This window comes from Lycorma delicatula, chromosome 11 (genome assembly GCF_047948215.1).
Source record: "Lycorma delicatula isolate Av1 chromosome 11, ASM4794821v1, whole genome shotgun sequence".
In the NCBI taxonomy this organism is placed as follows: Eukaryota; Metazoa; Arthropoda; class Insecta; order Hemiptera; family Fulgoridae; genus Lycorma; species Lycorma delicatula.
In genome coordinates this window covers 29,125,963-29,270,141 of record NC_134465.1, presented here as the reverse complement: position 1 = coordinate 29,270,141, position 144,179 = coordinate 29,125,963, and the positions used below count along the sequence as shown (strand labels likewise).

Genomic DNA, 144,179 nt, shown 5'->3' with positions numbered 1-144,179 from the left:
TATAATGATTATTTAACAATCGAAATGGTTACCGTTTTAAAAACTAAATATTTGTTTTTTATAAATGGCTAATTTCTAATTTTTATGTAATAATAATTCAGCATAAATCTTTTTCTATTAAACCAATAATTTAAAAAATTTATTGAAGTATATACGCGTGCATGATGGCCATATTTTAAATCAGAATCGTTTTGTCATAAAGTGATGATAATTTATTTGAAATTAAAATTCTTTATTTTTTTATTTATTATTTTTTTTTTTTTTGTTGAGATGATGGGAATCGACTGCTTTGGTAATTTTTCCCTATCAGAATGGAAATGTGTAGCGTATGAAAAAATGCCAAGCTTGACCGGGATTCGAACCCAGGACCTCCGGATGAAAGCCTGAGACGCTACCACTCCGCCACGAAGATCGGCGGTGTGGTTAAAAAATTCTTGTTTTTAAAATGAATTTAAGTACTTTTTAACATAATCCCGACTAACAACCAAACATTTTTGAAAACGAGAGACGGGCTTGAATATCCTTTCATTGTAGTACTCCGTTGCTTATACCTTGAACCAATTAATAACAATTTCATGGAATTCATGTATGCGTTTTCCAATCAAGAATTTCTTTATTTTCATGAAAAAAAAAATGAATCGGAAGGTATAAATATCTTTTATCGAAACTATTGACCAAAATGTTGCTGGAATTGTAAGATGAGGCTTGCCGTATGCTAAACATGTGAAACTTTTTTCACACATGCAACCATTGTCGTATTGAATAAATTTGAAGTATTTCTTAACTTTAAGGTGGAAATCTTTTTTATCCCCCTACTTAGCACCGTTGAAATCTACCTCCGCCTTACGGCGTGCCGAAGGGATTTTTTTTTTTAATTCTACCTTGTGTTAAAATAAATAAAAATATTTTTTTTCGTAAAAGAAAAAAATTATTCAGGATTAAAATAAATATCTCATACATTTTTCGTGAGAATCGATTTAGTTTCTTCTGCAAAAACCCGGACAAAAAATAAGATATTATAGAATTTATATATATATATATATATATATATATATATATATATATATATATATATATATATAATTAAACAAAGATTAATAGCAAAGTACGCTTTGCTTTTTTAGATTACATCAGATGCTATGGATACGTGATTTTATTTATTTATTTATTCTAGAAGTAGTTCTTATAATTATACTAAAGTACACAAACAAATCTTACTGTACCTTAACGATTTGTAATGTGAAGTTTCTGTAACGATTAATTTAAGCGAAACTTTAAAGTTTTACAAACAAACATTAAAATTTATTGTCCTAGATTAGTAATTAACTTACAAACTCATTAGAGTAAAATTTCATTCTATTTTATCACTGAAAACAAATTTTACCTTTAAAAATAAAAAAATAAAATGTTAATGTAATAATAAAAATAAGATAGAATAAAGAAAAAGAAAATAAATTATTAAATTTTGATTTAATAAATTTATTACTAATTTTATAATTAAAATAAATTATTAAATACTTATATGAGAACATCCTCATAGAAAAATAACGAACAAATAATATTTCTGCGATACTTAAAAAATGGAAGAAACAGTTTTAAAAGTTACTATCAGACATTAATCAAAAAAGTACTTGTGTATAAAAGGTTTAGAGCTAAGAGCATCCATAATGAATAATTCCTACTACCACCAATAAATTTAGAAAATATTTTGACAGAATACGGCATGGAAAAATTAATAAAAAGAGACAAAGTAATGACAATTCAAAAAATAAACGAATGAATTTACGATAGGAAAGAAAGAAACATCGAACTAGTAAAACAGTTCTAATTCTTTAGTATGAAGTTATCAGAACCAATAAAATAAAAATTAAAACGTAGCAAAATTTAAGCAAATGATTTAGTAAAAAGAGCAATTATTGTTAAAAAATATTGAAAAAATTTAATCAAAAAGAGGAGTTAGATTTGAAAAAGCATTTTATAAATTTTACATTTGTAGTATAGTTTTGAATGAATGTAAAGCACGGGAAATAAGCAAACAAAGTTAAATTCTGGAGGCATTTTAAATAAAGATATGGAGGAATATAGAGAAGATTAAATGGATAGATTGCACGTTAAATCGGAAAAGAAAATCTAATTGTCTAGGACAGTGAGAGAAGGAGGCTCATCCTGATCCCGTAGGGAACGACACCTGCGGATCGTGATCACCACACCACCTCCTCATTTTCTAACCGTGATGGGTTTTACCGGAGATAGATTTTTAGACCATCTAAACTTGATAACACATCGCTGCCATCAGTTTAATCTCTGTCAGGATACCACCGATGTAAACGGTTCGACAGACATTTCCATCATTGTATTTACACAACCTATTATCGCCTTGGTATGACCTCTTCCAAACACGACCACTGCTCTAACTTAGAACTCTCAACTATCAAATTAACTGGTTTGCAGAAGCGCGATCTCCATGCATTTCCTAACACCAAAGATTTCACACAAAAATTCTTACTTCAATTAGACTATGCCCTCAGATCATTACTTGATCGTGTCTTTATACACAAAAAATACATCCTCATAACAACAAAACAAATGTTGATTGCAACAATGACAATTTTGTCCTGCAATTCAATTTATTTAAAGTTCTCTTGATTTACTTAAAAATCAAGAAACAGATTCACTAAGTTAATAAGCTACTAATAAAAAAATCTCTCTTTGTTCTGATCCGCTTTCGGGAGCGAGATCAATGTCTACACCCTTCCACACCGCAACTCAATCGCAAGGTTCTCCGCACATCCATTCTCATTCTAACAGCGAAGTTAAAATAGTGCTAGAAAAATCAATAAAAGGTGCAAGGAAACCGGAAAGGGTTGAAAATTATAGACTACCAAAAAGAAATGGAAGCTGTTAAAGACGTAAAATTAATTAAAAGTATGAAATCAATCATGATAAAAGAGTCTCCCTAATGGAAGATAACCTAATAATGATAAAATGTTTTGAAAATCAGCTCGTAAAGCCAATAAATAAATTACATATATTTTTACTTTTAAATTAAAAAATCTGATGTGGACATCAAACGCCTATTAAATTACATATACACATTTTTTTTAAATGAAAATTACATAAAATTTTATTTCATTAATGACTTTTGATTTTTTCAATTTTTTTATTGTTATTATTGTTATTATTGAATTATTAATTATTGTAATTATTTTTTTTACAATCAGAGGTTAATAATTATTGATAAATCAATATATTTAAGTTAAAAAAAAGGGGATGAAGCCTGATTCGAACCGATGTGCCTTCCCCTTATACTAAATAATACATTAATTAAAATTTCATTGGGCTATAACTCTGGAACCAATGAAAATAAGTACATTTATTATATATCGTTGATAAGCTCTCAATGAGAGCTTATTACTGCATTTATGAAAAAGTTCAAATTTTTTTTTTTGGATTTTGAGCTTTACTGGACACTTTTGTTTCGGTCGATTGCAATCAAAAGGGGAGGTGCACAATTAGATGTTACAACAGTCCTAAATGCAAAATTTCAACGGCTAATCGGTTTTGAGTTATGCGAGATACATACATACGTACGTACAGACGTCACGCCGAAACTATTCAAAATGGATTCAGGGATAGCCAAAATGGATATTTCCGTTGAAATTTTAAAACCGAAATATTTCGCGATCCCAATACTTCCTTTACTTTGTACAAGAGCACCTTCTACAACTGAACACCAAACTGTAATCAATTTTTAGTCGTTCAAACGATACAATGATTAACGAAAATACCTCTATTTTTCCCTTTTACGAATTTTATATTTATTTATTTTACTTTTTTTAAATATAAATGTCATCATATTTCATAACATCAATGATAGTTGGTGTTATGAACCAACTATCATTAAATTTTTGTACTATCGTTTTTAGAACTTAATTTAGCAGTTTTGATAACGAGGTATTCGATCACCGAATACTGTGTGCGTACTGAAAATAGTCTAGTGGTGACGTTCCACTACTTCTTACCCGTCTTTTATTCGTGTTCTAGTTTCTAACGCAATGTTTGTTGTTTATTGTTGTTTAATTATTTATGATCACTTTATTTCCCTTTTATTGTTTAACTTCCGGGTACACAGTTAAGTACTGCTTCAGAGGATGAGATGAATAATTTGTAGCGTGTGTGAAAATGCCATGACTGACCGGGATTCGAACCCGGGATCTCCGGGTGAAAGGCCGAGACGCTACCACTCGCGCCACGGAGGCCGGCATTTATAATCACTTAGTTTTATTTAAATCACTTGTGGCTGTTCTCGTTGATGCGACTATAAAAAAAAATAATCAGTATGTACAAGTATAATATATTCAAATATTCCAAAATGATTCAGGATTCCAAATATACAGAATGATTCAGAAGGAAGAGGAAATAATTTAGAAACTGATTCTAAAACTTGATTAATGTAAAAATATTCATACAAATATATCTCCGATAACGGTTTGTTAACGCTACAGAAAAATTTCGCTCGGATTTTAACTTCTCTGGTAAAATAAGATCATACTGAAATTTTTAAGACGTTATATAAGGAGTAAACCCGATGTTTTTGTATGTTTTGTTTTTGAAAAATAGAATAAAACAGGTCCTAGAAATGTACCTCCCGGATTTTCCATAATATCAAACATAAAACAAAAAAATTGTGTGGCGAAAAATACGGCCTCTTAGGTTATTATTTTTTTTTATTTTTTTTTTTTTTTAGCCTCCGGGACCATCAGAGGATGAGATGAAATGACCATTTTATAGCGTGTAAAAATGCCATTCTTAACCGGGGTAACCTTCGGAGGAAAGGCCAAGATGCTATCAGGTTCTTAATATTGTACTTTTTCTTTCTTTCTTTTTCCTGTTATGCCTCCGGTAACTACCGTTTAGATAATAGTTCAGAGGATGAATGAGGATGATATGTATGAGTGTGAATGAAGTGTAGTCTTGTACATTCTCAGTTCGACCATACCTGAGATGTGTGGTTAATTGAAACCCAACCACCAAAGAACACCGGTATCCATGATCTAGTATTCAAATCCGTATAAAAATTGGAACACTCGACTTCCAAATCAGCTGATTTGGGAAGACGCGTTCACCACTAGACCAACCCGGTGGGTTTCTTAATGTTGTACTAAAAATGTATAATATACTTGTTAGCTTTGAAGTACAATTATTGATAAATGATTAATAAATTCGTAAATTTCATTACCTTATACCTCCGTAGGAAAATGTTGTTAATGTATGTAATTCATATCGAGAAAAATTTGCCTGTTGTAATTTAAATTTCTATAAAATCTGGTAATATGTTTTTAATTAAAAAAAAAAAAAAAAATTAAACAATTGAGAAACTGTTAATTTAATACAGTACGAAATTTTTGTCCTATCGTTTTTTCCCCTTGATTTCAGTACTAATAATTTACGATCCGTATATACGAGTATGCAAGCACGAATTTTAAATTTATCACAATTTTAGGGAACATGAATATGCAATTACTTTGCGCTAGCAGTAGTCCTTCGTAATATTTAGACATTTGCGTGATGTATTTTGAAACTGATAACATTCAGTCAACGTTTCACTATTTCGAGCTATTGTAATACTAGGCCGTGTTTTGTCCACGTTAAATAACTGTCTTTAACGTTTACCAAATGATGACAACGTGCCTGTACTTGAAATGAAATTTTTCTTCATGCGTTTTAATTTTTCAGTTAAAAAAAATGAATTCAATATAAACACGTGTCGGTATATGAAATGCTGTAAGTTTTTGTGATATATTCCACTTTTATCTCTACTGATAAATACAAATAGATTTAATAAAATGTTAGCTATATCGTTAAATAGAAAATAATTTAAATAAATAAATTTCAGACGATTTAAATGAAATTAATGATATCAGTTTTAAATAGTATTATAAATAAACTATAAACGTCAAATAAATATATAGAAATAAGTGGAGTGTAAAAAATAATTAATTAAAACCTGCTACGATAAAACCCACGCACTATAGTCAATCTTTACTGAATAATTAAATATAAAAGCAAACGAGTGTAAAGAGTAAAATAAATTATTTTCATTGTCAGAGAAGAGAAAAAAGAAAAGCTTATATGATATATTATGACGGTACCCTTAATCGTAGCTCGGAAGTGATTGTAAGCGCTTTACCGTCACTATAATTATATTTTTATTCGTAAAATAATTCGTCATAAAAATTATATATATACAGCCTTCCCCGTGTATCGATTTTTGGACTGAACTATATAGGTCATATCTATCCTCAACCGTGTATCTTTAGGAACTGTATCACGAACAGTTTTGCTGCATAAGTGGCAGATTCTACAAAGAAATCACTTTGTATCAATGATTAATAAGAATTTTACATCGGCATATAATTCTATACACTCTTCTGTTTTCATAACGCATCAAAAACATATTGGTACTTGCCTTAACCGGCCGGGTTAGTCTAGTAGTTAAACTCGTCAACGCCAAATCAGTTGATTTTTGAAGTCGAAAGTTCTAAGATTCGAGTCCTTGTAAAACAAAAAGTTGCTTTTAAATTGAATAGTAAACTGTGGATACCAGTGATCTTTGGTAGTTGGGTTTCAACTAACCGCATTGAGAAGGCAATGGCAAACCACTCGTAAAATCTGCCAGGAAAATTCCAAGGAATTTGAATCGCCAAGGGTCGAACACGTGTAATCAAAAATGTATTTATTTTACTTGGCTTTACCGTGCTAAGTTAGATCATTTCAGCCGATTGAATTGGTTGCACTTTATTTCTTTTTTGGTTTGTTTAATTCCCTAAAGATTAGCTTCTTCAGATCAAAACTAGAAAACTTCAATAAACTTCGTAGTCTATCAATTGATAGACTACGATAACTACTTTACAGTTTCTATACATGTTATTTCCTATTTGATTCTTTTATCGATCCAAGCATAGCTAGAAAATGAAGATTTTAGAAAAAATGGGCAAACTATAGGGTGTTCAAAAAGTGACGCAACTTTATGAAAAAATGAGGAAGTTACAATAATAGTAGAAAGTGGCTTCCATTATGCTATTCACATAATTTAATACGGCTTTGAATGCACATAAACACATGTTGTAACGTTTGCTGAAGAATTGCAGCGACACGTGGTTCAATTTCGCACTGGAATTCGGGAATAGTGTGAGGATGAATTTTGTAAGCAGCATCCTTAATGTATCCCCATAAGAAACGGTCAGCAAGGGATAAATCAAGATACCGATTAGGCCACAAGCTCTTCGAAATCACTTTTCCAAGAAAACAGTGATACAAGAAAGTCATATTTGATTGGATGAGCCGTAGCATTGTCCGTACCACAACGTGTACTCTAGCCGGTCTGCAGGTATAATATATTGAGGTTAAAACGTTAGAAGGAAAATCCACATTTGAGATATTTGGAGGAGTTTCACAAGGATCAGTCCTTGGGCCTATACTGTGGAATATTTTTTATGACAAAATTTTTAGATTAGATTATCCCGAGGGGGTTTTTGTTGTTGGATATGCTGATGACATTGCTATCCTAGTAGAAGACAGAGAAGTTAATAACCTAGAGGATAAAGCAAATCAGGCGTTACGAATAATTGTTGAATGGCTGGTAGGAAGCATGCTACAGATATCCCCTAACAAATCCTGTTATTTGTTGTTTTCAGGTAGAAGACCTATTAGAAACCTCAATATAAACATTAGAGGAGAGAGAATTAAGGAGGTCAAAGAAGCAAAGTATTTAGGGGTTCTTTTGGATAAAAGCCTAAGATTTAGCAAACACGTAGAGATGATTTGTAACAAGGTCACCCCTTTGATTAAGGCATTGAGGACTCTTTTCCAGAACCATGGTACACCGAAAATGGTAATAAGGAGACTGATAACTGCGGCTACCACGTCAGCAATTTTATATGCGGCCCCGATACGGGGATATACAATGAATATTCAGAGAAACAAAACAAAATTAAAAAGAGTACACAGGCTTGCTTTACTGCGTGTAGCCGCGGGATACAGAACAGTGTCATACGACACGTTGTGTATACTAACGAAGGTTCTACCCATTGATTTACAAATTAAACAAAGAACATTTAGATATAGGGGTATGTCCAAAGATGAGATTGAACGGCTAATTGATCAAGAGTGGCAGGATACATGGACACACTCTAGAATTGGGGATTGGACCAGGCGACTAATCCCCAACATAAATATGTGGACTAGTAATAGAATAGGTAATGTAATAGAATAGGTAATGTAGATTTTTATACGACACAACTGTTGACGGGGCATGGCTCGTTCGGCCATTATCTGTTTAGAATTGGAAAAAGACCTACTCCACAATGTGTGTACTGCCCAGAGAATGATGATGCGGAACACACTGTGTTTGTATGCCCAAGATGGGCTCCAAATAGAAGAGAAATTTCGGACAACGGACTTACACCTGAAAACCTCTTAAATTGGATGGTCTATAGTGACGATAACTGGGATTGGTTCCGTAGGTTTGCCGGGGAAATCTTACGCACCAAGGAAGAAGAGGACAGAAGAAGGGGTTTATGAAATTAGGGTAGGGAGGACAGTCCCTCCGTGGAGGGCCCGTACGCCGTGGTGTGCGGGTTCCTGAGAAGGGGGGGAACTCCTGGGGAGTATGGGACAAATAAAAGACCGAGTCCCGGTTGGCGGTGCCGCTCCTGCGGGTGCCTCGGCGCTTAGTGGGGGCGGTACCGCTGATTAGAGGCAAAGACATAATGACCGAGACCCGGTTCCCTGCTGAGGGGATGGGAGGTGGCGTAGCCATACCCCGTCTCCGAGGCGGGGGATTAGAGGCAGGCGAATAAAATAAAATTAAAGATCCGAGACCGGGGGAGCTAACCTGCCGTGCCGGGTGTACAACCGGTGGGCGGGGGACACTCCCTTAGAGTAAAAGGACACTCTCCCCGACTGAGTATACTTAAATGGATATCCGGTCGGGGAAAAAAAAAAAAAAAAAAAGGTATAATATTTACAAACTGTTGCACCATTTGTATGTAGCGCTGTACATTGTGCCACAAAAGAATGTCATGAACAGTAACGGCTCGCTTATGGGCACTGCGGAACTATAGCACCCGTTGCCACTTGATATTATCGATAACGTTTAACATAATGAGTCCTTTTGTCTTTAATTCTTTCTTTATATTTGTACAATATATAATCCTTAAACTTAGTGTCGGTTTATTCCAATTCAGTTCCTCAATTCATGAAAAATATACAAAAAAATTGTATGGAACTGTGCGCTTCACAGTTCCAGCGGCGTGGTGTTTGGCTGTTGTGCGCATGCTCACATAGGAAGTTGCACGGGAGGCTGCGAGGGAGAGAGAGCACTGTCGCTCCCCCAGTGCCGACCCTGGCGTGCTGGTGGAAGGTAGTTTCTTTTTAATCCGCGTGTGTATGAAATGTTCCTTGTTCGTTCCCTTTTCTATTTTAGTCGGTGGAAGGAATATGAAAGCGGTGTAGTTGGGTTTTCAGTAGTGAACAGAAGATGGCGGAAAGCAAGGGCTTTTTGATTGCCAAATCTGCCCAAAAGCACGCTGGAAGTGGGAAAGAGAAAATAATTAGTAAAAACTAGTTATGCATTTGTTTCTGTGTACATAGAAATTTAAGTACCGTTGAACTATAGTGTTTTTAAGCAATTATTTTATTAAGTTATTATCTATTTATACTAAAAAATATTATCTGTATTGATATTTTATTATTTATTCGGTTAAACCGAATACGGTTTTTAAAAACTTTGTGCTTAAAAACCGTGTACCATATTCTTGAATGTGATAAAGTGTAGAATCAGATTATTATCCTGCTTCCAGCTATTCTATTTGATTCAGTTTTTTTTCGGTTCTTTTATTTTACAGAAAAGTTTAACCATGGCCTTCAAAAGGCCAAGAAAATTTTTTTTTTTTGCAGCACCCCCACTAACTTTAGCTACGATCCACCACTGGTCATAAAAATTTGTCTACATCACATTGCACATCAAACACCCACTTTTTATCTGTGCAGAGACTGCACAGCCGCTTGATAAAGGACTTGTTTGGTCCATCCACACCCCATACCTTTCTGTGAAGGCATTCTGATTCTGGGCATAACTGGCAAATCTAACGTATTGGGAGACAGTCAATATTCTTTGTTGCATTGTGTAACTCATTTTTCCTCAATTAAATCTGCGACACAAAAAGGAAACATTCTTTCATAAGGTTGCGTCACTTTTTGAACACTCTATAAACAAAAATATATGAATTGTATTGTTTGTAAAATCACCGTCATTTTTTGTAGTAGTTCATCAACAATGCAGTAAAAAGTTAATAACAAAAAACTTATATTTTCATATTTTTTATAGACAGGTGTGCCATAATTGTTTGTAGCAAATGTTATCTGTAACTGTAAAATTTAAAAAAAAATAAAGTTAAATCGGTAAATTTTTAAGAGCCGATATTTTTTTTAATCCGTTTTGTAATTAACCCAAGATATAACCAACCGATTATTTCAATTTGTCTGTTTTTATTATAAATAATTTTTTTTGGGTGGGTGGGGATAATCTACGGCTGGAAAAATGACATTTAGTAAAACCTGAACGGTAGATATATTTTAAACATCTGTAAAATCTTATGTTTACATACGAATATTGTATTTGTACTTTCCTTCAATTGATATATATTTATTTTTTGATCGATGAGATTACACAGAAACTTTGAAGCTTGTACGTAGAATATGGAAATTGAATTCTTTAGAGTATGAAAAACGCCATTCCTGACCGGGATTCGAACTCGGGACCTCCGGATAAAAGTCCGAGATGTTACCAATCCACCACAGAGATCGATATATATGATGTTTGCTTACGCTAGATGAGAAAAAGTAACAAATAATAGGATAAAAAATTTAACATCCTGTACTTTTGTGAAAACGTTTTAAATAATAACTCAAGATGCAATTTAAAAAAAATATGATGAAGAGATAATAATAAAACATGACAAATAATTTTCCATTCCAAGGTTTTTATGTTCTGCAAATTTTTTATTACTTGATGACGATGAATTTTATCAAAAGATTTTAACCGATGAAAATTAAATTTTAAACAATTTTCATCGGAAAATTTCTAAGAAAGATTCCTTTTCCCATTTTACTGTAACATTTTGTTTTTATATAAAGAGTGTTCCATGAAGAAACAGATAAACTTTCAGGACATGTTCTATTAGAGAAAATAATGAAAAATATTCATGTAAATATACATCTGGGAACTCTTTGTTTTTGAGTTCTGGCTAGTGAAACATTTCGCCCGGATTTCAGCTCTTTTAATAAAAAGAAGTCCTACTGTAATTTTTGGGATCCAAATTAAGGACCGATCCAAATTAAGGATCATTATAACTGTCGATGGCTATTTATGTGATTTGAGCTGCGATATAGATAATATAGGTTTCAGAACTGTAATTCCAGTAGTTTTTAAGATATCCGACGTAAAACAGAAAATTCGGAGTCAAAAACAAATATTTTTTTTAGGTTTGTAATACAATAGTATTGTTAATGACTAATAAGTACGGATAATATAGCAACAAAGCTTGTAGAAAATTTAGTTTAGACAAATTAATGTAAATACTGCCAATAAAAAGTAAATAAAAACTTTTAAAATCTGTTTTTTATTGAAGCAAAACAGATAAAGAATAGAAAGAAAATCATATACGTAAATGAACTTCTTTCATTATTTTCACCAATAGAACACGCCCTGAAAGTTACGCCCTTTCTTCGTGGGACACTCTGTATTTACTCACCGTGATTTATTTCAAGAAACGCAAAAGCGTCCAAGGAGGTGCATTACTCCTTATAGATTACATCGCCTGGATATCCATTGCTAATGGATATTTCTTATGAAATGACAGTTATATTTTTCATGACGAGTTTTCATAATTACCGAAAAGACGGAAGATTGAGTTACAATTCTTCTACAGCCTAGATCTTTTTGACTTGCGAGGAGTGGGTGGTTCAGTGGGAGTATTGCTCTTGTTTGGATCACATTCACTCGGTTTTATTCCATTTCAATTCATTTTCTAATAAAAAATTACGGTGGTCTAAGAATTTACAGGATTGGCCATCGCCAATCATATAAACTCTACTAATCGATACTCCTTATAACTGCCTATCGGACTGGTAAATTTGGGTGAGCAGTTGCGATGTGTTTTAGCAAATGAGTTTAGGAAAACACGAATTAAATTATATAAAATACGTAGGTAGTAATTATTTTATAAAATATTTTTTTAGAGGAAATTTTAACTGACGTATTCTTAAGGGTAATAGATAAAAGTGAATATCCAGAGGTCACAGGGTAAATTAGATCGTATAGAATAACCTGCAACAATTTTTGAATTTTATAGTTATATAGTGAACGTTTTTTTATGAAAATATCTGTGATAATAAATCGAAGTATCCGTTAACCCGCCTCCTCTTCAAGTAACGGGAGTTTACCGCAGTTCAAAAAAAATTTCGTTTTTATTTTTTGATATTTTATACGGTTTAAATGCTAAATGATATCTTGATAACAAATTATTGTTTAACAAAAATTATTTCTCAAGGAAGGATTATGAAATTTTGAAAAATTTCAGCTTAAAGTAATAATTGAATATGACCTCAAAAAGCAATTATTTTACCTCCTTAATTGATAGTGAGGAGCAAACCACCTTACAACCACAACCAATTTGCAACACACAACCACACTCTGACTTTACATCACTCAGAATATTACTATATTATTATAGTAAGCATACAGAAGAAGATAGTTAGGTGTTTAGCATTGTTAACACCTTTAATAAGACGTAGATGATGATAAATTATTTAGCACATTTTAGTTGTTAATAAAAAAATAATAAACGATGTACTTACATGCATGTTTTATTGCTGAACAGAGCACTATAAACAGTTTTATTTAAAATTTATTAACGTCAAACAACTTCCACATTCTTTTTCAACTTCCAGCAAATTTTTTAAAATGTCTAGACGATATTTAATCTCACACGACACATTACAAAGAACATCTGGAGCTATTACATTAATTACACTTTTGATTCTTCTTTTTAGTTCATTGATGTAGATAACCTTCTTTCGGTACAATTTTTTTTTTTTTCTTAGCGTCTGGGAATTACCGTTCAGGTATTACTTCAGAGGATGAATGAGGATGATATGTATGAGTGTAACTGAAGTATAGTCTTGTACAGTCTCAGTTCGACCGTTCCTAAGATGTGTCGTTAATTGAAACCCAACCACCAAAGAACACCGGTATCCACGATCTAGTATTCAAATCCGTATAAAAGTAACTATCTTTACTAAGACTTGAACGCTGGAACTCTCGACTTCCACATTAGCTGATTTGGGAAGACACGTTCACCACTAGACCAACCCGGTGGGTTCTTTCCGTACAACTTGTCTTTGACAAATCCTCAAAGAAAAAATTGGTGTAACGTCAGGGGATCAAGGGGGCCTGGGAATTGGTTCATTACAGCCAATCGAACGATGAGGAAATTGTTCATGAAAGTAGTCAGTTCCTAATATGTAAACCCCAATGTGCTGATGCGCCATCTTGTTGGAAGTAAACTTGGGTTGCCGATGTTCAATTTGTGCTACTGCATACTTTTTTAACACACGTCTGGATAACTAGTATTAGTAACCGTTGACTCGGCGAAGAACAACGGTCCGATCACTTCATAAGCAGTCAACGTATACCAAACTTTAATTTTCGGACAAACACGTCGTGTTTGTTGAAACAACGTTTTGAGGACTAGCTACCCCAAATCCGACAATTATGACGGTTAAATGATGAGGAATATGGAAGGTAGCTTCTGAGAGAAGATTACTTTTTTTAAAAACGCATTATCTTCGTTCACTTTATCAAGAACGTCCGTCAAAAAATTCTAACGGCATGGTTTAAGGTCATTTACAGTTGCATGCACCAACGGAATTTGGATTGCATGAAGTTTTAAACAGTTGTGTAGAATCTTCACAATTATCGATTGCGGTATTCTCGGTTCTCGATTTACAGGGATTCTTTGAAAAGTTTTTTTTTATTCGATCCACAACTTTTTCGGAGACGTGAGGTCTGCCACCACCTTTTTTGTGTACTACACTTCCCGTATCCTTAAAATGCTGATATCAACATTTAATAGTCTTTGTTAGGAGGTTCACGGCCGTGTTCTAAAAGAAAATGTCTACGAACCGTAATAACAGATCCACTTTTATGAAACCATTATACGCATATTGGTTTTTCTAACACAGTACCCACTGCTCAAATGACGATCCCCCTGTCGTTACAACGCGCCGGCATGTACATTCAGTCAGCCATCAGTAACACTAGTACCTACATGATTGTTTGAAAAAATCCACGCGCGCTACATTCCTTCGTTCATTTTTTATTAATCCTTAAAATACGTTGCATAATTTTAACTTCACTCTGTATTTTGTTTATAAGAAAATTATTTTTCAATACTAAATTTTACAACTTATACAGAGCGTCCCAGGAGATGTTGGCCAAACTTAAGGGATTGATTCAGGGAATCAAAATAAAAAACAAAATGATCTGGATTAATGATCTTTCTCAATTCATTTTCCTTTCTGTCCGCCTCTATTCTATTATTATAATTATAAAAATCGTTAATTATTTTTAGTTTTATTAGCGAAGGAAGTGAAAAAACGCATAAAATTGGTAGACTGCTTAATTTTTGCGTACCAGTTTAACAATTTAATCTATTCATCAGTCGATTTAAACAAATGAGGTGTCATTTTGTTCGTAATAAATTCTTATCATAACATTTAATCTCATAAAATATAATTCTATAACAGTAATACTTACGGAGATAATAATTTTTAAAAGATTTAAACGACAAACATTTTTGAATTTTCGAAGGAAGAATCGTCAAAATTATTTATTTTTTAGATGACTATTGGAGGATACATGTGTATAAAACTTCATTAAAATATTTTTATCTTACGATATAAATTTTGATTAAAAAAAGAAAAATATAAAATGGCGGACAGATGGAAAATGAAACGATGTAGGGCATTTGTCCTCATAAACTTATTTAGTTTAATTTGAAATCCCGAATCAGTCCAAATTTGGCTAATAACTCCGAGAACACTCTACATAACTAATTACATATTGCTATATCTAAATTCATTGAAGAGGTACTTCATCCTCTGTCCGACCTCCGACCACTACCGCGAGATCGTCCGCAAAAGCTATCGATTCAGTCCCCTCCGGTAGTCTCAAACTTAGTACTTTATCATGTACAATTAGTCACAATAATAGCCCCAGAACAGAGCTCTGGAGAACACCGTCATAAATTTGGAAACGAAGGGAACTCCTCTCCGTGTCCGCTGACGCCCGCCTTTCGCTAATATACTCCTGTACTTGTCTTCGTAAGTATGGACTGACAGTAGGGTCAAATGCGCTCTTGGTACAAAGTTTTCATACATTTTAAAGTTCTTTCACCCGGAGTAATATCCAGTGAAGACAGTACATCATACTTCCCAATTTTACCGCTGTCAAAAGTAGCAATAGCCTCAAACACTCAAATTCCACTGTAGGTCTCGTAACAAAAATTCTTTTGGGAACATGCGACCATATCACGTTATTTACACTTTCACTACAATTCTGGGTCTTTCCATGCAGACACGTTTTTAATAAATCAGGGTCACCTAGGTCATGGAAAATAGACTTCATTGCTTGCATAACAGCCTTAAGCATGCTATTTTTATGATGACTTTTATCCCCAGCGGTTGCAGTTTTCTTATATAGACACCATCAATCTGCACCAATAGGACACAAGCCACGACAAGGTTCATCATCAGCGGAGATCTTTCGGAAATAAATGACCCGCAAAGCTCTCTTTATGGAATCTAAGTCTTACATTGTTTCTTATAGCCGTGTTATAATAACTTTAAAAATCATCGATCCATTTTTCTACCAAACGATTCCGGCCACCCATGACAATAACATTTGACAACTTAACGCCTTTCATTTATTTCTTAAGTTTTGAAACGCAATTTAAACACAATGAAACACGTTGTAATACCAGCCAAAAGAGCATAAAATATTGTAAGTTTCATAAACAAAATCATAGAAATGAAGAAATTCAAGAATACAATGTTTTAAATATATTATTCTTCATATTCTAAGTGTATTACATCAATCGATTCAGGAAAAGTCTAAACTATCGATTAGTGTAACAATGAAATATTGATAAAAAATACTTTTCTGGAGTTTGTTTAACCGTTAGAATTAATCATCAATTTATCAGCCTACACTCCATTAGACTGCACTAAATACGATTTAATTTATACACGTTTGATAGAACAGTAATATAAAAAATTAACGAACAGAAGAGTGAAAGGAAAAAAACATTTCCCTCACATATGTTTACAAGTTTACGTTAACAATGTTTTAAAATCCTATAAATGCGATACATGTCTTAAAAGAAGCTAATTTAAAAATCACCCGTATAAGTATAAAACTGAGAAAGGAATTGATTATTATAATATAATCATTTAGCTTAGTTCATGCATTTACAGCTATGGTTTTTTTCTTTTTATATCGGCAGATAATATACGTCGGTTAACTAAGCTTTTAAAATATCGTATATCTTTTCTCAATATGTATGTAAATTATCTTAAATTTGTATAACTACATTTCAGAAACGGATTTTTTTTATGTTTAATTTGGCTCAAATTTTGGGAATATTCTTTAAAAAATCTTTTTTAAAAGATTTAAAAAAAAAATTTTACACATAACGACTTTTTATTTTACTATATAATCACAACAAATGATAGATTTATGCGTAATTTATATATCAAAACACTACTAAAAACGTCGTATCTTTTAACTAGTATTCTGAAATTAAATTTACCTTATTTGCATATCGGTTACATTGGGGACAAAAGCTCAACTACACGTTCAGCTATAGCAATAAGGATTTAATTCAGGCTGGAAAGCTACACTATATATCACTTGCATAATTTATCGCCTTTAATTATAAATAAAATCATTGTTTTTTTTTTTTACTCTTTACTTTAACTGTTATTTTTATTTGACGTTAATGTACGTCAAATTTATATACTTGAAAATAAAATTCCGAAATTTGAAATGGGATTATCATAAAGAAACAATTTAAATAAATTTGATAAAAAATTAATTTATAATAACAATTGATTTCTCTGTTGTTCACGTTGCCGTTGGGATACTGTACGGCAGAAAACTTAAATAGATTTTTTTTCTTTTATTTAAAGGAAATTAACAACACAGATTATTTTAATATATTATTCTTTGACGTCATCATTACTTAATATTGAATTGTTATAAAGTAATTAAGTCCTAATCCTAATCCTAATAATTTTTTTTTAAATTTGACGTTGATACCACATGACTTCCTTGTACGCCTGTTAAATTACATATACACATTTTTAAAAGTACATAAAATTTTATTTTACTAATAACTTCTGATTTTTTATTTTTTTATTGTTATTATTGAATTATTGTAAAGAGTTTTTTACAATCAGATGTTAATAACTATTAATAAGTCAATATATTTAAATTAAAAAAAAAGTTAAAAAAAGGAAATGAGAACTGATTCGAACCGATGTGCGTTCCCCTTGTAAGATCCAAATATTTCATTAATTAAAATTTCATTCGGCTATAACTCTGGAACCGATGAAAATAAGTACCACTTAATATATATCTTGAGAAGCTGTTAATGAGGGCTTATTATTGCAGTTAAGAAAAAGTCCAAAATCCAACTTTTTGGGGATTTCGAGCTTTTTTGATCACTTCCGGTTCAGTTGATTTAAAAATCAAAAGGGAAGGTGCACAACTAGATATTATAACAGTCCTAAATCCAAAATTTCAACATCCTACGGCTAATCGTTTTTGAGTTATGCGAGATACATACGTACGTACAAACTTCAGGCCGAAACTCGTCAAAATGGATTCAAGGATAGTCAAAATAGATATTTCCGTTGAAATTTGAAAACCGACATTTTTCGCGATTACAATATTCCCTAGAACGAAGTATTTTTAAGCGAAAATCTAAGATAATTAACCTATAAATTTAGAGGCAAACTGCATATTCCTACAGCAGTTAATATTCGACAAAATTTAGATAGTTCAGTCGATGATCAGGGTGGGGACGTGTTACTGAACCGTTAATCTCCTTCTGCCACTAACCAAGCGTTTCATTCACTACAAAAAAAAATAATAATAACAGTATTAATTTCAGTGAAAGTTATTTTCATTGGTAATTACTGAATCAAAGTGCTTTAAAGTGTTTTATTACGCCGTTTCGTTTATAATATATACTGGAAAAAATAATGCAAAGTGACAATGTAATACAATCCTTTCTACTTTGAAAGAATGAATAAGTAAATAAAGTTTTATCAAAAGTTGGTATACTTAATACTAAATGCAAAGAAAAATAGAACTGTTTCGTTTATTTGCTTCGATTTTCCGAGATAAACCTATGTAAAACCTTGATAAAAAAATTCAACACAAGATACTCAATTTATCATTAATAATAAATTTTTTTTTTTTTTAATTTCATATTAATGCGTATAAAAGTAATAAAAATTTAAAATAATTACAATGAAATTATAAGCCGGTAAGAGTTTCACAGATATCATTTCTTCCGCTCAAAAAACAAAAATTTTTGGAATATAAATAAAACTTTTTAACACAATTATACTTATATCAACAAAGAAAGGAAATACATTTCTATTATTAAAATCCGTTATTATTTTAGAACTTTGTTTAAAAAAAAATACACGTTAAATATATGTAACAGACAATAGATATATAATAATAGATAATAAGCAATGTTTAAGCGTTCCATATAAAAAGAAAAAAAGAAATAAAAATTTATTTCAAACTCTTACCGGATTTCATTTCTTAAACAACGAATAATCATAAGAATTGTATTATTTCTGTAAATGTGATATTTATTACATATAAATGAAATCGGGTCGGTAAGAGTTCTGTAACAAATTTTTATTTTTTTGCTTATTGTACGGAACGCTTAAACATTGTTTATTATCTATTATTGTATATCGATTGTCTATTACATATATTTATTTTTTTTTTTTAAACAAACTTCTGAATTAATAACAGATTTTGATAATAGAAATGAAGTGTCTTACCGTTTTTTGATATCAGTATCAAGACAAGATAGATTGGTAGAAAGACTATGAATTAAAACATCCAGATTTAGTTAATCTGGTAGTTAAAGGACATGAAGAACGTATAAACTGATAAAAAATTGAAAAGAAAAATAAATAAATCGAGAGTGTAAAATGAATCCAAAAAAATTACAATGAAATTGTAAACCGTACGGTAAGAGTCTAGCAGATATCATTTCTAGTCCAGCCGAGAAGTATTTAGGCGTGTGGCTGGACACACGCTTAAATACTTAGGCGTGTGTGCTTATATCCAGTATGTCTGTACATCCAGCATGTCCTATAGTGAAGCACCAGTCCTTCACTATACATGTTGAGGAGGCAGCGAGAAAGAGCTTTTTCCTCCCTCTACGGAAAAAAAAAGATATCAGTTCTTCTGCTAAAAAAATAAACATTTCTGTAATATAAATAAAACTGTTTTTAACAAAACGATACTGATATCAAAAAAGTAAGACACTACATTTCTATCATTAAAATATGTTATAAAACAAAATTTTCTTTAAAAACAAATACATGTTAAATATATTTAATAGACATACAATAATATATAATAAACATAACGTTTAAGCGTTCTATATAAAAAGTAAACAAAAAAATAAATATTTGTTACAAAACTCTTACTGGCCTATTTCATTTATATGTAATACATATCATATTTACAAAAATAATGCAATTCTTATAATTATTCCTTGTTTAATAAATGAACTCGGGCCGGTAAGAGAGCTGTAACAATTTTTTCTTTTTTTTACTTATTATATAGAACGCTTAAACATTGTTTATTATTTATTATTGTATGTCTATTACATATATTTTACATGTATTTTTTTTAAAGAAAATTCTAAATTAATAACAGAATTTGATAATACAAATGGAGTGTCTTACCTTTTCTGATATCAGTATCGTTTTTTTAAAAACAGTTTTTTTTATGTTACAAAAATTTTTGTTTTTTGAGCTGAAGAAATTATATCTATGAGACTTACAGTACGGTTTACAATTTTGTTGTAATTTTTATAGATATCACTGGGTTTTGTAATTTTTTTTTTTGTAAGAGTTACTGATTGATACCTTATGGATTTATTATTCAAATTTATTGCCTTTTTAGAACAAACAAATATACGTTTTTTTTTATTTCACGGCGAATTTTTTCGTTTTTTTTTCTTTTATCTTATCATTCACTTCAAACCATATTTTTCCTGTTTTAATAAAACTAGTATATTGAATGACCTTCACAAATCAAAGATCAGTGATGTAATATTACATTTATTAGTTTGTAAGTGTAACCTTGATTTTTATTGTATGTGTGGACACACTATTTGTATTATTATTATTAAATGAACTTTTTTTTTATTTCTCCATCAATTATTTCAAATAAAGTTATTTCAAATGCTTACAAAAGCAGAGTAATGCTTACAAATTACAGAATAATCAAACGGCGTTGATTTCGGATTTTAATAAACTGCTAACGTAAGTAGAAGTTTTGCTTCTTCAGTGTACAACGTGATTCTCGAGTATGAATCTACTAATGAATTACGGTCTCCAAAGAAAACAAAACCCCGTAGGCCAATTGAGAAAAAGGTGAGATTTTGAGAGAAACGCAATTCGTAAAAAAATTACACGAATTTGAATTATTTAGAAATATTTTAGCGATGTATTATGTCCTTTGGAAGAGAATTCGGTTATTGTCTTCGACAACGCTTCTTATCATTAAACAAAAAGAATTCCGGCCGTGTTATAGTAAAAAAATGATATCAAAATGCGGCTTAGTTCAAAAGGAATAATTTTTGAAGAGGTTTAAATTAATGTTCAATCATTGCAAAGGGTTTCGCGTATTAAAAGTAATTATAGTCCGTATAAAATTGGTTTGACACACAACGCCATATTGGTAAGTCGTGTTTTTATTCGGCTCTTAACGAATATGTTTGCCGGCCTCCGTGACGCGAGTGGTAACGTCTCGGACTTTAATCCGGTGGTTCCGAGTTGGAATCCCGGTCAGGCATGGCATTTTCAGACGCTATTAATCATTCATATCATCACCAACTGCGGTTGTCCTTCTTGGTGGCTTTTCTTTTTGTTTTGATGTTTTTTTGTTTTTTTAATAAAATACAGATGTTTTAGCTGTTAAATTTAATTCAAAGAAATTTGGTCGTTGTGTTTGACAGCGGCCATCTTGCATTGATCTGATTGGTTTTCCTTTGTTTACATTTCCAAATTAAAAATAGATAGATAGATAGATTTATTAAAAATAGATGAAAACAATCTTTGATGCGGGTTATATGTCGTGCTAAAATTTGAGCTCAATCGGTGCAGAACATTTTGCGTTTTTGAAGCCGTACACAAACGAACTTAACATTTTTATATATATAGATTTTCAAGAATATTAACAAACAGTAATGTGAAGGAATAAATAAATAAAATTTTAAAAAATAAATAATAATTTACCTATTTATTAAATTGTTTACGAGTAATTAATCAAAAATCGGAGAAAATTCATATCTTTTTTTTAATTTTATTAACTAAAAATAAATCAATGGATTAATACTGGTTCTGTTAAAGAAAATCTTATTTATTTTATTTAAGAAAAAAAAATATTGGTGGGAAAATCTTTTAAGAACGTTTGGTAATTTATGAGAATGGCAGCAGAATCATAATATAAGGTTTTTCTTGGACGTTGAAGTGCTGTACTGAGTTAAGAAATTGCTGTTGTCTGTTTGATAATTGATTTTTTTTCTTTATATATTGTGTTAACTCGGTTAAGAAAGTAGAAAATATGTGTGTATAGATAATCTTTGAAAATATTGATTTCTAAATAGAAAAATATTAGTAAATTTTATGTGTATGCCTTCATGTACCAGAAAAAAAATCATTTTCTAAGAAGCGTAATTATTTCAGGTAAAATGACGATGAGAATTAATTGAAAAGAAAAAAAATAAATAACGAAGATATATTAAAGTAACATAAAAAAATATGAGCAGAATAATCTAATGAAAATAATGAAGAATAAAAAGAAAATAATGGTAAAGAAAGGAGTCGAGCCAGATTTTATGTAGAAGAAGTTTGTTAAAAAGAGTTCCAAAGGGAACAATAGAATATAGAAAAAGAGGAAGAAAATAACTTAGATGATAGATGGCCTAAAGATGAAAGTTTTAAAAGGATGAAAAGGGAGACTGGTAAATCGGGAGGGGATTGGTGAAAAGAAATTTATTACCAACCATCGGAAAAATTTACAATCATTTAATTTAAACAGATGGTATTAGTAAATATTTATAAATAATATAAACTAATAATTTATAAATTCTGATAATAAATATCTAAACTGTTCTTGTTTTTTTTTTATTAGATAATATAAAGAATTAAACTTTCATGAAGTGTGGAATTGAAAAAAAAAAACTATACATTAAATGTAAAACTACATCAAAATAGAATTATGGCTACAGTAAAATCATTTCACAAAGTTTTTAAAATCAGCTAATTTTTTATTCTATAGAACAAAGATCGTCTAAAATCATCAAAATAAAAAAAAACACTGCAAGGTTTTCCTGAACGCCTCAATGTTCCTCAACGTAAATAATTTTATTTATTATTCAAAAAGGAATTTTTCGCCAAAAAAATATATACATTTTAGTGGGCAATTTCATTTTTTATTAATTATGGCCAGTCAAAACTTTAAATAAAATTCATTCAGAGTATGTAAATCAGGAAAAAAATATGTTTTAAGTTAAGGAGTTCACCGGGCTGATCTAGCGGTTAATTTGTCGTCGCTAATCAATTTTTTAACAGCTGATTTTCGAAGTCGAAAGTTCTGAGGTTCAAATCATTGTAAAATTTAGTTGATTTTATATATATTTGAATACTAGACAGTAGATACCGGTGAATTTTGATGGTTGGGGTTCAATTAAGAACACGTCTCAGGAATGATCAGCCTGAATCTGTACAAGATTACATCTCATTCACATGTCTTACATATCATCCTCATCTCATTGGGTCTTGTAGAGGTTCTTATTATTCGGTAATTGAACAGAACACCCCTTCTAGGGATGACTAATGCTTAAATGCGGTTTCCGGTCTCGGGAGGGGAGGCTGGTGAGGTGGAGGTTTAGTCGGTAGTGCGCAGGCTACATACACCATAACATCTGCGGAACCTGACAGCGAGCCCGACACTTTTTTCCTTCCCCTGCCTCCCGGAACCAGAGCCCCAATTAAGCATGAACACGGTTCCGGGAGGTGCCTTTGCCTCTAGTCGCCAGACGAGGGAAATGCCAGGCTCGGCCTCCATCACCCAGCAACCGGAACTCGGTCCTTTGTTCTTCGCCTCTAACGGGGATACCCCCGGAGGACGGCCTTCCCGGAACCCAGTGTTTTAGCTCCGGGGCTCGAGAGTCCCAGTCTTCATCCCCACCGTCCACGGTGAACGGCAGCTCCGTACGGAACTGTCCATCACCCACTCGCTTCCTGATATTTCATTTGCAGTATTCCCGACATAAAACCCGTCACAGTGTCGAAGTCCACCGAACTTCGTATCATCGTTCCAACGATGGTCCCCTTCTCGAGATGCGTTGTTACGGCAGTACAGTCGCGGCGTTCCTCGTCTCACCGGGGGCACTGGAATATCACGTGTTCTGGCGTACCTAACTCCCGACAGTAGGGTCAGAAGGAGCCTTCAGCTCTTCTTCATCCACACAGGTATGAACTAAAGACCCCCATGGCCGGTCAGGAATTGTGTTAGCCAGAATCCTAGTTCGCCAAACTTCCTCTCGGCCCACGGCTCGATGTGCGCGATCAAACGATGCGACCACCTCCCTTTCGTGGACGCATCCCACCTGGCTTGCCGATCCCAGCATACAGTTCTGTTGGCATCATTCTTGGACACACCCTGATAAATTTGCGTACGAGCCGCCACCAGCTGCTGAAGTGGCGGCATCCCAGTCACCACTAGCACCGCCTCAGTCGAGACAGAGGTGTATGCCGACCCTTTTAAAGCCCGACACTTTGTCCGTAGATGGGATTACTCCCCTATCCAAAGGAAATTCCTATTTAAAGTTTTCCCAAAATTATCCGATACACTACTTTCCAATAGAAATTTATTTTAATCATTTCGATCGCTTTAAATATTCTACTTTAAATACATATCGATTGTCTGATTTTGAAAAAGTAAACCAAAATGTTTTGTGTTTTTCTGTTAAGTGCATCCTAAGGTACAAAATTACAGAATAAAATTTTCCATCGAGAAAGGAGTAGCCTGTTACTAATTAGATTTCTTCAAATTAAGGTTTCATTCAAATAAATTATTATTTCTAATTAAAATACTGAAATTTAATTCCTTAATTTTCATTAAAACAAGTAGCGTTGTTCATTTACAACCCCGTGAAAATGCAAATTTAGATATTGAGTACAAACTGAAATAAATAAACCCACTGAAGATAAACCCATTTTGCTTTGATTTTTTTATAAATACGTCTCAATGCCAAGAAATTATTACAACTTTATTGTCATTTTTTTAAGGTGTGTAAAAATATTATCATAAAATTATATTCTGCGTAACGTTCGGAAAACAATCTTCAGTTTTTTTTTTTTTTTTTTTTTTTTTTTTTTGTTGTTTTTTTTTTTGTTACATCAATAAATTTAATAAGCATTGTTATTTATTCAACTAGTAATAGTTTTTCTAATGTGTATATTGGGAAAACTGAACAACTATTATCAAATATGTGAAATAAATCACTTATACCTTATACAACTATTATAACTTTTATACATGTGATGAATATAAAATAATTATGTTATTTCGAGTGTTTCTGATTACTTTTACGTTACAGCCCACAAAATAGTATTTAATGAAATATTTAATGATTATTCTAGAATTAGATTAAATACCAAATAATGGTTTTATTTCAGTAATGATAACATTTTGTTCAAACAATTCATTTATGTGTATATATGTTTACGTATATGTGTATATATGACCCAATTTCTGTACATCAATTTTTTTTTAATTAATTGTTGCTGTTATTGAATTAATTATAGTTATGTTAACTTTTAATTATTGTTGGTGTTGTAACTAATTGATATTACAAAGTGCATATTAACGATAATTAATTTAACCCTCAAGATTTTGGGAAAGTCCTATAACAGTGCGTTGTATTTAATGCACGACTTACTCACACATACACACACAACATAATTTTATATAATCGTCAATTTTATTTAAATATAACATTTTTTGGTTTATTTAATTCAATGATTCTAATTAACGGTGCGCGCACATGCCGTATTTAGTTCGCGCGGATGTGGCGGTACTAGCGGCGAAGGTCGGCACTAATTAAACTAACGTAATTTCACAACTTACATACAACAAATTTCTCTTGTACGGTCGGTAACAAATGTAGGCGCGAGGCTTAACGCACCAGTTACTGAATAAACGCGGGGATCGAATTCGAGACCCAGCAAGGCCGAGTTATTTTTTTACACTATAAATATTATTCATTTATTTAATTCTACCACTCACCTGTGACGTCACAACATAACAGTAATTTAGAGCATTTTTTTTGGTTATGTGTGCGATTTAGACATTTTTTTCTTGATTTCAATGGTATGATTTTTATGATCCGTAACTGTACAAATAATTCATATTTTTATTAATTTGAGTTATAAAAACAATTGTAAAAATCTAATGTGGACACCACATAACACCCTTGCATGCCTGTTAAATTACATAAACACATACTTTTTTTTTTAAATGAAAAATACATCAAAGTTTATTTCATTAATAACTTTTGATATTTTTGTATACTTTTATTTATTTTTATTGTGATTATTGAATTGTTATATATTGTAAATTTTTTTACAATCATAGGTTAATAGTTTTTAACAAACCATTATATTTAAATTAAAAAAAAAAATAAACGTTAAAAAAAAGGAGATGAATTCTGATTCGAACCTATATGCGTTTCCCTTATAAGATACAAATATTTCATTAATTAAAATTTCATTTGACTATAATTCTGGAACCCATGAAAATAAGTACCACTTATGATATAACGTTGAAAAGCTCTCATTAAGTGCTTATTACTGCAGTTTAGAAAAAGTAAAAAATCTACATTTTTTTTGGATTTTGGGCTTTTTTGGACACTTTTGGTAGAGTCGATTGCAATGAAAAGGAAAGGTGCACAACTAGACGTTAAAACAGTCGTAAATCCAAAAGTTCAACATCCTACGGCTAATCGTTTTTGGGTTATGCGCGATACATACGTACGTACAGACGTGACGCCGAAACTAGTCAAAATGGACTTATTCTTCTTTTCCCATTTCCTTTTCCCATTTTTATTTTCACCACATTCCCTTTCCCCCCATTTCCCTTTTACCTTTCCCAATTTCGCCTTCCCCCTTTTCACTACCTTCCGCCACATCTCTTTCCCTTATTTTCTCTTTCCCCCTTTCCACTTTTATTTTTTTCCTTTACCCTTTCCATTTTCTTTTCCCGTTTTTCCTTTTTCCATTTTCCCCTTCTTCCATTTACCTTTTTCGATTTTTTTTTTTATCTTTTCTGATTTTCCCCTTTCTACCTTTTTTCCCGCGCGTAAATCTTTCCAGTAGTTTTTTTAGGTTTAGCTATATAAATAATAGGTATAAAAAAACACGTGCGTATTCGAATGCAACGTTGTGTCAAAATTTCAAAGTAATCGGTAAAGAACTTTCGGAGATTTAAGATATTGAACAAACGAACATTTACATTTTATTTATATAGATAGTAATCCTCAACTTGATGTGATTCCGTTATATTATTAGTAGAAAAAGTAGTAATTAGTACGATAGCGTAAATTACTACATAGGAAGTATAAGTGAAACGCTTAGAAATGTGTGTTATTTAAATATGTATGAATACAAAACTTTGCCAGTAAAATTATTTTTATAAAGTATTTAACGAAAATATAATAAATAAATAGATAACGTAGTTATTAAATAAAGACTATTCAATTTATAATCTACCTGTTTATACTCTCTCTCTCACTCTCTCTTTTCAAACTGAATTTCTCTTTACGGTAGGATTATTTTTATTTAATAAGATATCCCAAAGAATTTTCCTTATATTGGTTTTCTATTTAACAGTGTACGTATGCTTGTATCTAAGTATGTGAGCACGTGCGCGCGCGCGTGTGTGTGTGTGTGTGTGTGTGTGTGTGTGTGTGTGTGTGTGTGTGTGTGTGTGTAAAGTAATGTGTGCTGACGTTGCTTAAAGCTTACGTCTAATGATCTACCAATATTTTTCCGTCAGATTATATTTTTTATACGTTTCCGATAAATTTTGCTGATTTTTCTTTGCTTCTTATTTTTTACGTGATGTTTTTACTTCATTTTTATTCATTATACACGAATAAGGAAAGAATTAAACTCAAAAGAGAATGGTAACAATTTATGATAAAATTTGTTACATCTTTCCATATTTCTTATCTTATGTTAAAAAAAAAAAATCGTGTGTCGTAAACGACACACAAAACAAAAAAAAGGCCTAAACAAAAGTTACTCAGATCGGAAGGTGACACCTCATGATGACCTTGGTTTTGACCTTGAACTTAACCTTGACAGTTATTTCAAGGTTAACGTGATTATTTTTCAAATGGAATGACCTATTTTTGACCCCTCAAATGAAAAGGGCCAAACAATTTTATATTGCAATACGTGATCACAGTTATGACCTTGGATCTTTTTCACGGTTATACGGCTAGCCATCGAAGATCGTGTTATACGAGCGCTGCGATTAAGTTTTACTATAAATGATCATTATATGTTTAAATAAACCAGAAGAACTTCTCTTTAAATACTCAAAGAACAGTTTTTTTTTGTTTCCCGACTCCAAAATTACCTTTCAAGAAAATGTTATACTTTTTCTACGTTTACTATGTTAAATGGAAAAAACTAAAAAAAATGTTCAATCGATAAAAAGATTAAATTTTTTGGTCTAAGATTTATTTTTTGTGGATGGTGGATAAATAATGATGAAATTTCATTGTAATATTATTAATAAAAGTTTAAATAAACAAAAAACTTTTAATATTTCAAAAAATCGATATTTTTAAACTTTGATCGGATATCCCACCCCAATATTGTTTAAAACGCATTTCTTGGGTCATTAACACTGCTACTAAGTCTAGAAAGAAGTAAAAAAATAAATAAAAAATAGCTTTTTTAGATTTTTTTGGGAAGCGGAAATTTTGGGGCAATTATTTTTAATAAGAGAAACATGCGTATAGTACTGAGTTTAATATAAAGGGGGATTTTTTTGCAAAATTTAGTGAAAATTGACCCAAAAACTATCTACCCCACTCCCTGGAGATATAACAGCAAACATTTACCGACAAAATTGTCCCAGACACACAGATTCTGCGTGCAAAATTTCATCAAAATTGGTTTATTCAATCAAAATTTATTAAACTAATACGCCAAAATCTATCTGTGTGCGAAAATTATCCCCCCTTTTTTTACCTTTTGGGGTCCCTAGGTCATAAAACATCGAGATATGTAAAAAGAAAAACTCGTACCCCATTTTCCGATTAATATAAATACTTTCCGTCCTTCTTGCAGCATTTATTTAGAGCTATGATGCCAAGAAATTAAAAAAAATGGTATACGAGTATATCGGTGAATGACTTTCTTTCTGTGTTTTCGGTACTTTTTTTAGGTCTACCTGATGAAAGTCCTGACAAAACGAGTCCGGTTTCCAAAAACTGTTTGTCACTCGTAAAATTTCTAGGATAAATCGCCTATGATGTCTTTGTACGACAACCTCTGATTTTGTTTCTGCGAGTCGTTAGACACACTGTTCTTTCTCTTTTATCGACTTACTGAAGCCCGGGTTCATAACAGCTTACCTTTTTTTTTTAATCTATAGTTTCCCCGCTCCCCGGAACCGGACACGCAATTAAACATAAACTCAGCTCCGGGGGCTGACTTCGCCTCAAACTACCTCGGAAGGACGCAAGGCCCCGCCTAGGCGGCCCGGACTCGGTCTTTTTGCATGCCGTGCTTTGCATTCTCAAATGAGGAGTTCCCAATAGGGAATTCCACACCGGGACTCCGATCTTGTCGCCTCCCCTCTATTGAGGAACACCCAAAGGGACCGGGACTACGGTCTTGCATTCTCCCCGATGGCATCTCAAAGGAGTCCCCACCCGATCGTTGAAGGTGGAAGACCGAAGCGCCTCCCGCTCTCCTCCCGTGTGGAGCTGTCCCTCAAAGACACCATGACGTTACTGTGAAGACACAACTCCTGACACGTATATGGACCCGTCTTGTATCCTCGCTCTCCGGACGAATGACCGTACAACTTGCAGGATGTACATCGAGGTTCCTGCTTGCAATCGGCTTACCTTGTGCAACAGTCTAACGCTGCTGTTATCTTACGGAGAATAAGTAAACTAAAATTAATCGTTATCGCTTCAAGATTACACATAAACATTATTGACTGCTGCAAAATAAAAATTATTTTCATTATTGAAACTCGGCATTTATTTTTTAGGGTTTAGGTTTTTTCAGCATTTATTATAGCTTTTATCAATTAGTAAAACATAAGTAAGCCCGGCATTAAACTTAGTGTTATTTTATAATTTTTTTCCTGATTAAATAAATAATTTTAAAAAGTTTTAATAAATTTACTTCGTTAAAAATCTATAATGTATTTCTTTTTTTGACTCGGCTGGCAAATTAGAAGCATCTTTGTCTTCCATCCAAAACTTTCAGGGTTTGGTTTAGCTTAGTACTTTTAATCCAGTAGAAAATTCATTTTGCATCGTACTACTAATAATACATTTATTAAATACAATTTGACTGAAACCCATTGTTGTCAGTAAACTAATGCAAATAAAATAAGTCAGAAATTAAAATTTAATCTTCATTTTCATCAGTAGAGAAAGGATTAAATATTAAGTTTCATTCTAATACAAAAAAAATCAAACAATATTAACAATTGAACGGCTTTTTAACTAACAGTAATACTTTCATTTATTAGAATTCTATAATATTACTATGACAAAAAGTTTAATAAATAATTTATTTTTCACGAGAAAAGATTGTTCTTTATTTTCTTCTAAATACATTGATCCCTGCCTTTCTTACGCCTTTCTTTTTTCCCCGTTTTTCTTTACGATTTTCCCATTCGTTTTTCTTTTAGTGACGACCAATTAGTGACGAATGGTGAAACAGTTTTTGTCAACCTAATTTTTCTCAAGCTTATAAAAAAGTCGAAATAATATCCTTTATTTTTCTATCTCACTTTATTTTTAACAATGAAATTCCTTTTAAATTTTTCTTGTCCCACACCTTTTAAAATGATTGCCTGAATAATATAGTTTTCTCTTTCCTATTTTTTTTATTACAAGGCCTTTTAGATTATCATTTAAACTTTTTGCTGAAATCTAAAAGAAACATTCTTTATTATAATTTTATGTAATAGACTGCAATTACAATAAATTACATTTAACTAAATATATATAAATTAAAAAAAAAGAAAAGGATTCATTTGATGAAAATATGTCTTGAATATACATTTACACGTTAAAATAATAACAGAATCGCCAACCTTTGAACAAAGAATGGAGGAAAACAGGGAAAAATTCCCCTTCCCAATAGGGATATATACTTCCCAAGAGGTAGCAGAATTTTTTGGACGGTCAAGGATGGTAAGTCCAGTTTTTTTGAAAGGATGGCGTAACAGGCTTATGACATACTTGTAAAGAAGAAGCAGATTTAATTATTTAAATTATACACACACACACACACACAAGTTACCATGAAAGACCGATATCTGGCTAATGTCAATATTCTACGGTAAATGTTGACACATACCAAATACACGGTGATTACGGAAATTTTTGCTTAATCGGACCTTCACCGGTATATGTCGACAAAAAAATAATAACCTCTATTGGGGATCGAAACTATAACTAAAAATTAACAAAATCACCCAGTACCAATTTCAAGTAAACAGATTATGAGAAACCCTTGTAAAAATAAATTTAAGTTTAAATTTAAGTTTAAATTTAAGCCAAACTCGCTTCGCTCCCGCTAACCTCGTCTAATTAACTGTAAATATACAAATTATGTATGTTATTCTCTAATTGAAGGCGATTAATCAAATTCACGGCATTATAAAGAAAAAACTTAATCGTATTTTCAGCATTTTATAAATTGAAAGAACCAATCAGTATATACAAAATATGTTAACCGCATGGATGAACGAGATAACGATACAAAATAAATCAGTAAAGTCAGTTATTTTTACACGGATTTGAATACTAGATCGTGGATACCGGTGTTCTTTGGTGGTCGGGTTTCAATTAACCACACATCTCAGGAATGGTCGAACTGAGAATGTACAAGACGACTACACTTCATTTACACTCGTACATATCATCCTCTGAAGTATTATCTGAAAGGTAATTACCGGAGGCTAAACAGGAAAAAGAAAAATACAAAATAAATGGTCACATGGTTCGGCATTTCTTCAATATTTTTATAAAAATATTTTTATTTTACTTTCACCAGCTGTGTATACTGAATACGGTGAATTTGATTAATCGCCTCTAATATTGAAGAGTAACATACATAATTTGTATATTTAACGTAAATTAGACAAGGTTTGCGAACGTAGGTTAAATTTAAACTTCCTTTTTTAACTAGGGTTCTTCGTAATCTATTTACTTTAGAAATTGGTATATCGTGATTTTTTTTATTTCTAATTATCGAATTATCGACTCCCACCAGAGGTTATCTGTGTTTGTCGACATACATCGGTGAAGGTCCAAATAAGCAAATATTTCCGTTTTTAACCGACGTGTGTATTCTCCAATTTTGGTCTTCCACGGATACATTTATATATATATATATATATAATAGTGAACATACATGTTATTTAAATCTATTAAAAACTAACGTTAATTTATATACTCGTAAATATTATAAAGATATTTAATGTAAAACAAAATCTAATGTTTTTTTTTTACTCTTCATAAATTTCTTAATAGATTCATTTTTACGAACTTATAAAAAACCTATATATTTTTTAAATTATTATAACAGCAAGCGGTTTTAAATGGTTTCATTAGTAAATGTTTTATTTTACGAAAAATACAATTACATGATCTAAAGTACCATAATTGTGTGTGTATTTGCGCGCGCTTGAATTATAAACCTGTGCGTATGCGCATATAATGTTTATACATTATATGCGCATACTAGATATTCCTTTATATGAATGCGTATAACACAAAACAACTTAAAAATTTTGCATATATAAGCATATGTAAAAAAATAAAAATACATACTGCACATCTCTTTTGATAAAAGTGACAGATCATCAGTTAGTATGAAACACCCACAAAATCTGAATAATATGCTTTACATAATATGTATTAGAACTCCCATAATAAATCAAATTTATTTATATTAGTGACAAGTGATCTCTCGTACAATTTTCGTGCACTGAATCTGAATATATATAACATTATTATATAGAATAATATATATCGGTTTATCTATACCTGTATAAATGGTTATGCATAATTCTATTATATTTAATATCAAGCCAGATACACATCTCAAATCCGCTTATCAAAAACTTAAAGTAAAAAATGATCCTCCAAAATATAGGAAATTAAAATTAAAATTTTATTCAAAAACATATTTTATATTAATAGTTTAAAAGAAAAAAAGAAATTTTGTATAATTGCCGCAACAGACCAGAACCTTTTTAAATTATGTAAACACACTATTGAAAATGTTAATTCTTTTTTTATTATTTTCTCTGTAGATGTTACCTCTTTCTTCAATCCTTTCTAACTGACCACTTTTTCCAAATCTTTTTCCAAAAAAACTGCCTTTTCGTATTCCATGTTCTTCAGGTTTTATATTATTCCCTTCTTTAAAATCAGCTTTAACCTTGGTAATACGTAGGCTATTTGCCTGCTATTTACATGATACTTTAAGCTAAGAAACTAGATGTAACGGTGTTCAATTACCAATTGCAAATCAAACGTCAATATTCAACATAATACGATCACCAGAGGGTCACAGGAATCAGTGAAATACTTTCCTGAGATCAGCGGATTTTTTTAAGGAAAAGACCGGTTTAAGGCTCACCATAAGCTTCAGGCCTGATCAACCCTACCTTCGTACCAAAAATCGACTCAAAATCTGTGAAAGAAGCTATCTACCGATTAATAACATACCATATTGGATCGCATTGTGAGAATCCAAATCTGGTCTATATAAATGCGAGACAAAAACCATCGTCCGTAAAGTAAGATTTAAACACGAAATGATCCAAAAAAAAAAGTTTATTTCGGGTTTGAAATTGTAACTCTTGTATTTCTCCTGAAACATGAGAGTTACCGATATTCCTATCGACCCAAACCTCATTCGGTTTTATCGATGAACGTTCTCTTCAGTAGAATAATAATGATAATTACATTTAATTATCGTTAGACGTGAAATAGGAGTTAAGGAGTTAAGTCAGTCAGTAAGGTGCGGGCACACATATGCTCTTATAAAAACATTTAGCCGAACCGGTGCGAGTCCGACACTTCTCCACTTGTGGGGGTTACGTAAACGGCTTTTTTTCACAATACCGATAACAAAAAAGAAAAATTATCGTTAGACGTAACCGTAAGCGGTTCTTAATACAACCCTAGTTTAATGATCTGCTCGAGAATTGGCTCGGCAAGCACAATCAAGTTGGAACAGATAAAAAAAAAAAAGAATCGAATAAGACTCGAATGGAAAATTCATGTAACCGAGACTTAAATGCTTCGTTACAGTATCCCCGATTAAAAGAACCCTTAACAGTGTATCTATGAGAAATATTTACTTTCATCATAAAACAATACTAAATGAAATTTACATAAGCTCATTTATTTTTATTAAAAAAAAAAGTAAAAAATTAATACTATGCAACTCGCATAATAAAAATAATAACCTACTTTTATTTTTATTTTTTTCATTTTTGAGATGATGGACATTCATTGCTTGTCATTTTTCCCTATGAGAGTGGAAATTGTAGAATATGAAAAATGCCATGACTGACCGGGATTCGAACGCGGTACTTACAGATGAAAGCCTGAGAGGCTGAGATGAAAGGCATTTTTTATAACTTAAAATTTTTGAAATAGGGATTAAATTAACAGTTACGTGATAGTTCGTTTTAGAATGTGAACTTAAAAAAAAGACGAAATTAAATATCGAATTAAAAATGTATTATACCGGGTGCGGCAAAATTAATTAGATGATTTTAAATTATAAATTAAGTAATTTATTGTTAGATTTAAATAATAATATTACATAATTAGAAATTTTATAGAAAAGCGTTTTATGTAAGCCTTACGTTTTAAAAATAATCTTACTAAGATGGACGCCATTGTTCAGCAAAAACGTTTCAGCAGGTCACTTGAAAGAGTTCATCGCCTTCTTCAGCATTTCTAATAGAATCTGTTGAATTGCATTCGTGATTGTTCTTTTAAATCGTTTATGCTGTGAGGTTAATTCTCAAAGACTTTTTATTGTAAATATCCCCATGCTGATAAATCAGGAGATTTTTAAAGGCCAAATTACCTCCCCATTACGAAAATGACTTTTCCTGGAAACAATTATCGAACATCCCAACCCCTATAGGGGAAGACACCCGCGTTGTCACGATTCCGGTCGACCCGCCCCCCCTTATCATTACTTGACCTGTTGGGTTTTAACGGCAGTGGTCTTTCGTCCTCTAACTTTTTACATCTCATAGTAATAAGTCAGGCCTCGTTATGATGCAGCCGATTTCTAGTTGTGCACCTCCCCTCCTTTTGATAGCAATCGACTTGACCAAAAATGTCCAAAAAAGCACAACATCCGTAAAATTGGATTTGGACTTAACCGCATTAATAAGCCCTCATTGAAAGCTTTTCAATGACATATCATAATTGGTACTTATTTTCATTAGTTCCAGAGTTATAGCGAAATCAAATTTCAATGAATAAAATATTTGGATCTAACAAGGGGAAGGCACATCGGTTCGAATCCGACTTCATTTCCTTTTTTTTTTGTTTAACTTTTTTTAAATTTAAATATATTGATTTATTTATAATTATTAACCTCTGGTCGTAAAAAATTTTACAATAAATAATATATCAATAGCAATAAAAAAAATATGAAAAATCAGAAGTTATTAGTGAAATAAAATTTTATGTACTTTTAAAAATGTGTATATGTAATTTAATAGGCGTACAAGGAAATCGTGTGGTGTCTACGTCAGGTTTTTAAGTATTACCTAAGGATATAAATATATTTTTCATTGTATATTTTTGCGTTATATTGTGTATAGCTTTTATTCAAATTATGTTAATACGGAAACCTGTCTTAGCAGAACTCAATACTGTAGAATTTATGAAAACAAATAAAAATATTATTATTATATAATAAAGAGAAAAGTTCAAGAAAATAAACATTCGATAACAAGAAATTACCATAAAAATAACAATAAAAACAAAGAAAATAAACAACTACAAGCTTATAAAAATAAGGTTGTTAAATCATTAAGGCGGTTAAAGTTTGTTCGCTGTTATAGAGTAATGGTGTTTGACTAATATTACGAATAAAAGTCTAAGGATGTAATTAGCTGTGTAGGGTAATTAAAATAATGAATGAGGGTGGCAAGAAACGACAATAAAGATTTAATCTAAAGCAATAATGTAATTATCCGAAATAGCAATAAGAATTAAGTATAAATTAAAATATAAAAATTGATTAATAAAATATGTGATTTATTTATCAACGTTTTAAGAGGACTTTATAACTTTTTTTTATTACAATCAATAAAATTCATTAAAATAATAAGTACTATTTTTTTAATTATTTATTAAAAATCTTTCATCCACTCGAAAAATTAATATTATAATCTTATTATGACATAAAATAAAACAATAATGTAGTATGAAGGTTTTAATAATCAAAGTTAAGCGACTTTCATGTTTTCCATAATTATCGATCTTTCGTTTTTATATCCGTTATTACTTTTTGTTTCTGTCTCATCAGTCTTATGACTAATTTTATTTACCGTATTTATTCCAGCACCCGCGCATTTTTTTTTTTCTTGGAATAAGAGAAAAAAATTAAGTGTGCAGGGCTTACTTGAAACATAACCTTTAGCCAGGATAATTTATGTAAAGTAAACGTTTTCTTAGAAGTATCTGAATTCAATCACATAACGCTTTCGTTTATCAATACTGGATGCCGCTTTACAGAATACATCAAAAGCTCTCTGTGAGAGCTTATTACTGCAGTTAAGAAAAATTCCAAAATCCAAATATTTTGGATTTTGGGCTTTTTTGGTCACTTTTAGTTAAGTTGATTGCAATCAAAGGGGAAGGGCGCAACTATGCGTTACAACAGTCCTAAATCCAAAATTTCAACATACTATGGCTAATGGGTTTTGGGTCATGCGAGAAACATATGTACATACATACATACATACATATATACACATATACGTACAAACATCACACCGAAACTAGTCAAAATGGATTCAAGGATGGTAAAAACGGATATTTTCGTTAAAATTTGAACCTGAAATTTTTCACAAATTTTTCACTTTCAAATTATATGCAAATATAATTTATATATATAATAATAATAAGTAATTATAATTATATATAATAAATATATTAATATATGTATTTATATTAATTTTTTTTTTATCTAATAACTGATTTAATTAAAACAAAAATTCTTAAGAAGAGTAGAATAATTATCCTAAAAAAGATTTTATTAATAATATGGGTTATTTTCATACATAATATTACGGAATAATTTGTTTTTATTTGAAATGAGTTGTTAGATTTTTTTAAAAAATGACTATAAAAAAAGAAATATTATAATTATTGTTTACAAAAAATATTAACATTTTAAATGCAAATGAATTATAGAATAGCTTTGACCATCAAAATATACTTTTCTGATTAATACAGTACTTTTTGATATTCTTCACCACAGAAACGAGGTTCATTAACAAGTTTTCTGAGAGAGTGCTTCATGACTTTCTCGTCTCTAGCTCCCCACCATAATACTGACAAATTCTGAGTAAAATATTAATACCGTTGATGCTTCAGACTTTTTACAACACGGTTTACTTATTCTCATGATCAGCCATCTCTTTTCTTCATTTCCCAGTACTTTTTCATTTTATCTGACTGTTCCCGGTTTTGCTGTGTTCGTATTTTTCTACTGGAACCCTTCACATATTTTGAATTTTTGGCTGAACATGTCTCTGTTTATGTTTTTGTGTGTTGCTATCTATGTTTCTTTTAGAGTTTCTTTGATCTGTTTGAACCGCTTGTTAGTTTTCTTTCAGTTCCTTCCTTGGTCACAGATTTTCCTGATCGGTCCGTTTTCACACATTCTCAAAAAGTTTTCATGTAACAATCTTGTGCTAAAGTATTTGGGTGGATTTTTATGTTTGTTATAATCTCTGTTTTGTTTTAAATATTCCATATGTCCCATTTCTTTTAATCATTTCCTTCAATGTTCCTTATATCTTTGGTTAGGATTCTGAGGATATTTTCCTACTTTTATGTCCAGTTTTTTCTCAAAATGGTTTAGGACCGAACTGGACAGGATATGAGAGTTTTTCTGCTTTCCCTGTCCTTATAATCTAGCATGTAATTCTTTTATTGCAGTATTGTCTGCAGCTTTCCACATTTCTGCCACTATCAAGTCTTCCTGCATGCTTTGTTATTTTTGAGTTTTCTGACTGCAATATTAATCTCTCCTAGACTATGTGAATTAAGTTTGTGTTTGTTATTGATTTCTGGGAATCATTCTTAGGGTTCTTTAATCAAGTAGGTTTTCAAACGAAGATTCCACAATTCTCTTTGTTGTTGGTTGCTGCTCTCTGTAATCGTTGTGAAATTCTGAAGTTATCTGTTCTAGAAAATTGTTTTAAATTTTTTGTTTTTATGTTTTTTGATGATTCTTGTTTGTTGAATTTTAATTGTTTTCTACTTGTTTCTATTAACGGGTGTTATGTAGTCTTGGGAGAACAACTTCATGTTTGAATGATTCTTGTTTGCAAAGAAAATTTGTATCTTTTCTCTCTTTTGATAATTTCATCAGAATCTTGACTTAAATGATAAAACACTTTGGACTTCTTGTTAAATAAATAAAAACTTTGCTATATAATAGTTTGGTATGTAATAGCCTATTTCAACATTTCGTCAGAAGCAGAATTTTTTGTCCATTTTTTTACTTCATCTGTCCTGTCTATTTTTCTAGGGGTTGGGGTGATGCAGATGGCCAAGCGATTGAATCAGGAGAATATAAATTCAGCAACATGAATGTGTAATGGGAAGTGTTTTTAGAAGTTATTCTGGCCCTGCTAGTTTTATATATGCATATGATTTTATTTAGAATTAGTTTTAATTTTTCTTCAATTTGTTCCCTTAATCTAATCTATATGCTTATCAATAAGTTTCTAGAAGCCATGAATGGTTTGTTAACACCAAGTTGGAACAGCCAACATTCTCTTTAGTATCAGGAGACAAACTCCTGATTTGATAGCAAGCTAAAGTAACCGTTTTTACTACCAAGCAACATACTTTGCACGATCGGTACTTACAATGACTACCCTAGAGGGAAACAAGTGCATAAATTAAGTTTCTAACAAGTGAAATTTCACACTATCCAATGTAATGCTATTCTCATAAAAATATCGCTATCGCTGCTGGGTGCAAGCATCAAATGCAACAATAAGAATGGAGTATGAAGCTGAACTCAATATTTCAGAAATTATCTTGCAGCCTTTCACAACTATCTTCAGCCAGGTTCAAATGTTTGTCGTAACATAACATGTAACCGACAGAACACCTCAACACCCAGATTGCTTGCTGAGCTACCAGTGCATAAAGGAAGTTTACAAGACCATGTCAAGAAAGCATGTGGCAAAAGTTAGATTTATATTGATAAAAAAAAAAAATCACAAAAATAAATTACTATATGAATACAGTGATAATAAATTCTTTCTTGTTAGTACCAGTAATAAAATCAACGCATCATTCATCTATGTTAATATAATTTCAGGCCATGATGTTTCTTCATCCTTCACCTACTTTTCAAATGGGTGAATATAATATTGAATTCGTTATCAACAAAAACTATATTATTGGGTATATTAATTAGCTTACTTTTTCAATTATTTTAATTTTGTATTTGTATGTTGTCGAGTAATCTTAACTACACCTACCAAAAAATATGTTTCATTTATGAAACATATTTATTTCTGGACAAAAAGCATACCAGGCTTTACTCGGGTCAAAGATTTTTAATATTGGAACAAAAATCAGTGTGAAATTTTTCACTAGCTGTGGTTGAAAAGCAAATCATTTCCAGACCGATGTTAATCAGTAGACTAACTTGTTCATTTATATTACACCAGAGTAGCTATGTACATTTGAGTGTTGATTGTCTCTTGTTACTAGAGATTTACACAAATTTTTATGAAGAAAGGAAACCAATTATTAGTCTTGTATAAGTGGATTTATAATCATTGTAAAAAATATTGTAATATGTTTAAGGATTATATTTTTAAGCAGAAAAGTATATTTCTGTACCTGGGAGGCATACAACATTTTTTTCAAAAATGAGGTTTAAACACCATCTTGACCTATAACAGTTGCTATATTTAGATGCATATGCCACTATCTGCTAAATAATAACACTAAGGAAATAGATAGGTTCAACATAACACTAAGTCCATTTCCCCTTAGATGCATATAACAAAGCATGTTGTTTTATGCCTCTAGAAATTTTCTCTACAAAAACACTATCTCCAGATGGTGTTGTTTGCCTCTGGCAAACTCTGGTGGATTTTTTTGGAAACACTGGATAATTAGTTCTCTTGCAATCGCTATATTTATTGTGTACTGTGTAGTGTTTTTCTGTTTGATATCCGTTTACTGTAGCATCAATTTTAGTGTAAAAATAATATGAGTTCTATTCAAAATTTTCGAGCTGAGAAAATTATAAGTTTAATGACTACAGCTACAAGTATTGGTAAGTAGTTTTTTTTTGTTATACATCATAAAATTAAATCTGTATCATTTATGTACAACTTGAAACAGTTTTAATTGTATCTATTTGAAATTTTAGTCAAATAACATTTTGCACAGTCTGTAACAAAAAAGGCATTTGAGAAACTTTTGATGAAGGTAGTTCTAGTAAAATTGAAAAAGTTTCACATTCAGCAGTGGTTAATTATAGTTTGATAAGTAACCAGCAATCAACCATACAAATTTTATAAAATGATTTATTTTTAAGCAATGATGATGATGATTTTAATGATGATACTGATTCTGATAGCCAAAGTTCCACATCAGATAATGAAGGTAATGATTGTGACGTTGAAAACAATTGTGCTATACCTAAGAGGCGTGTTAAAAACAAATCTCTTAATTGAAAAGAAAGGCAAAAAAAGGGTAAGAAATACTGATGAATGGTTGTATACTAAACGAATTGAACTACATTGCATCCTACAAGAACATGCACCTTTCATAGTTCTTGCTTTTACATGCTTACCCTTTTTACTGATGTAGACAATGTATGATGTACACAAAATTATGTGGCAGGGAAAGAGTACATCAGTAAAAAGGATAAGCATGTAAAAGCAAGAACTATTAAAGGTGCATGTTCTTGTAGGATGCAATGTAGTTCAAAAATCTCAGAAAATGATCGATAAAGCATCCCTATTGCTCGTTCTAGGAAAAATGATGGTAGTAGGCCAAAGGAAAATTCTTTAATTTACTATTTTAGAATAAATATTGCGAAGATAAGGATGTGCAAGGTAATGTTGAATACTCTATCAATTCCAAACACTGTTGTAGTAAACATTATGAAAAAATACAGCAAGGAGGGTTAAACCAGATATGAGAGGTAAACATACCCTCGGTAACAAAACTCCAGAAGAGGTCACATATCAGCCATTTCCACTTTTCCGGCTTATGAGAGCCATTACACCAGAGAGAGGACTGCAAAACAATATTTAGAATCAGAACTAACAGTTGTGAAAATGTACCAGTTCTTGCTGTACTGTTCTGAAAATAACATCAGGTCTGAACATATTGAAACTGAATCCACTTGTCATGTATTTAATAACAAATTTAATCTTTCGTTCAAATCAACTGAGACTGACATGTGATACATGTGGTTCGTTCATTGCTAATTGAAGGGTAATTTGAATGACGAATAAAAAGAACAAATTAGAGAGATCATGATTCACATTTAGGAGAATCTAAAACCAGATATGAAACTGTCTAAAAGTAAACCAAAATACAAGGTTCTCACTGGTGACTTGCAGAATTGTCTTCCTACACCTCTTTTAACAAACACATTATATGATTCATCTGATGGATCATCCATTGTATGATGTGGGATGAGTCAAAAGGCAAAAGAGTAAGCAATGAAATGGCTTTGTGCATATTAATGTGGGCTGACCATTCATTCCTAACTCACAAGTAGAACAAGTAACTATATGGTCAGATAACTGTTACGGGTAGAATAAGAATGTACAAATTGTATGTGCTTTTTTTTATTTTAAGCTTTTTTTTTATCCAACAATTTTTACTCAAAGGACACTCATGTAGACACTGTTCATGCAGTTATTTAAATAAGAGTAAAGCATTCTCTTTTTTGTCACTACATGAGACTGGCAACAATTTGTTGTTCAACTAAGTTTACAGTACACAACATGGAACTTCAAGATTTCAAAGACTTTAAATCTCTTTGAACAAATAGTGAACCTTTGATACGCCAAAAAGTTGGATGAAAATAAAGAACAAGTATTACTATCCCAGATTGTCCATCTTCAAGTTCGGCAAGAAGACAATGGTACACTATTTTTATTTTAAGACTTCAACGAGTTCAGAAAAAGAAATTTTAAGAAAAATATTAGAATAAACAATGCTAAATTACCGGTGACCTTAGAAAATCTAACATTCAAAAACCAATTTCTACCAATAAATACAATGATATTATTTCACTATTACCAAACAGAATATCATATGTTCTATAGAAACTTAAACAATAGTGGTGCCAGCAACTACCCAGATGAAGATAGAGACTGAAGATGTGTTACTGGTTTTCTTGTGTTTTTTTCTTGAATGCACCTCAGTCTAAATGACTGTACTTACGATTAATAGCTTATATTAAATGAAATTTCTAATGTTTTTCCTTATTTTTTTCAACCATTGGGTTGAAAGAAACCATTAAATTAGAAGAAAGGACTTTAATAATCTTACGATGAAAAACGTGATAAACTTTTCTTAAATAATGAAATTTTACGCATATTTATTTCATTGTTACAACAGTCTATGAAACGATAATTAAATTTGTCAGTTAATTTTACAAACAATTTGTTTTTACAATGTTTAAGGAGATGGTGTTAATTGTGAAAAATAGAGGTATTAATTTAGTGGCATAAAACACCATGTCCACTTCTAATAAACAAATAAAACTATACAAGAGTATTAAGAGTGTTAAAGCTGACCATGATAGTGAAACAAATACCAAAAATCATACAGAAACTAATTCAATTAATAGAGCCAGTAGAGAAGAAATGAGTAAGCAAAGTTTGATGAGCTATATCTCAAGATGAAATTGTACATGGTGTTGTATGCCTCCCAGGTACAATTTAATCCAAAATATTATCTGTAACATGACATGCAAGTCATTGTAGTTAGGGTTTCTTTTTCAGATTCATTTTTATTAAAAATTACCAATTCTGAGTAATGTTAATTTAGCAAAGATGGAATGTAGCCAAGATGGGATTAATCAAGCTTATATATAGGATCCTTAATGTTTTTAAATATTATATATATATTTTTTAAATATATATTTTATAATATTTTCACTAACCTACAGCATAATGTACAGCTATAGAATTTCCAGTATCCAGAACACAAAAAAAAACAGCACTATGATAATTTATAACAAATTTTATTGAGTTAGAAGAAATTGGAACAGTCCATAAATCACAACTGTAAAAATCAAAAAGATTTTTAATCAAATTAATAATGATTTTTTTAAGTGTACAACAAGTATTGGTTAACAGCGGATCACAATTTTAAATAAAATCAGTATATATGATTTTATTTCACAAATGATAATCTATAATTGATTTTATTATTTCATTATTTTATGACGCTTTTATAACAAGAATTGGTAAAACTTCACATCACAATTTTAAAACACACCACACTATTTTTTACACACTGCAACCCTTTTTAACAGCAATCATTTTTAACAAACCACAAAAAAGCTGGACACAATTTCAGTCATTTTGAACAGAAATTGACATTTTTCAGTATTTCCAATAACTTCCATTTTCATTCACAGGATGATTAGATTTTACATAAAGTTAGACTCTTTCATAAAGTTGACTTGAGATGAGGGTTTTTGTTCAACATTTGTGGGAAATTTTGTGCTATATAAATAAAAAATAAAAAAATCTGAAAATGTTAAAAAATCTACTGAATTGTTTAAAATGTTTTATACAAAAATGCTTTTTTTTTACTTATATTTTTCAGCTGACTATTTCTGTACAACTTTTTTAACAAATTAAAATAAAAACAATGAGATTGTTAACTGCCAAGTTCACTCAAGTTTTCAGAAATAGAACAAACATTTCACAAAATAAGTGATCAAAAAATTTATAAAATTTAATGAAAATTAAAAATTTATAAAATATTAATTTATTATGGTAATATATAAAACTGATATAAATATAAAAATTAATGAGTTCTTATAACATTTAGTTTTATTTAATCTAGTTAAGTACATTCAAATTTTCATAGCTTGGAAATTGTAATTTCACAAACTTTTGCTATGTTTCATGTTGCTTTTTCTAAAACCACTGAATTTTAAAGATTAAATGCTTGTAGTCAATTATATATTCAGAAATATGAGATTCAATGACAATATTTTGTTTCTAAAATTAAATGAGAGCCCATTTGAATTTAATAATTTTTAACCAATAGACAACCATTAAATTCAAAGTAATTTTTGTTAAATGCAATTTAAATTAGAATATTTTTTTTTTAATACGAGAGGTGACATTTCTAAACAATTATTTCTTCAGTAATTTCAATTGTAATTCTACAGATCTTGTTGAACACATACTGCTACAATAATGTAAAGTTTTGAATCTGATTTTCTGCTAGTTTTGATGATTCAAGTAAGAATAACTTTAAATAACAGAACATTCACTTATTGAGGAAAATAAAAAGGCTATTCTGTCTGGTGTTAAGTTATATTCTCTGGTGTTCAATTCAAACATTTGTATATTTAATAACAGACATATGCACATGCAAAATCCATAAATGTGTGCAAAATGGATAATCACATACATACGTGACATATAGGATCAACATTTCTTTATATAGTTAGATATCATTCAGTAACTAATATAGTTTCAAAATAAACTTACCTTTTATTTTCAGACAGCTTGCAGGCGAACTGAGCTAAGAATTCAATTACAGTTCGTGTTGGACGACCTGACTGTCCTTTCTGTAAATATTTATATTTGTCGCCCGATGTTACTGATACACCATAAATATCCATATGTATCCAGTCAGTTTTACCACAAAGAAAATGTTCCAGAAAGGATGCAGTCGAACAAACACCTCCTAAACTATCAGATGTTAATTTCAAATCAGCTGATCGAGTGTATCTCACTTTTTGAGAAAAATGCCTCCACAATGGAAATCTCCAAACCCTGTCACCAGTATGAATACTTGCAATTTTCATCTGCTCCCATAGACTATCATTGTTCGTAAATACACCAGTTGCAGCAGTCCCAAGACCATTTTTTATACTTTTACTTAATGTTCCAATATCCAAAATAAATTTTGGGTTAAAGGATTCAGCATATGAAATAATATCTACTAATGACAATCTTCCATCTGTATCCGTGCTTTCAACTTTTACAGTCTTTGAATTTAAACTTTTAACAATGTCACCTGGTCTCAATGATCGTGGACCCATCATGTTTTCACACATTGGAATTAAAGCTCGAATATTGACTGGAAGTTGTAAAGCAGAGGCAGCACGTAGAGTTGCAATGACAATTGCAGCTCCTGCCATATCCCCTCGCATTCTTTCCATTTCATGATATTCCTTTAAGCACAACCCGCCGCTATCAAATGTCACTCCTTTTCCTATCAACACAACAGGCGCGACAGTCGGATCACACCCATAATAAGAAGCTTCCAGCAATATTGGTTCTTCACATGATCCTCTAGCAAAAGCCAGAAACGCATCCATCCCCACCAGTTTTAACCAGTGTTTTATCTTCATTTCCAAATTAATTCCAGAAACATGAAGTAGCTTAACCGAATGCTCTGCAAATGTTCGCGGTGTCAGTAGGTTCGGTGGCATTTCACACAATTGACGTACAAGATTCTGCGCTGCAGCTTTGTGTAGGCCTATTTGCCAACCGGTGTAATCAGCGTCATTAAAAAGATGTAGTCTTGGCATAATTCTTCGCATCTCAATTTTTTTGTGCTCTTGGTGAACCCAGACACCCAAAGCTGCTCCTTCTGCAGCAGATTCAGCATGTCCAAAACTCTCTACATAAATATTTTCACAGCTGTTATTTAATTGCAAAACCCGGCTTCCTATAGCTGCTGCTTCTCTAATTTGTTCTTTGTGCTCATCTATTTGCTCGTCTTCATTATAGCAGAGGCACTGTTCTCCTAAGCCAACTACAGCAACACTCGTAAATTTTGGTTCCAGACCGTAAAAAGTTCTTACTTCGTTCCTATGCAATGCAGGCCCAGACACTTCTAACAATTCTCGCAGTTTTCCTTTACATATTCTATTATAAGCATCTGCTGTTTTTGTGAGCGTGAAGGTTCTGTTGTGTTGGTCTTTGGGATCGTTGTATAGTCCTAATACAAGACCTACACTATCTCCTTCCCCGCTACAGGTAGTCTGAGATGTTATATTTCTGATCAGATTTAACCTTTTAAAAATGTTACGAAATAAGGTCATTCTGTACACACGTTTTAAAAATTTTCAAAACAGGCTGCACTAAATAAAACTTAAATCAAATTTGATACTTCAAACCTATTCAACTCTGAAAGAACAGATATTCAAAATTTTACTTGCTCATAATCCATAAATAAACGTTAATTACATTAAATAAATTTATACATGAATATATTTACATTAAAAATTTCTGTAAATTTAAAGGAAATTTTAAATATAAATGCAAATTATGAATGCAATAAACTAAACCAATTTAATTGTAGCATTTACTTAACAACATTGTTACTAAAATTCTATCATATGATTCATGTAATTCAGAGATTTCTTGTTATTTTAATTAATGTTACAGAATTTTAAAACTATTTTATTTTTATTTATATTTGAATATAAATATTTGCTGTTACAAAAAAAAAGTCTTAAACAGTCCCTTTCTCTTTCAGCTACATTTTAATTAAAAATTTATAATTATGCATTCTAAACAGATTTATGAAATATGTAAACTTTATTTGCTGATATATAAATTGAACGGGGGTATTTTTAGAATCAATTAAGAACTTGGAACAAAAATCCTTTAATAACTTATTATTTTCAACTAAAAAACTTTTTTTTTTAATGGAGAATTGGTATGTAAATTCGTTAGAAAAAGAATATTAAGGAATAGAAGCCTAGTTACTTTACAAATACAAAGATATCCTGTTTTATCCATTCCTCATAATGAAACCTGCAAAATAAGTAAAACAAATTATAAAAATAAAAAAAAATACTGCTAAAAAAAATAAATAAATTGTACAAAAAAAAACGAAAATCTAACTAAAAAAAAAGAAAAAAGAAAAAGAAACCAAGGTATGGAAATAAAGGACTAAACATCGTTATGCAGTATTTAATTAAATAAAATCATGTATACCAGTCAACTTTAAGACAGTATTAATTTGTTTAAATATATTTTTTATGTTGTATAAATAGGTTTTCTAATGCATGTTGCACTTTACGTTGTCTAATGATTAAGTTTTCACCAGGTCATATATCGGTATTAAAATTTTGTTCTTCAATGAAAATATTTAAATGCTTTGAAATGTAATTGTCCTATATGAAAGCTCTGAGTAGTAATTATGTTGTATTAGCCCCCCCGATTGCATTTAAATATTTTCGTTGAAGGACCAAATTTTCTTATCGATGTACGACCTGGTGAGACGATATTATAAATTAGACAACCTTACATGGTTCCTATTTCTACAACATGAAAAATATATTTAAACAATTTACAACTGTCTGAAAATCGATCGGTTATTCATTATATTATTTAATTAAATACTGCATAACGATGTTAAGTCCTTTATTCCCATAATTTGTTTCCTCTTTTTTAGTTCGATTTATTATAGTTTTTTGGCTCAATTTATTTATTTTTTGACAATAGGTTTTTAAATTTTTATAATTGTTTTTATTATTTAATACTTTTTAGCGATCACGATTCGAAAACTTATGGATATAACGTGTTTACCGCACTGAGCCAAATGAGGAAATTGTAAACATTTCAACTTATTTATTTAATTGTGGTATACAATTCTATAAATTTCATTAATTAATTTGATACAAAAACAAAATTACTTTTTCTGCTTTTTGTAATATGCATGTGTGTACATATATTTTTTGTTACTTATTTATCTTTTGTCCTTCTTAGGAAGTTCTAATCCCTGCATTATATAACGCCAGCAGTTTTTATAACACCGTTAAAAGTTTGGCTGTAGATTAGACAGTAACTAGCTTTTACCCGCGGCTTCGCTCGCGGAGAACCTTATCCTCTATAAGGTTTCTGTTATCATCTGTAAGGATAACAGAAACAAATATTTATTTCTTTCGGTTGAAGCACAAACTTTAATGAACTGTGAGCCTGTTGTTTTAGTCGGGTTTAAACCGAACGATTCAAATCAATGGAATGAATAATATTACAGAAATAATAGAATTAAATTTACGTTAGGTAAAATAATATAATATTTAATTAAAAATCTGTAATAAAAAATGGGCTTCCCGTGGGGACTGTGTATGAGGCTAGAGTAGTGTCGTACTGCGTGGCAAGACCAGTAATCACCATCAACTGGTAACAAACAGAGTGCCGTGGGCTGCTGTTTTGGAAGCTTCAACGGGGAGCTCTTATAATATCTCTGCAAACAGTCGTCCTATTTTCAAAATTTTCAAACGGGGTATTTGTTAATCGGTTGGAGGCTAACGTTTTCATGCATCCGGTACACTCTCTCGAGTTTCAAAATTTCTCTATTCAGAAATGTTATATCTTCGCAACCGATCTATCGATTTTCAACATTTAAACGGAGTATTTGATAGTATAATACAAAATGACGATGGACCCGACCGGTATACTAAGAAAAATCGAGTGGTCTCTACCCTACGCCGAGACCAGCTTGAGCACGACGAGCTCCTACAAATGGTCTTTGTAGAGTTTGATGTCATTATGATTAGAGGTAATGTTAGCATCGGATTGAGGATCGAGTCCGCTATTGTGGAATTTAATGCTTTAGGAGGGCAGGGCAAAGTGGAACGGCGTATGCTGCCGCTAATAATAGTGGGGTAGGCTGTGACGGTGCAAAAACTTCAAGGAAGTATCCTAGATAGAGCTGTCGTAGATCTGAGCACTCGCATCTTTGCCAAGTGCTTACCCAGCACTGAGTCTCGTGAGACACCTGGAGAGTTTAGCCATTAGTTGTTTGAATTCCAGAAGTTTAGATTGCTACACCACAATTAAATAAATAAGTTGAAACGTTTACGATTTCCTTATTTGACTCGGTACGGTAAACACGTTATATCCATAAGTTTTCGAATCGTGATCGCTAAAAAGTATTAAATAATAAAAAGAATTATAAAAATTTAAAAACCTATTGTCAAAAAATAAATAAATTGAGCTAAAATATTTGTTTTTGTACACAATTGTCAATGCTTGTTTTGAAAATCAATTCAAATTTAAAATTATCAAGAGACTAGGAAAATTGACCACACACATCCAGAAATCCATTCAAGATCTATAGTAACATATCTAAGGCTCAAACCGGTGTTTTGAAGGGTAAAAGGTTCACGATTCAAAAACCATACGCTTTTGTCAGAGGAGAATTGAGGAACCAGAGCACAACCCTCCAAGAGTGACAGAACAACTTTAAAAATGGCAGAAATTTGACAGATTATACCAGATGATAAATCCACCAATCGAGGAGTTGCAATAGCAACTCCTATTTCATCTGGAATGATTTTTGAATACGCATTACAGTGACAATACACTCTCACACTGCCTTTATAAAGTTAAATATTTCGGTATCCAAAATATAAAGTTAACCGACCAGCTTCCTCCTTCCCTCTTATCATTATTTATTTATTTTCCAAAATGAAACTACGATCAACAGATAAAGATTTTGTAAAAATTTGTTAAAAATAATAGAACGGCAGAAACATGTAATAACAAAAAAAACATAGCTTAACCCCATATGTCTGACTCACTTAAAAGCCTGAGTCCTCTAAGTGTTACCAGAATAAGACTAATACAAAAAGGAATTACAAACTACATTACATAAAAAAAAATCTGTACAGTCCACAGTTTCTTTTCTACAAAAGGCCAACCACGTATACAAATAATGTTTTTTTTTTAATAGCCCTATAATATACTTAATACTGTGAAATTTTCATTCAATTACTAATAAATTTTTAAAAAACTTAAAATTGAGATGATTACATCCAATATTTCAGTCCACCACTCGACTAATTTTGCATAGAGCAAGTACTATTAGAATACTGCAAATTATTTCATTAATTTACAAATAAATTTATTGCCGATGAACAAAAAAGAAATCCTAGGATTACTGTTGAACACCTGATACAACAAATTAAGTAAAAAATAATAAGGATTTGGTTAAAACAAGAAGGAAATAAATAATGTGCCCTGTATAATTTTTAATAGTTGATGTTATCAACTAAAAAACGAACTAAAAAGGAGGAAACAAATTATGGGAATAAAAAACTTAACATCGTTATGCAGTATTTTATTAAATAATATAATGAATAACCGATCGATTTTCAGACAGTTGTAAATTGTTTAAATATATTTTTCATGTTGTAGAAATAGGAACCATATAAGGTTGTCTAATCATTATCGTCTCACCAGGTCGTACATCGATAAGAAAATTTGGTCCTTCAACGAAAATATTTAAATGCAATCGGGGGGCTAATACAACATAATTACTACTCAGAGCTTTCATATAGGACAATTACATTTCAAAGCATTTAAATATTTTCATTGAAGAACAAAATTTTAATACCGATATATGACCTGGTGAAAACTTAATCATTAGACAACGTAAAGTGCAACTAGCATTAGAAAACCTATTTATACACCATAAATAATATATTTAAACAAATTAATACTGTCTTAAAGTTGACTGGTATACATGATTTTATTTAACTAAATACTGCATAACGATGTTCAGTCCTTTATTTCCATACCTTGGTTTCTTTTTCTTTTTTCTTTTTTTTTTAGTTCGATTTTCGTTTTTCTTTTTTTTTAGTTCGATTTTCGTTTTTTTTTGTACAATTTATTTATTTTTTTTAGCAGTATTTTTTTTATTTTTATAATTTGTTTTACTTATTTTGCAGGTTTCATTATGAGGAATGGATAAATCAGGATATCTTTGTATTTGTAAAGTAACTAGGCTTCTATTCCTTAATATTCTTTTTCTAACGAATTTACATACCAATTCTCCATTAAAAAAAAAAGTTTTTTAGTTGAAAATAATAAGTTATTAAAGGATTTTTGTTCCAAGTTCTTAATTGATTTTAAAAATACCCCCGTTCAATTTATATATCAGCAAATAAAGTTTACATATTTCATAAATCGGTTTAGAATGCATAATTATAAATTTTTAATTAAAATGTAGCTGAAAGAGAAAGGGACTGTTTAAGACTTTTTTTTTTGTAACAGCAAATATTTATATTCAAATATAAATAAAAATAAAATAGTTTTAAAATTCTGTAACATTAATTAAAATAACAAGAAATCTCTGAATTACATGAATCATATGATAGAATTTATGTAACAATGTTGTTAAGTAAATGCTACAATTAAATTGGTTTAGTTTATTGCATTCTTAATTTGCATTTATATTTAAAATTTCCTTTAAATTTACAGAAATTTTTAATGTAAATATATTCATGTATAAATTTATTTAATGTAATTAACGTTTATTTATGGATTATGAGCAAGTAAAATTTTGAATATCGGTTCATTCGGTGTTGAATTTGTTTTAAGTATCAAATTTGATTTAAGTTTGATTTAGTGCAACCAGTTTTAAAAATTTTAAAAACGTTAGTACAGAATGACCTTATTTCGTAACATTTTTAAAAGGTTAAATCTGTTCAGAAATATAACATCTCAGACTACCTGTAGCGGGGAAGGAGATAGTGTAGGTCTTGTATTAGGACTATACAACGATCCCAAAGACCAACACAACAGAACCTTCACGCTCACAAAAACAGCAGATGCTTATAATAGAATATGTAAAGGAAAACTGCGAGAATTGTTAGAGGTGTCTGGGCCTACATTGCGTAGGAACGAAGTAAGAACTTTTTACGGTCTGGAACCAAAATTTACGAGTGTTGCTGTAGTTGGCTTAGGAGAACAGTGCCTCTGCTATAATGAAGACGAGCAAATAGATGAACACAAAGAACAAATTAGAGAAGCAGCAGCTATAGGAAGCCGGGTTTTGCAATTAAATAACAGCTGTGAAAATATTTATGTAGAGAGTTTTGGACATGCTGAATCTGCCGCAGAAGGAGCAGCTTTGGGTGTCTGGGTTCACCAAGAGCACAAAAAAATTGAGACGCGAAGAATTATGCCAAGACTACGTCTTTTTAATGACATTGATTCCACCGGTTGGCAAATAGGCCTACACAAAGCTGCAGCGCAGAATCTTGTACGTCAATTGTGTGAAATGCCACCGAACCTACTAACACCGCGAACATTTGCAGAGCATTCGGTTAAGCTACTTCATGTTTCTGGAATTAATTTGGAAATGAAGATAAAACACTGGTTAAAACTGGTGGGGATGGATGCGTTTCTGGCTTTTGCTAGAGGATCATGTGAAGAACCAATATTGCTGGAAGCTTCTTATTATGGGTGTGATCCGACTGTCCCACCTGTTGTGTTGATAGGAAAAGGAGTGACATTTGATAGCGGCGGGTTATGCTTAAAGGATTATCGTGAAATGGAAAGAATGCGAGGGGATATGGCAGGCGCTGCAATTGTCATTGCAACTCTACGTGCTGCCTCTGCTTTACAACTTCCAGTCAATATTCGAGCTTTAATTCCAATGTGTGAAAACATGATGGGTCCACGATCATTGAGACCAGGTGACATTGTTAAAAGTTTAAATTCAAAGACTGTAAAAGTTGAAAGCACGGATACAGATGGAAGATTGTCATTAGTAGATATTATTTCATATGCTGATTCCTTTAACCCAAAATTTATTTTGGATATTGGAACGTTAAGTAAATCTATGGGGAGTGGTCTTGGGACTGCTGCAACTGGTGTATTTACGAACAATGATAGTCTATGGGAGCAGATGAAAATTGCAAGTATTCATACTGGCGACAGGGTTTGGAGATTTCCATTGTGGAGGCATTTTTCTCAAAAAGTGAGATACACTCGATCAGCTGATTTGAAATTAACAGCTGATAGTTTAGGAGGTGTTTGTTCGACTGCATCCTTTCTGGAACATTTTCTTTGTGGTAAAACTGACTGGATACATATGGATACTTATGGCGTATCAATAACATCGGGCGACAAATATAAATATTTACAGAAAGGACAGTCAGGTCGTCCAACACGAACTGTAATTGAATTCTTAGCTCAGTTCGCATGCCACCAGTCAGATAAGAAAAGGTAAGTTTATTTTGAAACTATATTAGTAACTGAATGATATTTAACTATACAAACAAATGTTGATCCTATATGTCACATATGTATGGGATCATCCATTTTGCACACATTTATGGATTTTGCATGTGCGTATGTCTGTTATCAAATATACAAATGTTTGAAGTGAACACCAGAGAATATAACTTAACACCAGACAGAATAGCCTTTTTATTTTCCTCAATAAGTGAATGTTCTGTTATTTAAAGTTATTCTTACTTGAATCATCAAAACTAGCAGAAAATCAGATTCAAAACTTTACATTATTGTAGCAGTATGTGTTCAACAAGATCTGTAGAATTACAATTGAAATTACTGAAGAAATAATTGTTTAGAAATGTCACCTCTCGTATTAAAAAAAAATATTCTAATTTAAAATGCATTTAACAAAAATTACTTTGAATTTAATGGTTGTCTATTGGTTAAAAATTATTAAATTCAAATGGGCTCTCATTTAATTTTAGAAACAAAATATGTTATTGAATCTCATATTTCTGAATATATAATTGACTACAAGCATTTAATCTTTAAAATTCAGTGGTTTTAGAAAAAGCAACATGAAACATAGCAAAAGTTTGTGAAAAATTACAATTTCCTAGCTTTGAAAATGAGAATTTGTACTAAACTAGATTAAATAAAACTACATGTTATAAGAACTCATTAATTTTTTTATTTATATAATTTTTATATATTACCATAATAAATTAATATTTTATAAATTTTTAATTTTCATTAATTTTTATAAATTTTTTTCATTACTTATTTTGAGAAATGTTTGTTCAATTTCTGAAAACTTGAGTGAACTTGGCAGTTAACAATCGCATTGTTTTTATTTTAATTTGTTAAAGAAGTTGTACAGAAATAGTCAGCTGAAAAATATAAGTAAAAAAAGAGCATTTTTGTAAAACATTTTAAACAATTCAGTAGATTTTTAACATGTTCAGATTTTTGTTTTTTTTTTTATTTATATAGCACAAAATTTCCCAGAAATGTTGAACAAAAACCCTCATCTCAGGTCAACTTTATGAAAGAGTCTGCAAGTAAAATTTAATTATCCTGTGAATGAAAATGGAAGTTATTGGAAATACTGAACAATGTCAATTTCTGTTCAAAATGACTGAAATTGTGTCCAGCTTTTTTTTGTAGTTTGTTAAAAATGATTGCTGTTAAAAATGGTTGCAGCGTGTAAAAAATAGTGTGGTGTCTTTTAAAATTGTGATGTGAAGTTTTATAAATTCAAATTCAATTCTTGTTATAAAAGCGTTATAAAATAATGAAATAATAAAATCAATTAGAGATTATCATTTGTGAAATAAAATCATACATACTGATTTTATTTAAAATTGTGATCCGCTGTTAACCAATACTTGTTGTACACTTAAAAAAATCATTAATAATTTGATTAAAAATCTTTTTGATTTTACAGTTGTGATTTATGGACTGTTCCAATTTCTTCTAACTCAATAAAATTTGTTATAAATTATCATAGTGCTGTTTTTTTTTTGTGTTCTGGATACTGGAAATTCTATAGCTGTACATTATGCTGTAGGTTAGTGAAAATATTATAAAATATATATTTAAAAAATATATATATAATATTTAAAAACATTAAGGATCCTATATATAAGCTTGATTAATCCCATCTTGGCTACATTCCATCTTTGCTAAATTAACATTACTCAGAATTGGTAATTTTTAATAAAAATGAATCTGAAAAAGAAACCCTAACTACAATGACTTGCATGTCATGTTACAGATAATATTTTGGATTAAATTGTACCTGGGAGGCATACAGCACCATGTAAAATTTCATCTTGAGATATAGCTCATCAAACTTTGCTTACTCATTTCTTCTCTACTGGCTCTATTAATTGAATTAGTTTCTGTATGATTTTTGGTATTTGTTTCACTATCATGGTCAGCTTTAACACTCTTAATACTCTTGTATAGTTTTATTTGTTTATTAGAAGTGGACATGGTGTTTTATGCCACTAAATTAATACCTCTATTTTTCACAATTAACACCATCTCCTTAAACATTGTAAAAACAAATTGTTTGTAAAATTAACTGACAAATTTAATTATTGTTTCATTTAATAATAAACATGAGTATAATAAATGTTACAATACAGAATAAATTTAAGGTAACCTTACATGATACAAACTTATTATGAAGATTAGCAGTTTAATGTAATTAAACTGTAGTTCAGTTGAAAAACGATTTAAGAAAATTAAAATAATATAACAAAAAAATGAATACATAGACTGTTGTAACAATGAAATAAATATGCGTAAAATTTCATTATTTAAGAAAGGTTTATCACGTTTTTCATCGTAAGATATAAAGTCCTTTCTTCTAATTTAATGGTTTCTTTCAACCCAATGGTTGAAAAAAATAAGGAAAAACATTAGAAATTTCATTTAATATAAGCTATTAATCCTAAGTACAGTCATTTAGACTGAGATTCATTCAAGAAAAAAGGAAAAACACAAACAGCAACACATCTATCTTCATCTGGGTAGTTGCTGCCACCACTATTTTAAGTTTGGTGTATCAAAGTTCATTTTTTGTAAAGAGATTTAAAGTCCTTGAAATCTTGAAGTTCCATGTTGTGTACTGTAAATTTAGTTGAACGTCGTGAACAAATTGTTGCCAGTCTTATGGAGTGACAATAATGTCTGCCACTGTTGTGGCAGACACAATAGTGTGTCATCTGCCTTCACATGAGTGTGTCCTTTGGGTAAAAATTTTTGGATACTTGCTTAAAATAAAAAAAAGCTCATACAATTTGTACATTCTTATTCTGCCCATAACTGTTATCTGACCATATAGTTAATTCTACTTGTGAGTTATGGTCAGCCCACTTTAATATGTACAAAGCCATTTCAGTGCCTCCTCTTTTGCCTTTTGACTCATCCCATGAGTGCATGATCATCCATACAATGGATGATCCATCAGATGAATCATATAATGTGAAATTCAATGTCCACAATTTTCTTTTATAAAAACTGAGTGTTTAAGATGTTTAGGAAGACACTTCTGTAAGTCACCAGTGAGAACCTTGTATTTTGGGTTACTTTTAGACAGTTTTGTGTCTGTACTCTTCAAATCATATCTGGTATTTGACCTTTTGGATCATTTTGGAATATTTTTGATTAAATTGTACAAATATACTACTGTGCTTAAAAATATAATCCTTAAATATATTAAAATATTTTTTTACAATAATATAAATCAAAAACCAAAAATATATAATATGCATCAAAAATCTTAACTAGAATTCTCTATACAGAAGAATTAAGAGGAGAGTGGAAGAAGTGTTAGAAGTGTTAGAAGACCAATTTGGTTTCAGCAAAAGTATAGGGACAAGGGAAGCAATTTTAGGCCTCAGATTAATAGGAGAAGGAAGATTAAAGAAAAACAAACCAACATACTTGGCGTTTATAGACCTAGAAAAGGCATTCGATAACGTAGACTGGAATAAAATGTTCATTATTTTAAAAAAATTAGGGTTCAAATACAGAGATAGAAGAACAATTGCTAACATGTACAGGAACCAAATAGCAACAGTAACAATTGAAGAACATAAGAAAGAAGCCATAATAAGAAAGGGAGTCAAGAAACAAGAAGAAACATTAGAAGAAACAATGAATGGCATAGATGAAGTCCTACGCAAGAACTATCGCATGAAAATAAACAAGAACAAAACAAAAGTAATGAAATGTAGTAGAAATAACACAGATGGACCACTGAATGTGAAAATAGGAGGAGAAAAGATTATGGAGGTAAAAGAATTTTGTTATTTGGGAAGTAGAATTACTAAAGATGGATGAAGCAGGAGCGATATAAAATGCCGAATAGCACAAGCTAAACAAGCCTTCAGTCAGAAATATAATTTGTTTACATCAAAAATTAATTTAAATGTCAGGAAAAGATTTTTGAAAGTGTATGTTTGGAGTGTCGCTTTATATGGAAGTGAAACTTGGACGATCGGAGTACCTGAGAAGAAAAGATTAGAAGCTTTTGAAATGTGGTGCTATAGGAGAATGTTAAAAATCAGATGGGTGGATAAAGTGACAAATGAAGAGGTATTGTGGCAAATAGATGAAGAAAGAAGCATTTGGAAAAATATAGTTAAAAGAAGAGACAGACTTATAGGCCACATACTAAGGCATCCTGGAATAGTCGCTTTAATATTGGAAGGACAGGTAGAAAGAAAATATTGTGTAGGCAGGCCACGTTTGGAATATGTAAAACAAATTGTTAGGGATGTAGGATGCAGAGGGTATACTGAAATGAAACGACCAGCACTAGATAGGGAATCTTGGAGAGCTGCATCAAACCAGTCAAATGACTGAAGACAACAAAAAAAATATAAATCAACTTATACAAGACTAATAATTTGGTTTATTATTTCATGAAAATTTGTGCAAATCTCTAGTAACAAGAGCACAATCAACACTATCAAATGTACATAGCTACTCTGATATAATAAAAATTGAATCTACTGATAACATGAGTCTGGAAATGATTTGCGTTTCAACCACAGCTAGTGAAAAATTTGAGACTGATTTTTTTCCAATATTAAAATAGACCGCATTATAAATCTTTGACCCGAGTAAAGCCTTGTATGCTTTGTCCAGCCCAAACGTATTTTTGGTAGGTGTAGTTCAAGATTACTCGACAACATACAAACAGAAAATAAAATAATTGAAAAAGTGAGTTAATTAATATACCCAATAATAGTTTTTGTTGATATTCAATATTAAATTCACCCATTTGAAAAATAGGTGAAGGATGATGAAACTCCTTGGCCTGAAATTATATTAACATAGATGAATGATTCATTGATTTTATTACTTGTACTAACAATAAAGAAAATTTATAACCACTGTATTCATATATTAATTTATTTTTGTGATCTTTTTTCTTATCAGTATAAATCTGTTTTTGCCACACGCTTTCTTGATGATCTTGTAAAATTCCTTAACAAACTGGTAGCTCAGCAAGCAATCTGGATGTTGAGGTGTTCTGCCGGTTACATGATACATTACGACAACCATTTCAACCTGGCTGAAGGTAGTTGTTAAAGGCTGCAAGATAATTTCTGAAATATTGAATTTCAGTTTCATACTCCATTCTTATTGTTGCATTTGAAGTTTGCACTTGGCAGAGAAAGCGATATTTTTATGAGAATAGCATAATTGAAAAAGTGGATTACATTGTATAGTGTAAAATTTCAATTGTTAGAAACTTCATTTATGCACTTATGTTTCACTTTAGGGTAGTTTTTTAGGTACTAATCGTAAGTATGTTGCTTGGTATTAAATGCTTACTTTAGCTTAGTATCAAATCATGAGTTTGTCTTCTGATACTAAAGAGAATGTTGGCTGATGTTCCATGTTGCTGTTAACAAACAATTCATGACTTCTGCAAACATTTTGAGTCTAGATCTGTGGATTCAATTAGTGACAATTTATTTAGCATAAACTTCGAACATCGAGAGCAGTGCATATAATTTATGAACTTCATAAAATGTAGTCCAAATATGTATAAAAAACCACAGATTCAGAACTTGCTATTTAAATTCAAAACATTTTATCAATTTTATAATAACTGGGGCAATTTCCAGTAAGTTAAAAGAAATTAATGGATCAGAATAATAAAAACATGCTTGAACTTTATATTTTGTTGTCATATGCGGTACCCCTGTGACCACTCTGTAATGTAATAAACATCTCATGTCTGTGTAAGTAGGATACGTGAGGAGTGTAGTATTCCTGTTACTTTCTACATAGATACAATTGACAACAAGAAGTTTGAAGCGGAAGGGATTGATGTAGAAGGAAGAAACAGCAAAGAAGTGAAGCATATACTACATTTCTCCTTTTCCTTTTTTTTCTGTTTAGCCTCTGGGAATTACTGTTAAGGTATTACTTCAGAGGATGATATATATGATTGTTATATATGTCTTGTACAGTCTCAGTTTGACCACTCCTGAGATGTGTGATTAATTGAAACCATACCACCAAAGAACATCGGTATCCATGATCTGTCTACTATTCAAATCCGTGTAAAAATAATTGACTTTTCTAGGACATGAACGCTGGAACTCTTTACTCCCAAATCAAAGATGCGTTCAACACTAGATCAACCCGGTGGGTTGACTAATGTAGTCAGACTTCAGATAATTTTAAGCCTCCCAATTTTTCTTGTATACTCCACTACTTTCACTTTCCATGATAATAATGTGGAATTATAATACTATCCTATATTAAACGTATTGTAGTCTAAAAAAACAGAATCCATTAACCACAGAAAAGGTAAAAATTAAAAATGGAAAAATTTGAAAATGCAAGGTGAAAAGAAAGCATGTTCAAAAAAATTAAGCAAAAGAGCCAAAAATTACTGAGCAACAAGTCACTTGTAAAATTAATATTTTAAAAGTATTAAGTTAATTGCATAAATACGATTTTCATACAAAATTATTCTTCAATATGAATTATCTTTATTCTTTAATAATCTTATTGATAAACATACAGATTAGATTAAAGGAACAAATTGAAGAAAAATTAAAACTAATTCTAAATAATATTATACAAATATATAAAACTAGCAAGGCCAAAATAACTTTATAATAAAATATACATAATTTCTAAAAACACTTAATTTAAAATGGATACTTTAATTTCTAAAAATGGATAAAAAAAACTGCTAATGAAGAATTGTTAAAATAGACTATTACATACCAAACTTGATAGCAAAGTTCATATAACACGAAGTCCAAAGTGTTTTACCATTTAAGTCAAGATTCTGATGAAATTATTAAAAGAAAGAAAAGAGTCAAATTTTTTTGCAAACAAGAATCATTCAAACATGAAGCTGTTCTACCAAGATCTGCATATAACACCCGTTATAGAAACAGAGTAGAAAAAAATTAAAATTCAACAAACAAGAATCATCAAAAAACATAAAAACAAAAATTTGAAAACAATCTTCTAGAACAGATAACTTTAGAATTTCAGAACTATTACAGAGAGCAGCAACCAACAATAAAGAGAATTGTGGAATCTTCGTTTGAAAACCTACTTGATTAAAGAACCCTATGAATAATTTCCAGAATTCAATAACAAACACAAACTTAATTCACGTAGTCTAGAAGAGATTAAAATTGCATTCAGAAAACTCAAAAATAACAAAGCATGCAGGAAGACTTGATAGCGGCAGAAATGTGGAAAGCTGCAGACAATACTGCAATAAAAGAATTACATGCTAGATTATAAGGACAGGGAAAGCAGAAAAACTCTCATATCCTGTCCAGTTCGGTCCTAAACCAGTTTGAGAAAAAAGACACAAAAGTAGGAAAATATCCTCAGAATCCTAGCCAAAGATATAAGGAACATAGAAAAAATGGGACGTATGGAATATTTAAAAAAAAAAAAAAGTGTATAACAAACATAAAAATCCACCCAAATACTTTAGCACAATACTGTAAAATCAAAGAAGTTAAAATTGTTATAAACAAAACTTAATTATACACGATTAGGAAACTCAAAATTGTTACATGCAAACTTGATGAGAATAGGTGAAAATAGACTGATCAGGAAAATATGTGACCAAGGAAGGAACTCAGTGGTTCAAACAGATCAAAGAAAATCTAAAAGAAGCAAAGATAGCAACACATAAAAACATGAGACATGAACAGAGACATGTTCAGCCAAAAATTCAAAATATGTGAATGGTTCCAGTAGAAAAATACGAACACAAAGCAAAACCAAGAACAGTTTGATAAAATGAAAAAGTGCTGGGAAATGAAGAAAAGAGATGGCTGATCATGAGAATAAGTAAACCGTGTTGTAAAAAGTCTGAAGCATCAACGGTATTAATATTTTACTCAGAATTTGTCAGTATTATGGTGGGGAGCTAGAGACGAGAAAGTCATGAAGCAGTCTCTCAGAAAACTTGTTAATGAACCTCGTTTCTGTGGTGAAGAATATCAAAAAGTACTGTATTAATCAGAAAAGTATATTTTGATGGTCAAAGCTATTCTATAATTCATTTGCATTTAAAATGTTAATATTTTTTGTAAACAATAATTATAATATTTCTTTTTTTTTATAGTAATTTTTAAATATCTAATAACTCATTTCAAATAAAAACTAACTATTCCGTAATATTATGTATGAAAATAACCCATATTATTAATAAAATCTTTCAGAGTTATAGCCAGATGAAATTTTAATTAAAGAAATATTTTGATCTATAAGGGTAAGACAGATAAGTTTGTATGTGATTTCATCTCATTATTATTAACATTTTTTTTAAATTTATTTGTTTTTAAATTGAATTCATTGATTTATTGATAATTATTAACCTGTGAGTGTAAAAAACAATTTACAACAAATAATTATTCAATAATAACAATAAAAAAATATATGAAAAATAATCACAAGTTATTAATGAAATAAAATTTTATGGAAATTTAAAAATGTGTATATGTAATTTAATATGTAACAGATTTGGTGAAACATCTGATTATTTAATATTAATTGAAAATTAAGAATTTAGAATTGTATTATTTTTGGATGTTCTAGTTTAATTTCTGTTTAATTATTCTGGAATTTCTGTGTACTTTTTTCTATATTAAAGTTAACTGCAGAGTGACTGAAAAATAGACTCAGGCATACATGTCGCATCTATAATAGATTGAAAAAAATTCTTATCTTTTAGTTCATTATACTGATATTATCCGACAATATTCTTCCTATGTCGGAGTTAATCATCATTTCGTTTATTTGTTTTTTGTTGCTAATCATTTTATCGCTCTTTGGTATAATTCTTCTGATCTTAATTTGTGTACATGTTTTCTGGTTTTCAAATTTTCTCTCTCTTTATATTCATCTTCCTCTCTTAATCTTTTTATTCTTTCCTTGGTTTAATGTCTTCTTATTTATTTTATAATCTTCTCTTAACGTTTTATTCCTTTGGTGTAACATTTTTTACCTCTTTATATATATCATCTCTTAATCTGTTATTCTTTCCTTGGTTTTTACATTTTCTTTCTCATCTTTATCATCTTCTCTTAATTTTTTTATTCTTCCTATGATCTTAACATTTTCTTTATCTTAACATTCATCTCGATGTCATTTTTTTGAAATATATTTGGTCATGTTATTTTTCTTTTTCCTGCACGATTGTTTCTTTTCATTTTTGACTGCAACCCCCCGCTTCTGAATAAGCCCCGCACCACGATTTTCCGACCGAAAATCTAAAAAAAAAATCTAGTATATACCGGTATTTTAATGTGCAACAGATATGATAAAAAAATACATAAATACGAAAATATTCAGGAAGTAAAGAATTTAATTCGTTCATTTAAATTACAATATTAATATTACATTAATAATTAATTACCGTAAGTACTAGTTTAGTTCAGAATCAGTAGGCCAATAAAACGAAAAGAAAGTATCATGTTGAAAAGGATAATTTCAATACACTTTTTAATTTTGAATTTAAGCACTGTCTCTGTCAATGTCTGTAGAAGAGTTACCGGTAGTCTCCACTTCGCCCTGCCAAAGGTGATTGTCTTTACTACCATCAAGTTCATTAGATATTCCGCATTTTTTTAAACTTTTCCTTACTAATACCTTCCCAAGCATCTTTTATCCATACACAAATCCGGTTAAAATCTGGGAGTTTGATTCTTCCTGTAAGCGTGAGAAAGAAATTTTCATCAGGCATCCATTTACACTACAGTTGTTTTAATGCAGATTTGACGGGTTTATTAATAAAGACATCAATTGGTTGCTATAGAGATGTCAATCCGCCTGGAATTATTACTTGGTCTGTCAAACCGTTTTTTAAAATGTCTTTTACTTTATCACTCGTATGTTCCCGATAACTATCCATTAATAGCATACCGGTATTTTTTTTGTTAACCAAGTCTCCTGATTGCTTTTGGCATACACACCTGATCCGATCTAAAATTAAGGTTTCATCCATCCAATCTGATTCCTGTATTCTGATAACTCCATTTACCTGTACAGTAGGAAGAGTTTTTCATTTAATACGGTGGTTAATTGAAACCCAACCACCAAAGAACCCCGGTATCCGCGATCTAGTATTCAAATCCCTATAAGAGTAACTATTTACTACGACTTGAACTCTAGAACTCTCGACTTCCAAATCAAGTGATTTGGGAAAACGTTTTTACCGATAGACGAACTCTGTGGGTGATTGTGCTTGACTGCTTTACGGCTTGTTTGGGATAGGGCAAGTGATGTATCGTTTTTGTTCTCTTTTACTATCGCTGTATGTAAGCAAGTTTGCGATAGCGATAGCACTGATAATCGGTCATAACTTATTTTGGGCGTCCCGGAATTCATCAACTTGAATGAAAAAGTACAACCACGTTTAAATTCAACATCCCAGTTTTACGGTCGGAAGAAATCCCCAAAAAAGGAGAAATTTTAGCAGATACGTACGTACGTGTTCTTGAAGATTGGAAAACCAATTTTGATAAAATTTCGTGCAGAGAATCGTAGATATGGGGCAATTTGTTAGTAAAATTTTGAGGTCAATATCTTCAAGGAATGGGGTAGATCTTTTTACGGGGTCAATTTTCTCAAAATTTTATAAACTAAGCAGCCACTTTATATTTAGCACGGTGCATACTTATCTTACCATTTTTTACAAAAATGTACACCGAAATTCCCTCTTCCCAAAAATTTAAAACGTTATCTTTTTGTTTATTGCATATTTTTTAACAGAATTTTTTTGTTTTGCTAGGCATAGTAATAGTGCACGTAATCTACAAAAAATATTTTGGGGGCAATTGGTGGTGCGGAAGCCGATGAAAATTTAAAAATGTCGATTATTTCAATTTTTTATACATTTTTTGTTTTATTTAAACTTTTAATAATAATATAACAATAAAATTCCATCATAATTAATTCCCCCCCACCCTCCAAAAAAATAGATCTTAGGTAACGTTTTATTGGTTGTATATTTTTTAGCGTAATTTTTTTAGTTTCTTCCATTTAACATCGTAAAAAGTTTCTTGGAAGGTGATTTTGGAAATGGGGGCACAGAAAAAGATAAAATAATATTAATTTTTTTTTAATTTTTTAAACGTTTTTTAGTTTATTTAAACATACTCGTATAATGATAAATTTTATAGTAAGACTTTATCATAAATTACTCCCTACCCCAAAAAAGGAATCTTTGGTAATTATTTTTTCATAAAATAAGAATAAATAACCAATCCCAACTTTAGGAAGACGGAGATTGCGAAATTTTTTTAGGACGGTCGATATTAATAACTTCGCTAACAGTGCACCACTAAAGAAATTTCTGATAATTAGGACCTCTCAGATTTTCAAAATGAGTCGTTTAACAGTTGATTATTTTAAAATAAATTAAAAAATATTAAAAGTTTAAAAAACCCTCACGAAAAACTAAACCAAGTCAGATATCGATCCGTTAACCAATTAAACTTTTATTATCTAACAAAAAAAAATCTTTTATATCACTCAATAACTTCGATCACTTTTTTGTGTGATTTTTTCGTCCTATGCAAGTTGTATTCAATTTTGACCTGTTTTTTAATATAAACCTTTCGTGGACGGTAATTTATTATAAATAACTTAAAATATTTTATTCTATCTTTGCGTAATATATAATATCATACTGAAATTAGATGTTCTATTTATAAAAATTAATACAAAGCTTGCAAATACCTACTAACACACACACACACACACACACACACACACACACACACACACACACACACACACACACACACACACACACACACATATATATATATATATATATATATATATATATATATATATATATATATATATATATATATATATAATTGTGGATCTACACAGTAACAAAATTACTACTTTGAAATACGTTTGAAATTTTTGCCCCCATATTGAATCAAAAAATGGAAAAATTGCGATAGCAATAAAACGAGGTAAAAAAAATACTTCGTAGAAGCTTTTTTATTTCGTGTTACCTTTAGAATTACATCCGATAACAAATTTTAAACGATTTATATCGGAATTAATACCCGCCAACACTATAATAACAATCTACTAGATATTACATAATAATAATTTGCGACTCTAATACAAAAATTAAATAACTTATGGTTTACCAAGATGGTGGTACCACCTCCCTATTATCTAAAGGGATGAAAAATTTTAAACGAAGCATTTCCTGATCATCGGTTAAGTAGTAGAAGAGCCAGAGAATGCCTTATCAGATGTTTCTACTCTAAATTATTATTTTTAAGCTTACTTAAAATATAATCTATACAAGAAAAACCTGTAAACGTTGACGACATGAAAAGACGTGTAATTGACGAATCGGCCGATGAGATGAAACAAGTTATAAACGGTTATTACATAAGATTAGCGCCCTAAAGAAGCTGTAGAAGGATTACTGGATGTAATTATAAAGGTAATAGGAAATAAAATAGTTAATACGGGGCGTTTTATCTCGTTTTATTACTACCGCGATTTTTCCATTTCTGCAACTTACATTACTTGCAACTCTAGAATGAAGGCATATGTTGAGAAACGATTTTGGTCATCGTTTTTTTTACAAAATTTTACATTGAAATTATGCATCAATCACATGTTCACCTTCGTATTTAAAAAAAAACAAAATGATTCAATATGGCGGACAAAATTTTCAAATATACTAGAAAGTAGTATATACTGTAACTATATTCTGTAACTATATACATCCGAATTTTTTTCTACCTTCTTCTAGCCCTGTTTTTAAATACGAAGTCATTTCCATAGTTACATCATTGTATTTTTGTATATACAGAGAGTCCCGCGAAGAAACTAAGAAACTTTCAGGACATGTTCTACTGTCTTGAAATGCTTTGTTTTCGAATTACGGCTAACGTAATATTTCGCCCGGATTTCAGCTCTTCTAAAAAAAAAACCTACAGTAATTTTTGAAAACCAAAATTAAGGAGTAAATTTGATGGTTTCTTATGTAATTTCATCTGGGAAATAGTATAAAATAGGTCCCAGAACTGTAATTCCAGTAGTTTTTTAAGATATACGTCGTGAAACACAAAATTCGGTCTCGAAAAACAATTTTTTTTTAGTTTTTTTAGTAAAATTGCTTTATTAAATGCGGAAGATTTAGTAACAAAATTTATAGAAAATTTAATTCTGAGAAAATTAATGTAAATACAGCCAATAAAAACTTTTAAAAATCGGGTTTTTATTGAAACAAAACAGACCAAAAATAGATAGAAAATCTTATTATTTCTGTATTTAATAAACAATGTTTTTATTAAATACAGAAACATTGGACGACAGCTATTATACATCCTTTACACAAAAAAGGTGAGAAGACAAATCCGGACAATTATGGTGGAATTTCGTTATTGGATTGTACGTATAAAATTTTATCTAGAATTATTTACAATAGAATTAAGGGCCAACTAGAAAGCGACCTAGGCGATTTCCAAGGTGGTTTTCAGCCTTGGCGCAGTTGTCCAGATCAAATTATTACTTTGAAATTACTTATAGATATTTATAATAGAAACCAAAAACAGATGATTATTTCTTTTATCGATTTCAAAAAAGCGTACGATCGCATACGTAGGCCTTCGATGTTAAAAATTCTGAGAAATCTCGGATCGGATCCTAAATTGGTAAATATGATCGGTTTAACATTGACAAATACAAAATTTAAAGTGAAGTTTCGTGGCGAATTTTCCGAACCTTTTTACATAAAATCCGGACTGAGACAAGGCGACGGACTTTCGCCTTTATTATTTAATTGTGCACTAGAATTTCTGACGTGCGAACGGTTTAAAATTAATCCAAAAAATATTCACATAGGATATAAAAGAGATAACTTAAATTTAAATCGCCTAGAATTAGCCAACGGCTTAGCTTTATTAGCTAATAGTATTGCAAAACCAAAAATAATTACAACAAAAAATCGCTCTCGATTAACACTAAAATTAGACATTACAAAACTGTGGTTAAACCGGTAATTACTTACGGGAGCGAGACTTTATTTACATTAAATCATAAAAATAGGACTGAACCTTTGCTTAAAGTTGAACGCAGGATTCTTAGAGCCTGCATAAACAAAAAATATAAACGCGAAAATCAGTACAGATTATCGCCTAATAAATTTCTGTACGAAAACTTGGAATCCTTAATTGATACTATGAAAAAGAAGGAAATTTCTTTCTGCGCACACTTGTTTTACCGCAGGATGGGATTACTAAGAGAATTATCGATCGATTTTGGTCTTTAAAAAATCCGCCATTATGGATCAAAGAAATTAAAGAAGACACGCAAGAATTAAATTTGACTTACGAAGATTTACTTAATAAATCCGAAAAATTAATATTTGTTATTAAAGATCCGAATACCGACTTTAAAGTAAGAACTTTTAATTATACAAAAAGGGTTTATTCAGAAGAGGATCTTAAAGCAAGATCATTAAGAATGACTAAATATTGAGAGAAAGTAAAAGCTAAGAACTTAAAGGCCAAAAGATCGGCAAAAAAGACTTGAATTATTCTGACTAAAGTGGTCCTTTGTGGCCTTAAAGGTACAAAAAAAACAAAAACGTAAAATGATAAACGGTAACAGAGTAACAAACCTCAATTACAGTACCTATCGGAAATTCCCTCCTTCACAATGTACACAGCACACTGTCCGACAATATTTCTGGTGGCTTTTCGTATCATCTCTCAGACCGTTTCTATAAATTCATAGCATTTCGTATTTTAATGAGTAACAACTTCTTTAGTATTAACTTTTCGTTTATATACTATCGTATTCATATGGCCCCAAATGAACTAATCAAGTGGCGTTTAAGTCAGGTGATCGTGGTGGCCAACCGACTGGTCCACCACGTCAAATCTAGTTTAAAAGATTAGCATTCAAGTGATTTCTAGCTACTAAATAAAAATGTGGCGTTGTACCATCGCGCTGGAAAATCATTTGCAATCTAGTTTGTAAAGGTACATCCTACAAAAGAGCCGGCAAATTATTTTTCAAGAAATGAACGTATGTATCTCCCGTATGGTTTCATTGAAAAAAATGGTCCTGGAATTTTGTCATAAATAATGCCACACCGAACATTAATGTGAAATCTAAGTTAAATTATTTTCCAATTAGTTCACAGAACGAATAATACGATTTTCTGTATATTTTTCGACTGTTTTTCTTCAATATAAAACTGTTTTTAAAAACTTTTCTTAATTTTTATTGGCTTTATTTACATTATTTTTCTCAAGACTAAATTTTCTAAAAGTTTTATTACTAAATCTTTTGCGTTTCATAACCGTGTAACAAAGCTGCTGTACTACAAAGGCAAAAAAAACTTGTTTTTCGATTTCGAATTTTGTGTTTACGTTAAATATCCTAAAAAAAACTGCTGGGAGTTACACTTCTGAGACCTTCTTTCTTTCTTTTCCTGTTTAGCTTCCGATAATTACCTTTCAGATAAAACTTCAGAGGATGATATGTATGAATGTAAATGAAGTGTGTAGTCTTGTACAGTCTCGGTTCGACCATTCCTGAGATGTGTAGTTAATTGAAACCCAACCACCAAAGAACACCGGTATCCTCGATATAGTATTCAAATCCGTATAAAAATTACTGACTTAACTAGGACTTGAACGCTGGAACTCTAGACTTTCAAATCAGCTGATTTTGGAAGACGCGTTCATCACCAGACCAACCCGGTGGGTTACACTTCTGAGACCTGGTTTATCCTATTTTCCAGCTCAAATTACATAAGAAACGACCAACTTTACTCTTTAATTGGATTCCAAAGATTATAGTAGAGTTTCTTTTTATTAGAAGAGCTGAAATCCTGGCGAAATCTTCAAGTAGCCTTAACTTGAAAATAAAGCGTTTCCAGATTTATGTTAATATGAACTTTTTTCATTATGTTCAATAGTAGAACATATCCTGAAAATTCCTTCGTTTCTTCACGGGATACCTGCACATAAAATTAAAAAAAAAAAAACTATTGCGTAACTTTGGAGTATTCGCGTAATAATTTAAGAATAAGCAGTTATATTCTCCCAGTTTTAATCTCTTATCTACATATAAATACTCAGCGGAAAAACTTGTAGGAAATAAGATTAAAATTTAAATAAATAAATAAAATAATAATCATTTAAATAATGAAGATTTAAATAAAATAATTTAATTAACTATAGTCTTATATACTAGAATATGCAGTAATAAATTAGAAAGTATAGATTATAATGTATGCAGTTATTTATGTTTCCTTTACCATACAAAAAGATGATAAATTTGGAATTTAAGATGTCCGGGAAGATAATATAACTTACCTAAAACAGAAGAATAAAACACAATTTTTGTAAAATATAATACTACATATTCATAAATTTTTGACGTAAATTCAATCAAATTAAATATATTAATTAATAAGAATACCTATATTAACTACCATTAAATAAAAACTAACTACTAGGACATAAAAAAAAACCTGAAACAAGAAGTAAAATAAAAGACAATTTTGGTTACTATTAATTGTAAATACAGGAGTGGCGCAGAGAAACGGGAAATTTTGAATTTTATTTTGGCAACCCTATAGGACGTTAAACTGTAGAGCAGTAACGTACATTTAGTTGCGACGGAGCAGTGGAATGGTGTAGAACGTGCAGTTGCCATAAGAGCGTTTTACCGGCAACATGACAACTGCACAAAAAGTGTTTCGGTGACACTATGAGATTCCGCCCCGCGATCATGTTCCTTCCTCACACGCCATCAAAACTTGGGTTCGTAACTTTGAAGACACTGGTTCGGCTTTGAAAAAAAACCTAGTGAGAGTCTGTACGTACACTAGAAAACATTGATGTCGTGATAGGTGTAGTGATGAGTCCTCGTCGTTCGGTGCGGAAAATTGACTCGTCATTGGAGCTCAGACGTCGGAAAGTGTAAGAATATTCATAACCTGAAATTTCATCCTTACAAGATTCAAATTATCCAAGAACTGAAACCTAACGATTGTGTATTGCGTCTGCAATTCTGTGAAAAACTGTTGTCTAAGATCAATGAGAATGCTAACTTTATTGAAAATCTTTGGATGTCAGTTGAAGCCCATTTTCACTTAAACGGATAGGTGAATTAGCAGAACTTCTATTACTGGGCGGAAACAAACTCTGTTCAGTTTCATCAGCGTCCGTTACACAGAACTAAACATACTGTATGTGTGCAATTTCGAGTTGTGGGGTTATACAGAATGATTCAAAGAAACGGGAAATTTTGAAAGTTGTGTTGGTAGCCGATTGGTACCACTTGATAAGTGGCTCCAACATCTCTAACCTAACCTGCCATTTAGTTGTCATGGATCCTTGGAGTGGTGCGCAACGTGCATTTGCTATCAAAGCGTTTTACAAAAACAATGACAGTGTGGAGGGAGCGCGTAGAGAATTTCGCCGTCATTTTAATCTGGGAAGGCACGACCGTGTTCTTACGTTCTTACGGTGTTACAGGCCCTTATTTTTTTGAGGATGACAACGGTCTTGCGATTACAGTGACGTCAGCTCGTTACATAGCCGTGCTTGAAACCTTTGTTGTGGAACAACAAAAGAGATTTCCACCGATTCTTAACAGAGCCTAGTTTCAACAAGATGGAGCAACGTCACATACCGCACGAATATCGATGGCAGATGTACGCCGATTGTTTGGACAACGTGTCATTTCACGAAACGGTGACATTAGATGGCCTCCCAGATCGCCTGATCTCTCAGCTTGCGATTACTTTTTGTGGGGTCACCTTAAAAGCAAAGTGTTCCACAGTAGACCTGCTACGACGGAAGAACTGAAGGCAAAGATCCGAGAAGCTATTTCGGAAATTCCAGTCGAGATGTTACGTCAAACCCCGAACAATTTAACGAAGAGACTTCGTGAGTGCTTACGTAGAAGAGGAGGTCACCTGGAAGATGTCATCTTTAAAAAATAAACTAAAATGTATGTATCCTAAAATGGCAACATTTGTACAATTACATGAAATAAAATTCATTTTCTAAAAAAAATTTTTCATTAACGTTATTTAATTTTTTAAATTTCCCATTTCTTTGAGTCACCCTACCTTCTTACATCTTTGAAGATGAAGTGGGCTCTGCTGACGCTGTGACGTCTCAACGTTATGTCGACATGCAAGAGATAGTTTTTGTTCCTAGGCTCCATTCTCTATCAAATTCTGACCTTCAGCAAACCTGATTTCATCAGGGCGGAGCCGCCTCACACACTGTTCGACAGTCTGTGGCAGCAATGAGACGTTTGTTTAGGAATCACAAAATTTCAAGGAATGCTACAATCGGTTGGCCATCCCGGTCTCCATACCTTTCAGTCTACGACTTCATTTTACGAGGGCATCTGAAGAGCGTTGTGTACCAGACTAGACCAAAAACACAGATTTAAGAGGAAATAACCAACATCCCGGAGAATAAATTGCGCCGCGCTATGCAAAATTTTCATAATCGATTCTCTGAATGTGTGCGCAAAAATGGATAGAACTTAAGTGAAATAATGTTTAAAAGGGAGTACGTATTGAAATTTCTACTCTTTTAGAACATATTTTCAACATCAAATAAAGGTTAGTAGGTTACTAGTTAACTTTACATCATTTTCCTAATTATTTTAAATCTTCCCGTTTCTCTGCGCGACCCTAGTATAATTATCCTTATATGACTTAATGTAACTATTGTAGTTGATCTGGCTTGATAAATTAATCGCTCCCAAAAATTATCCACTATAAAAATTTTAAAAAAATTCTGTCGCAGAAAAAGTGCGTCAAAAAAGCGGATTTCTGGTTTTAGGTAACCTTGAAAATGTACCCAAAACCCATATTTTTCCATGTAACTCCGATTAGTGTAAACCGATTCGTTTAAAATTCAATAGGGCCCTATTTCCAATAGGTTTTCATCACCCTAATAAGTTTTGTCAAAATCGGTTAAGATTTTCGTCCGGTAAAACCGACGAAAAAAGTAATATATAAACATTGCAGAATCGAGTTCAGGAGATTCCAAAACGTAAAGAAAAGATGGTCCCCCCTCCCGATAATTATCACTATGGAAAATCTGACCGGGTACAGTAGCGAATTCTATAATTTGTTTTTGAAAATCCACTAAAAGAAATCATTTTTATTGTATTACTGTTTAAGAATTTAAGTTTCTCCGATAGGAAATAAAAACCTAAAAAAATATTTCTAGTGACACATAATTAAACATTTAATTTAGTATATAATAATATTTATTTAAATATTACCGATGACAGTATAAAAATAAAAGTATTTTATACGTTGCACCAGTGCTGCATAGGATTTGTGTAGAATAGTTGATAAGCATCAAACCAGTCTTCTCTTAAAATAATCTATTTTTAAGAAAATATAAAAAATTGTGTCCAGAATGAAAAACAAAAAATCTGGAAATGTACCCAAAACCCCGTTTTTTGTTGCTCTAAATCCAGTTCTTGGGAACCGACTGGCTTTAAAATCTATAATATTCTATTCCCAAAAGGTTTACAACCCCCCACCAAGTTTTGTCAAAATCGGTAAAGATTTCCGTCCGGTGAGCGAACGAAAAAAATCTTATACATACATACATACGTATGTATTTAATAAACATGATGGGGGGCAGTATCGATTCTGATTTGGAAGTCGAGAATTCCAGCGTTCAAATCCTAGTAAAGGCAGTTACTTTATACGAATTTGTATACTAGATCGTGGATACCGGTGTTCTTTGGCCATGCCTGCTTACAAAATAAAATAAATATAAAGCGGTTACCGAAAGAAATGAAAAACGAGAAAAAATAATCGCTAGCAAATTTTCTAAATAATGAAATTAAAAATTACAAATTCTTTTGAATGTTAAGTATTTTGAATTTTTCAAATTATCCAGTTTTACAAAAACCCTGATTAGTAGAAAAACTATTGTAATATCTTTATTCAAAAGTGTATATATGTTACCGTGAAAGACCGATAACTATGAAATGTCGTTATTCTCCGGTGAATGTCGACACATACCAAATACGTCGGTGAAAGACCGAAATATTTGCTTATTCGGACCATCGCAGGTGTATAACCACAAACACAGATAAGCTCTTGTGGAGGTCGAAACGATAACTAGAAATTAAAAAAAAAATCATCCAAGGTAAACAGATAACGAGAAACCTTACTTATAAAAGGAAGTTTAAATTTAACCTACGCTCGCTTCGCTCGCTAAACTCGTCTAATTAACGTTAAATATACATATATATATTATTATTCAACATTGGAGGCGATTAATCAAATTCATCGCATTTATAAAAAGATTTAATCAAATTTTCAGCATCTTAAGGGCCAATCAGGATATACAGAATATGTTAATTGCACGGATAAACAAGATACAAATAAATAGTCAGATGGATTATCCTTTCTTCAATATTTTTATAAAAATATTTTTATTCTACTTTCACGATCAGTGTATACTGAATGCGGTGAATTTGATTAATCGCCTCTATTGTTGAATAATAGCATATATGATATGTATATTTAACGATAATTAGACGAGGTTAATGAGCGAAGCGAGCGTAGGTTACGTTTGGCTTAAATTTAAAGTTATTCTTTTTTTACGAGTTTCTCATAATGTACTTAGAGATTGCTTTGAGGTTATTTTATTTTAATTTCTAGTTATTGTTTCAACCCCCCACCGGAGATTATTTATGTTTTTCGACATATAGCCCCGATGGTCCGAAGGACATGTATTTTTTCTCCTGCTCCCCTGCGCCGTCTCAACGATCAAATATTGCTCAGCCCAGTGAAGTGTCCTTGTGACTCTAATGAGCCTCCCCGCCTACCGCCAATACGTCCGGCATGGTGGTGTGCTCACCTGTTCCGAATCTTTTCCTTATTCTAAACTCACCTCTGCCTCTAACTGCTAAGGCCAGGGACATAGGGCCTGTCGGGCTATGTCCCTGCATAGCATAGGGCTATGTCGTTTCCGGACCCTTTTTTTTAGAGGGGAGGAATACTATTTGCGTACAAAGTATCGGACTCGCTGACAGGTTCTGCAAGATGTTATTGAGTGCGTATGTGTGCCTGCGGCCTACCGACTAAACCTCCACCTCTGATAGTCCTTCCCCTTTCTGGAAACTGCTATGCGGCATTATTTCAGAAAGGGGGAGCTTACCTTCCTGTACCGATAATCAGAGTGATCAAGGGTTCACCGCATCCCGGCGATCTTCACAGTTCCAGAGGCTCCCTGGGTACTCATCCGCAGCCCTGTGCTCACGGGCATCTGTCTATTTTCCTTGTTTCTTCCGCCATGACTGCTCTGGAATACCTGGCCGCAGCAAGCCAGTGTTCTTCTTTGGGCAGCGTGAAGTCCATAAGCCCTTGAAGTCCATAAGCCCGGCAGGCGGGTGCCGTTCCTGGACCCTGCCCCAACATCCGGATCTCGGTCGTTATGTGTTTTTTCTTTTCTTTTTTCCTTAAAGTAACTCCTCCCACTTTTTACTTTGCTCGTATAATCTCAGCCACGAATCTCTCTATTGTCAGCCATTCCTCTTTACCTCTCAGCATATACTTTGTTGTAGTTTCCGGGGTAATCTCTTGTATATTATACCTTGCTTTTATAACATAAGCATATATAATAAAAGCAAATATGTCGGTCTTTCACTGACATATTTGACATTTGTCAACATTCACCGGAGAATATTGACATTCATTAATTTCGGTCTTTCACGGAAATAAATTTTCACACATTCAAATAGTTTATAAGCAAAATTATTATATTCTCATGTAGTTATATATATCCAGACTTAATATCTTCGGAAACAAAAAAAAAATTGATTCCACTATTCTTCTGTTTTAAAATTTTTATCTATCTACATATATCGTTTCTTAGATTTACAAAGATAGCCAAATGTCTATCTTTTATAAGCTTACACCTTTAAAAAAAAAAAAAATATCAAAATTCATACCTTAATTTTTGTAAAAAAAAATTAAAATATAATTCATATTTTATGTAAAATAACAGAATTTAATTAATTTATTTCATGTGTTATGAAAGTAACAGAAGTTAAAACATACACAAGTTTGTCATTATATATATATAAAACACATAAATAAAAAATATGAGTGACACATTTTTACTCTATATTTATAACCACCCTAGCACCCGTTTAGCTTACAGTAGTATACACATAAAATTTTCCTATAAAAAATTCTATGGGATTTGATTTTTACTTCATACATATATATATACATACATACTCACACACACAAGGACACAAAATAATACTGCAAGATAATGTGACATGCAATATTAGAAGTTTAACAACAGCGTGAACAATATAAAATAAAACAATGAGAAATACACTGCTGTACGGTTTTTCCATTTAAAAAAAAAAATAGAAATTTTTATTTTTAAAATTTACGTTTCAATTTTTTAATATATAGTTGAGGTTATTCTTGCTAAATTGAAGCACTGTTTCGTAACAGAAAAGGCGACACAGATTTAATATTTTACATTATTTAACCCAGTATTGTGAATGAACTGTAAATATCCAAATCTAACTTTATACATATTAAAAATGATAACTAGGGTGGTTCCTGTACACGCATCACGCAAAAAAATACTGTATAGATTTTACAGATTTATAACGTACAGGCTTGGTCTCCAATTAGAATTATGACGATAATTCTGATAAGATATTAAAGATATTCATTAAAAAGAACATGTATTATTTACTTCATTATATTTTTATAACCATGGTAACAGAAAAAGATCTATATTAATCACCTAACCTAATCTGTTTTTTTGTTTTTTTTGTTACTACTCCGGTCCTTTTAGCCCTTTTCCCGAATAAAAAAAAAATTCTTTCGCTCCCTTAAACATTCATCCTTAATGAAAATTTGTTAGAAAATCTTAATTTTATCATCTATCCCCCTAGATTAACCTTTAAGCAATTCATTATTTTTTCTTCCATCCTCCTGATGGCCTACACCTCTGTTTCCAGGGTGTCTGACATTTCGGAGCTGGAATCTTCTAATCCTCCGCAGTAAATCACTCAGAATGACTTGCCATCGGCATCAGATAATACCGACATAGACGGTGTGGTGAGCATTGTATCACAGTCTAAGCTTGGTGAACTCACCGCTAAAAGGTTTGGGTGGCTAAAGCGCTTTGTCTCTTCTTTAGAGAGTTCTGAGCTTTCGGGGACTCCACTGATGTTTGTCCATCAATCTCTTCTTCAACTATCATCAAGTCATCTTCTTTGCTGATTTGCTGAATGAAGATTTTCTTTATTTCAACTTAGCACAATACCGTCAGTGTATTATGTTCAAACTTTTTCTGAGGCTTAGCTTCACTTTCCTTTTCTTACCGTTCGACCGGTCGAAGTTTGTTCATTCCTCAGTTGTGTAACAATCTTTTGTTTGGAGACATTTGCTTTTTTCTGAGTCGGCTTTGGACTAATTTCTCTAATCGGTCAATTTTCCAATTTCTCATTGATGATACGTTTGACCATGTTTGCTAGAGCTGTTACCAGTTCATCGTCTGATTTAAAGGCAGATACAGGAGCTGTACCAAACCGAACAGTAAAACGCAACCTTTGGAAATCTGCTATGTACAATTTTCCTAGCGTCGAAGTAGCTGACCTTCTGTGTGGTCTTCACCTCTTGGATTGCTATTTTTGTTAATAAACCGGACGGTTTCGCCATCTCGTAGAGTGCTGCCAATAAAAATCGACACGTACAGGTGGATCCCTGCACGGGTTATTAAGATGCAATCGTTCACCATAAACGCAGATTTATTTTCTGCATCGTGCTGCTGTCTGAATTTCTGAAATCGAAAACAACGCAATGGAGTCTGGATGAACGAACGAATGTTCAGTCTATGAAATGCAGCATTTGTTTTTTGAGGCATTTGGGTTTGTCAGGGTATGCGACGCGGAGGGTCCAACTTCATCGTGTCGTGTGTTTAATCGTCAGCAGGCGACAACTCTTTAGTCGAGTTTGGATACTCATACTGTGAGGACGTCTTATTATTGCTCCGCGTTTTGTCGCTTTTTTGATAGGTTTTTTCGGTATTTTCATTGATTTGTTAATTGGATGTTAAAGTGTTATGGTTAATGGACTAGATCTGAAAATTTCAAGAGTTTTGGACACGGAATTACTTTTTTATTAGTGTTTTTTAGTATTCAAACTATTCAGTGAATTTTTAGTGAATTAAAATAGCTATAATTTACTTTTTATAAGGTGTTGAAGTGATTTAAGTTATCAATAGTGAAGAAGTATAAACTGAGTTTACATACAATTCAGAAGAGTGAGTAGAAGATACTTTTTTGTGTTTCATTATATACTATTGAGGTTATAATAGTATAATATTATAATATTTCTTAGCGAAATTTTTCTAAGTTAATATACAGGCTCATACAGGCGTGTTTATTGTAGTAAACAAGGACTTGTAATTATTCTCTCGTATTACCGTCGTACTAGTAGAGATTTTTTTTAAGTCCTCAGAGCTGTTTTAATAGGGAATTACATTTCTACTAATATCTCGAGAACTACCCATTCGATTTCCTTCCTACCTGGACATAAATTCGTCCCAAAACCTTCCCTAACCCCCTACCACCACGACCCCCCCCCAAATTTTTTGATCCCATTTTCGGTCACATACATTTTTCTTACCCCCTCAACCCCCCAAATTTTTTTGGGGGGCCCCTCCCACGAGTGGGTACTCGTAGAACTTGGGACGGCCGCCTGAGTACAGTACTATATCATGCGAAGACGCGGTTCACTCCCTATGGATGGGATATCCGCCCAAAGTAGCAGCAGCATGACAAAATCGGCGACGGTCAAGAAAACCGATCTAAAAGGGAAGAAGAGGCTCCGTCAAGGATCTTCCGAGGAGGAAGAAGAGGCACCCGATACAGTGAGCAGTCTAGCATACCAATTGGGTCTGATACTGATATCGTTGAAACAGCATTTAGGCCCAGGTTTGAATAAGTACATTGCGACCCATGAACAGGATCTAAGGCGAGTATACGAGGGACTGAATGCGCTTTCCGAGCTGTCCTCTCCAGACACAAAGACTTCCCAAGCTACCCAAACGGACCCTATTGCGGGTGACGATTACATGGAGTATATTTTGACCAGCGATTTGAGTGATGAAGAACTCATTGAGCTCCTCCCTAAAAGGTGGCCTAACTCACTTAGGGGCAAGCTAAAGTTGGTTACTGACCTTCCACCTGAAGTCAAAGACACTTGTACTCTTAGAGATTTAAGGAGAGTAGGTGAGCAGGATATAGGTAACAAGCTCGCAGCTGGTGACATCATAAAAGACGAAATAACTCTAATAGGAGACCAAACCGTTGAAGAAAAGAAGAAGAAATTTAAGATACATTATGACTCGGGAGCCCCGGAAAAGGAAACCCTTTCTTGTTTATTGAAGGCGCTCAAAAAGATAGCTATACAGTCACCAAATTCAGCGTACATACTGCCTTCGGGCAGTATGGGAAATTTTGCCAAGAAGATCATATCCTATATCTTCAGAGCAAGGGAAACACCTGTATATGTGTTAACTCTCCAAGGGGATGGTGGGACCAGGCACATCGGTAATAATCAAATCCCGATAAAGAAGGCTACTCCACCGGCGGAGCAAAGCCGAACAGTGATTGTTAAGGCGGAAGGAAAAACGTACGCGGAGCTCCTCCGGTCCATGAAGGATGCTGTCACCAGCGAGGAGGCAAATAACGTCATCTCATTGCGAAAGGGCCGTAACGAGGAGCTCCACGTTAGAATACAGGGTGCAGAGAAAGCGGGACAATTTACATCTATCCTGAGGGACAAGGCTGCCGACCTTCACGTTGATATAAAAAGCAGAGCTGGAAGGAGAACTGTTGTGCACATCCGAGATGTCGAGCATGACACAACAGAGCAAGAGGTTATGGCTGCCATTATAAAACGCGTGGGTTCTAGCGAGGAAGTCAAGATAACATCCATGAGGAAAGGTTTTGGCGAGACACAAAATATTACGGTCATGACCTCTTATAGAGCGGCATGCAAACTGGTCGAGGAAAGAATAAGAATCGGATGGATTAGTTGCCGGGCGTACATCCGGGAATATGAAGACAGGTGCTACCGTTGTTGGGGCACGGGCCATAGAAGGCACGAATGTAAGGGCCCAGATAGGCTCGATTTGTGCTTCAACTGCGGTAGCAGAGGTCACAAGATAGCGGATTGTCTTGAACCTAAGCAATGCCTCGATTGTAAGAGCGGTGAACACAGGACTGGAGCATGGCAATGTAAGAAAAAATTGCATGATTAGGACTATGTTAGCGAATGCCAATAGGAGTATTCTCGCTCACGACTTAATTAGTCGTGTTGTTGCAGACAAGAACGTAGACCTCCTTGTGGTCACCGAACCCAATAAATATGAAGCTGCCAAACTTGGATGGACTGTTGATATGTCGGGAGATGTTGCCATTATAGATGTAAGTCATAGTATACAATGGAATTTCAAGTTTAGAGGTAGTGGCGTGGTGTCTGTTGAGACCGAAACAACTCTATTCGTGGGTGTGTACATTTCCCCCAACATTGCGATCGCGGACTTTACTAACTTCATCGACACTTTACAAGATGTGATTACCAATTCAACCAAGAGGATCGTAATGTTGGGTGATTTTAACAGCAAAATGGTGGCGGCTGGCAGTCGACACACCAACAGGAGGGGACAGATCCTTGCCGATCTCCTGGAAACTGCCGGCTGCATCTGCATTAATGACGATACGCCCACGTACGTAGCGAGAGGTCATCGGTCGGTGCTTGACCTCACCATCCTGGACTGTAGGTGGAGGAGGAATCAGTACCAGTGGATGGTTCTCTCAGAAGATATAGCGAGCGATCACCGCGCCACTATCTTGGATCTGAAAGACGTAGATTTCAGGCGTGAAGTGCACTCCCCCCCACCGAGATTCTCATCAGTACAAATAGAGCAAATCGTCAACAGGACTGCAAGTAGACTGTCTGATAGACATCAACAATCACCTGAGGCTTTATCTAATATAATAAAGCAGGAAATGGACAGAATGGCAGCTAACAATACAAGGAGGCGCTCCGTATATTGGTGGACTGCTGAAATTGAAGCAATGAGACAAGAGCTCCAGTCCCTTAGGAGAAGGAAACAACGTATTCTTAGAAATAACAGAGAAGGGTACCAGGAAATAGCCAATAGATACCTCGAGGCAAGAAGAACGCTCAATAAGGCTATTAAGAGACGTAAAAAGGATTGCTGGATAAGGCTCTGCGAAGAGCTTGACAGCAATCCCTGGAGCCAGGCATATCGTATTGTGACCAAAAAGTTCGGGAGACGTATGCCTATCCTCAATAAGACCAGTGTTGCAAGGGAGGTAGCCAGGTTGATCCCGCATACAGTGCCTGATATCGTGAGATCCACACCTTGCGACAATAGAAGATTCACCATGGAAGAGCTACAACTTGCGGCGAGGAGTTTGGCAACCAAAAAGAACCCTGGCCCGGACAAGATTCCCGCGGCAGTGATCAAGGGGCTGGTTCAGAAGGCTCCCTGGGAGATGCTCGAGATTGCCAGCCATGGCATGGAGAACGGAGACTTCCCCGACTGCTGGAAGGAGGCCAGAGTGGTATTCCTACCTAAAGGCACCTCTTCGGAGAAAGATATAACCTATAGACCCCTGAGCCTCCTTAACATGATGGGGAAGCTAGTAGAAAAGATGCTGGCTCGCCGCATCATCAAAGAACTAGAAGAGGGAGCCGGAATCAGTCCTAACCAGTACGGGTTTATGCGGGGGCGATCCACCATGCAGGCTATCTGCCGAATTTCGGGATGGGCCGACGAGGTGAAGTGAGGCACTTGGCGAACCAGGAGAATTCTACTGATGCTATCACTAGACATAAAAAACGCGTTCGGGGCTATTGGTTGGGGTCATATTAATGACGCAATTGCGGCTAGGGGCCTCAGCCCGTACCTGCGTAGGCAAATTGAATGTTACTTGTCCAACAGAGGATGTCTGGTGGAAGCACAGGAAGAAACAGTACATTTTCAAATGCACGGTGGAGTTCCGCAGGGCTCTGTTTTGGGGCCGTTGTTGTGGCTGGTGATTATAGATGAACTCCTTCAGAAGGAGTTTCCTGTCGGCGTTCAGGTGCTGGCTTATGCAGATGACCTTGCAGTCCTCGTAGAGGGAATGCCCCTCGGGCCTCAAAGCGCCGTTTACTGGCGACCACCGTCGTGTCTTTGCTTATGTATGCCGTTCCGGCCTGGTGGCGCTCTATCGCCATCAGGCGCAACAAAGAGAGACTGGCGAGGACGCACAGGTGTGTGCTCCTAGGTGTTGTGTCCGCATACAGGACAGTGTCCTATGCCGCCCTGTGCGTGTTATCGGGTACACCTCCTATTGTCCTAATCGCAAAAAAAAGGGTGGAGAGGGCACAAGGCAAGCCAGAACAAGAGGTCAGGGATGCCGTTTATAATATCTGGCAGGAAAGATGGTCGCAGGAAGCTGTGGGTCGATGGACGAGAATCCTCATCCCCAACATCAAGCCATGGTTGTCGAGAAGATTTGGTGAGGTTGATCATCACCTATCGCAGTTTTTTACAGGACATGGTTCCTTCAATAACTACCTGCACAAAATAGGCAAGAGAGAAGAGCCAATTTGCAACTACTGCAACGAGATAGATGATGCTGAGCACACCTTTTTTGAGTGCAATAGGTGGGACACACTTAGACATAGTAAGGCACTCACAGGTATAACTCCAGACACAACAATAGACTACATGCTAAGAAGCGAGTCAAACTGGAATAATTTTGCTAGTTTTGTTAGACAAGTTGTTCTACAGAAATACTCCGATGAGAGAAGACAAGGTGTTGGCTAGAATAGGACTGGGTGGACAGCCTTGCTGGTGAGGTCCAGCATGCTGCGGTGTGTTGGCACTGATGAGCCACCAAGGACTCCACGGGTAACAGTCAGGCAAGAGCACACTGAATACTGAAGGGACCCGGTACCGCGTCGCGGCGAACTGGGTCTGGCGTGGTGTATTAGTATTGCCCTTTTGGGTCCCCAAAGGGCCAATATTGATAAAGAACTCTCAAAAAGAGCTAACCGGTAGGCCGACCTGCCTTGCCGGTATATAGCCGGTAGGTGGGGAGGCCTATTTGAGTTTAAAGACACTCCCCTGGGCGGCGTAATACCAACAAGTCGGTCCGGCCCAGGGGAGCTGAGAAAAAAAAAGAAGAAAAAAAAAGGCGACAACTCTTTGTTCACGAAGCTCTTCAACGAATTCTTCTGTGCATTTTAGTAAGTCCCTGCCCACAACACCACACTTGGAGATATTTACCGTACAATGTCGTACAACCTCAATTTTGATGAGTCCCAGTTTCTTAGCTTTGAGAAGCCTTAATGACTGTAAGGTCGTTGATGGTCTCGACAAACAATACCGCATCAGTCTTTCTTATCTCCTTAACAGGTCATCCTGCGGCTTCCGTGATCCCTCGAGCAATCACAAAAGGACTGTCGCGATTAAATCCCCTTTTCTCTTCTTTATCATCAAATACTTTGGCATCGCTTTACTAACGTTTGGTCAAAACTTAGTTCGATCCTTCTTTACTATGAACTCGACGCTCTTCCTTCTCTTCGCTTGCAATAACAGGTAGGAGTCCTGGCCGGATAGTCAGGTATTGTCACGTAGCAGTAAGGGCTCTGGCAACTTCACCGACGGGACGATTTCTGCCAAGGATCAAAGCGACTCAAATTCAATGCTCACCCAACCATCTGTAGGTATATCAAAACATCCTCCGTGATTTATTGCGAAGGATCAGATGTAAAATAGCATAAGTACAGAATACTTCGAAAACAGTACTGAACAGCAGCAACACATCCATTTTTAAAATTGTTGTACCAATTTATAACTTTTAATTTAATACTGTTGTAAAATTTTTATGTGTTTCTATGGAAATGCATTTCAAACGATATTATACTGTTAAAAGCCTTCTTAAATCATTTTTAATACGAACTTGTCCCGGTAGGTTAGAAATTTAACTCATTAATATTCACGATAAAATAAAATAATACTATATACTTAACTGTGCTAATGCAATAAAAAAATTCTATCTATTTTTTATTCATTCTTTTTTGTAATTTGTTAAATGGTGGTTAAGATCTATGAAAAATCTAAAAAAAAAGATTATTCGAAGAAGTGCGAAAAATTTTTGTACTTCCGAATAATTTTTTTTTCCTACACTTCTTACTATCATATTTTAAATTAAAAAAAAAATTGAAGATATACAAAAAAGGAAGGAAAAAGCTAAGAAAAAAAATTATTCGATAAAGTAAGAAAGAATTTTGTACTCCTTCAAGTAGTTACAAAGTTAATTTTGCTACCTCCTAATTGGAGGTAGCAAACATGATTTTTTTTTACCTGAAATTAGCTCTATAAGAATTTTGTTTTTAACATTATAGATATAATTTAAAAGATTTTTTTAATATTTAAACAAAATATAGAAAATTTTATTAAACTAAAGCTATAAAATTTATAAAGAACTGATGAACCTTTCCTTTTTTCCGTATATTTGAAGTATTAAAAAATTACTGAAGCGTAAAAGTACTTGAAGTATCGATAAATACCGAAAGGTATTTATCGATACTTCAAGTATATTTATCGAAAGGTATTTATCGATAGTTTAATTATGATTAAATCAAGTTATTTTTGCTTTTTTTTTTATTTACAATCAGCTTCATATTGAATATAAGTTAGTCGTATGATAGACTATCGCTTGAAATAAAAAATCCAAATTTAAATAACTTGTATTTAAATTTAAACAACTTCCCGTTGCCTACATACTGAAAATGACATTGTTCATTTCGTTTGACGTATTGATTTTGTTCCGCTATTTGTACTGTCGTCGAATGGCTTCGACGGCACGTAATTCATAACCTTACGGTGGCTCTGAAAAGGGCTGTTTTTTTGCGTTAGCTCTGAGAAGAGCTGTCGGGGAGTTGCGGCTAGGCCATTGAAATCCGACCGGGCTTTCCCTGAGCGGCAGTGGGGTCTCCACTACAGCGTGGCAGTGATGGCCCCCAGAGCCCCGCAGTGTCAGGTCGGCGTCGATCGTCCTTCGCCGGCGCGGCCAAGGCGGTTCTCCCCGAGCGATTCCACGCTGGGCCGCCTCCTGTTGCTGAGTCCGTCGCGGCCAGGGCGATTGAAGCCCGGAGAGCTGGAGCTGGAAGGTAGTGTCCGCGTCCAGCGGTTCCCTGGACCGGCCAAGCCTGCTGCTCCAGCGGGAATGTTGGCATCCGGCAAGAGGTCCCGCGTTAATCCGGCCAGGGGACTTTTTCTTCTTCCAACTTCTTCAGGTGGTGGTCGACGATGAATTGCCAATTCAATCTCGTGCACGCTCTTTTATTGGAGCCTGAGAGTGGTGGGTCTGCAGCGCCGCTATGATGGGAGAACTGCGCGGTCATCTGCGCGGTGGGAGTGATGCTTGTATCAGCGCGCCCGTATAGTGTGCGCCCTGCTCACATCGTTGCTACCGTTATCGCCCGCCGATATTAAATTATGCATATATGTGGTAACAGTATATAGTGTATTTTTTCAAATTTTTTAAATTTATTTAAATATACATATATATATATATATATTTATATGGTATGACACTCCTGGTAACATAAGGATTCCAACGCGGGGTCATACATCAATGCGGGGTCATAAATCGGTTTGTTCGTTGAGCTGCTACGGTAGAACAAACATACATACACCCTAACTACATTACACTTCTTTTTGGATAGTCGTCGTGTAGAAATATATAGCTAGTTATATTATATAAAAATATAAATTTATAATATAGTTTTACGATTAATAACTGTACACTTAAAATAACTTAAAAGAAGATTTTTAAACGAAGAAATAAATGATGACTCAAAAATAATACCTCATTAAACTGTAAAAATTTTATTTGGTAACTGGCAATTTAACGATATTAATTTACAACAAATCTAAAAAAGCGGGTTTTTTTTTATTCTCATTATCATGTTTTTATAAGAATTCCTCTAAAACTAGTGGATATACGGTTTAAGAACCCATTTTGTTTTTCAATTTTCACGTAAGATTGAATACAAAACCAATAATTAAACTCAGTAACTTTTTTCTGTAAATCTTTTGTAAAATATGAATTTTAAAGAAGAAATCTGTGCGAAAGTTTCAGTTAACCGTAACATGAAAACAAAGCATTTCCAGATGAATATTTTTTTCCTAGTTCATATGAACTTTTTTCATTATTTTGATGAGAAGAATATGCCTTTAAATTGAGGTAGAAACTCTCTAAAATCTCTCCTGTATACTTAACATTATTACAAAATAATTTTAAACATAATCAATCATTGGAATTTTTTTTATTAATTTAAAACTAAAAACGAAAATTAATTGGAAGAATGATCACTTATAAATAAAGTAAGTAACTTTGATTTAAGAAATACTGATTTTTCATAACTAATCATTTTTGTTCATCGATAAAGAATCGAGTTTCTTCATTATGTGTGTGTAAATGATAAAAACTACATGCCTATTTGATAAATATAATTTTTAATTTCATTCACCAAAATAAAATAAAATTGATGAAGTTCCTAAATCATCTAGTAAAGAAAAATATTAATTTTTTTTTGCACTTCATCGTAAATTTTTCATATTCTTCTTCTTTTTCCTGTTTAGCCTCCGGTAACTACCGTTTTAGATAATTCTTCAGAGGATGAATGAGGATGATATGTATGAGTGTAAATGAAGTGTAGTCTTGTACAATCTCAGTTCGACCATTCCTGAGATGTGTGGTTAATTGAAACCCAACCACCAAAGAACACCGGTATCCACGATCTAGTATTCAAATTCATGTAAAAATATCTGGCTTTACTAGGACTTGAACGCTGTAACTCTCGACTTCCAAATCAGCTGATTTGGAAGACTCTCGACTTTCAAATCAACTGATTTGGAAGTCGAACTGAGAATGTACAAGACTACACTCATACATATCATCCTCATTCATCCTTTGTAGAATTATCTAAACGGTAGTTACCGGAGGCTAATCAGGAAAAAGAAAGAAATTTTTCATATTATATCGAGTTAATGTCCCATGTTTATGCTAAAACATAACACCACTGCCTGGATATTATGTTAATCTACGCATCTGTAACACTATAACAGCTGTTCAAATACTAATGAATTAATGCAAACTGAATAATTAATTAAACCTAATCCCGTAAGCATAACGTAACTTACTAAATGATAATTTACAAGTCATCACTATTTTTTCCAAGTAGAAAGATTAATTTCTATGTTGACTTCTGTTTACCTTTCTTAATTTTATTTTAGTTTAATTTTGATTACAAGTATACTCAAATGAAACCGACCGTATACAGCGTGGCGACTCAATCAATACAATCACTGCCAAATTCACTGTATGTGCGATGCGATTGGCTGCACTTATAACGGTTTACGTGATTAAAATGCATAAAATAAAATAAGTAAAAAAACTGATCGCAACGGGAAACGCAAGAACCATATTGTGGGGGCGAAGCCGCGACGGGTATGATGATATCTTTATATATATATATACATATATACTGAGAATCTAATAATTTACCGGAATCAACGCCATTATTTGAAAAATTTATCACAACGAAAACACTATTTCAAAGGTCGGCAGTTGATTCAAGAAGGAAACAGATTGCAGGATGGTAATGTTTCATTAGTACCGACAAAATAAACCATCAGCTTCTGCGGTTACTATGAACTGCTTCCAGCAATATCTTATGAACGTTAATAAAAGTGCAACAGCTGGAGGAAGCTATTTTTAATTTAAACTTTTTTGTAAAAATAATATTACAAAAAGTTTTAAAAGCTTGCTTTATATTTTTAGTCGTACTTTAATCAAATTATTATCGTAAATTGCATGAGTTTAGGTTAATTTGAATTTCAAAAAAATAAATCATATATTTAAATGTTTAATATATTTATAAAATATTAAATTTTCAATCAAACATTTACTATGAAAGTAATGAAAGTTTTGCATCGTGATGTTCTATAGTGACGTTTTTATTTCGTTCACTTAATGTTGTAACATTTAAACCACAGAAACTCTCGTACCAGGGTTTTATCATTTTTTATGTCAAATGGCTATCGGATTTGTCATCTGCGACCCCAAAAACCCCGCATTGCCGTTTTTCAGATTTTGAGATTTTTTACACCCACACCCTTAATTTATCCCCGTATGGGGGCATATTTGCAAAACTAATAGTAGAATATTGTAATGTCACCCGGACCTTAGTAACTGTGCAAAATTTCACAAGTCGATAATGTCAGGAAATATGTTAAATTTGAGTACAAATATGGGAAAAAATACTATGAGTTAAAAAAAATCAAATAATAGCCTATTCTGAGATGGTTAGAGCTACCTGAAATAAAAAAAAACGAGTAATGCAGTTCCTAATTTTATTTATTTATTTATTCAGTTAATAAGTATTTTTATTAAATACTTATTAACTAAAGAGAACTAAATTGAGGTAACCCAGAGAATTAAATTAAGGTGAATGTTAAGTTTTTCGTTTAACGTTAGTAGTTATAGCTTGTATTTTTACATCCTACTGACTTTATTTCGATTAAAAGAAAATATAATCAAAATGAAAAACTATTTAAAAATTAAAAAAATTCTTGCGAAAGAAGACCGAGGTTTCCTTATTTTATTTTGTATAATTTTTTTGCGGAAGAGATAGACAATTATTCTAAAAATTTATAAGAATTTTTTGAAGGTCCTCCTAGTAAATGTTAGTAGCCTTAATAAGGATTTTAATACTTGACAGTGGATACCGGTGTACTTTGGTGGTTGGGGTTCAATTAACCACACATCTCAGGAATGGTAAGCCTGAATCTGTACAAGACTATACCTCAATTAAACGTCATATATGTCATACTAATCTCATTGGACCGAGGGGGATTGTTTATTGTTCAGTAGTTGAATACATTGCAACGTAAACATTAGGAAAATAAAAAAAATATATACAAAGCATAAATTAAATGAGAAAACTGAAAGCGGTTTAATTTTTTTTATTCAATATTAAAATATACCTTTTGTTTATGAGATAATTAAATTATTAGATTCTTAATTTAATAAAATAATTAAAAATAACGAGTTTACCCTACACACAAGAATTAAGTATAAACATACCATTGTGACTCACAGTATAAGCGCGTATGAAAAATGCACCGATACCACTGAAATATAGAAATACTGGAATGGGCACTAGCGTTAGAAATCCGTGCCAACAAAGATAGATGATTTAGAGGTATACCTCTCTTTGTCTACAGTCCGTTCAAAAAGTTTGTGACGATATCTCTCATCACAAATCACAAGTTATTGTAGAAAGTTTTTATAAAAACATTTATATGATACAACGATTAACTCAACATTTATATAATATTCATAAGCGTTGAAATTTTTCTATTAATTAAATAGAATTATGAGATTTTATCACTTAATATTAACTACAATTAAGTTTTACGGAATCACTTTCTGAAGGGACGATACGCTAGGTACAATGCGCATGCGCTGCACTGTGCGACAATGAAACCTACACCTCTAAATCTATCTGTCTCACGTTCGTTTTCCGCTCACGTTGGACATAGGCAGTGCCCGTTCCAGAATTTCTATATTTCAGCGACCAATACAAAGTGAATATTATTATTTCAGATTATCGACCTTAAATTAAGCGTAACTGAAGAACGGCTGAACGAATCTTTATCAAATTATCACATCGTATCTAAATTTCAATGAAATTAATTTAATAATTTTGGAGATTTGAGCCACAATTTTATACGTATATATATATATTGTTACCACCTATATGCGAAATTTAATATCGGCGGGCGAACATGGTAGCAACGATGTGACCTGGCGGACAGTATACGTACACGCTGATACAAGCGTCACCGCGCAGTTCTACCACCACAGCGGCGCTGCAGCCCTGCACGAGAGGAAATTTTCAATTCACCTTCGACCACCACCTGCAGAAGACCAAGAAAAAGAAGAAGATGGAAGAAGTTCCCTGGCCGGTTCAACGTGGGACCTCCCGGCGGATGCCAGCATTCCCGCCGGAGCAGCAGGCCTGGCCGGCCCACCGAGGGAGCTGCTGGATGCGGACGCTACCTTCCCGCTCCAGCTCCAGATCGCCGGGCTTCAAACGCCCTAGCCGGCGGACTCGACAACAGTAACAAGCCCAGCATGGGATCGCTCGGGGAGAACCGCCTCGGCCGAGCCGACGAAGGACGACCACGCCGACCCGACACAGCGCGGTTCTGAAGGCCACCACTGCCACGCTGGAGTGGGGCAATGGATGAGGCGCAACTCCCCTACTTCGCCGGAGAGAAGAGCGGTTGGCTCCGGAATCAACCGCTCTTCTCAGAGCTAACGCAAAAAACGGCCCTTCTAACACGGTTATGAATTACGAGCCGTCGGTGCCATTCGACGACAATAGCCCTTCTCGGGGCTACCATAAAGTTAGTAAGTGACATGAGCCGTCGAAGTTATTCGGCGACAATATGTGCCGCCGAATAAGTTAGAATATAGTATTTAGCACACGTAAACGCTATTACTGGAATAAATTTGCTGAAACCTTTGTTCTTTAAATAATTTTTCTTTAGTTTTCCACTCGCATCGTTAGAACGAACCTCTAACGTTATATTAAAGTCTCGTTACAATGATCATGTACTGTAAAGTTTCACTTTGATAGCATGTACGCATATCATTGTTCATATATCTTGCATTTCGAAGATATATCCAAAAATATTATTATAAAAAGAATATCTATATGAATCATAATTATTTTAAATTAAAATAAATAAAAGTTTGTTTTTTAAAAAAGAAACTTCGTTAAGAGCAAACTTAACTTACATAAATAAGGAAATTACATTTTAGGTGAATAATATTTTGGTACTATCCATACCTCAAAACGTAAAAAAAATTAAATTTAACACCCCCCCTCCAATGGGTGCGTGTTTTTCTTCCAAAAAATTGTAAAATGTTTGCCTCCTAAAATATCTCGATCGTCCTCATTCATAAAAAATTATATTTATAAAATAAATTAATTTTTATTAAGGGCTTTAATAGATTTTTAAGTATATTTACATGATAAAATTTTTAACCGGAAAAATGTTGTACGTTAGATTTAATGTTATAATCTTTATATATATATTTCTTCTGTCCGTGTGTATATGACTGAACTCCTCCTAAACGGTTGGACTGATTTTGATGAAATTTTGTGTGTGATTAAATTGATTCGAGAATGGTTTAGATTCACAATTTGATCCGATAAAAAATGTTTCTTTTTTAATTTATTTATTTATGTGTTGATCTTGGGATGGTTCACAATCGGATCCGGTAGGTAGCGCTGTGATCGCGTTTTAGAAATTTTTTTTTTAATTTTTGGCATATCAGTTAGACCCAATAGTTGGTGCTGCGATCGGATTCTAGGAATTTTTTTTATTTTGTTGCTTTTTCGCACATCAGTTCCTTGCGTCGTAGCTTAGTGTTGTTATTACATTAAAATTTTTATGTTGTAGAATTGCGTGCTTATTGAGAATATTATATTATATTATTATTTATTGAAATAACGTTTTAAAGTGTAATAAAAAAATATACATTGTGCAAATTTGTAAGGTTCAGTATTGAAGTGAGTATTTTACATGATTTTTCATGAATTTTAATGATGTATACACGTGCATTCAATAACAATCAACTTAACCTACAAGTTTAAATTGTTAGTTCTCATTTGATTCTATGCAACTTATGAAGTATTGAACGGCTCTTTGAAAATAAAAATGTAAGTTTGTAAAATAAACTATAACATTTATAAAATTAAGATATAGGTTACTTATAATAATTATAGTTTAAATTATATTTAAAAAATTGAAGTTATATTATTTTGTTCAGCAGTGAGCAGTTGCTGAAGAAATGAATATATATGATCAATTAATTTGTCAATTGCAGCACAACAAGGCGGATTCTTTTGTTGGACGCACCAGGTGGCACTGACAAAACATTCCTCATCTCGCTGATACTTGCGCGCATTCGATCACAAAATCATATCGCGTTGGCAATTGCTTCATCAGGCACTGCAGAGACCTTGCTTGATGGTGGGCGAACTGCGCATTCAGCACTCAAGTTACCATTGAACATTCACACAAATTCAGACGCAGATTGTAACATAAAGAAGCATTCAGGCACGGCTGAAGTTTTGAGAAAATTTAAAATTATTATCTGGGATGAATGCAGTATGGCTCACAAGCATTCACTTGAAGCTCTCGATAGAACGCTAAAAGATCTCAATAATAATAATACCAGACTTTTCGGCGGTGCTCTACTGCTGCTGTCCGGTGATTTCAGACAGACATTGCCGGTCATTCCACGTGCTACATATGTGTACGAAATTAACGCGTATTTAAAAGAATCATACCTATGGCGAAGTGTCAGTAAATTATGCCTTACCATAAATATGCGTGTTCAACTTCAAAACGATCCTAATCATGCGTGGCTACGTGAGCGAGCTATTTTGGCTGCAAAAAATATAGATGACGAAATTAATTTTAAAATACAATAGTTATTGCCTGGCAATGAAATATCAATCAAATCGATGGACACTGTTGGCAATCCTGAGGAAGTTGTCAACTATCCTGTTGAATTCTTGAATTCAACAGGATTACCTGGAAAGCCACCACATAACTTGCGATTGAAGATCGGTTCACCGATCATTTTGCTTCGAAATTTGAATGCACCAAAGCTACGTAATGGCATGCGATTGGTCATAAAAAAATTATGGGCAATGTTCTTGAAGCTACCATTTCAAACGGCAAGTTTCAAGGTGAAGTTGTTCATCTACCGCGGATTCCAATGATCCCTTCAGACTCGCCCGTTCCATTCAAACGTTTGCAATTTCTATTTCGCTTGGCATTCGCAATGACTATAAATAAGTTACAAGGCCAAATAATGTCAATTTGTGAGTTAGAAAAATCCGTGCTGTCTAGAAAATCCGTGCTTTTCGCACGACCGATTATATGGTGCGTGATCAAGGGTTGGCAGACAATCAAGTTTGTTCGTTTATTCCCCTCAGAGATTAACTAAAAATATTGTCCATCAAATCGCATTAAGATAAAAAAAATGTATTCCTGTTAATATTAAGATTAAAAAATATATTTAAAGATGTATATTTTGTACATTAAAAAATATATACTTGTCATAAAAATGATTTTTGTTATTTCTTTCTTGCTATTATTTAAGACAGTTTTAAGTTTGTACTCAACACATTTAAGTTTATAGTATACAGATACACTCACACGCAATTGATAGGTCGAGTTGTGATAACTGTACGCGTGGTGGCGTCAGGTATTTTAAAAATATTTTTTTTTTACAGATTTTTTAATCAAAACGGTCAAAACAATTTATAGTTTATTTGAATTTTTTTTTAATTTTTGGATCTACAACGTTTGAACAGAACAACGTATGCCGGGTCCTCTAGTACATTTATGATTCATTCAATTTCGTTTTTTTAAGTACAATTCTAAAAATAAACGATCACATAACTGTTAATTAAATCCCTATTTCAAAAATTCTAAATTAGAAATAAAAATTGAAAAAAATAATTTTTACAGTTTAGTGCGGTATTATTTTTGAGTCAATATTATTTATTCTTTGTTTAAAATCTTTTAGTTTATTTTATATTTAATTTATGCATATATAAGAAGTCCTGGGAATAAAAATAAAATTATTCGAAAGAATTACAAAAAATCTTTCGAAATTCTACAATATTTTTTCTTATTCTAATTAGCATATAATTAAATATGCATGAAGAGTTATAAACAATTCACGTTATATTAATTTATTATATTAATCACCAGGTAACGTGTGATCGATTAATCGATTATAAAACAATATTTGCATGCAGTTAGCTTAAAATATACTAGTCTCTTAGGTTAGTCAATAACAAGAAGAGAATATTTATTATCTGGCTGTACAAAGTCCATTTTATATTCATGTAATGCACAGTACACCGTCATCAATTTTAATGAGTTGTATTTCTAACCTACCGAGACGAGTCCAGGTTAAAAATGATTACAGAAGACTTATAAAAGTACTGTAACATTGTTTGAAATGCATTTCTACTGATACGTAATTTTTTTTTTTAATTAAATAAAAGATTTAATTACTTTTTCTTACTGTGCCGGTTGAACTCTTGTATAAGTATATAAGAGTATATAACTTACGTAAATTTTAATAAATCGAGAAAAAAAAGCTGACTACACGGTTTTAGGGCTTTCCCATCACGCGGCTTTTTTCTGATGCATGGCTTACACACACAACTTAATTTAAAATATATATCACTTTATTTAAATACAATATTTTTTCAACCGTTTGGTTTGTAAAAAATTATGCCTTTAAGAAAGACAAATAAATTTTCTTTTTATTCAAACTCTGCTAAAAGAATGAAAGTATCTCGGTCGTCTGATACCGTTAAAGTACATGATTCACGGTTAGCTGCAGACCGTGAGTCTGGGCATTCTCAGACTTGAGCTGTAGCTTCGTCTTCAGCAGAAGCGTATCAGAGCTTCTAGACCGAGAACGAGGGAAACGTAGGAGGAAAGAGAGCTTTTACGGATTTAATTGTTATTTATCAATATTATTCTCAAAACCATATGAAGATAACGAATACAGCGGGGTGACCCCTGACGAGACGGAAAGAGTGAGTGAAAGAAATAAAACTAATATTTATGAAGCTACGGTTAAAAAGTTTAAATAGCTGCCATTTAAACTTTAACAAACATGTTTTTTAATATCAAACGGACATCCGGAAACAATAACACATCAACATAAACACACGCGCGCACACATATAAAGTTTTCAGATGGTCGTGCCAAAGTCCCGGAATTTACATAAAAAAATAAAATAACGTTAGTGGATACATTTGATAAATTATTCATTACCTATAAAATCGACCATGCTTTTCCTAAAAAAAAAAAATAATAATTTTTCTTCGAGATAAGATATTAAATCCAAATTTTATATATGACCTTAAAACAGTATAAAAAATTAAAAAACCTGTTTTACAAATTTTCAAAATCGTGGCCGTTTGAAATATTTATTCGTAGATACCTTATAAAATAAATAAATGTTTTTTTCTGGACGAGAAAATATACTACCAAAGCTTACGAGAAGCTTTTTTACATGTTAATGTAGAAATGGAATTTTTTAGCGTGTGATAAATGCCTTGCCTGACCGAGATTCGAACAAGGACCCCCTCTCCGTGGATGAAAGGCCGCAACGATAACACTACCACGAAGATCAGTAATTTTTCATGGCGATAGATGAAATAATAACCAAAATTAATATTTTTGTCAATTAATCATACCTTCTGCTATATTATATATTTTTTTTTTTTTTTTTTTGTTTTTAAAAGAATCTGTTAGATTCTAAAAAATAAATTAATATCCAATTATTTCTTTGATCTATCTCAATAAATAAAAGAACATTTTTTTAAGCATTAAAAAAACAATTATTTAATTTTTTTTTAATTTTTACTTCCTTGTGTACGTACAAAGAAGTATTGTATCGTGAAAAATTTCGGTTTTCAGATTTCAACGGAAATATCCATTTTGACCTTCTCTGAATCCATTTTGAGTAGTTTCGACGTGAAAAAATTAGGCGTAGAATGTTGAAAATTTGGATATAGGACTATTGTAACATCTAGTTGTGCACCTCCTCTTTTGACTGCAATCGACTGGACCAATAGTGTCCAAAAAAAACTAAAATCCCAAAAAAATTGGATTTTGGACTTTTTCTTAACTACAGTAATAAGCCGTCATTGAGAGCTTTTCAATTATACATCATAAATGGTAATTATTTTCATCGGTTCCAGAGTTATAGCCAAATAAGATTTTAATTTATGAAATACTTGGATCTTACAAGGGGAAGGCACATCGGTTCGAATCCGACTTCATTTCCTTTTTTTAACTTTTTTTTTAAATTTAAATATATTGATTTACTCGTATTAATAATAACCTATAATTGTAAAAAAAATTACATTACATAACAATTCAATAATAACAAAAAAAATGAAAAAAATATTTATATATAAATACATAAAAAAATATATGAATTTAAAAGGCGTACAAGAAAGTCATGTAGTATCCATATCAGATTTTCTTGTAAAGTAATTTAGTTTATATGAAATATACAATGACGATTTCACATAGTTAAAAACGTGAAAAGAATATATATTTTTGAAACTACACACACCAAACATCAGTATTTATCTTACCCAGATAAGAATATTTAAAAAAAAGACATACAGGCAAGTGACAAACAATATATTTTTATATCTATTCTCAATGAACAATTTTTTCTCCAGTTTGACGTGCAGAATCGTTTTTCAAAACTTTTGGCAAGGCCTTTTTTAAACATTCTGTACATACACACATGGTTAAAAAAATAAATTTTTCTTTTATAAGATGAAACCAGAATTATTCTCTACAAACAAAATTACCACTTTTAGCATATATTATTATATTTGCCATGTGTAATGAAAATATACTCATTAACAACAATGTTACACATTTCGATTTTCTTTATTCATTATCTGCTTCAATTTATTAGTTGGATTCATTATTCATGAGGTAATCAACTCTCTTATTTGGTATCCAATTTGAAACTATATTTTAGATTCTACATGGACAAAATAGGTTTTGGTAAATCTGTATCATTATACTTTTAAATTGAGTAACAAATGAGAAATAGATTCATTTATCTACCAAAATTTGATCGTACATAAAAGAAAGATCATACTATTATGTAAAATTTCCTATCGTGGCAAAATTTGTCTAATTTCAAGATAATATATTCCCCATGTTAGGATTTATTTTTTTTTTTTAATCTCAATATGAATAAAAAATAACTTGTGATCTTTTTTCTTTTTTTTTTTATCGTTATTAATGAATTATTATTTATTGCAATTTTTTTTACATCAGAGGTTAATAATTATTAATAAACAATATATTTAAATTAAAAAAATGAAAACAAAAATGAGATAAGTCTGATTCGAACCGATGTGCCCCCCTTGTAAGATCCATAAATATTTCAGTAATTAAAATTTCATTTCGCTATAACTCTGAAACCAACGAAAATAAATACCACTTTTGAAATACGGTTGAAAAGCTCTCAATGAGGGGTTATTACTGCAGTTAAGAAAAATCCAATTGGATTTTGGGCTTTTATGGACAGTTTTGTTCCAGTCGATTGCAATCAAAAGGGAAGTTGCACAACTAGATGTTACAACAGTCCTAAATCCAAAATTTCAACATCCTACAGCTAATCGTTTTTGTGTTATGCGAGATACATACGTACGTACATACATAAATACGAAGGTACGTACAGACGTCACGCCGAAACTAGTCAAAATGGATTCAGGGATGGTCAAAATGGATATTTCCGTTGAAATCTGAAAACCTTAATTTTTCGTGATTACAATACTTTCTTTACTTCATATAAGGAAGTAAAAAAGAAATTTTCTTGATTTTTTAAATTCTGGGACTTCCATATCAAGTGTTATGGAATATATAATATATTAATGATCATATCAAAACAAAATAATCGTCAAGATTTCCATATTTCAAATAAATTTAAAAAGAATTGATTTTGGGGCCTCCCTTACTCTATGGAGACAATTTAGAATTTTTTATAAATAAGTATCCTTAATTTTAAAAAAATACTTTTTAAAAAAATTGTTTAAAAATATTGAAAAATAAATTAAAACTTTGATAGTACTGAAAAAAATTTCCTCTTATTTTGGGTTTAGGATATGTTATACGGGTAAAACCTTCTTAATTTTAATTTCCCTTAATCTGGAAAAGGAAAAAAAATATATATATATATATATATATATATATATATATATAATATTTTAATGGTAAAAATTAAAAAAAGACAAAAACAGAATAATTTTTTTGAATGAGGAATAATTTTTTTTTAATTTCTAAAAATATCCTTGTATAACTTATTTATTTAAAAACTAAAAAAACTAAAAACTAAAACTTGTTTATTTAAAAACTAAAACAATAACGTAAAAATTTTCAAAATTTTTTGTTAAGGCCGGGGTTTATACCATATAAAATTTTAAACATATTTAAAAGCCCTATATATAATGTATTAAACACAAAAAAAGATTTTAACAATACCCGAATTGAGATGTACCGAAGGAAAAAATATATATCTATGTAAATATACATATATATAATATGTATGTATGTACATATAAATATCTTATATCTATATAAATAAAAATGTAAATGTTCGTTTGTTTAAAATATTAAATCTCCGAAAGTTCTTCACCGATTGCTTTGAAATTTTGACACAACGTTGCATTCGAATAAGTGCGTGTTTTATATAACTAAGATGTCACACCTGTGAAAAGTAAAAACATGCTTTTAAAAAAAAAAAAAACAGCGCTATCTGTTGGACGCAAAAGCAACACACGCTATATTAAACATTTTACGATTCCATTTCAGTGTTTCCGATGTGTGTGTCCGCTATGGACAATAAAACTACTGAATCGACATACGCGCGGGAAAAAATGGATAAAGGGAAAAATCGAAAAGGTAATAGGAAATAAGGGGGAAAACGGGGAAAAGGAAATGGAAAGGAGAAAAATAAAAGGGGAAAGAGGGAAAAGATGAATAAGGGAAAGAGAAGCGGAAAAGGAAAGGGGAAAATTGGAAAATGGTGGAAAGGAAATATGGTAAAAATTAAAATGGGCAAATTATTAATGGCAATCATTCCATAGAATACTATATAAGTTGATCTGTTTAAGTTTACTAATTGGTGATATCAATTTGTAAAAAAGGTGGTTAAAATTGTTGACTTTTTTTTATTACAACTTTGAATTCTTGTTTCAAAACATTTTTAAGTTTTTCAGAAAAATTTTCGATATATGTGGAATCGCTATATAGGGCTGATACTCGTTTTCATCACACACAGTAACTCCCATGATAATGCTGCTGTTTTTATCTTTAAAACTGCATTTTCATAAAAGCTATCACGGTAAATATTGCTAATTAATTTTGTAGGATAATTATTTTTTAATAAAATAAGTTTTGTTTCGCTAATTATTTTCTTTCTATAGAACGGGTTAGTAAGCGTTTGCGGATTTTTTCACGTAACCGTTGTAAAACGCCTTAATAGTACGCACGGTTTACTGTTTCATCTTGAACCAAAAATTCAAAATGCACAATTCCATTAAAAAAAAAAACAAAGAGCATCACTATCGGATCGGGTTAGTAAACATTAAAACAATACATGACCAAAATCACGTTATTCAACCTTCCTTACATATACTTTAGAATTAAACTTCACTAACGTTGCACTTTACATCATTCCTAATTTTAAAACCTTTATAATACGGTGTCTAGAATCAAAATAAAATCATCAATAAAGTAATGTACAAGAAAATAACCGAATATTTTTAATTACGCAGCAACGGAGAGATTTAGTGACGTGCGGTTGGCAGAATTATATTCCGCAACACTTCCTGTGTAACCGCATTTCTAGGATTGTTGGTATCCCGTTTAGTTTTTGTGTTATTTTTAGTTGAGTGCAAAGTATTTAAGTGTCAGTAGCGATTTTTGTAATGTGTGTTTTTGGGAAGCAAAGATACAACGTAATATTTTGTGTGAAACTGGGTAAAACTTTCACATAAACGTTTTAACATTTGAAACAATCTTACGGAGATGATTCTCCGGGTCGTACGCAACGTTACGAATGGTTTTAACGATTTAAAAGCGTTCGTCAGTCAATCGAAGGTGACCCTCGACGAGGAAGACCTAAAACTTTAACTGATTACACCTATATTTAAACGATAAAACGATCTGAGCTTGCAAATCACCGATTGGCTGTCAGAGAATTTGCAGAGGAATTTATCATATCGATTGGATCTTGCCGTAACAATTTGCCGGAAATCCGAACATGCATCTAGTTGCAGCAAATTTTGCTCCTCGTTTGATGACCAAACAGCAGAAAGAACATGGAGTGGACGTTTGTTGGCAACTTTTAAACAAGTCGATGACGAAACATTCACGCAAAAGAATCATAACGGGAGATGTGAAGGATCTTCACATCCCAAGAAGCACGTCAGTCTCGATCCGATGTCAAAGCGATGCTCATTGTTTTTTTTATGATTTTAACTTAATTGTTCATTTTGAATTCTTACCTCAAGGTGAAACAGTAAACCGTATGTACTATTAAAACGTTTTACAACGGTAACGTGAAAAAATTTGCAAAAAGAGACCAGACTTGTGATGAGATAACTCAAGGTTTTTTCACCACGATAATGCGCCCGCACACACAGCTTTGTCAATTCATCAGTTTTATACCAAAAATCAAAAGAATGTCCTTCCTAAGCCTCCCTACTCACCAGACCTGGCTTCTTGCGATTTTTTCTTATTTTCGAAATTAAAATCAGTTATGAAAGGACGCGTTATGAGACTATTGCTGACATTAAAGTAAATTCGTCACCGACCTTAAAGGCCATTTCAAATGAAGCTACCCAGGACTGCTTTGCGAAGTGGAAATACCGCTGGGAAATGCTATGAGTAGGAGAGGGGAGTAATTTGAAGAGGAGAAGGACAAGTAATCTGTAAAATTAATATTAAAGATTAAAAAAATAAAATTCTGTATTATCTGAATAAACCTTGTATTTTAATTAGAATTAGACAACAATAATTGCCGCCATTTTGTAACGATTTTAAAGGAAATCAACACTTTGAACAAGAAAACTAAGCGATACCATTTATTCCGATAATTTTTTTTACGAAATAAAGTTTTACGTATTTGTAATATAAATACAATATAAAAGATATTCTTAATTGACTAAAAGAAATACGATCAGTACGTTAAATATGCTTCAAAATAAATTAATACTTAAAACCTTTAAAATTTGTAACTAGAAATTTATCGTTAATAATTCTAGATTATTTGGAAATTCATAATAAATTTTCGTTAGTTGAGAGTAGCTTTATTCAATACATACGGAATTACGTCACGAATTATTCATAACCAAGAAAACTTTTCTGTTAGAAAACATAACTTATAAAACTATAACTTTTCATACGCGAGGTACAACTTTACCTTATCAGTTTATAAAACCCTATACTTATGGAAATAGTAGATGATGTCTCAAGCTCTGGGAATTTGAATAAGTTATTTTTAAGGATAATTCTGTACTTAATCTCTATCTCAATAAAGCCAATTCCGAGGTGCATTGATGTATATATTTATATTATTTCTTTCTTTACAGATTTTTATTTTACGTTAAGATGTGAATGTAGATTGCATCTACATCACAAATATGAAATGAATGTTGTACAAACTCGGCTGATCAATCCCGAGAAACTTTCGTTAATTATACTTGAATTATTTCTTTAAAAAAAATCATTAATGTTCAAGTTGAAGTTAAGCTGAAATTTTTCCAATCCCGTTAAAGCCCATCAGGGCTAGGAACGAGGGAGGGTGGTATGGCGACCAGAAGCGTCACAAGGCGGGTGTATTCCCCTACGGGGTTGGGGTGAAATTTTTCCAAGAGCATTTTTTTTTAATTTTTTAACCACACTCATACTGACACAATTCATTGTATATCAAAATTCTCTGCGTATGTAACCGTGCCTTTATATGTGAAATTATTATAACTTAAAAATTAAATATTTATGAACATTTTGTTCTTGGCGGCTATTTTGGGGTAAACCCGATGGCCGATTATAACCCATCGGTATATTTCTGTAATACTCAAACGAATTTTAATCCGAATCCGAAACCAAGATCAAAATCCGAGATAAAATATGTTCTAACACATACACATATACATACAGAAATAAATAACCCGTTATTCGTAGATGAAAATTATTTTGCTATTTTGAAGAATTATTCCTTCCGTCAATCATATATAAGTTAGTTTGTTGTAAATTTATATTTCAAAGATAGATTTCATTTTTGACTCGCCCAAATTGTATTTTATTATTACTGAATTTATTTTGTCAAAAGACTTACGGGAAAAAATTATTTTTTTTTTTACTCTATTTTTTTTTTTAAACCTCCGGGTCCACCATTAGGTGTTACTTCAGAGGATGAAATGAATGATTTGTAACGTGTGTGAAAATGCCATGCCTAATCGGGATTCGAACCCGGGACCTTCGGATGAAAGGTCGAGGCGCTACCACTTGCGCCACGAAAGCCGGCTTATTACACCGGTTAGTAAATTGAATTAATTACGTACGTAAAGAAGAAAAAATCTAAAAGTGTGCTTTATAATTTCCAAATAATTTTTTTTTCTTCTCAAAAAATGTAGTAAAATTTTTTTTGACCAACAATATTTCAACGAATGGATATTTATTTATTTATTTATTCTCTAAGCAAAAACAGGGTTAGGCTCAATTACAATAAATTAATGTTACACCACACCGGGAATAGAAAGTTATATCTGAACATGATTTTTTTTTAATTTTAAATACAACTTGACTTTTTTCGAACAGTTTTTTTTTCCTCATAAGTAATAGGATTTACGTAAATTTATTTTCATCACAGATTTTTTGACTCGGTACCAAATTAAAAACCAACCCTTATTTGGCGTCAACTTTAAAGTCATAATACAAAAAATTATTTAAAACCCTTTCGGCCTCAAGCCTATTTTGTAAGTACTAGTTAAAAGCCTCAAGCTCGTTTTTCAGAAAAAAATAGATGTTTGGTAGAAATGCCACAGAAATAACAATATACACGATAAAATTATGAAAAAAATTGTAATTACTCAGTAAACTATGTAGATTGTGGTGCTGCAATCCATAATGGTGTTACACCCTTGATTAATTAGTTAAAAAATAAAATTCACCTTTTTTTCATTTAAAAAAATATACTGAATTTGTTCTTTATTTGAAAAAAATCCTTGTTATTTATATCTAATTTATCACTTTTTCTAAAAACTAAAATTATTTATGAACAAAAAAAAAATTTCACTTAAAAATTCATATTATTTACAGAGTTATGAAATTTTTGTGTTACCATTTTGTTGTATCATTTATGCTTTGAAATTTCAAAATAATTCTAAAATGGTGCGCTGAAAACATTTTACCAAACCAAGGGGTTGCCTGTGATGATACTGTACTCCAGTAACTCCAATGTTTCTAATTATCCCCAAATTCAGTATGCAAGCTATAAAACCTTTCATTTCAGAAATGGTAATATTTTTTTCATTTTCGGTACGGTTCAGATAGCCTATCTCTATTTGCATTTAAATATTGATCGGCTGATCTATTGGTTCACCATCAGTTCAGATAAATTAAGTGTAAATAATGAATAAAAATAAATTATAGGTGTGGAACCTGGATTAGGCATATGTTTTGGGCAGGGGAATTCACAAAATTGATGTGGAAGAGGGAGATTTTCTTCCGTTTCAATGATGTTTCTGTATGTCTCATCTTCTTCTGAATCCCCATCACTATCGCTTGTGATTAATTCATCGTCTTCTTCAGCTCCACTGTAACTAGATAATTCGAAATCGCTATCGGTATCACCAAAAAAAAATTTATTAATTTCTGCATCGGTAAGACGTCTACAACGCCCGGACATTGTAGAAAAAAAAACACCGAACTAACGAATAAATCTGAATATTTTACGGATCTCGATAACTAAAACTACAACTAACACTATAATTGAAACTCTAATTTCATAAAATAATAATATAATACCTATAAAAAATCCCTTATAAACGGACGGAGAAACCAAAACATAACCGTGAATGCGCGGAACAAACTTCTGTTTACATCAGAGATTATCGGAATTTTGAAATCGATTATTCTCTAAAATACGTATCGTAAAATGAAAACAACCTACACCATCGATATCTACGAATTGTAAGCTTTAAGAAAAGAAACTATATGAGCGATCTAGCAGTAACGTAAAGAAATATATGAACATAAAATCTACATACCGATATATCGTACGGGTGAGACTTTTAGCACAAGCATTCGTGTACGATATATCGTTACCTTGAGGCTCTAAGGGTTAAATTTCCTTTTTAGTTGTTAGTCAATTTTGTTGTTTTTTCAATTTTCTAATTTTTGAAAATGACTACTTCCTGACCGAAACGGTTTATTTTTTACGAAAATTTTAACTCGTTAATTCTTTATTAATTTGATTCATCTATGAATACCATCAAGATCCCTATTATGTAATAAATATTTTCTAATAATCGGTTCAGCCGTTTTAAAATTATCCCGGGAAATTTCCGGAAGAAAATATACATATTTCAATTTTATTATAATTTTATAATTTTTATTATAATTTTGTTCTTGGCGGCTATTTTGGGGTAAACCCGATGGCCGATTATAACCCATCGGTATATTTCTGTAATACTCAAACGAATTTTAATCCGAATCCGAAACCAAGATCAAAATCCGAGATAAAATATGTTCTAACACATACACATATTGAGATCGGAGACAAATTTAAATACCGGTAAGGAAAAAACGTAATTTTTTTATATTTTTTAGCGTAGATTTAAAATCATACCGATAAGCAAAAAAGAAAGATGTAAACGGGGTAAAATCGTTGAATAAAATTTGATCCGATACATTTTCTAATAGCTAAAATAATGTATATAATCTGCTACATCGATCGGTTCTGCAAACATAAGTACGACGAATAGAATTCTGTAATGCAATAATAACCAACATTTCTAAACTACACCTGGCACCCATTCAATGCACAATATACTACTCTAATATTGTTATTGAACCGTTAAAGCAGAAAGGCATTATCTAATATTCCGTTTATATGCATATATACATAATTGCGTAAGTAAATGCTTAATATGAGATTTCCGAACAACTAGATCCCTGATCGAATGGTAATAAATATATTAAATGATCTGTACGTGATTAAAATATTCCTTCCATAAACATGTGTTGACTAGTTACTTTTCTTCTGGTTGGTGAATGTTAAATATTTTCTTTTATCAGTAACACTTCCCAGATTATTAACCTTGTAAATACCTTTATACTATATATATGAGAGGTATTTGGAAGCAGAAAGAAATGGGGTTTCTCATAGTTAAAAAAAATTTGCATTACGCTGGGTTTTTAATTTTTGTCCGCCATTTTGAATCAAACTCAATTTTTTTTAAATAGGAAGATAAACATATGACAAATGATTTCGATTTAAATTTTACCAGAAAAACAACGTTGAACGCTGTTTTTCTGTTAATGCCTTCGTTATAAAGTTGTAAGCATTCAAAGTTGCTACGACGAAAAAATCGTGTTAACAATAAAACGAGGTAAAATATATCGCACGATCAATTCTATTGTATTTTACACTCGGTCCAAGAACTTGCGGAACATGATTTTGACTGCAGAGTTGAGAATTGTGATATAATAATGCAAAAATTAGACGTAGACGCAAATTTGTCTAATTCAGTAATATTTACTGATGAACCGACTTTTATATTGAATGGTCCCATGTGAATAAGCAAAACTATCGAATTGGAGCCATAATAATCCCAGATGATGTTGAAAGTACATACAGAACACCCTCAGAAAGTGAAGGTTTGGGCGAGGAATCGTCGATCGTTGTATTATTGTAGGGCCTTTTAGTTTTGCGGCTTCCATGGTGGGAATGGTAGCGTCTCGGCCTTTCAACCGAAGGTCCTGGGTTCGAATCCCGGTCAGGCATGGCATTTTTCACACACGCTACAAAACACTCATCTCATCCTCTGCTGCAAGAATTGTTTGACTGCGGACTCCGAGGTTAAGCAAGAAAAAAAAGGCCTTTTAGTTTAGATGGCAAGCTTACAGGAGATACTAGTACAGCCAATTTGTATTTTTATTTGAAAATCCTTACCTACCGATTGATGTTTTTTTCCATATGTTCGGAGTGATGAGGGAAGCTTAACTCCAAATTTTTAACATGCCCCTCCCATAGATTTTTGAAAAACTCAAAATGGGTTTTTCTCTGAATCTATGCATTTTAGAGAAACGTTTATCAGACAAAAAAATGTAGAGGACATTCTCCTCTACAATTAATGTCTTTGATGTTATGCCCATATAATTTTAAATTGAAATACTAGGTGGCGCTGAAGTTGTAAAAAAAACGTGTTTATTCACCGGAAAAAATTGTTTTTCGTCTGTATTGCATTTGGAAAAGTTGTTAATCTAAAAAAAAACAGACAACTTTTATTTAAGCAATTATCTTATACGACTTACCGTTTTGGAGCTGTAGCTTGTGAAAGTGTGAAAATTTTGTGAATTGGGCACGTGGTCGAAACCGGTCTAGTCACTGAAAAATGCCGATCTCCCCGGATACAGTAACAGTAGGACCGCTGCGTTCCCATTGTACCGCTATAACTCGTGAATGCCGTACAAGAAAATTGTTTAAATAAAAGTTGTCTGTTTTTTGGGGGGAAAGGGAAAGGGGAAAAGGGTGAAAGGATAAAAGAGAAAGGTTAAATTTTATGAAGTTCTGTAATGTTTATTTGGTTAATGTAATATCAAACTTTCAATTGTGTTCGTTTAATCTATAAATATATATACTCAATCTAGCAATAGCGAAGCACTGCCGGTTCTAATAGTTATTAATAAATAATATATTTAATTTTTTTTTTTAAATATTAAAACAATAAATTAAAATTAAGTTAAAAAAAATAAAAAAGGAAATGAAGTTTGATTCGAACCGATCTGCCTTCCCCTTGTAAGATCCAAATATTTCATTAAAATTTTATGGGCTATAACTCTGGAACCAATGAAAATAAATACCATTTATGATACATCGCTGAAAATCTCACAATGAGGACTTATTTCTGTAGTTAATAAAAAGTCCGAAATCATCATTTTTTTGTATTTTGACTTTTTCGAACACATTTAGTCCAGTTGATTGCCATTAAAATGGAAGGTGCACAACTAGATGTTACAACAGTCCTAAATCCAAAATTTCAACATCCTACGGGTAATCGTTTCTGATATGCGGGATACAAACGTACAAACGTCACGCCGAAACTAGTCAAAATGGATTCAGGGATGGTCAAAACTGATATTTTCGTTGAAAACTGAAATTTTTCGCTATTACAAAACTTCCTTTAATTTTGAATTTTGGATTTAATAGTAATTTTTTTTTAATTAATTTTTTGAATTTTGCTCTTAATTAGTTCGTACAAGGAAGTAAAAAAGACAATAAAAAAAAAACATGGTTTTGAAATAAAGAACTAAACATTGTTATACAGTATTTATTTAAATAAAATAATGCGTGACCAATCAACCTGCAGACAGTTTTAATTTTTAAATGTATTTTTCATGTTGTAGAAATAGCAGGCATTTAAAGATTAAAAGTTCTCACTTATTATATTAATAGAGGTGAATAATAATTGTTCAATACTAAAGAGTTCTTTAAATATTAAATAACTGCATTTAAATATTTTTTTATCGACCTGGTGAGACGTTTAATCTTCAAATACCTGCTACTTCTACAACGTGTAAAATATATTTTAAACATTAAAATTGTCTGAAAGTTGATTGGTCACACATTATTTTATCTAATTAAATACTGCATAACGATCCTTTATTTCTATACCATGTTTTTTTTTTTTTTTTAGTTTAATTTATTGTCTTTTTTATCTTTATAAAAAAGCTTTATTTAAAAACAAAGTATTCAATCGGATTTCGGTGGAAAATGAACAGTCTCTTTATTAATTTTAATAAATGGTTATTTATTTTATAAATATAATTTAACCAAACTTAACCTACGCTCGCTAACCTTGACTAATTAACACCGTAATTTATTGAGTATTTATTTAATAAATTCAGTAATTATTGCAATTATTACGTTATATGCTATTATTAACGGCGTTAATACGTAAGTACCAAAAATACTAAATATTCTAGGTTTTTAAAATTTAAAAAAAGACATTATATATATAACACCTTTGACAACTCTTGTTACCTTTTCACGCTATTGAGCCGCCACGGAAACATCACATATGTATTTCTTACAAAATACAATTGACAAATATTTTTATAACCTTAAATTATATATATAAATGTACACATTCCTAGATTAAAATAAATAAATATTTAACTATATTATCAAAAAACAATAAAATAATAAACAAGATATCTATTACAGTATATGATAATATTACAAGATATCTATATATTGTAATTTTTTTAAATTATTAATTTCATTTTTATTTCCTTCCTTATACAATAATTATACGTATGAGAAAATAGTTATTTATTTAATTCATACTTTCATGGAATTTTTTCACGAGTAATTCACACCACCACAAAGCTACTTCCTTTGAAGGTTGTGTGTGGAAGTAAGTAATGAAATTTTTATGTGAAAAAAATACCATGCTTGGCGAGGATTCAAACCCGGTATGTTTAAGATGAAAGACGAAGACGCTACCACTCTCTCCACGGAAGTCGGAATTTATTATTTATTTAAATAACTAGCAGACCCGGCAGTGCTTTGCTACTTGTTAGATTTTAGCCTATAAACCTTCTTTTAGATCCAAAAACTTTTCTTAAGATTTCTTTATCTTTTTTAAAAGATTTCTTACGTTAAACTTTTCTAAACATTCGCTTCCATATAAGGCTTCTGGGCAAATTACTGTTTTGTAGAGCTTTATAGGTTTAGCTTTATAGCTTAAGAATATTTTAGTGGAAACATCCGCTGTCAGTTTATTAAGCTGTATCTATTTTACGAATCCTTCTTTTAATTCCTTCTTTTTCGAGTACAGTTGGTGTTGTTATCTCCCCGAGATACTTTTGCCTACTTTGCGTATTTTTTGTTCCTTTTCAAAGATTATTTCTTTTATACAGTTCTTATAACCGGTTATAAATTTTGTTTATTCACAGGACATTTCGAAACCTATTTTTTTGCTGTTTTCTGCCAATATATGTACTTAAGAAAGAAAAATAAAATTATACTCCCCCTCAATCCATTATTTTTTGACGAGTTAAGCAATGGATTAACCGATCGAATAAATATTCTCATTGAAGTAAGCCATCTGTAGAATAATAATACTTAATTTTTATTTCACGTATAATGTAGCATCGTAAGATTAATACTCGATTAAATGTAATCCATTACAGATCGAATAGTCCCGAGATAGTACCGCTAACTGAATTTTAAATATCCAAAAATTAAAATTGATAATACGTGTGTTCGAAAACCAATTTAAAGTTAATTCTACGTTCAATTTGTACCTAGTATTACGGGTACATAGTCCCCATCTGCACTATTAAATGCAGTTGTGCAATTCTACTATTAAAAATAGCAGAATTATGACGTATATTTTATTAATAAATCATATAAACGATATATATAATTGATGTTAACCTAATCAACGGATAAACTACATAAATAATCAATTTTGTTTTATATAGATAATTCTCGAACGGCTAACAATATTATCGTATTTTATATGTAATATGCAAAGCTCCTACCAGCAATATAATCCACCTAATACATATAACTGTATTTTTATAATATTTCCATTTGACCTCGTTTTGAAGAATAAATGAATAAATATAATTTTAATAACAATGTATATATATATATATATATATATATATATATATATATATATATATATATATATAAAATAATGAAAATATATGGCATCTAATAACACATCAGTTTTGTTCAAGGTAAATTATTCAAAAAAGTTAATAAGAATAATGCATAATCTTTTACTGAAAAGACAAAGATTTGAAAACTTATTTCATATTCTATAGAAATTTTCTCGCGCATTCAATGATTCTCGGCGCAACAATGTTTAACACCTTGCATTAAATTACAGAATATGTTAAGATGCATTGCCCAAACCTTTCATCAGATCTTTACAATAAGAATTTACTCATGAGAGCGGTTTGATAAGTAAAATCAATGAAAAAATAAATAAATCGGGTTAAACGCTTACATTTTATTTTTTAATACGACTCTCTTTTAACTTTATATAGTTATTCGTTGATTTACACGGCATTTTAAACCTTTTTACGAATGATTTTTTCTTAAATCTTCAAAATATAAATTTAGAGCATCGATCAATTCAATATACTCAAAAAAATATTTATACTCTGAGCCATTATTTTAGATCTGGTAACAACTGGAGATCGCAGGGAAAAAATCCGGTAACTAATTTGGATCCGATAGAAATTCAAATCTCCATTTGACCAATTTGGCCGCTGAAACTGATTGCCGAAGTGTAAACCAGAATCTTGAACCGATGAAAAACCTCTTTTTTTAGGCAATTTTGACCTGATTTTCTTGATTTCATCGCTCAGATCTATACGATTATGTAAAGAGGAAGAGGATTTTTGTTTGTTCGGGATAAACAAAAAACTACTCGATCAATCGCAACCAAATTTTTATTCATGTTTCTTGGCTTAACTGAGAAGGTTTTTAAATATATTTCATATCGAAAAATCTCAACAAAAAAAAGAAAAAAAAATACATTAGAGGAGATTTGCCGGTTGAAGCACAACCTTTAATGAACTGTGAAGGATGAGTCTTTATCACTGTGTTAGCTGTGTTTGAACTGAATGATTCGAATCAATCGAATGAATAACATTACGAAAATAATAGAATTAAATTTACGTTAAATAAAATATAGTAATATTAAATAAATTATACAAATTTTTGTTTAACAATAATGGGCTTCCCGCGGGAACTGCGTGTGAGATTATAGTGGTGATGTATGTGAGCACCTCGAAGGACGTTAGACCAATCATCACTATCAACTGATAACAAACGGGTGCCCCATGGGCACTGTTTTGGGAAGTGCAATGGAGTGCTCTTGTAATAACTCTGCAACCGATCGTCCGATTTTCAAAATTCAAACGGGTTATTTGTTAGAAGTTTGAAGGCTAAAGGCTAAATGTTTATTATTTTGTTGTATGAATTTATTTTATTATGAAAGATACGACCATTCGTAAGAACATAGCCCGGATAGCGCTTACTCCATGTGGAAAATCTACATTTAAAAGACAAGGGAATTATGCGAACCTATTGCACGTTTTATTTGTATAGTAACACTGCATTCTGTTTTTCCTTTTACTTCCATATGGACGTGCACAGTTAAAAATATCTTTATATATACTCCTGAGTAAAAATTCATTTTACGCGAGCCTATATTGTTACATAAATGAAATCGTGCGTACATTGACAATCCCAGTGTAAAAGATTCAATTTGCGTTCAGTAAAGAAGTGAATTTACTCGTATATGCATTCATATATATACCTCTTTATTTACCTCCTTTCACACAAAGATCATGCGAGTAAAGCGTGTAAAACCTCACCCATCTCCAGAAGTATAAATGTTTTATAGGCAAGACCCTACAAAGTTAACTTGAAATTCATTTCAAAGACAAGCCGTATTTATGTTCTTTAACGGCAGGAAAAAAATTAAAAAGAATGTTTCTGTTATAACAAAACTCATATACTTTTATCTCTTCTTATTACCAAAAAATAATTTAACATAGAATATTATTTTTATTAATGCTTAATAAGGCGAAATAGCATAAAAAGTAAATCAGAAATAAAGGCAGAATACAATAAAAATATTCTACTATACTTTATTAATAATATTTGTTTTTTATTCATCTTTTTTTTTTGTCTTCAGTCATTTGACTGGTTTGATGCAGCTCTCCAAGATTCCCTATCTAGTGCTAGTCGTTTCATTTCAGTATACCCTCTACATCCTACATCCCTAACAATTTGTTTTACATATTCCAAACGCCTACACAATTTTTTCCTTCTACCTGTCCTTCCAATATTAAAGCGACTATTCCAGGATGCCTTAGTATGTGGCCTATAAGTCTGTCTCTTCTTTTAACTATATTTTTCCAAATGCTTCTTTCTTCACCTATTTGTCGCAATACCTCTTCATTTGTCACTTTATCCACCCATCTGATTTTTAACATTCTCCTATAGCACCGCGTTTCAAAAGCTTCTAATCTTTTCTTTTCAGATACTCCGATCGTCCAAGTTTCACTTCCATATAAAGCGACACTCCAAACATATACTTTCAAAAATCTTTTCCTGACATTTAAATTAATTTTTGATGTAAACAAATTATATTTCTTACTGAAGGCTCGTTTAGCTTGTGCTATTCGGCATTTTATATCGCTCCTGCTTCCTCCATCTTTAGTAATTCTACTTCCCAAATAACAAAATTCTTCTACCTTCATAATCTTTTCTCCTCCTATTTTCACATTCAGCGGTCCATCTTTGTCGGACTCCCTTTCTTGTTACGGCTTGTTTCTTATGTTCTTCAATTGCTACTGTTGCTGTTTGGTTCCTGTACATGTTAGCAATTGTTCTTCTATCTCTGTATTTGAACCCTAATTTTTTTATAATGCTGAACATACATAACAAAAATATTCTACTATACTTTATTAATCATATTTGGTTTTTATTCATTAATTTTATATTTCTATTTTAAATATTTTCTATTTCCTTAGCAAATAAATAAATTAAGCATTTTATATAAATATATTTGTATACAACGTGTATCACGAAGTTCTCCCGGATTTTTAATAAACTACTCTACTCGTTAAATCGGGTGAAAAGCTCATATTAACACTGTCCTAAAATTCTTCGTTTGCGAGTTACAGCTAGTGAAAAATTTCGCTCGGATTTCAGTTACCTCGGTGAAATGAGATCGTATTGAAATTTTTAGAACGTTAATTAAGTGGAAAAATTAGTAATTTCTTATGGTTTTTGACCTGAAAATCGAATAAAAAGGTTCCAGAACCGTATCTGAAGTAGGTTTTGAGAAATCTCGGATGATATCCAATAAATTGAGGTGAAGAACCCTATTTTATGTGTTTTATGCGCATTAACTTTGTTAAATGGGTAACAATTATTATTACAATAATATTTCATTAACCATACCGATTGTTAGTCGCGCTGGTTTTGTCGGTGTGGTCAGAGATTCATTTTTTAAATGCAAAAAGTCATTCTTTCTACTAAAATTCATCGATAGGTAGTTGAAGTCTGTACAGGTAAGCTATAATGAGCGAGGTAAATGTGTTATCAGTTACTCAATGAAAGGGAAAAAAATTGACATGATGAAACAAGATCTAAACGTTATCTGTCATCATCCATCATCGGAGAACAGAAAACTAATGCACATATTCGACAAAATTGATGAATTTCCTGCGCTCAAAATCTTAAAATTATTATGAGATATACAAAACCTGTGGCGTGGTTTGTTCACCAAGGGACGAATCTTCATAATAACGTGTAATTTTCACGTTCAAAACATGGCAAAACTGTAGGAAAAGTTTCGATGGAAGGCACTGAATCATCTTCCGTACATTTCAGATTTGACGCCTGCTGACTTTCATCATTTCCTGAAACTGAAGGATGGTTTGGAGGAAAGACATATGTCGAACTATTAGAAGAATATTGTAACAAAGTTTAATATTTTAAGATTTTTGAGCGACAATAAATTATTTTTTATGGTAAAATTAAAAGAACTATTTGAAAAATGTCAATAATTAATTTTTTTGAATTTTTAATTAACGTAATAACATATGTGGTCGCCAATATGCTTTAAATAGCCTGTATTTAAATTGTTTGATACCGTTTTGTTTGCTTCTCAAAGACCTTTAAAACAAGTATCACGTGACCACATGTCCCATTTAAAATTGTAGAGCCGTCTCTGCCACCCCGACTCCTCTGAAGACAATATATTCTAAATTGGAGCTTACTAAATTAGCCTCTCTTATCGGAGAAAACTTCCAAAGAGAGAATCGGGATACCTCAAATAACAAAAAAAATTAAAGTTGAGCAAACAACCGTAATTGTCTGAAACAAACAAATTGTTGACCGCCATTTGGATTGAGCGATCAGAATTTAGTTTTAATTCTATTATTTTTCTCGTTTCATCCCGCTGTATAAAATGATATATCAAATGACCATTAAAAATAGATTCCATTAAAAATTTTCGAGTTACCCCCCGCCGCCCAAAAATCAAAACGAGTAAAGGCAGTAACTTTTATACGCATTTGAATACTTAGATCGTGGACACCGATGTTCTTTCACGGTTGGGTTTCAATTAACCACACATCTCGGGAATGTCGACCTGAGGCTTTACAAGACTACACCTCATTCATATTATACATAGCATACACATATCATCCTCATTCATCCTTTGAAGTAGTACCTAACGGTAGTTCCGGAGCCTAAACAGAAAAAAGAGATGGTGAGCCACCCGATATAGGAGGTCTATTCCTCGTTATTAAAAAAGAAACATGTTATTAAAAAATAACATTTTTAATTACGCGCCAACAGAGATATTTAGTGACTTGCGGTTGGCAGCAATGTGTTCCGTTTAACCCTCTCTGTAACCACATGTTTTGGATTGCTGATATCTCCTTTAGTTTTTGTGTTATTGTTATTTGAATCCGACGCGTTTAGTCTTAGTTTATTTGTTATTTGAATCCGACGCGCCAGCACACGTTCGCTGGCGCGTTGAAAGCTTAATAAATTTTGACTGGATAAACCGATTTTAATGAAATTTGGCACAGAGACTCATGCATAGTTGTCAATTGGTTGGTAAAGGTTAAGAATCAATATCTATATAAATAAAAATGTAAATTCTCGTTTGTTCAAAATCTTAAATCTCCGAAAGTTCTTCACCGGTTGCTTTGAAATTTTCACACAACGTTGCATTCGAATACAGTCGTTTTTTTATATACCTAAGATGTCACACCTGTAACAAATAAAAACAAGCTTTTTTTGAAAAACAGCTCTAACTCTTAGACGTAAAAGCAACAAAAGCTATACTAAATATTTTACAATTTCATTTCAGTGTTTCCGATATGTGTATCCCCTATAGACTAAGAAACTACTGGACCGATTTACGCGCGGGGAAAAAGGAAGAAAAGGAAAAATCAGAAAATGGAAAGAGGGAAAAATTGGAAAAGGTAAAAAGTGAAGAAGTGGAAAATGTAAAAAAGATAAAGGATAAAACGGGAAGAAGGAAATGGAAAGGGGAAAGGAGAAAAAAGAAAAATGGAATGGGGGAAGATGAAGGAGTAAAGGAAAATATACGAAAGAGAAATGGAGGAAGGAAAGGGAAAGGATGGGGAAGAGGGTAAAATGGGGGAAATGGAAAGAAAATATGGTAAAATTGTTAATGGGAAAGGAAATGAGGAAAAGGGGAAAAAATAAAGAGGGAAAGGAAAAAAGGGAGAAAGGGAAAAAGAAAAGGTTAAATTTTGTGAAGTTTCGTAATGTTCATTTCGTTTAAGTTTTATCAAACTTTCAATTGTGTTGATTTATTATATATATATATATATATATATATATATATATATATATATATATATATATATATATATATACTCAAATCTAGCAGGGTCTGCTAGTAATACAATAGTTATTTGTTGGTCAAGTTTATCATAATTTTGCAAACATTACCCCACTTTATATTAAGCTCAGTACACGCGTATAAACTTATCTTACCTTTTTTTTTTTTAATTTATCCCAAGATTACCCCTTTTTTCTTATTCTTTTTATTATTACATATTTTTTAAATAAACATTTTTTGTCTTCCTACGCATAGTAGTAGTAGTAGTAGTGCAAATAACCACCAAGAAAATACTTTAGGAATAATCTTGGAAAGGAGGGATCAAATTTTAAAAATATCAATCTCTTTGAATTTTTTAAAACTTTTTTTTGTTTATTTTCATAAATCATAATTTTTCCACTATAAGAATAAATAACCAATGCCGGGAATGTTGTCAGCTTAGGTTGTTTTTGTAATTTCATCATGCACGATTCATCTTGGCAATTGCGTAAATAATAGATATTTCAACTTAAAGAAACTTTAAATCTTTTCCAGACTGCATTGTATTCAAATAATTTGTCGCACGACTATTAGAAAAGAAAAAATTACAAAGTATTTTAAACATATAATTACAATGAGAAATTTAATTTTAAAGAAAATACGTTCATAAAAGTTTTAAAGTTAAATGGAGAAAAAAATAGAAGGAATCCTGAAAAAAAAATGCTAAAATGTGCCATTTATATCGTAATTACTAGCTATGAATTAATCAATTATTTAATTATTTTAGGTAAGAACACGTGTAGTGTTCAAAGAAAGCACTCGTAAAAGAAATATAATTTAGACGCAGAAATATAAACTTTAAAAAAAAACTGCAAAACAGAAAATATTAAATTTTCTGAAAGACAGTACTTTATCTTCAAGTTAACAAAAAAATGAAGCGGTTATTAAATTTAAGAAAAAAACTATTTCTTGTTACCTACTATCTTACTAAAAGTTGAAACTAAAAGTTTCAAAATCAATTAAAAGTTTTCTTTAGAAAAACGTATCAAACTTTTTTTATAAGTCCAAAAGTAACAAAGAAACGAAAATTGTAAAGTGATGATGAAATCTTTTATATCACGAGGTAAAAATTTACTGTATAACTTCAAAAATAACTTTAAGATTTTTTCCTATCAAGAAAACTATTGGTAAATAAATTTTTCTTCCACATTTAATTTTGTGCATTATATAAAATTATTTTACATTATAACTGAATTTAAGCCTTTAACTGAGGTTCATACATTACGGTCGGTTGATGATCACTTACGTGCAACAAAATTGGGAGAACTTCTTGAAAAAGAGAACCTTTTAAAAAGTAAAATAAGTGTGATGTATGAACTCTGAATAAAACGAAATTATAGCAATCATAATATGTTTGCTAAATGTTTGTTAAAAATCCTAAATATAGAATATATGAAAAAAGATTTTCAAGAAGTTATGTTGACGTTATTCTTGATGTATTTAAAAAAAAAAAACAAAAAACAAAAATTGAATTTTTAATAACAATAAATTGAATGTAAATTTCAAAAAATATTGTCTGAAAATAATGAATAGAAGTACTTAGTTTGATAGGTCTAAAAAATATACGGTTCTAGAAATTTAATGAAAAGATGGACGAACTATAGAGAAATACGTTCAATTTTAAAAAAACCGTTTGAAGGATTATTAAATAAAATTGAACCGGTAAAGAATTTCGGGGAAGAAATGATAAATAAAGATGTATTTTTAAGAAATAAAAATAAATTAGAAAATAAGAGAGCAGAAACTAGATGGGTTAATTTTTTTAAAGATGAATATATACAAAGTAACTCAGCATAGGGCGATATTTTTAACTAGAAAAAAAGGAATGAAAACGCTTTCAATGAAAATATCCTATTTTATCTTTTTTTTCCTCTCAAGGCCCGACCCATGATCCCGTATAACTCGACTTTGAGGATGCCAGTTGCCCTACTTCCCTGGGAGGCCATGCCAGACCCGGCTGTGCCGTTCCTGACAGCACCCCCCCCCCCCCCCGGTAACTTGGTCTCGGTCTTTTAATAAGCACCTGCCTCTAATCCGAGATCCCCTACAGGGGCCCCTAGACAGACCGGGTGTCGGTCTTTCTGTTACTCACCTAAGGGCCGCAGGAGCCCCGTTCAATCATTGAAGGTGGGATACCGGAGCATCCCATCCCTCCTGAACGGGGCTGTCCTCCCTGCCATAACTCTAACATCCGTCACCCATCTTCCTTTCGGATGATGTTCCCTATTACCTTACTGACTATTGACCGGTTCCGCTCACCTCCAGTATATTATCTGTGGTAACCTCTCTCAACTGCATCCGCATCATCATCCTGTCTTCCTCCCACCTTGTGGACTGGGATACAGTATTTTCCGCGGTATCCCGCTCTCTTCACAATACTGGAAGCTTTCAGACGACCGTCTCCTCCTGCTGTACCGGCTATTAAATCTTTTTTCCTGTTTTAGCGTCCGGTAATTACCGTTCAGATAATACTTTAGAGGATGATATGTATAAATGAAGTGTAGTCTTGTACAGTCTCAGTTCGACCATTCCTGATATGTGTGATTAATTGAAACCCGACCGCCAAAGAACACCGGTATCCACGATCTAGTATTCAAATCCGTGTAAAAATAACCGACTTTACTAGAACTTGAATGCTAGAACTCTCGACTTCCTAAGATAAAATGTCACAATCTTTACTTATAAATCGTAAATATATATATTTTGTAAATAAAAAAATGGAATTTCTCTTGCGTTGAGATTTTTAAGTTGTTTGTTATATTACTTTTTTTGAATAACAGTATTTTAAAAAACCTAAATGCTCGTAATAATGGAATTTATGATGCGTCGATACGTTGCTAAAAGCAAGTTAATTTATTATTGAGATAGAAATCAAACAAATCTCTGAATGTTGCTCGTTACAACCAAGTTCTCCTTACAAGCGAGTTTATTATTCGCGGGTTCTAGTGTACTTCATTACTTTTTATAAATCAATTGGAAACTAGTTTAAAATAAAATAAAAAGATAGAAACTAGAAAATAGAAAACTAGTTAAAAATAGTAAAATAAAAATTGAATATATATGTAATTCATTTTACAAAATAATTATACAATAAAAATAGGAAAACAACATAAAGTTTTTTTTAACAAAATAACAGAATGAACGCTTACATACAAAATATTGGAATTTTGTACTCATTTCGTTTCTTAAATAATCATAATTAGTAGCTATACTAAAAATAAAAAATAAATGAGAAAATAACACTTTAAAGAAAAAGCAATAGAGATTGATTACTTCCATGAAACTATGCATCTAAGTGGGAATCGGCGTTTCATATGTTTTTAAGAACTGAAAAAACCCTCTTTCAGTTCTTTCATGAATGAAAGATACAAAATTACATACAATTCGCTTACAATTACATATTTTAAAAAACTTTACAGTGACAAAATTTAACAACAAACTACAAAATTGATTTTAACTTGTTTCCCTAAATTAAGGTAATTTATCTAAATTACCTTAATTTAGGGAAACAAGAAAAGTTAAAATTTGAATGAAAACGTTCTCCTTCTACACCGTAGTAAAAATATTTTTAACGCAAATTTTACAGTTCATATGAGAATTATATACTTCTTTAAACAAATTTTTACCTGTATTTATAATATTGTAGCGGGTAGAGAAATCTCCACTAATAGAAGATGGCATAATAATAAAAGGAAAGAGAAAATGAAGAACGGACATCCAGAAGAAACAACGCCGAAAAAATTCTCTTTGCAATAGTGTACAATAGTGTGAACAATAAAAATCACTACGCTTGAACGTGGGTATAATAATGAAAATACACGAGTTTTATTTATTTTTATCTCTTACTTAGGAGTAGTACTTTTACTTAGGGTTTGGCGCCGTGGAAAAATTTTAATTGAAAAAAATGGCGCCGCGACTCGGAAAAGTTTGGGAACAACTAGGTTAAGTCCTAGGCCCGGAGGTGTAAATGCTGCTGGAGATCAGCGAAAATCAGTATAACATTCGATAAATACGAGTACGGTGTGCGATAAATGCGAGTACAGTGTGCGTGAGCGTTTGAAATTGGTTTACGCAACAGCCGAGCGTACGTATTAAAGAGACCATCGCTACAGTATTCCGTTTCGAGATAATGTTCTTGCTTGTAGTCAAGTACGGGAAGCTGTACAGTGCGTTATTTGTGAGAAAGGGACAAAATGACATAATTCAACGGTAGACGTATAAGTTATTTTTCTTTTCTGAATATTAGCAGCAAATAATTATTATGTAAAGTTAGTTATGGATTTCGTAATCGGTATCTTACCTTTTATTGTAATACAAACAATTTATTTATTTTTTTATTAATTTTTATTAGTTATCTTAGGTTTATTAATAAAATTTACTTATTTTGTACATAGTATTTTACGTACGAGTAAATAAAACGTATTTGTAAGAATTTTTACGCGCTATCTCTTAATATCTTCTTCAAACCTTGAATAACCAACAATGTTAAAAAAAACTAAAATGTCGTTCAATCGCAAACAGAACTTTAATAATTCATTTTCTCTACCAATTTTAACGAAATAAATATTTCTCTTAATAATATATATTTTTAACTCTTTAGTCCCTAATAAATAATTAATTTTATGATCTGTTCAAACAAATCAACCAAATTATCCCTTATTCTTATTTTTATTTCTATTTTATTCTCCCTACATATTTAAAGAAAATTAATTTCTTTTTTCTTTTTTTTTGTTTGGGGTGATAAACGCCTGAGCGTTATCATCGCCCGGAATTTTTATTAATAAAAGGGTAAAATAACTCCAAAATAATAAAACGTATAAGGAGTAAAATTAATATAAATCATATAATAAAAATTTATTAAAACAAAGGTCAAAAATTTGAAATAAAACTAAAAACTAATATCGCAGATGAAGTCTTTAAAATATAAAAGTAAAAATAATAGAATAAAGAAACTATATAAAACTTACCTAATTCCGATAGGTTGTGCAATAGGCTCCTTTCTCGAATAATAAAATTAAAGACATAGAACCAAAAAAATCAAAATTGAAAGTAAAGGTTAAAAATTATCAAAAACTCTTCCGGCATAAAAATATAAATGATAATATTACATTTTTTTGCAAAATTACTTTTTTTGAAAAATACTTAAACTAAAGTCGAATTAAAAATAATGTATTATTTACTTTAATTATAGAGAAATAAATAGATTTATAAATATTTTTTTTAACTTTTCTGTAAAATATTATACTTTTAAAACAAACAAAAATTGAAATATAAAATCAAGAAACAAAATTCTGAAATAAGATAAATTTTCATATATATTAAACATGAAATATATTCCGATATATCTCGGTAACAAATTCAAACTACTCGTACTTCTAGTTGCTTAACACTTTCTGCACAGAGAAGTTTCCATAAGAGAAAACTTACAGAACACAGATTACAAAATAACTTCGCTGAATTTATAATATAGCATAGTAATTCAGTAAATATACAGGGTGTCCTTTAAAATTAAGACCAAACTCTACGAAGTGATTCTACTTAACATACTGAAGAAAAAATAACCAGTAAACATGGGTCCGAAAACGCATATTTTTTGTCTGTCCGCCATTTTGTTTTTGTTTTTTTTTAAAAAAAATTATTTTTCAAGAACGGTTAGAGATAACGTAGTAAATTTCGTACTTTATTTTCAACTAACATTTTTTAATAGGAAAAAAAATAACGCTACTCTTGGTTGACAAATTCAAATTAGCGGTCGATTCAATTTTTCAATCTTAAATATCTTAGGAATTATTAGATTTATCGAATTTTGTTGTATTATAAAAATTATGAAGCATTTTTTGTGAACAAAACGACACCTTAGTCGTAAAAACCCAACGACAAAAACAGAGTTATTGCAAAAAGTAGGCCTAAACCGAAATGGCAGCCCTATTGTTTTTTTTTTATTATCGTGTTTTTACTTTCTGATTTTTAATCAGAAAATAAAACCAGAAATTTAAATTTTCTGATTAAAATTGATCAGAAAATTGGATTTAGTTATCAAGTGAGTCACAATAAAATAAAAAACATGATGGCCACCATATTAGTTTAAGCTAATCGTTTTTGAGTTATGCGAGATACATATGTACGTACACATAGACATACACGCGTACGTACAGACGTCACATCGAAACTAGTCAAAATGAATATATCCGTTGAAATTTGAAAACCGAAATTTTTCGCAACCACAATACTTCTTTTACTTTCTTATACTGCGTACAACGAAATAAAAAGCACATTGTACTCCAGTGGTTAATTGAAATGGTTAAAATAGTTAATTAAAATATCTTATGAATCGTTTTTTTAAACTGACTAACAGATCAACAAGCAAATTAGCATTGTTTTTAAATATGAAAAATCGTTATAAACAGTTTAACGTTGGATTTTTTGTCAAATTTCACGATATTATTATTATTATTTCTAATGTGTACGTTATAATTTTTTTCAAATAGTGAAAAATAAGCCACTAACACCCCATTTTTTTTTTCTTCAGTAATTTGACTGGTTTGATGCAGTTCTCCAAGATTCCCTACCTAGTGCTAGTCGTTTCATTTCCGTATACCACCTACATCCTACATCCCTAACAATTTGTTTTACATATTCCAAACGTTGCCTGCCTACACAATGTTTTCCTTCTACTTGTCCCTCCAATATTAAAGGGGCTATTCCAAGATGCCTTAATATATGGCCTATTAGTCTGTCTCTTCTTTTAGCTATATTTATCCAAGTTCTTCTTTTTTAATCTGTTTGCCGCAACACCTCTTCATTTGTGACTTTATACACCCATCTGATATTTAGCATTCTTCTATAGCACCACATTTCAAAAGCTTCTAATCTTTTCTTCTCAGATACTCCGATCGTCCAAGTTTCACTTCCATATAAAGCGACACTCCAAACATATACTTTCAAAAATCTTTTCCTGACATTTAAATTAATTTTTGATGTAAACAAATTATATTTCTAACTGAAGGCTTGTTTCGCCTGTGCTATTCGGCATTTTATATCACTCCTGCTTCGTACATCTTTTGTAATTCTACTTCCCAAATAACAAAATTCTTCTACCTAATAAAAGATTATGATCTTTTCAATTCCTATTTTTATATTCAGTGGTCAATCCACATTATTTCTTATATTTCATTACTTTCGTTTTGTTCTTGTTTATTTTCATCCGGTAGTTCTTGCGTAGGACTTCATCTATGCCATTCATTGTTTCTTCTAAATCCTTTTTACTCTCGGCTAGAATTACTATATCATCGGTAAATCGTAGCATCTTTATCTTTTCACCTTGTACTGTTACTCCGAATCTAAATTGTTCTTTAACATCATTAACCGCTAGTTGTATGTAAAGATTAAAAAGTAACGGGGATAGGGAACATCCTTGTCGGACTCCCTTTCTTATTACGGCTTCTTTCTTATGTTCTTCAATTATTACTGTTGCTGTTTCGTTCCTGTAAATGTTAGCAATTGTTCTTTTATCTTTGTATTTGAACCCTAATTTTTTTTAAATACTGAACATTTTATTTCAGTCTACGTTATCGATGCCTTTTCTAGGTCTATAAATGCCAAGTATGTTGGTTTGTTTTTCTTTAATCTTCCTTCTACTATTAATCTGAAGCCTAAAATTGCTTTTCTTGTCCCTATACTTTTCCTGAAACCAAATTGGTCTTCTCCTAACATTTCTTCCACTCTCCTCTCAATTCTTCCGTATAGAATTCTAGTTTAGAATTTTGATGCATGACTAGTTAAACTAATTGTTCTGTATTCTTCACATTTATCTGCCCCTGCTTTCTTTGGTATCATGACTATAACACTTTTTTTGAAGTCTGACGGAAATTCCCCTTTTTTCATAAATATTACACACCAGTTTGTATAATCTATCAATCGCTTCCCCAGCTGCACTGCGCAGTAATTTTACTAACTCCCCATAGAAAATTAAATGAAGATGTAATATGTATGACATGTAAATGAAGTGTATTCTCATGTACAAACTCAGGCCGACCATTCCTGATTTGTGTGATTAATTGAACACTAACCATCAAAGTACAAGGGTATTCACTATCTGGTATTCAAATCCTTAAAAAAGTAACTACTTTTTACTAGGATTTGAACCTCAAAACCTTCAACTTCGAAAATCATCTGTAAACAAGTAATTTGCGACAACGAGGAGTTCACTACTGGATCAACACGGTGAGCTATATATAAGAGATATGAAAAAAAAAAATGAAAAGTATGCAGAAAGAAGTAAAAAGAGGCAATAAATTAAAGTAACTTGAAAGCACTTCTTTTTATAAAAAGGAAAGAAGAATTTCTTTTCAGTCATAACGTTGTTCAATAAATCTAAGATAGTGCAACATTTTAGAATAAAGTTCTTCAAAGAAGTAAAAAAAAAAAAAGTTAAACTTAATACTACGCTCTATTACTTTAAAATATTCGTTATAGAACAATTTTTTTTAAACAATGTAGTTCTTTACTTCTAAAAAAATATCCCGAAATAAAATTAAATAATTTTATAAACTTTTTTATATAATCAAATAAAAAATACAAATTAAAGTAACGGAAAAATTTTATAAATCTACCTAAATATTTCTTTATTTTTCTTAAATACTTTTAGGTATATAAAAAGTTTGAAATGTACGGAAGAATGGTGCAACAGCCATCACAACTAAATTTAAAAAAATCCCTTTCGTCACGCCGAACGGCGGTGGTAGATTTCACCGGTGCTAAGTAGGGGATAAAAAAGATTTCCACCTTAAAGTTAAGAAAAACTTCAAATTTACTCAATATGACAATGGTTGCATGTGAAAAACGTTTCACATATTTAACATACGATAAGCCCCATCTTCTTACCATCCAGCAAAACTTTGTTCATCCCCAACCGTAAGGGTTGGTCATATCAAAAATTGTTTCAGACAAAAGGTTTACGTAATATTTAATGGTTTACGTAATAAAGGTTTACGTTGAGGACTAACGACCACTTTAAAACCGAATCGATACTGTATCTCTTAAAAATAGATTTTTTTTTGTTTTCGAAACCCCATTTTTTCTACTACTTGGGCCAGTGGTTGGTGATATCAAAAAACTTTACTTAGATACGTTTTAGGCCATTATCGAAAAAATAGTAGGAACTTTAAACGAATTCGATATTTTACTTAATAAGAAAGTTATAGCGATATTATGTTTTTTTCAAAAAAGCCCCCCCACCCCCCATTTACACCCTGATCGATATTTTGGGTCGTTATATTTTATGTATCAATTTGAAAGTGATTGATAATTTATACAAAATTAATAATTTATACAATTAAGAAAAAGTTCAAAATCCAAAACATTTGGATTTTGGACTTTTTTGGTCTATTCGATTGCAATCAAAAAGGAAGATGCACAACTAGATATTACAACAGTTCTAAATCCAAAATTTCAACATTCTACAGCTAATCGTTTTTGAGTTATGCGAGATACATACGTACAGACGTCACGCCGAAACTAGTCAAAATGGATTCAGCGATGGTCAAAATGGATATTTCTGATGAAATCTGTAAACCGAAATTTTTCGCGACTTCAATAGTTTCTTTAGTTCGTACAAGGAAGTAAAAATAAATAATATATACAATGCTGTCTTTAATTATGGAAACAATTGTCATTCAAAAATTTCACAGTTCGATTCCTAATCCAGTATGACGTTTTTTTATAAATTAAACATTTCTATATTCAATTATCTCACGCAAACTTCTAGTCATACAACTATTCAGAAAAAAAAAATATGCTAATAGTTTAACTCGCAGTCAGTACTTCTCAAAACTAAAACTCAACCGTTTTTCTGCTTTTGTATTAAAAAGTTATTAACACGTAAATGAATAATTTAAGCAGTACCGTGTTTTAATTTACTATTCTTATTAAAAATAAAAAAAGATTATTTCAACAATTAATATGAAATTATTTACTTTATATTAATCTGTGTTCAATTTCAATACGTAGAGTGATGATTTACGAAGAATAAAATAAACTTTCAGGACATGTTCTGGTGCTGAAAATAAAACAACGTTCATATAAGCATAGGTTCGGGAACGCTTCGTTTGCGAGTATCGTCTCGTGAAAGATTTCTTCATGATTCTGCACCTGCAGTAAAATTAAGTCAGACCCAATTTTTTTTTACCCAACTAAGGGGTAATTTTTATGGTTTTATATGAAATCTGACCAAAAACATTTTTTATGTATACCCAGGAACTACTATTTTTATTAGTTTTAAAAAATCTGAGGTAAAGACAAAATATTGTGGTTGAAAAATATACTATTTTATGTTTGGTGTAAAATAATTTTGTTAAATGGGTAATACATGTTTTAAACAAAGCTTGTAGAGAATTTGATTTTCAATATAATTTGAATAAAGTCCTCAGAAATTAAATACAAATGTAACAATCTCGAAGTTACTTATAAACAAACATATAAAAACGTAGCAGATTTTTAAGTAGGTACTCTTTTTCTCCTGTGTAGCCTCCGGTAACTACTGTTTAGATAAGTCTTCAGAGGATGAATGAGGATGATATGTATGATTGTAAATGAAGTGTAGTCTTGTACAGTCTCAGTTCGACCATTCCTGAGATGTGTGGTTAACTGAAACCCAACCACCAAAGAACACCGGTATCCACGATCTAGTATTCAAAACCGTGTAAAAATAACTGCCTATTATATTTTCTGCTACTTTATTCTTAATTGGAAATCAGTTACTCAGGTTACTCAGGAGGAATCAGTTACTCAGGTCCGCTATACTGGTCTTGTGTTAAAATATACGAGCGTTATTTTTTTTCGAGGTCCAATCGGTCACGAAATTAAAACCAGAGTGAAAATAAAGAATTTTTTATTTGTAACAAGTACTTACGTAGTTACGCTATTTCTCTACATAGTCTCCAATCCGATTTAGACATTTGTCGTAGCGTGGTACCAACTTTCCAATACCTTCGTCATAGAACGGAGCCTGTGTTTCAGTCAAGATTCTACGCTGGTCTGCAGCTCGATGTCTGCGCCAAAATGTTGTCCTCATTCTCGCCTAGCCAGCGTTTCACAAAGTGAAACACTGGCTAGGAGACAACTTTGTGAAAAAGCCACACTTCAGAATAAGCGGAGAGGAATGTTGTCATCAGGCATTGTCTTTCTCCATGACAATGCTCGGCCGCACACTGCAGTTGTAACAAAGAAGCTCCCGCACGTTTTCGTTGGGAAGTGTTTGATCACCCACTATACAGCCCGGACTTGGCTCCATCCGATTTTCACTTCTTTGCTCACATGAAACGCTGGTTAGGAGGACAACATTTTGGCACAGACATCGAGCTGCAGACCAGCGTAGAAACATGGCTGAAAACACAGGCGGCTCCGTTTTATGACGAGGGTATTGGAAAGTTGGTACATCGCTACGATAAATGTCTAAATCGGAGTGGCGATTATGTAGAGATATAGCGTAACTACGTAAGCACTTCTTACAAATAATTTTTTTTTTATTTTCACTCTGGTTTTAATTTCGTGACCGATCGGACCTTGAAAAAAAAATAACCCTCGTATATAAGCACATTTATATAGCCAATGACACTCCCGGAAAACGTAAGGATTCCAGTGCGAGGTCCTACACATAAATCGGTTCAACCGTTGAACTCCTACGGTGGAAAAAACATACATACAAACACCCTAAGTACATTACACTCCTTTTTGGACAGTCGTGTAAAAAGGAAATAATCAGAATCTTTCAATGAAAAATCAAATAATACACATCATTAAAAAAACATCCTGTCTGGTAAAAGAAAATTCAGAATATTGGACGTACCCGGAAATCAGTACCAGAAAAATTTTTTCCCACACTTTTTAACACAAAGATATGTCGAATAATTGAACTTGAAAAAATAACCCCAACCCTTTCAAAGTATAAAAAGTACAAAATTTACATCATACAGATCTGTACGTTTAATTTTTTTCACAGTAATCCGTACAATGTTAAAATGTATATTCTACTTTGTTTATCGATTAAGCCACATTTACTCGAAGTGGAATTTTTAAATCAAAAAAATCACACATGGAGTTACAAAAATTTCACTCAGCACCGTAGGAACCACCGTTAGGTATTTGCTTCTGAGGATGAGATGAATGACAACAATCAACGAGTGAAAATACCATGCCTGACCGGGATTCGAATCCGGGACCTCCGGATGATGCGTAGTACCGTAGGAACTGGATACCAACACAGGTTCCACATAAATTTGGTGCGATATTATAGGCAACAAAATATTGGAACCATTTATTTTTAATGAGAATGATTCGGGTGTTTCATAATTAAATGTTTTGCAGAGTAATTTGGCCAAATTTATTCAAAGATTTTCCTCTGATTCCTCGGATAAAGAAAGAAATAAAGAAAAAGGACTCGTATTAAATGTTATCGATAATATCAAGTGGAAATAGGGGGTGCTGCAGTTCTACAGTGTCTATACGCGAGCCGCCACTGAATTTATTTTATTATGATGTAATATTACTTTATAAAATGAAAATTTATTTCTAAAATAAGAAAAACTATCTATATTTCACCTCTTTGAGATCTATATTTCATAACTTGTGATTTATCTGTCACAAATATATTATATTTCTGTGATATATAAAACATAGTTTAATACGGATCAGTTGTTACAAAACAGGCAGATGATTATATTTTTATAAGTTTTTCAGTAAAGAAAAATATTTTCTCATTACGGATTACACATTATAGCTTTATATTTATTATTTATCTTTCTCGTATACCAGACAGTGATTTATAACAGTAAATTATAAATCTCTGATAAATGATAAAACTAAGTTAAATATATAAATGAAAATTCTTTTCTCCATTTGTTTAGGCTTCCTTCAAGATATATAAAAAAATGTTACACAGATGCACAGGCCTACTGGACTGATCTAGCGGTTAACCTGTCATTGCAAATCTATTATTTAATAACAGATTTTCGATGTCAAAGGTTCTGAGATTCAAATCCTAGTAAACATTAGTAGTTGCTTTTATATTGATTTGAATACTAGACAGTGGATACCGGTGTACTTTGGTGGTTTGGGGCTCAATTAACGACACGTTTCAGAAACGGTCGGTCTGAGTCTGCACAAGCCTACACCTAATTTACATGTCATGCATATCAATCTTATTTCATTGGGCAGTGAGAGGGTTGCTTTTCGTTCACTAGTTGAATAGATTCCAACGTACATGTTGGGAGAAAAAAAATAGTTGTACGGATCAATAAAAAAAATTCTTTATTTCAGAAATATTCCCGGTTGATATATTCCTCTAAAAGTTTTTACTTAATCCGTTATTTACAGAAATATTAGAACATAAATGAAAAAAAGAATGATGTTAAAAAGAAATTAAAAAAATAAAAAATGATGGAATCTCGACTGTAATTTTTTATTAAAATCAACAAATTTTAATTTATACTTATTTTTTGTCTTCAGTCATTTGACTGGTTTGATGCAGCTCTCCATGATTCCCTATCTAGTGGCAGTCGTTTCATTTCGGTGTACCCCCTACATCCTACATCCCTAACAATTTGTTTTACATATACATATAACGTGGCCTGCCTACACAATTTTTTCCCTCTACCTGCCCCTCCAATATTAAAGCGAATAGTCCAGGATGCCTTAATATGTGGCCTATAAGTCTCTTTTTTTCGTTCAGCTATATTTTTCCATACTAATTTATATTAAGATGATTATATTGAAAACGACAAAAAAATTTATTTTTAATTTTTCAACCTAAATCTTTCAAGCTTTATGACTGAAAAATACCTTTTATTGTAACAAAAAAAAAAAATATTCATCTGGCTGAAAAACTAAAAACATTATTTTTTGTCATTTTCAATATATTCATTTTAGCAAAAATTAAAATTTGTAGATTATAATCAAAAATTACAGTCGAGATTATATCATTTTTTTTTTTTGTTATGAAACTGTATTGAATTAAAATTAAAAACAAATTTACATACAATTTCAAAGTAAAACAACAGGAAATTAATATTTTTGGATATATTTTATTTCTTCTTTTCTTTAACGTAGGTGTATTAAAAATTATTTTCTTAACAATTAATTTTTTTATTTTTATTTTAGTTAAAAAAATGTTTACATATAAGTAATGATGTATCATCACTTTAAATGATCTTATATGAAATAAAAAATATAATAATTACTCAAATGTGTTAGTCAACTATTATTTTTTTTTTTTTTTTTGCAAGACGTTTACATTTTGTATAATTAAATGAGTTCAATGACAATTTTTATTTTATTGAACTGTTTTATTAATACTAATTATTCAGATAATTTACAAAGATAATGCACTACGAAACATCTGATGGAATAAACAAGAGCGATGATGTAATAAGCACGCAAATTGCAGATAATTATCTGAAATACCCTCTCCAACTTCCTCACGTTTTTTATATATATATCTTTATTTCTTCCTCTCTCTATTTCTCCAAGGAACAATTTGAAAATTTTCAAATTCAAATTAAACCGGATAGATAACAATTCTAACGAGTTGTAGAACTTCAAACTTTACAAATCTGAAATTTGTTAAATCTCTCGAAGTAAGAGACTTTACCGATGAGGAAAAAGGGTTTTAATTGCAGCCCGTTAGTTGCATAATATTTCTTTTTTAAATTGATAATTTTCTAATCGAAGAGGAATTGGATCAACTCTCAACAAAAACAAATCAAATCTCTGTAGAAAATAAACAAATTAATATTGGTACTAAGATAGAAAACAAAATTTTCTGATATAAATGTCGAGATTAAAAAAGGAAAAAAAAAAATTTTTTTATATATATATTTTACAGGATTTCTGGAATATATATATCTATATATATATAAATGTTAAGTTCGTTTGTGTACGCTTCAAAAACTGAAAATGTTCTGCACCGATTGAGCTCAAATTTTAGCACGATATATAACCCGCATCAAATATTGTTTTCATCTATTTTTAATAAATCAATTTTTAATTTCTACATTTTAATTTGGAAATGTAAACAAAGGAAAACCAATCAGATCAATGCAAGATGGCCGTTGTCAAACACAACGACCGATCACAAAGAGCCCGTATGGCCGTCGCCAATGTAAACACAATCACAACTGATTAAATAACAAATTTCTTTGAATTATATTGAACAGCTAAAACATCTGTATTTTATTAAAAAGAAAAGCCACCAAAAAGGATGACTTACAGTAAATAAATTAAAACACCCGACTTTCTTATAGCCAAGATAGACTTAAGATTATGCAAACAAAAAAAGTCGAAATAACCAATTACACAGAAAATAATATCCCTACATAATGACCAAAAAATCCTTTGTTAGGTTAAATATTCACTTTTGTCTGAATTTACAGAAGGCATTTACAACGAAGCATTGATAAATATTGAATACAAGTGCTTAGCTAATGCAAATAAAGTTCTTAGTCAATTGGGAATGCCAGCACCCACCCGATCTCCGATTGCTTCATTCGATGTGGATTTACGCCGTGAACAGAGTTACAACATCGGTGATCTTCAGTCATATGTCCGATCAAACATTCCCAAATTAACGCGTAAACAGAAAGGCATTTATGATCGCATAATGCAAATGATAAATGACGGAGTTGGGAAGAACTTTCTTCTTGGATGCGCCTGGAGGAACTTAGAAAACGTTCCTCGTTAGATTTATTCTAGCAACGGTTCGATCAAAAAATGACATAGCCTTAGTTCTTGCTTCGTCTGGAATAGCTGCGACATTGTTACCAGGTGGAAGGACTGCGCATTCAGCTCTGAAGTTTCCATTAAACATGCAAATCATCGAGACTCCCACGTGCTATATTCCCAAAGCATCCTGTATGGGAAAAGTATTACAAAAATGTAAAATCATTGTTTGGGATGAATGCACGATGGCACATAAAAAATCGCTTAAAGCTCTTGATCGATCGTTATGAGATTTGCGTGGAAACGTTCAACCGTTCGGGAATGCTTTGATATTGCTCGCAGGAGATTTTAGGCAAACATTGCCTGTAATTTTTCGATCGACACCAGCAGACGAAATAAATAACAGCCTAAAATATTTAGCAGCCTAAAAATATTCAACACTGTGGCGACACGTACGTACATTGCAGTCGACTACGAATATGCGTGTCCAGTTGCAGAACGATCCATCAGCTGAGGTATTCTCACGACAGTTACTGGACATTGGAAACGGACAGCTGCCAGTCGATGAGACGTCTAGACGAATATCATTTCCTGATAATTTTTGTAATTTAGTAACATCGAAAGAAGAACCGATCGAAGAAGTATTTCCTGATATTCAAATTAATCATAGAAATCACGATCGGCTCAGTGAACGAGCTATCCTTGCCGCAAAGAATAAAGATGACTATCGACTTAATAATGTTATTCAATCCGGCATTCAAAGTGAGGAAATTACATATAAGTCGATAGACACCGTTGTGGAAGCAGATGAAGTAGTTAATTATCCAACGGAATGTTTAAACTCACTTGATCTGCCAGGGATGCCACCACACATATTAAAATTGAAAATAGGTGTGCCAATTATCCTGTTGCGGAATATTAATCGGCCAAAACTCTGCAACAGCACGCGACTTGCAGTTAAGAAATTGATGAATAACGTAGTGGAAGCAACGATTTTAACGGGGCCTTTCAAAGGTGACGATGTCCTCATTCCTCGAATACCCTTGATCCCGACCGATACACCATTTCAATTTAAAAGATTGCAATTCCCAATTCGATTGGCATTTGCAATCACCATCGATAAAGCTCAAGGTCAATCTTTAGAATTGTGTGGTTTAGATTTAGATGCGGATTGCTTCTCACATGGACAACTGTATGTGCGTGTTTTCGAGTCGGCAAACCAGATAGCCTTTATATCTACGCAGACAGTGGAAAAACAAAAAATATTGTATATCCACAAGTATTGCAAAATTAAACTTCTATGAAACGTATGCTTTTTTTTGTTTCTCATTTCCCATCCATGCAACCACAATGTGCCACAGCGAAGCGTGGCGGGTACAGCTAGTTATATATATATGTATAACTAACTGGTCATACCTTTAAGAAGAAGGACAATACCGGATACATATACCTGTACAGAGTGTTCCCAGAAGTTCTCCCGGGACTTTCATAACCTAATCTACTCGTGAAAATAATAGAAAAATTTCATTTAAACAAATTCCTAGAATGCTTTGTTTGCTAATGAAAGACTTCGCTTGGATTTCAACTGCCCTGGTGAAATGAAGTACTGAAATTTTTAGGGCGTTTAATAAGGAACAGAATTACTGATTTTTATGGTTTTTGACCTGAAAATCAAATAAAATAGGTATCAGAGCCGTATCTCCAGTAATGTTTGAGAAATCTGCCTGGAGACGGATGAAAAATATTGTATACAAAACAAAAATATATTCTCGTGAGGAATTAATTGTCCGTATTATGGATGCGGCTGAGCAAATTAAAGACAGCACTGAAGAACCAAAAAGAGCATTAATAAAGAAACGTGCCAATAAATGTGTTGAAAATGGCGGGCTCATTTTTAAATATTTATTATTAACCGGTACGTTTTTTTTTTTTTTCTTTCCGTAGCGGAGGAAAAATCTCTGCCAGCCGCCGTCAGGCCCGCACTGACGGCAGTGCGGGGCTCTCACCCGCTAAAAAACCTCCTCTTCTACCATGCAGGGGCTGGATGTACGCCATATGGTATGTACAGCCCCTAACCGGTACGTTAACTTTGTTCTAATGTATTGTTTGTAAATAAAATTCGAATTTTCCTAACTTTTGTTTTATTCAACTTATCTTAAACCATTTTGCTTTAAAATTAAATTTTCTACAACTTTTAACAAAATAACGGGTAAACTTGACTGATGGTTTCTTATGTTTTATGACCTAAAAGATCTTATAAAATAGGTTTAAGAATTGTATATTCATAGTTTTCATGATATCCAACATAAAACAGAAAAATTCAATGAAGAAAAACACGTTTTTTAAGTTTCTTCTTTTTTTTTTGTTTAACCTCCGCGACCATCGTTACGTACTGCTTCAGAGGATAAGATGAATGATTTGTAACGTGTGTGAAAATACCATGCCAGACCGGGATTCGAACCCGGGACCTATGGATGAAAGGTCGAGACGCTACTACTCGAGGTATATATATATATATATATATATATATATATATATATATATATATATAAATGAATGTTTGTTTCTTTGTCCCGTATACGTTCCTATACCATTCAACCGATTGGGATGAACCGTTTGTGAGTTATGCGCACGCCCGGGAAGGTTTCTGAATTAGTTTGGACCCGCTAGGTGGCGCTGGGGTCCATATATTTCCAAAAATTGTATTTTAGTCCGATTTAGTCCATAATCAGAATATGTGTTACTTACACGGAAAGAAATACCTCTGCAAAAATATAGACCCGCTAGATGGCGATGGGGTTGAGATATTTGGAAAATTGCACTTATGGTTCGATTTGTCCCATATTCAGGATATACATTAGTTACGTGAAAAGAAAGATTTTTGCAAAACCTACACCCGCTAAGTGGCGCCGGTGTCGAGATATTTATGAAACAAACAAATATACAAACAGACGTTTTTCTTGAATATATATAAAATACAAAGTTCGTATGTGTATCCGCTATAGACTAAAAAACTACTGGACCGATTTACGCACGGGAAAAATTGGAAAAGGGAACAAAAGGAAAACAAGAAAAGGGGAAAGGGGACAAGGAGAAGAATGAGAGGGAAAAAGGGAAAATGGAAATAGGGAAATAGTGAAAGGTTAAATTTTGTAAAGTTCCGTAATGTTTAGTCTTATCAAATTTTCGATTGTGTTCGTTTAATCTATATATAAATATACTGAAATCTAGCAATAGCGAAGCATTTCTGGGTCTGCTAGTGATTAATAAAATAAATGCTTAAATTCTATTATCAAAACTTGTACAGAGTTTAATTGTCAGAAAATGAATGCAATAAGTCTATAAAAAAACGTTTATTATTAAAATCAAAGTAGAACAAAATGTAAAAGAAAAATGTTTCGAATTTGTAAAAAAAAATAGAAAACAGCTGTTTTTAGTACAAAAGATCTATAGCAATGAAAAATTAAAATACTTTTAATTTATTTAAAAAAAATACACACTGTTGTTTATACTGTATAATTTACAATAAATGTTCAAAATTCCATCCTTACATTTTTTGTATCTTCGCGTTCCTTGATGAAGGCAGCAAAACTGAGAATGCAAGCAATCAGTTCATCAAGGGTGTCTAACTTTTGGCTTGTATACCTCGCATTTCATCCATCACCGTAAACAGTAACCTAATGGTGATAGGTCCGATGATTTAGATAGCCAATTTTGTCGATAATATATTGCGCGATCCCTGCTTTGGCCGAGGCTTTCGAAAGAGGAATCTTGGGCGAATAGCAGCACTGCAGCAGCGAATAAACATACGTATTGTGTCCGCATACAAAACAGTATCTAAAAACGCTGTTGAAGTGATAGCGGGAGCTGCCCCCTGTGGGCCTCCGGTTCCTCATTTTGAGGAGAGTACATGACGGTGTATCAAGAAGTGAAGCCCGCAGACAGTTGTTGGAAGAGTGGTAAACACAGTGGGACACGTCAAGAACAGGTAGCTGGACTAAAAGACTTATCCCCCAGGCGGTATGTGGGTTTACTGGTGTTACGGGGAGGTAAGTTTCCATGTCTCGCAGCTGTTAACTGGTAACGGAAAGTTTGGAGCCTACCCCCACCAGTTCAGCAGAAGAACAACATCTTTTTTTTTTTGGTTTGTTTTATCTCCGGGTCCGCAGTCAATCAATTCATTCCGCGGAGGATGAGATGAATGTTTTGCAGTGTGTGTGAAAAGTGCCACGCCTGACCGGGATTCAAACCCAGAACCTCCGGGTGAAAGGCCGATACGCTACCACTCGCACCACGGAGGCCGGCAGAAGAACAACATCTGAATGTCACTATTATAATGATATTGATGCTGTTGAACATTCTATATGCTTGTGCTGTAGATGGGATGAAGTAAGGCAAGCTCTCGGAGTGTGTACAATGACCCCGGAGAAAACGATTGAGCTCATGTTACGGGGGTAATCGTGAATGTGACACTGTTGTTACCATGATCAAGAGGATTTTAAAGACTAAAGAATGTAACCCCAAGGAATGAGACTGGATGTAGTCTGGAGGTAGGGACTCACGGGAGCAGCCCTGCTCATGAGAGGGCGGTTCGCTGAGGCGGGCCGCCCTTTATGATTGACCAGGGACCCCCTGAGTTTTTCGTGGGAAAATAAAATACCAAGACCCGGCTGGATCCCTCCCTTGGGGACGCGGTACAGTTTGAGGCAATGGCAACATAAAAGACCAAATTCAGGCCTACCAGGTGAGCGACCTCCGTAGGGCACGGCATAACCGGATCCTGCGGTGTCCCCGGAGATTAGTGGCGTGGCAACCACTGACGGTGCGCAATGTACAATGCTGGTCCACCCACACTGGCAAAAAAGGTAGCCAATTTACCGGGCCTCTACATTCAATTCCTATTGGAATTCATGAAATTTTATGGTTTCAATCAAGTTGATAGTACATTTCAATTCGTTTCGCCAGTTTTCAAGAAATTTCCAAGCGCTGTAAGAAATTCATTGTTTAAAAATTCCAAATAATTTCTCCCTGTCACAAGTTGTTGTAGTATGAAAGAGCCAATTAATAGGTTTTCGATCATGCCACACCAGTACGACTTTATTTCACCGGGGAAACTGAAATCCGAGCAAATTTTTTCTAGATAAAAAAGACGAAACTCGATAACAGCGATTTCTAGCATATGTTAGGACGACTTTTATCCTTAATTCAACCACTTTAATCAGTTCCCAAATTATTCCCCTTTCCTCCTGAATCACCTGTACATAAGAACCGTAATAGTATTGCTCCCAGACATATTTCTGTGAAAAAAGAAATGATTTACAATCGTAGCCATTTTGAAATAACCATCTCTGTTCAACGACATATAAAACACTGTTTTTAAGTATATTCAAACACTAATATTTTTTACGCTTTATTAATGAAGCACAGGGATTTTAAAATTCGCGAATAACTGGATTCTTTTTATTCTCTTCATTTTCCGTAATTACTACAGCTTTTTTTTCAATAAGTATAAATATAAATTCTTTTATCTAGTGATTTTTAAGACAAAATACTTCAAAGACTTTCTTCGAAGTGTCGCAGCGCATAATATACTTTAAGAACATCTACTGATGTATGTATACACACACACACACACACACACACACACACACACACACACACACACACACACACACACACACACACACACTTAATTTATTATTTTTGGGAACTATAAGTTAATTACTCAATTACATTTACTAATAAACAAAGAATTTCGTAGCAAATTCTAAGCCTAATCGGGATTCGAACCCGGAACTTTCCTATTAAAAGGAAGAGATTGTGCTAAGAAAAAAAAAAGGACGGGAAAAAAAGATTAAGGATAGATGAAAAATATAATTATGAAATCAAGTAAAAAAAAAACTGAATAATAAAAAACAAAATAAATAAAAAATTTCAAGCAGTTCAGATATTTCAGCTTATTGTAAACAAATATTGAAATGCAATAATTCACTTATTCAAACCCGAAAACATTTTACTGTTGTATATCAAAGTTAACTGAAAACATAACATATCCGAGGTCGAAATAATAACAATAATAATAATAAAAAATAAAATGTAATCAAGTTAAAAAACAATGATCTCTATCATCCTCACTGTCTCCCTATATACAGCATACATATAGAATATGTATACTGTATATATGTTATGAGACGGCTACAGTTTTAAAATAAGACTGAAAGAAGTATTTAATAATAACATGACCGTCAGTGCTCTGTGTACGCATCTGTTACAATAGTAATAATGTTATTACAGTTGTGACAGATATAAAAATGATTAATCATTTGTTATTACTAAACTATTTTAAAATTTTATCTTATTTTATATCATTTTTAAAAGTTTTCAAATAATTATTAATAAATTAAATGTATCTGTCACTTGCTCACTGCTTATTCACAACTTAAAAAACGAAACAATTTCCCGACGCTTCAAAAAGTTAGAAATTTTAATTGTTCATTTTGATCCTATATATCTGGTTTCGAATAAAGTTTAGTGTTTAAACATTCTATATGTTGTATTTGCACATATAGAAGACTGAAAATTCTTTCAAGACTAAAACTGATTACTTCATCCTTTGATTTATCAAACCCTGAATTAAACATTTTTTAAAAATATTTATTTATGTTATACAAAAATTGATTTTAAAGGCTAGAATAATTATTTATTACAACCCTTCTATGTTAAAGGCATTTGTATTAAAGGGCCTTCTATTAAAGAGCATTTGTGTGTGTGTGTGTGTATGTTTCTCGTTTTTCTCGAAAAATTTCACGACTGGATTTATTTACTTAGTGCAGCACAATAGATGAATAATGCAGTTACTGTGGCAAATGCTCTGTTATTTACAAATTGTCATTGTTGCATTAGATTACAACCACGTAGAAATAAATAAGCCATCTATGGTCGGGGACGAATATATTAATCGCAAGGATTATGTCATTGTAAATGTTAGGCGACGTGTAATGAAGTAAAAAGGTTTACGAGCATTAATGCCGAGTAGACAACCCGCCGGGTTGGTCTAGTGGTGAACGCGTCTCCTCAAATCAGCTGATTTGGAAGTCGAGAGTTGCAGCGTTCAAGTCCTAGTAAAGGCAGTTACTTTTATACGGATTTGAAAACTATGTCGCGGATACCGGTGTTCTTTGGTGGTTGGGTTTCCAAATTAACCACACATCTCAGGAATGGTCGAACTGAGACTGTACAAGACTACACTTCATTTACTCTCATACATATCATCCTCTTAAGTAATACCTTAACGGTAATTCCTGTACGCTAAACAGAAAAAGAAAGAAGAGTTAAACAGAAAGGAATGTCTACACAGGTACGGAGCTCACCTGCAAGATGAGATCACCAAAAAAATATTGTGTGTCTTTCATAAACTACATTTTTTTAATTTAAATGTTATAAATAAATTTATATATATTTTCATAAAAATGCTGAATTTTGAGAATTTCCCGTATCCCTGCCCTGAATCACCAGTATTTGAAAGTAGTAAAATAGTTTCACCGGTATAATCTGTTTGTTATATTCGGTCTAAATACCAGTCGGAAACCAAATTTTACATAATAAATGTTATAAAATGTTAACATTAAAAATACACACACACATAGATATATATATATATCTTATTATATGTAACGTAATGAATAACTAATGTTTAGCGAAAATAGTTTTTTTAAAAACGTATCACAATAAATAATTAAGTGAATCTAATATTTATGTTCAAAAGATCCTGTAGAGATCTATTAATAACGGGAAGATATTGTACAACAGACGTCACATTCGTATAAGTTACGTTGCCCAAATAGCCGATTTTCCAGCCGGATTTATCATCTAAGTACATTCATACAATATTCTATTTTCGTAAACTAATAAAAAACATCTTCAGATATTAATAAAACCTCAATTTTTATCTCTTTTTTATTTATTTCATATCGTGTAACAAACATCATCTACAATAAAATATTTTATCCTGTTAACATCATATAGAAATGAATTTCCCTCTACAGCATTGTTATTTATAATTTCATGAAATCACATATTAATTAATTTAAAAAATGAAATAATCGAATTTATTTACGTGTTGCATTAAGTAAATTTTATTTTTTTGATAACTAATGTATTATTAAAAATATAAAACGTTTATACCGAAAAAAGTAATCATATACGAATAAAAAATAATACGAATAAAAATAACTGACTTTACTAGGACTTAAACGCTAGAACTCTCGACTTCCAAATCAGCTGATTTGGGAAGACGCTTTCACCACTAGGTGGGTTAGGTGTTCAACCAATCAAAAGAAACTCTTTTCAACTATTCACCAATCAAAAGCGGGTATTGTTTAATATATCAGCTGTGTTTTACTTTGATTTATTAATTCCGATTTAGTAGTTACCAAGTAGAAGCAAATTTCAAGGTATACCAATAGGTAACTAAGTTTCTACATTACACTGTTTATTAAGAATATCGCCAAGTAAGGATGCATTTCATAAAAAGGGAAGACTGCTGTGTGGAAAGTTAAACTTAGCGGTAAGAAAGAGATTAATGAAATGTTTTATTTTGAGCGTGGTGGTCTATGGAGCTGAAAAGTGGATTATGAGAAAGGCAGACAGAAAACGAATTGAAGCTTTTAAGATGCGAATACGGTGCAGAATGATATATGTCAGACGGTAAGACCACGAAACAAATGTAAAAGTACTAAAGAGAACCGGAGAGAGCAGGAAAATGCAAAATCTGATTTAATATATGAAAAAGAACTGGCTAGGACACTGTATATTTATTAGTGCGTGTGATAGAAGGCTTGGTGAATGGAAGGAAGAGATTTCAAATGACGGATGTAATTATGTAAGAGAGAAAATGTGTTGAAACAAAGAATTTAGCAGAGGATAGAACAAGGTGGAAAGCCTGCAGCTGTGACAAGGCCTGCTCTAATGGCAAACACTATGAATGAATGAACAGTTTATCCTTTTTTTTGTTACTTCAGATTTTGATGAAGAAATTTCTTTAACACCGACCTATAATAACGAAAATGTAGTTTAATGCAGTGTTTCTCAGTCTGTGGGCGTGCCTCTCTAAGGGGGCGTGATACAACTAAATGGGGGCGCGAGCATATCGAAAAGAAAATATTACAAAAAAATAATTATTAATTTACCGAATGAAAATCAATATATATTTTAACATAATAAATAATAAAATACACATTTACACCGATATAATACATGTATAAATAGGATTGCATCAGTTCTGCACAATGTATTACTTAGCAATACTAAATTAAAAACAAGTTTAATAAATTATTAGTGGTCTGCCTTGCAGAGCAAAGTTTTTCGAAGGAAGGTATAATATTAGAAATAGACACTCTGAGTTCTTTTTCTATATTTAGCTGAGATTTACGTTTTGTCTTCAAAGCAGCCTCCGCAGAAAATCCGGTTTCGCAAACGTAGGATATTGAAAATGATAATAGTATACGAAATACTCTTGTTTTCAGTGCAGAAAACTCATCATCCACCCCTGTCCAAAATTCAAACAGTGATTTATTACTAAATTGTCTTTTGATTTCGCCACTTGCCGTGAAGTCTATGAAGATTTCTTCTTCGGCAGTTGAAAGCTCTTCGGGAGTATTTTGAAATGGATCTTTAACCCACTCGTTCGTAACTTGCTACTCGTACTTGTCAGCAAGAAAATAATTTTTTTTAAATTCTTTGCCAGCACGGCTAACTAAATGATTTTAACCATTTGATGGTTACAAAAAAAACTTTTACATGTTGTTTGTAAACACATTCATCCACATTTGCAAATATTTCTAGGTATTTTGTTTTTAATTTCTGCTCGCAATTCCAATTTTCTACAAAAGCTTTATAACTTGTATCCAACATATGTGTATTTCCTCTTAGGAATTGAAGATTAAAGATATTTAATTTCTCGAATATGTTGACAAAAGAGCTCAATTCCATCTCAAATAAACCATCTCGAAATTTCTCGGCCTCCGATCGGCTTTCCTCTTCTAAAAAAATGGCGATTTCATCTCTTAATTCATAAACACGTTGCAAAAATCTCCCACCCGATAACCATTCTTGTCTCGCAATAAAATAGTAACGCAGTATGTACTGCACCCATGTCTTTACAAAGTGAAGAAAAGATTCTTGATTTTAGGGGTCTCATTTTTATGTAATTCACTAAGGTTACGACCGTCGCATATTCAGAACAGAATTCATTTCTTTGGAAGCCAGAGCTTCTCTGAGAATCACACAATGTGCCCGGACACACTGTGGAGATTTTTGTTTCACAAGTGCTAGTATACTTTGGAATCTTCCAGACATTGAACGAGTACCATCGGTGCATATTACGACGCAATTATTCCAATTTATGTTTGCCTCGTTTATAAAATTATTTAAGGTAGCAAATAATGCAAGTGAATAACGGATGCCCAAATAGAAAGCTGCACGCAAGGCTGCAAAGGAGAGAGAGAACTATCGCGCCTGCAGTGCCGACCCTGGGCGAGCTGGTGGTAGTTTATTTTTACTCTGCGTGTGTACGGAACGTTCTTCCTTGTTCGTTCCCTTTTGTAGTTTAGTCTATGGAAGGAATATGAGAGTGGTAAAAAAGAGATGGTAATTAGTAAAAACTAATTATGTATTTTTTTCTGTGTGCATAGGGATAAGCACCATTGGACTGTAGTGTTTTTAAGCGACATTTTATTAAGTTATCTAATAATACTAAAAATATAATCTGTATTGACATTTTATTATTTATTCGGTTAAACTTAATACAGATGGAGTTTTTAAGCACAATGTGCTTAAAAACCGTGTACCATATTCTTGAATGCGATAAAGTGTAGAATTAGATTATCCTGCCTTCAGCTATTCTCTTTGATTCATTTTTTCAGTTCTTTTATTTTACAGAAAAATTTAACCGTGGTCTTGAGAAGGCCCAGAAAAGAATTTTCTGAAGACCCCCACTAATTTTAGCTACGAGCCGCCAATGAACCTGATTAACTCTTCTTTGAATCATCTTCTTTTTTTTTTTGACTAGTTTGATTCTACTACGTTTTATAAACATATTTACTACGTCCTTTATTAACCATTCTACATTTCTCAAAGTTTAATTTCCACCGTTAAACTTAATTAAATCTTAATGTTAACCTAGATCGGTGTTTATGAGAATTCTACCGCAAACTGTTTCCTTTAATATTCGTCTAAACACCTGTTTGTTTTGAAATTTACAGAAATACATGATTTTAAACATCCTTATATGTTACTGTACATTTCAAACCCCAGTTGTGTTCTCCGGTTGATCGTGTTTCGCTATAAGAAAACACCTTCCGCTCAAATACTTCTGATACTTAGATAAGAATATTTTCCTAATTCTTAGTGTATTATTCCAGTTTTGACATCTTCAACATTCTACATCTTCATTTTTATTTTTTCTCCTTTAGTGAATATTCAATTATTAATTAAATATGGCCTTCAATTCCTGTTCTGCTTGGCCAGTTTTAAAACTTTATTGTCAGCGTTTTTTTTGTTTGCTTGATAATTCACCACCAAAGAAGTTTATAAAAATTGAAAAAAATTTCAGTATAATTTTCCTTAAGAATTTTTTTTCTATTTCAGATATTCTAAGTTATTTTTCAAATCATTAGTACTCTCTTCTTAATCATTAATAAGAAATATATTTAACTGTTTATTACATAATTATATTACTGTGGAAAAAAATACACCTTATTCCATCATATAACATTTTAAACAACCAGGCTAAAAATAATAGTGGGAAATATTTTAAATTGAAGAAATTATTTACCATCTGATTTTATATGGGAAAAAACCTTACCACAAGAATAAAAATTGTTTATTTCACATTACTTCTTATCAACTAATACCCGAAGAATTTTAATTTTAATCAAATAACTGTTTACCTACTCAAAATACAGTAATCTTTCTTGGAATTATACAAACATTTTTACCCAGACATGCACAAAATATAAAAGTAATTATTATTTAAAATAAAAATAATATTTAAAACAACTCAAAATAGTTAAGCAATCTTATTACTGCCTTGTACGAAGTAAAGGAAGTATTGCGATCGCGAAAAATTTCAACGGAAATATCCATTTTGAGCATCCCTGAATCATTTTGACTTGTTTCAAAGTGACGTCTGTACGTACGTACGTATGTATGTATCTCGCATAACTCAAAACGATTGCCGTAGGATGTTAAAATTTTGAATTTAGAACTGTTGTAACATCTAGTCGTGCATCTCCATTTTTCATTGCAATCGACTGAACCAAAAGTGTACAAAAAAGCCCAAAATCCAAAAAAGTGTAGATTTTGGACTTTTTTCAAGTTCAGTAATAAGCCCGCATTAAGAGAATTTCAACGATATATCATAAGTGGTACATACTTTCATCGGTTCCAGAATTATAACCAAATGAAATTTTAATTAATGAAATATTTAGAACTTATAAGGGGAAGGTATATTGGTTCGAATCAGACTTCATCTCCTTTTTTTTTTTTTTATTTATTTATCTTTTTTATTTAAATATATTGATTTATCAATAATTATTAACCTCTGATTGTAAAAAAATTGCAATAAATATAATTCAATAATAACAATAAAAAAAAATATCATAATGAAATAAAATTTTAAGTACTTCTCATTTTAAAAAAAAATGTGTATATGTAATTTAATAGACATACAAGGATGTTGACGCCCACATCAGATTTTTTTATATTTTATTTTATTTTCTTAATTGATATAAGATTTAACCCCATTTACTTAAATATAATATTCAATGTATTAAGTAAAATTAAGAGCCTAACAATCTCAAATACTGTAAATATCTCTAGATTTTTTTTTAATTTGACAGCAATAATTTATCTATGATTATTGGGTCGTTTACTGGTAAAACATAAAAATAAAAACACGGTCTTAAAAGACAGTTTTAGATCAAATTTCAATGGTTTAAATTTTTGAAACACGGAAGACAGGCTACCCAGTCAATACACCATATATAATATTCGAGAAAATATTCGCGTTTAAAGAATTTTCTGATGTCGGGAGATACTATCAGGAGCATGTTTTTGTTCTATATACTCTAAATATTTTACACAACATAAGAAATTCTAGATATTGTCACATTGTATTATCATGGCACCGTCTTCTGCAATGTTCTGGAGATAAAATTTTCTTCGATATAAATTTCTAGGGAACCATAAGAAATTGGGAAATTCATTGCTAATAAGAAATGGATAGAAGATACAAAAAGGATCACAGTATTTCAGGAAATTTCTCCAAGTAGTTAAGTTAGAAAATGTAGAGAAATATTAATAAAAAAAATCAACATGACTGGAGTATTATACTATTTAGTAAATAAAAGACAGAAATGACATAGGAAACATTCTAAAAAAAGGAATAACAAAAGATGATCTTTTTATTACTGATATGATAATTGCTATCAGGATAGAAATGAACCTGACGATTTCCTTTTTATACAACTGTACATTCCGACTATTTAATATGAAGATGAGAAGTATTAAGGAGACTCAGATATAACAGGAAAAAGCTGAACGTGATTGAATATAGGAAAGCGAACTGGCTAGGGCATAATATGAAAAGGTGTGGATGCAATA

At 32.0% G+C, this 144,179-nt stretch overlaps 2 pseudogenes; one reads left to right on the top strand and one right to left on the bottom strand.

Moving 5' to 3' along the window:
* Window positions 1-44,733: 44,733 nt before the first annotated feature.
* Window positions 44,734-46,302, bottom strand: LOC142332496 (cytosol aminopeptidase pseudogene; annotated as a pseudogene).
* A 5,363-nt stretch (window positions 46,303-51,665) lies between these two features.
* On the top strand, window positions 51,666-91,970 carry LOC142332495 (cytosol aminopeptidase pseudogene; annotated as a pseudogene).
* Window positions 91,971-144,179: the final 52,209 nt, after the last annotated feature.